Here is a 144,179-nt window from a genome sequence, read left to right on the forward strand (position 1 = left end):
AAAAATATAGATTATACAAACATCACTCTGTCAGATTTAAAATTTAAACTAAAAATGTACTATGTAACTTAGTAGACATTATAATAATAAATATGTACATCTCCCCCCCCCCCCCCCTCCTTATCCTATCTTCAAGCATTTTTGTCCTTATCCCGCCCAATTTACAGTAACTTAATGTTCTTAAAATTAATATTTTAAAAAATCTTTGATTATTGAGTACTTGAAAATAACATTTTTATATGTATAAATTGTATGTATTTATTTGATATGTAATATATATATTCTTTACTAACTTTGTATACTATGTGGAAATCTGTTATTGGTTCTGAGTTTATACACTATATCTGTTTGTTTACTAAAAATATGTATGTAGAACTGTTGATTTCCCTAATAAAATAAAAATAAAATAAATAAATAAAATAAAAATATACGTATATGAATAATAATGAAGGCAGCATCGATATTATGTGTATATAAGATGTATAACATCTTTGAATAAAGTTAATAGTGATGTTAATAATTTGTAAATATGTATTTTAAATATTGTAATCAAAACATAAAATTATTTAATGATCTGTTTATTAAATGATGTATTGTAGGTACCATATAAATGTATAAATATTATTATTTAATTGAACAAGTTTATTTTTACTATCAAAATTGATTGGGAAATTTAAATTATTGATTTATTTATTATAAATGAAATCATAGTCTTTTCAATAAACACAAGGTAGAAGAAAACTATTTAAAAAGTAAAACTAATAACAGATTTCATATAAACTTATTATAAGTACAGAAAGAGAGCGGAAAAAAAATTATATTAAAAAAAAATATTATAAAAATTTGGAAATTGCTACAAAGGGAGAATACATGGTATGGTTCTAACTTTAGTTTCCTCCCCCTCTCTCATTTATATTTATTCAACCATATTCTGAGTATGTCTAAATGCTTGCAAACTGGCTAGATTTCCTCCTTAGGGAGTTATTTAAATTCAAATTTGTTGCAACAAAGAGTTAAGACATTCTTGAGGAGGGAATATGGAATAAATATTGGTTCAACCAGATGAATAGAACTGACATGATAAAGGTTTCATCTATTTTACTACACAAAAGTCAACAGATATAAGAGTCGAGGAAATGTGGACGTTTAAACATAGGCACAATGGTGAATGATACACAGGGTATAAAGTGGCCACTGAAACCAGCCAATGATAGGTCATAAACCCTGTCAAATGCCTAGATTTGTAAATTCCCTTCACAAAAATGTTTCCTCTCTAACACTAAAAATTCACTACCAGAAATCATTCACTATAAACAGGTAGTCGATGTATGTAAAAGTAAAAGTTAAAAGTTATAAAATTAATAAAGAAATAAATTTTAGATACATTATTTTAACTGTGCCACAACATGTATTATTAAAAAGCTTATCCGCCTTGTATTTCTTGATATGTATAAATTTTGTATTGTATTCTGTATATTGATTGTGTTGTAATATTTATGAATGTAATGGGTAATGTAGGTATTAAATTTTTCGAAAAAACTTACTAGACAATGCTTTCTAGATATTTTTTTTTATTTTTTTAAAACCTTTATTAGCATAAATAAACAATTAAACAATTCATTTAGTCAAACAATGGAACACTTAAGGTTGAACTTGCCAAAAAAGAGTCTGGCTCTTGTGTTTGGCAAGTTTACAAAATAACAATAAAAAGAAACAAAAAAAGCAAAACAAAATAATAAAATAAAATAAAAAAATAAACAATTTTAAAAATTGAGAAAATATAACACTAAAAAATAATTAAATAAAATAAAAACACTTAATAAAAATATATCTTAAAAATGTTTATGATGAATTTATATATAAAATAAGCGATCTACTAATATTTTTTTAGCTGGTTGTTTCTTCCGAAAAAAAAGTCTGCAAAAATATTGAGTTCATTTTATTTCATTACTTAAATAATGATAACGTCTTTATAGATATTGAAGATATTTAATTAAATTGTAATGATTGCGATTCAATCTACATTGGAAAAACTAAAAGAAACTTTAATATTAGAGTAAAAGAACACTTAAGATGCTTAAATAATAAAAAAAATCTGAATTCGCAAATCATCTGATAGAAAATAATCATAACTTCAATAAAGACACTTAAAAGTACTTCATGTTGAAAATAAAATATTAAAATTAGACAACTTAGAAATCTAAGAAATTAAAAAAGCGATTCATAATAAGAGAACAATAAATAATACCCTAATAAACAATATTTCTTTTAGTCCTTTCCTGTCTTACTTTGAAAAAAATGATATTAGATTACCACCCGTATAAGAGAAAAAAAAAGAAAAAAAACACTTGATTTATTGGGTCCACGTGTAGTATTTAGTGAACATGGTAAAAATAATATAAAAAGGAATCAATTCATTAGTTACGTAAACCTTGACAAAGAAGCTTGTTTGCTTTGAAACCGGTCGCCGAAAAATAAAAATTGGTGGTTAAAAAAAAAGTTGTTTTATTTATTTTATTATGAAGATATTTCAATTAGATTTATGTATAACTCGTTATTTTTCTTACCTCTCTTAAATACACAATTAATGAATACTGGTTAAATCTTACCGTTATAGGAAGCATCAGCTCGTGCGTTTCATTTCCTCTCCAGAGCCTCGACTCTGCAGGCAGCAAAGGAATATCACAATCTAATGCTTGGAGTCTCTCATCCAATCTAGTCGGAGCTCTTGCAGGGTACCCATGCTCAGCTGGACTGATTTCTGTTGTACTGGGCGTTTCAGTATTAACCTTTGCAGTGGTCGTAAGACTTTCTTTGGGCTTAATAACGTCAACTGATTTCCTTACAGTTGTTGTAAACGTTATAGGAACTTGAGTAACCTCCGGTGTAGCTTTGAAAACTTGCGTTGACGCTTCTTGGGTTTTAGCGGCTGTAACTATTGCCACTTTTTTGGTTACAACTTCCACGGGTGTAGTTATTCTCGGTTTTTTGGCAACAACTGCTATTGTTGATCCAAGTTTGACCACGTGTTTTTCTGTTGATGTCGCGTCAACTTTTTCAGGAGTCGCTGGTATTGTTGTCTTCCTCAGCGGTCTGACAGATGAAATTTCAGGAACGGACGTTGCTGTGGATAAGACGTCACGTTTAGTTACATTTTGAACTGTGTTCGTTACATCGATAGATGGTACAGTCGAAGCGTTCGACAAAAACGCGAGCACGGACAAAATCACTATTTTATCAACGAACCCCATTGTCACAAGTTAGATAAGACCCCGCACACAATTCACATTCGCGTAGTTTCGTTAAACTTGTCGATCGAGTTTTCACATGTGTGTATCTTCAGCGTTTTTTGCCATCGGTCCGAGATAAATAATTATCCTTTGTTTAAAAAAGAAAGGAGGATTCTTCTTCCAAGTATTGTTTGAAAAGAAAGATCAAAGAAAACTCTCAAAAGCAAAGACTCCGCACTCCATCCTTCTCTGAACTCTGAATCCTTTATTAAGAAAGCACGTGGAATGGGCTGAATTCACACCATCTGGAAAAAAAGATAAATCTTTGTTCATTATTTATACTTTTTTTATCTACAGTCGGGAGACTTACCTAATTGCGCATTATAAAAAAACCCTTCAACGATTTCAAATATGCAATGCAAAAAAATAAGAAGCGCTAATTGTATTATTTCGTTGTATCTTATTTCATTGAATACATTACATAACAATTACATAACATAAATGATTAATAAATTTAATCATTACGTTGTGGTGACTTTATTTATTATTCATGTTTTTTGTTGATATTTCTTCATAAAATGAAGACCTGTAATAAAATAGGGCTTAAATACCAAAAAATAAAAAATGACGTTGAGTATGAGGAAATGTTCTATATGCCTACGCCAATAACACAATTTAGAACTTATGTACCAGAAAAAAATATTTTATATCAATCTGAAGTCATGTATATGGGATGGAGCCTAAGTACAATACCCAGTAACGCATATAAGGGCCTACGTGATTAATCGCAGCGCTAAGCATTTCATACAAAATGGCTGGACGCGAGACTTGTGATCCGGATACGCCTTTTACAACAAAGCGGAAAAGAAGTGGTTTTAATAAGTTAAGTGAAAATAAAAAGTTAAAAGCCGAAGGGAAACAATATTGTTCTACTAAAAATGTGATTGTACCAGCAATAAGTCCTCCGAATACTTCGGTAAGCCGATTTGTTTTTAAAAATCTGTTTTGACAAATTTTTGATAAGTTTTAACTAGCGTTCAGAATCTAGGGCTGTGCAAACGATGTCTGAGGTGCACAGGGGTCAAAACACGTAGCCTGGGAGGAGAAATCGAGTGAACACGATCACCAAATAGTGAGTGATATTTTCTGCCATTTTTTAAATGAAGAACCGGCTGTCAAAAATTTTATGTTTGTATGGGGAATTCCAAATAATTGTCGGCGAATTTCGTTTTCGAATTGCACGGCGTCTGATATTTCAATTATTTTAGTATGGAAAAATATCGGCTTAAAATACAATCTTTGAGTGAATTACTAAAATTTTAAGAATAGCGGAGTATTTTATGTTGATTTGCATGATACTTTGTCTTATTTATTCTGAGATTTTAAAAGGATTTTTCTATATTTATAGCTGTAATAAGTGCTAAATTGACCCCGTTATACCAAATTTTATAAATTTTATTCAAACGTTTTAACTTAAATTCATGTATAATTAAGTATGTATTTCATATATAATTTAGAAAATTAATAGCTTTATAGATTAATTTACAAGAAACATTGGGCATTTTCCTAATTACTCCTGCGAGATTATCAGATAGGTGGGTGAATATTTATTTTTTGGCAAGAAAGCGATAAAATACGGCTTTTCGAAATGTCAAAAGTGAAATACATATTCACCCAGGTAAATAATTTGTAGTATTGCATTTAGGGTTATTTTTGACAGTCCTCCGTAAAGTTGACTTTTTTTTCAGTTCACTTGCAAGTGCCAGAATGACTGTAAAAGTCTTCTTTATGATCAAAAACTGCAGTTGCATAAATAATTTTACAAAGCAGGTAACTGGTTGAAGCAAAGTGCATATTTAATGGGATTATACCATATTTCAAACATTAAAAGACGGAGAAATGGGAAATACAAAAACCCATCAGAAAGTAAAAGGCAGTGTACTGTTTATTACACTGTCCCTAATGACAATGGTCAAGTAGTCAATGTCTGTCGTGCCACTTTTATTGATATATTTGGAGTAAGTATTAAGGTATTCGAGTCCTACTAATAGAGAAAAAAACGCGGAGAGACTACCCTCACCGAAAAAGGGGTAATGAGAAAAAATATCGAAAATTCGATCTTGAAGACGAAAACCAAGTCATCGGGCATGTTAAATTGTTTCCACGACAAGAAATCCACTATTCACGAGCTAAGACAAGTAATAAATTAATTAAATTTAAAAATAAATAAATTAATTGGCGATATAAAAACCTATAAACTACGCCAATTAGATTACCAAAGCCGGATCACGGACGAAAAAAAAGATTTACTCAACATGATCGAGTATGCCTTCTGAAGAACACAAAAATCTTTTCCAGTAGAGAGTTATGATAGATATATTTTTCCATTGATTAATAATTATTATTTTTAATTCACATACCTACATTATAAATTATGTATTTTTTTGTTCAAAATTATTAGTTTTACGCATCCTTGAATTAAAAATCAGACATTTTAATGGATGTTGGTGATAGGCCCTATTTTATGTTTTTACGTTAGGCACTTAGGCCTGACTAATGAAATAGCAGTTAGTCTTAGGGCCTTCTCAATTACTTTGTTATTTTATACCCTTTTAAAATAATATTTTACTATATAATTTTCACCAAACTTATTTCTTACACATTTGTACACATTTTAAAGAATTAAAAAATATATGCTGTATACCAAAAAAACTGAGTATATCTTTAAACCCTTGTAACTTTTTTTCACTTTTCTGGTGCTTAGGCCCAATTTTATTACAGGTCTTCAAATAATTAATAAAACTTCTTGGTTTAGTTTTACTTTTTTATTATTTCTTAGTAATAAAAGTTATTTTTCGTACTCTGTTGTATTTTGCCATGTGTTTTTTTTCCACCTTTTAAATATTAAATGTCTAATCCCAATTTCGGTCCAAAAACTCCCAAAAATAAACTGTTTGGCAAGCTAGTTGTAAATATTCATGTTTTTTTGTCCTCTGTTGAAATACTTATTTGATCTTATTATCTCTAAAATATGTTGATAATAGTATTAAAGCTGTAAACGCTGTAAACAATTCACCAGTCTTGAAGATGCCTACTTAGGCGAAAGCGCTCGTCGGTCAAAATAATAAAAAAAGTAAAACTAAACCAAGTTTCATTAACAATTTCATTTATAATTTTATCAAAATCAGTGACTTTATTTATTTTATTTGAAAGAGTTATGCACTAATCCCCGTATTCAAAGACACAATTTAAGGTGAAGAAAGTACGAGTACATTATCCATACTATCCTCATCTTCAAGTTATTCTCTACAAATGAGACTAGAATCTACTTTCCTCGGCTTGAATTTTGTCCGTGAATACGGACATAGGTAACAATGGTTGAACGTACAGAAGTCTCATTAAAACAATTCATTTCAAGATCTTAAATATGTTTTTCCTTTATACAAATACGCTAAAAATAAACTATGTAAACACCACATTCCATTTCTTTGTTGCCTTCTTGATTTTAATAAATCTTCCATTATCAAATGTTTATGAAATATTATACTTGATGTACATTTATACTTCACAAGAATAATTGAAGTCACACAAAGTAATACAAATACCTGTATATTGATAAGCATGAAGCATTGTCAGTCTCATAATTAGTTTTAATCAAAGCAACATGTTTTCTATTGATTCCAAAGATACTTGAGAGAAAGCTTTTGAGATTAAATTTCTTGATTTGAAACAAGTAGAGAAAAAATGACGAAATAAATATATGTAAAAAAATTGACTTTTCAAAATTATTTATAAAGAAATAAAAAATATTGAAGAAAATTAACAAAGAAGAAATTAAAAAATAATTTAACTTTCATACAAACAAAGAAAATAAAATAAAAAACATTTTAAGTACGTGAGCGCTATTCTTTTTCATATTCAAAGCATATTATAAATATTTATTATTTTATTTATTTATTTATTTAAACGCCTTTTAGGCTTTTACATGTTTTTACATACATATAAACAAATAAAGACAGACATGTATTTTACAAAGAAGTAGCAAAAAATATATGAATGATTTTTTCAAAATAAAGTAAAAATATCAAAAATATCATCTTTACATTTTAGTATAAAAGTGGAAAGAACAGAAATGCATTTTTAAATATGAAGACAGAAATGCATTTTACACAAAGAAAGGGGGAAAAAATAAAAATGAATTAAGAAGAGAAAGAAAAAGAAAAAGAAAATAAAAAATCATTACGTATTAGTAGAAAATATATGAGGATACATAATAATACATACATATATTGCAGTGGAGAACAGGAGTACATTTTTTCGTATAAGTTGTTTTAAAATAATCTTAAAATTAGAAGAAGTTAGAAAAATACTTATTTAGAATACATATATAAGTCAATAAACGGTAAACAATTAAATTTATATTGTATTATTTAGGTATTACAATTTGAAGATAGTAAATTGATACACTGCCTTTAAAAATTCAATAGTGTTATATTAAATATATCAACGTCATTTGCGCATTCATTTGCAAATGTATGAATTCTCCTTATTGGCGAGTGTTCACTGTAGTTTGTTGTAGATTATAGGTGGGTAATGCCATTTTTCACCCTCTTCGCGATCAAATGACCAGCCATTTGTCTACCATGCAAGAGGTCTTGGGTTTGATTCCAGACATGGTTGAAACGAAAAAAATATTTAAAATCATTTTTTACATCAGAATATTTCATAGTCCCCGGACTGGCACGTGGAGCATAAGATTGGTGTTTCATGCACCATTAGGTGCAGAAAGGAAATGATGATGATGATGAAAGCATTTTTTATTTGTGATTTTGTCTGTTCACTATTTTGTGTACTGTTAATATATTTTCCTCAAATTTGACTACTTCCTGGAAAATGACAGTTTTTTGGAATTGTTTTTTTTATATCAGGAAATAGTTCGTTTGGAAAAATCACTAATTTCAAACCACAAAATTTAGCCAATTGGCCAAAAAAATATGCTTTAACTTGTTTTGGGTCTCCAAATCTAAAAAACTCGGTTTTCCATATTTTATAAATTTTCAACTCTGGAAGAGAACCCCTGTAAATGTCGTTTTGGCATATTTGTACCTACGTAGGTATGTAATAGACGTTTTATAAAAGTGATGGTGTGTCCGTAGAGTAATTTAGCGTGCTTCTAGTATCCAGTAACCGGGTAGTTGAGCACGTTTCCATCATACTTGCATCAGATAAAACTACCCATGATTCTCCAATACTGTGCTCTGACGTTTTAAGCCTCCCCACATAACCGCCACCTGCACCCGCGCAAAGGTCTGCATTAAAGAGGTTGTCTTAGAAATGGTCAGGGGGTGAGTCATTCTCACCCATCGTACGTCTATCGCCTTTTTTTCGTCAACGAAACGTTTTTGATTAACATTCCATGTTTAAATAACGTTTAGTCTGTCTCGTGATATAGTGGAAAGCGGTTTTGACTGCCATGCAAGAAGTCTCAGTTCGAATCGCCGTAAGGTGTAAATGTAATAGTTGATTTGAAAATGTATTTTTTCACTACAATACTTATGAAATTAATATTTTGGTGACTTGTATGAAAAGCGTAGGGAGAGTTAAGTAATTTTTCATATTCATTATTACAATATGAATTGATGTTTCTAAATTTATATTAAAAACCATAATGGTTACGGATTTTTGTAGCTAGATAATATAAGTGAATTGAACAGACTTTGCTAATGTACGCGTAATTTGAATTTGAGTCAAAAAAAAGTTTGACAATATCCGACATAAGCCCTCCGTATAATTTGCTTTTTGTGAAAGGAGCAATGTAAGCAATAGTGTTGAATTTAATTGAAAGCTCAGATTGTGAAACCGAAATTTTAAAAATGCCACACTGTTTTAGACCAAACATTTTTTTAGTATTGGCCAAATCAATAAAAAAAAAACATAAGTCTTTAAAACGGTTTTTGGGTGTTTGAATGGAGCGCTTCAGTCGCAACACTTTTTTGTCCCTGGATTGGCACATTTTGTCCTCACGCAATGAGCAAAATACACTGCTTTTGCAGTACCAGTACAGCGCCATATGCTCTAGCAGATAAGAAAGTGGGGATGATTAACTAATCGAGTCGATTTGTAATTTAGTAAAAGTATAAGGTATAAAGTTCGAACGACGCAGTACCACAACTTGTTTGGAATATTTGAGTAAATCGTAGGAACGCAAATATTTTTTCGATTATAAAAAAGTCACGTTATTGAATTATTAATCATATTTATTCATTTCTAGACATAGGTGTGGAGTGTTAGACACTGGGGGAATCTGAAAACAAAAAATCTAAGCTTTCGAGATGTGGTGTTGGCGGCGAGTGCTGCGGATTCCGTGGACGGCCAGACGTTCGAATGCATCTATTCTCCAGGAACTGGACATAAGAGAAAGACTGATATCCATGTGCGAGAAAAGAATCCTGCAGTTCTTTGTGCATATTTCCAGGGGAGACTCTGATAGTTTGGAGAAAACTTTTCTCCTGGGAAGTGTCGAAGGGACAAGGTCGCGTGGACGTCAACCGACAAGATGGAGCGGCACAGTCACTGAGCTATCAGAATCATCACTAACGAATGCCTATAGAAGAGCATAAGACCGTTCCGGATGGAGGGAGACTGTCCACAGACGAGCCATGCCTGGATTCAGGCGTAATCACCATCCTCAGACATAAGGCACGGATTGAAGAGAGACATATTTACAGAAATATTATAGCTTTTTAGACTGTGCCCGTGTAAAACCATGAATATTACCAGAATGATCAGACCTTTAACGAATATTAGGATCTGAATACAGTTGTTAAAAAAAAAAAAAATTGTCAGCAAATTCCTCACACATATAACATCAACCTAGATTCTATAATGTTTGTTCGTTTTATATTTATTTTTTATTGCTTATTTATTGTTTTGTTTCTAGTTTCATATAACTACACGTGATTGTCTTTTTCATAATAATGTGAGTTCAAAATGGACTATAACATATAAAAATAAATAAAATAATCAAATTATTTGGCGTCTTTTTATATTTCCTATTACGGCCAATTTTTTTAAGCAGATGTTTTATGGTAAATTCCATCATCCCGTTAACACCCTATCATTTTTATGAAATTACCTCACATGAGTACCTGGCGGGGACCGAACTCCTTCGAGTGCTTAGACGTCAAAAACACTCCACTACTCCAATGGAAATTGCTGACGTTTTCTGTCATCCAACCAACCAGGAGAGGGGGACTGGTAAATCAACCAACCAAGAATTCAACCAACGAAATACTAATTGATTTACCAATTTATCCCAACATTATTAAATTAACTCGGGGATCCGAGATCAGTGCTTTAATTTCGCAAGAAATTATTTTTATCTGTTTAACTCATAAGGTATTTTATTATTTGACAGGGAAAAATGTTTTCATGTTACTGGCTTAAAAACATTTCTAAGATTTTAAGATTTTTTTCATTTCAAATTACACAAAGATGGATTACGTAATAAGCTAATGCCTATTTTAACTAAGTCAAATTCAGTTAAAATTAAATAAAGATTTTTAGTCATAAAATATTTATTTATTAAACTAAAAAATTCTAAAATACTACATTGTTATTTAAATATGAACATTGGAGAAAGTGTTTAAATTGACAATGCTTTGAGTATGTCCAAATGTTTGCAGACTGGCTGGATTTCCTTCCTAGGGAGTCACTCAGATCTAAATTCGTTGCAACCGACGGAAAACATTTTTGAGAAGGTATATGGAAGCCTAGACATTTACTGAACTTATGACCTGTCGTTGGTTGATTTAAGTCGCCACTTTACACACAGTATAACATCTTCGATTCTGCCCATATTTAAACATCTATATCCCTTCAATTCTTTCATCTGTTGATGTTTGTGAAATTTAAGAGCTGAAACCATATAATTAAGAAAACCAAAGAATCTAAATTCTAAGGCTAAAACCATTATTTATGCGGGTTAGATTTATGTAATTAAATTATTTCATCTACATACTAGGCATGTTAAGATCCGTACATTATGTTAGGCCGAGACGAGCATTATCGACAAAATCAAGAAAGGAGCTCTGCGCTGGTTTGGATATGTAGAACAAATGGACTGCTAAGAATATTTACAATGCAAATGTTGATGGATGCAGAAATACAGGAAGACCGAGAAAGACATGGCATGACCAAATCCAACATATATTTGAAGATGGACTTGTTAAAAGTCGGAATAATCGGCGCGCATGCATCTGTTGACTTCTAAACTTAGGCAGAATGGTGAATGTTGCACAGTGTACAAATTGACAAGATAAACCAGCCCACGACTGGTCATAAGACTTGTAAATACCTAGACTTCCATATCTCTCAACAAATTTAGTATTTAAATCATGTATGGGCTAAATTCTTTATGTTACTGCATAAGTAGATATTTAGTTTACAATCTTCCAATTATCATAGCAAAAAAAGAGTTGTATAAACTCACAACCAATTAAATGTTGATTAAGAATCGATAAATAACTCAAAAACTACCAAATGCGTGTTGCGGCGGGTTAAACTCTCACACTGTACAATATTTGAGTTTTTCCAAATGTTCGTAGACAAAAGACTGGATCCTGTAAATGTCTAGACTTCCATATTACTTTATTTAATGTATTCTCCATCCCTGTTGTAATTTTTTAATCTCACACTGTAGTTTATTTATTCTTTATAGCTAATAAAAATATAATAAAAACTAAAAATACGTATTTGGTTTTTTTTCTTCTTTTATTTATAATTTTTACCAGTGCTCGGGTTTCGTCGTGACAGACATCTTCAATCACGACGTCGACATCGTCCAAATTGACCGACCGACATCATCGAAACTTAAATTCATACAATTGTTATTACTTTGTACTTAAAATATTTTGATTTAAACTCTTTTCTTCCCATAATTATATAAAATCATGATTTAGAACCCCTGCTTGCACTTGTATATAACAAAGAAATTTGTTTAGGCTGCTACCAGTCTGACGATTTTGCGACGAATCCCGGTCACTGGTAAAAATTATAAATAAAAGTGGAATAAAAGTATCTACGTATTTTTATTAATTTAATTGAAATGGAGTTCTACCAAGAAATTTCAGTAGAAAAACTCATTCTATTAATATAAATATTTCATAATATTAAAATTTTAGATCGAAATTTCTCAAGAATATTTTTTTTTAAATTAATGTCAAATATTTCAAGTATTTCCATTTATTCATGTACGTGTAACTCATTGTATACTTTTAATTCTTTGCACAATAAGTTTTGAGACTGTTCTTCTTATACAGGGTGACTAGAACTGAACCTGCAATAGCAAATTCGCATATAGAGGAGGTCATTTGTTAATTGTTGGCCCTCACTTTCCTTAGTAAAAATTTTATAGTTTGAGAGATAAGTCAATTTTTATACTTTATTGAGACTTTTCCAAAATTTGACCTTAAAGCAATCCGAACTTTGTTTTTTTCATTATTTTAGTATTTTTTTATTATTTGTGGGTGGCCATAAACATTTGTGATTAAAATACGCCTGGACTTCCCTCAAACAAGGGTTAAAAAATAAGAGATTACGCTTTTAAAAAAAAGACAAACTAGAGAACTAACTAAGAATAGAATAAATTATTGAAACACCGTAGTTTTTTTTTATTTCAGGTTAAATTGGATCGTAAAGTTTTTTTTATGGTAATTATTTTTTAAAGCGTATTTTATTTTTTAAACTAAGTTTGAGGAATGTTCCAACGTATTTTATTCACAAATTTTTATGACTACCAACAAATAATAATAAAAGTACTAAAACAATTCAAAAACTTTATGTTCTGAATGCTTGAAGGTCAAATTTTGGAAATATTTTAATAAAGTATAAAAATTGACATATCTCTCAAACTATAAAACTTTTGCTAGGGAAATTAGGATCCAATAATTAGCAAATGACCTCCTCTATGTGCGATTTACTATGGCGGGTTCAGTTCCAATCACCCATTATAATTTTTTACTCTTGTTTCTTCGATGGTTAAATTTGATCTTTTTTTTAATTTTATTTATCATATTAATTTATTTTATAAATAAAAATAGGCAAAATACATTTTTTGTTGTAATTGGACCTTCAGTCCTATTGTGGTGTAAAAAAAAACAAAGTTTATATTTATTGTATGTAGACAAGGATTGACATCTACCGATACATTTGTATGTTTACATACTTGTATCCTTTGCCTCTTAAATATTTTTAGAAATGTATGATTAAATAGTTGTCGTGCTTGAGTCTAATACTCGTATTTGCTTTAAATTTAGCTTGTTGCCCTTACCTTAAATTAATTAGTGAAGACCTCTCTATGAATTTAAACTCCTTCTTTTGAGTAACAAACAAAACAACTCATGTTTGTTAGATACCGCAATTTATACAACCATTCTTGTAACAACTGTTTATTAATAAAGCCAGCAAGGGATAAAGAAGCCATGTTTAATTACTACCAACCAACCCTTGATTCACGCCTCAAAGTTGATCCTCAAATTTCAAACGAAATTAATGAACCAAAAAAAAAAAATATGATTAAAAATAAAATGTGCCGAAAAGGTTGAGGAAGTTTCACAATGTTAAGCAAATTACCATTTCACAAAAATAGTACGTATTTAACTACAATTTTGAATTATAATTAGTGTGTTCTTATTAAACTCGTAAATTTTATTTTATTTTGATTTACTTTATAAAAATAACAGTTGTTTGGAAGAATATAAAATATAAAATGAGAGAAAATTATATAATATAAATAATTAACATATTACAACAGACATGAAGAACATTTAAGAAAAGGTAATATAGAAGTCTAGGCATCTACAGAGCTTATGACCTGTCAATGGCTGGTTTAAGTGGCCACTTTACACACTGTGTAACATTCACCATTCTGCCTATATTTGAACATCTTTATTCCTCCAATTCTTTCATCTGTAATATGTCAATATTAACAGCTCCCCAGGGAGTTGAATCCAGTCCTTGTCTACAAAAATTTGGACAAACTCAAAATATTGTTTATATAAATAAAATGCAAGGTTTCAATAATTTAGTATAAAAATGTTACGAACAAGACTAAACTTTAGCTAAATCAATGTGATATATATCTTATACACATTGAACTTATTTTAATGGTTAAATTTTGTATTACGTAAGCTAACTTTTTGTATCATGTTTTGATATTTTTTTCCCACGACATGTCGCAAGACAAGACGTCATAAAATGGACCTCTAAAATTTATAGATGGAGACTTTGGGAGAATAAGAGAGGGGTCGTAAAACTTTTTAAATGATGGTCCGACGACATTGCCGCTGTGGGGTGTAAAAATTGGCTGCAAGAAGCAACCGGCCGAAAGAAATGGAAGGATATGGAAAAGGCTTATATCTAGCAGTGAAGGTCAGAAGGTTTAAGAAGAAGAAGATTTATTACTCCATATTCATTTATACCTTATAATTCATAAATTCAAAATAATATTTAAACTTTTATCTGTTGGAAAAACTAATGCGGATAGCACTAAAAGTTTTTATTTATGTGCGTAGGTCGTTATTATAAATATAGACGCGCAAATTTTATTATGGAAACATGAGTTGACGTTTTTCCTTACTCTGCATGGGAAGTTTTAAAGGAATTTGGTGGCCTCAGGGGCCCATGGGTTTTATTGTTACTTTTTAGCTGCTGTTACACGTCGGCTGTTTTCTTTACAGTTGCCAGTGATGGATGGGCAAACTTTTCAAATTAACAGTAATTGCCTTTTTTCTCGGATCAGTATGTCTTCGACTGATATAGAGGGGAAACCACCTTAATACAAACCCCAAAGACCATTATTTGTTACCCACATCTACTTTTTTCTGAGGCCGCACAAAAATTAGAAAGGATGGAAGGTGTTTTTGGTTTTTTCAACTTGTTCATGTCACTTTAGTTGTAAAAGCAGGGAGGAATATTGGAAATGTAAAAAAATATCGGCAAAAAAGATTGAGATTTGTAATCGATAGAAATGGGATTTGTGTAAAAAAGTCTGCTTAGTATTTTTTTTGTTTTTGACCACTTGTATTTATTTCAAAATAATGATTTCTAAACTTAAATGTCTTTTCGACCGCAGCACTTCAAAGTTTTTAAAAATTAATTCATACATTTTAGAACATTTAAAATAACTTCACTACCATTATTGATGCACTACAATATAATTCAATGCACCTGATAAGCCTCTAAAACATTTAATTTTATTAGTCATTTTCCTCTCATTTTTTATTTTTTATTTTCTTCCGTCCTCCGTAATATGCTTAAGGATTATATTTGATTTTGAATAAAAACATAAAAATACAGGTATTTTTGCTTTTTTTACCGCTATTTAAAATAAAAGAAAATATTCTGTGTATTTTAAAAATAAATAAAAGAAAGGACAATTTTTTATTTACTGGGTAGTTTTTAGTTTCGACCTTTTCATTCTGTTATGACGCCATAATCCCCTCTGACTCAATATTCTACGGAATCAGCTATTGTTCGAGACATCTGTGGTGACTTACCTTAACAGTAAAATAAAGAGAAACTTTCTATTTAAGAGATTGAGTAAAGTTCCCTAGAGGCGTTAAGTTCTTATCTTAAATTTCCTTTGTGAATTTTCGATCATCCCTTAGTAATACATTTCACATCCACCCGCAGTTACGAGTCTCTCACAACACCTGTACAAACCAGAATGTATGAATTAATTAATTAGTTTACACCCAATGGGATCAAGCTCAGGGGGAAAAATGTTCGCCTACCCTTTAACTGAAAGCCCTGTCTTTGATATGTTTACTAAGAGCTTCACCGAATAGCAGTTATTATTTAATATCAACTCCCTTTTCCCGTCTGATGGAGAATACGCACATATATAACACATACAAGATTGCTCTTCAATCTATTGGCTCTTGACATTTCCACGGTAAAATAATAAATATTTTATATAGCTCGTAATAAAACTAATTTAATATTCACTAAAGGAAAATAAATAAACAAACAAAGCCACCCGTTTATTGATTATATATTTAGCGAGCAATAAATTATATGGTTCAATAATTTACGAAAACTCTTTATCAAGCAATCCATGGAAAAGTGAAACACAAATAAAAATATATTATTTTATTAAGTAATTCCTTGTTTTGACGAGAGTTCTTTATTAAAAATTGCACGTTATTTTTACTAGTACTGAAACATTTGGGTTAGTCTCTTTTTGTGCCTACAAAGCCCGAATAAACTAATTTGAAACTATTGTTAAATCTTGTAAATAATACCTTTACGAAATTCAAATTCTACCAAAACATGAGTCGATACCGTCATAACTTATAAAACTTGTCATAAAATAATGAATCGTTCAGTTTATTTACTAATAGCATCTTCAGTATTTTTTGTCGCTTTCAAAAGTCTTGGAAATTACTCTATAGATGATTATCGATATGAAAACATTTATTTTCTCAACAAAAATGAGAATGTTTTAATTATTAGATGTTTGATATTTGCTTTGTAAAATTACTTTCTAAAATTGATGCCAAACATAGATAATTGATTTTTCAAGAACATATGTAAATATGTACATAGTTCAAGAATACTTTTTATGGACATAAAAAGTGTCAACAATGTTTGAGTATGTCCAAATGCAGCAGACTGTCTGTCTGTTTCCTCCATAGGGAATATTAAAATTTATTTCAACAGAGAGGGAAAACATTTTTGAGAAGAAAATATGGAAGTCTAGGCATTTACAGGGCTTATGACCTGTCGTTGGCAGGTTTAAGTGGCCACTTTACGCACTGTGTAACATTCACCATTCTGCCCATGTTTGAAAATCCACATTTCCTCAACTCTTCCATCTGTTGAATTTTGTGAAGTAAAAGAGCTGAAACCTCTATCGCGTGGGTGAGATTTATCCAGCTGAACCAAATCACTTACTAGGCCAACGCCTGAAAACAATTTTCCAATTTTTAATACATCTTTTTTTACCGGGTAGTTAATTCAACAATGTTTGAGTTTGTCCAAATGCCTGCTGACTGGCTGGATTTCCTCCCTAGCTAGGGATTTATTCATATTCAAATTTATTTCAACAGAGAGGGATAACATTTTGGAGAAGGAAATATGGAAGTCAGAGCATTTATAGGGCTTATGACCTGTCATAGGCTGGGTTAAGTGGCCACTTTACACACTGTGTAACATTCACCATTACTAACCTACAGTAAAAAAACTTCTACATTTATCATTGAATCACTATATTTGAAATACAGGTTAAGTTAATCGATAGATTAGTGAAACTCGACCGTTTATCACTAAGACGGGGCTTAATGAAAATTTAAATGGCCCCGAGCCACGAGGGCTGAAGGCGCTAATGGCGTGGGTGAAAGGTCATCAATAGTGTTCGTTAGGTATCCAAACAGGTCGTTAGTGCTTGAGTTGTCAAACTTAGGGACACGTGAGGATTGTGGAATCTTATCGTGGTGAAACACGCTCGTGGGCAAGATGGCCTAACCCCTTAAGACCGCAAGATTATGCTCCAAAAAACAACAATTATGCATCTTTTTTTCATATATGGTCCTTTCTCATCAGCAACTACAGTATACTTATCATAATACCAGATATCATAAAAGTTAACTACATTACAGATTTTTGCTTTAAAAATGTTCATTTGTACTATATTTTACATTTATTTATTTTCTTTGATATTACTTTTCTCGTTTATTTGTAAAACTTTATTTTTTAGTTTTAATGGGAAAGCTCCATGCACAATAATAAATTAATAAAAACTTGAATAGTAACGTCACTTTCCTTATAACACCACGTATCCAAAAAAACCTTTTAAAAAATAATTGATATGTTGAAACCATTTGAGTTTTTTTGAGGGACTGTTGTCCCGTGAGTAAATCTGAGGAACGCAAATATATATTTTTCTTTTTAATCAACGCATACACGATGGCGAGCTTCGAATAGTTTGACTTCTTAAGATTGCCGATTTAAAAAAATAAATATATGTTTTTTCGCAAACCTAGACAATTGTTTGGTAAATAAAATTAGAAATTTTCTTTCTTCTTAAAATTTCTCTTTGATTGAATTTGATAAACGGATATTATAATGTAAGTGGCGATAAGTAGGTTAGTATATTGAATCGGGTTGTGGCCCTGTGGCTAGTGTCTCGGACTCACGGATCAAACGTCCGTGGTTCGAATCTCACTCTACCCCAACTTGATTCCCATTTTCTAATAGTGAGTTATTTGCAACTCGTTGAAAATGGTCTTCAAAATTAAATATTTGGGTTAATCATAAGAACGCAAATATTTTACTCTAAAAAAATAGGTTAAAAAAACATTATTTTTATTTTTATTAATTTTCTTAAAAAAAGGTAGATGACATTTTTTTTAATCGACTAAAAATGCAGTCTTATATAGTGTCCAATGTGAAAGCGCTGAGATGAGCCAATACCGAAAGATAACTGATGTCCTTTATACTCGTAAAGCAGAGAAAACTCCCATATCTGGACCACATTATGCGTGGAAGCAAATATGCGCTTCTTAACTTCATTATGAGAGGAAAGATAGAGAAAGCGTAGAGTTTGAAGGTGAAAGATATCCTTGCTGAGGAACATCCGTGACTGGACGGGAGTGAGCGGGGTTGAAGAGCTGTTACGGTTGGTGCAAGACTGTGATGCCTTCTACAGAGTGATCGCCAACGTAAGGAAAACTGATATGGCACATGAAAAAAAAGAATTTACAATACGATATTTGTTTATATCCAAAAATATTTCTTGTCAGTCTTCATTTGAACATCATGCATGCTAGCTTAAAGCGATATACACTCCACCTCAAAACGGACACAGAAATAAAAATTACGTTTACAAGAACAAAAATAAAATGGCTTTCTATAAAAAAAGTTTACTTTTAAATCCTTAAAGTGGTTTTGATTTTACTTTTTAAAATGGATAAGAAAAGAAATACGCCCAAAAATTTTGTATTATTTAAAGCCTGATTCAAAAGCATCCACCCATAAATACATATTTTTCGTATGAAGCAATAATTCAGGTCTATATGGGTTAAGTGAGTGGCTTGGAGTGGGGGAAAATTGAGTAGTGATGGAGCGGCTAGGAGGGGTGGTAGGGAACTCTACGGGGAAAGGAAGGGTTTAGAAAGGACGAGAAGGCTCTAAATCCCTCGTGAACCTACCCTTTCTCAGCGTTAGGCCTATATTTATTGATGAAAATATTCGTTGAACTTTAAATAAATATTTGCTTTGTCTCTTGTTCAAATCTTATTATTGATTCGACGAATTTGGATAAATTGTCAAAAAATAACAATTTTATTTTGAATAAACGTGCGTCTCTTGTCTGCGTCGCGGTATTGGGTGAGCGTGTATCGTTACTAATTAGTATTGTTGCTTAATCACAGGTATTTATTGGCGTCATTATAAAGTCTATCAGCAACTTTACCGATCACAAGAAACACGATTAGTTTATTTTTTATTTTATTTAATTTTTTTATCCATACAAATACATATATATAATAAAAAAATAATAACCTTTACCTAACTCTGAGGCCAAGAGCCCTGTGTTGAGTTGGAATACAGCACAATGGACAGTGGAAGCATGCACATTATTAAACAAAAGCAAAATTAAAAATTAATGCACGTGACCGCGATATGGCACATGATAAAAAATAATGATTGTGCACAAATAATTACAACTTTAAAAAATATATTTATTTGACTTTACTTACAGCTTTGGAGTATTTTCTATATATACACACATACATATACAAGGTGTTCAATAAACCCTGTCACATCCGAAACCACGTTGATCAGTATGAGCAAGAAAACATATTGGCACATGAAAATAATTTTTTGGAACTAATAAAATTTAAAAAAATAAAATATCAAAAAAAGCAAATGGTTGCTTACTTCTGCAGGGGAGAAACGAGGAGGGAGGGGGGAGTCTGATACACCGACAACTGAGCTCCCCTCACTTCGCCCCTGCAGAAGTAAGCAACCATTTGTTTTTTTTTCAATATTTTATAAAGTCTTATTAATCGGACGATGACAGGTCATATGACTTATAAATGCTTAGACTTCCATATTCCCTTCTCTAAAATGTGCTTCATCTCTGTTTTGATATATTGATCGGTATCATAAATGTAAATAGGCAAATCGCCATCGATATTAGGATCATCAAATCCCTTACTGAAAATCAAAGTTCATTAGAAATATTATTACTACCTATTTGTCTTATAGACTGATTAATTGTTTGAGTTATATTGATTGCTTAGAATTTTCGATAGCTTAATCAAGAGAGTATTAATAATTATTGTTTACTATCGTTAATTGGAATCTGCTATCGATAATACTAGGAATAAACAATTAATGATTATGTATTATTGCCGATTGAGAATAAACAATACTAGCTTAATTCATCATATTACTAGGAGGATATAACTGGTATACGAATAATGACTCTCAAACAGTTGTATCGCAAATAAATAATAATTATGATCTTGTTTATTTTTACAAATATTGTGTTTGTTCGCAAATTTACTTTACTTTACGATTTCTCATGATTTAACCTAAATTACACATTAGAGGCATTTTCATTGAGTTAATATTAAAAAATGTAAGTAACTCAATATAAAGAAATGGCAATCGGGTTGCGATAGAGCGGCGTTCGATCCTCGAACATTAAACATCCGATCCGTGAGTCTGCGACACTAGCCACGGGACCACAAACCTGGTGTAAATAAAGTTTTCGCAAAATCTCTACAGACCTAAAATGATGTAAGCGGTCAACTCCGTGCGTGCTGCTAGTCAGATCCCCGTCCCAAAGTTTAGACGTGAACTGCCAATGAACTGTCAGCCGTGGGATCCCTAGTAAAGTAGGCAAGGGTGGTTAAGGCTCTCGGGAGGCACCCCGGTATATGGCCCAGCCAGCTGTATCGCCTTCGCTCAGTGACATTTGTCACTGGAGGTTTCTGCGCCCGTTGTTTTTTTTTTACATTCCTTACAAATTCAAACTACCACACCCCTAGGATTCTTTCAAAGCACCTATTTTTAAAACTCAATGGGTTGCTGTTTTGGGCCCTGGTCGGGGTTCTTCGATTCGCGTTTGCTTTTCACTCAAGCACTTTCTCGTGTACGCAGGCCGAGTCACATTGAAATGAATGAACAAAAATAAATTTGTTTAAAAATATCCATCTGTTTTTTTTTTGTGTCCTACAGTTTTAAAAGGTATCTTCAAAAGGATTCACGGTGAGAATTTTTCATCGCTTAGGTTATAACCGACCAGTGCGACCATTGTGATTGAGCTGCTAGACTGCGATCGGAGTACTAATGCAGTTCCCGTATAGACCATTTGGTGCGGATGTAAGAATGGCAGTGATTTTATAATGCTTGCTTCAATTCTTATATTTTACCAGGCAATAGTGACTAAACAATTTTGTCGATGCTAATTCAATTTTCATTTCAATTTATTTCGATATACTAGCGCACCCGAAAGACTTGTCCTGCAACGAACGTTGGCTTGCATGCCATTACCTTAGAAAAATACTTTTCATTAATAATTAGGTACCTAGGTACTTTTTTATGATTGAATTCCAAAACTAAATTATTATTTTTTTTAAATGTATTGAATGTCAGTTATTATTATTTTAGTATGACCAAAAATCCAGTTAAAATAAATAAACTGTAATAAATTATAAGAAATGTACGGAAATAATCTTATTAGGGTCTATAAAAAGCGAATGTTCTTTACATAAATTTAAAAACAAACTTTTTTTAAACACAAAAAAATAACACCCTTCAATTTTTTTTGTATATGTATTGTCGTCGAAAAATGGTAAGTAGAAGAAAAAATGATTTATGCTTCTGACTTTTTTTTACAGATTCGATTGAGAATTGTAATATCTGCAAACACGCGCCGCGTAAAGATCTACATTTCGCTGAAAACCGCACGTTGCTGAAAGCCGTTTATGAGGAGCTCAGTGACATCTCACGTAAAGAAAAACTTTATATCTAAAGATTGTCATTAAATAATACTAAGAATCGTAGGAAAGAAGAATCTGTAATCATTTTTTCGTTAAAATTGTATTAAAATTTGTCATCATTGTATCCGTTCCAATATTAAATTATCACAAATCACCCTCTGAACACTTCATCAAAAAATTGTGTCTGAAACCCAAATGTCTGACAAAAGAAACAAATTTGAACATTATCGCGTTTTACGGCGGGAAAATGAAATATTTTTGACTCCCCTATCACTGCCACCCTTTATAATTTGAAGGGTTTCCTTCCTCTCATTCAACCCTCCCATACTTTTACAGTCATAATTATTTTTGACGAAGTCATCCTCACAATCCTATCCCATGGGCTGTTAAAAGGGCCTGACAGTGCGCGATTTCCACCTTTTCTAACTCCGAAAATAATTATTATTTGTGTGATTCTTTTTCATTATTACTTTAATTAAAAAATAAAAATAATAACATCATTAAAAATCGACATTGATTGGGAAGTATTATTAAACAAACACGTTAGTTTTTCAAAAGCAATAATGCAGGGTATGATATTATATGAAATTAATTAGATGCTTACCCATGGTATTATTATTTTTTCAAACTGGCCAATTTGAAAGTGGTTGATTTCCATTTATTTTTTCGTCGTTTAGTATTGCTCAGATAATTTCGGGAAGTTCATTTTGAATTGGTTGGAAATTCGCATTTTTTTAAATAAGGGTTTCGTCATGCCCCTAAAGTGGTCCATACGCCAAGCAATATCAATTATGTGTATGGGCTAAACACCGCAAGCGAACGCACTGCGCATTTTTGGTTTGATCACTTATACGCTGGGTAAATTTCGGACTCAACAATGGAGCCCGTGGAAGACCGAAGACTAAGGTTTAGAGGAAGTGAAAGCGATAGTGAAAGCGAACCCATTTCAAACTACGACTGAGTAGGTAGAAAATTTCAAGGAAAGTGACAAAACAATATAAAAAGTGAGTACCCTACGAGCGGATTGAATGAACGCCAGCGGCAAGCTCACGTCGATGTCTGCATTGCTTTGCTCAGCCGACACAATTAAAGAAGGAATTCTTCGGTGGATCTTTATTTGCAATGTGAAATAGATCTTGTACGACAACCGTAAGTGATCATCGTAGTGATTGACTTTAGAGGCTTTATTCAAACAATGCTCAAAAAGAAAAATTTCCAAAAATTACCTCATGGTAACGATATGATAGTCCTGTGTCTGTAAGCGTAACTGTAAGCAAATATTGTCAAGAATTGAGCACATTGAAGGAAAGGGGTTTGAAAATTATGGAGTTGACTATGAAAACTCTAAAAAAAATGTTGTGTTGCCTAACAAGAACGTTCAATTATTTGGTTTGATTGTATACTGTAATAAATAATATATCTTTACGAAATAAAACTTGCTTTATTTTACTGTACGAAATCAAATAAAAAATTCAATTGAAAAATTATGTTTTTGAAAAAAAATAACAGTGTCCACTCAGTGGTACATAAGATACTGCATAAATAGTCAACCGTGACATATCTTAATCATTTTTGTCACCGAGCAGTCCATTTATATAAAAATAAAATACCATTAAAAATAAGGGAACCAAAAAAAAAATTCATAAATATGGGTAGAATAAATTTGAACGAAGCAGATAAATTTGCTTTTAAAAAGTGTTTTATTTTTAAATAGTTTTTATTTCTAATATTAAAGTAGAGCACACATGTATACTATTTTATGTGTGCTCTTAAAATAATAACGTAGCAAATAAATTCTATTTATAAATTATTTAACATTTGTCTTTTTGAATTCAGCTTGAGTTTTAATGTATTTTTTTTTCGTCAATTTTTTCTGTCATATAATATTTTTTACTGCCTTGCATAAAATTTAATTTCGTGACTTTGCCGTTTTTCTGTGGGAGTCTGATTTTGACCTTTTCTCTGCTATTTTGATCGTATTTGGGTTGGCCCCGAAGATTTTTTTTCCAAAATTTTATTTTTATTAGAATTAATAATTTTGCGAACGAATGTCAATGTTTTGTAAGGATGTATGGTATTCTTGGTTTATTTTTATTTTTTCTTTTATTCAGGAAACATACAGTACGGTCACATAGTTTAACATTTTACACAGTTAGACTTAATTCTAATGAACTAGTGAAACGTCCATATTATGTAATGATTATATGTAAGGTTATCAATGAAAGTACAAAAAAGAACAAGAAGGAAAAAAATCACAAATGGAAGTTGTTTAAAAATTAAAACCATAGAAAAAAAGTTATTTAAAAATTTATAGTTAGTATTTACAAATAGAAATTATATTTAAAATGAAGAAAAAAAAATGTAAAAGTAATTAAAAGGTAAGAATCAAAATAAATAGTGAAAAACGTGCTAAGATATAAAAAAATTAAAAACATTTTCGAAAAGGAAAAACATAAATATACACATATACATTTTATGGGATTCAAAGACACGATGAGAAAAATCTTTAAACGAAATAATATAAGACAATAAATTTAAGTCAACTTAAAAAATATCTTCAAAGTTAATGACACATTATAGTAAGAGCAGCAATTTGCTGTTTATGTTAATAAAATATATTTATTTTATATACATTTACAATATAAAAGTCATTAAAAGTAGCATGACAGCGTTTCACGCAATGGACTAAATTTGTACCAAAATTTATACCACGTTTCCAAATAAGAAAATTCTAAAACACTTTGATTGTTATTATTTACATATACGTAAAATAAATATGAAAATATTTACAATATGCTTTATTGCGATTTTCTTTAAATAACAAATAGCCGTATACCATTTCAGTAAATTAAAAACATCTATACTCTTTATTGGCATTATGTTTTTAAGCCAAAATTCTTTTCAGGGGGCAACGACGGAAAGGATACCTATTATTTCGCAGTGCTCTAAAAAATACATAATGTGTAATTTTATTATTTTTAAAATTCGCCTGTGCGGCCAAGGAGCTACTCTTCTGTCTCGGGTTTAAGTCGTAAACATTTTACGATCTCCGTATTAACCTGTGAATTGTCCTCAACTTTATTGCTGGGTCACAAAATAAGGGGTGGAGAATTCAATGGACGAGGATACTCTATCCTCTGAAGTAAAGGGGGTTTTCAAAAAAAGATATTTCTTTTTCACCGTAGAAAATACCCCAATTAAGTTTCCATCCAAAGAATCTGATGGTTTCACTTTTCATGGCCGTTGGGGTGCCGATTAATATAGAACGTCATGCCGTGTTTCAACTAGATTTATATATGTAAAAAATAATTTCTTTAGTAAATTTTCAGTAACAGATATTTCAACGGATTAAAATTTAAAATACTCGGATGTGAAAACTTTACATCCACCATTCTGCCAATGTACGAGAATCTATAAAATATGGATATTCAAATATTAGCTCGTTTATTTAGCGATATACTCTTTTAATTTTTAAATTTATTTATTAACAATCTTAAAACCCAGTTAATTTTATATTACATGTTTAAAGCATCACAGTATTTGAGTTTGTCAAAACGTTTGTAGACAAAAGACTGAATTTCACCCGAGGGGGTGTCATCAAGATTAACAAATCACAACAGGGATACGTTAAAAAAGGGAATATGGAAATCTAGACATTTACATGGATTGCAACCTGTCATTGGCTGGTTTAAGTGGCCACTTTACACACTGTGTAACATTCATCATGTTGCCTGTGTTTGAACATCCATATTGCATACATCCATGAACGAGGAGGTGAAATCTAGTCTTTTGTAAAAAAAACATTTGGACAAACTCAAATATTGTAATAAAACCAACTGGTCCAAGAAGAAGTTTAAAAATTGGAAAATCGTTTTCAGGCACTGCCTAGTACGTGAAATAATTCAGTCAGATGAATCTTTTCACAACAATAAAGGTTTCAGATCTTCAACTTCACTAAAATCAACAAATGGAAGAATCGTAGAAAGCATTTGTGGGTTATTCCCTTAAAACATATTTTTTAAACTGCTCCATGAATGCTACAAACAGACAAGTCATGTATTTAAATCCTCATAATATGATTCATTGAGGAAGATACGAATATGTGTTTTTGTGGGTAACTCAAAAATGCTGATTTTAATATAACCTGGACAAAATTACTGACTACATATTATGACAAAATTACTGACGACATATTATATTATTGCGTATTTTTTCTAAACTTTATAATTTTATAATGGTTTACATGTGTTGATTACAATAAATTATTTGTTTCCCTTTGAAACTGTTTAAATACAAAATAAATATTAAATGTTACACATTAATTACTACAAGTAGCATTTATTCTTTATTGCAACGGATATTCATAAAAATTGCCCCATAAAGAAACACTAAACGAACCGTACTTAAAATTGTAGGGACCTGAAAAACAATATTACTTTGATGAAAACGACAAGATAAAGATTTTAACTATTTAAGAGAAGCTTAGAACTTTGTTTTCTGTTTGACGAATCGGTGAACTTCCGACGTTATCTTTAGAAAGATTAAACAAGAAGGCATATGTATTTTATAAGTATTGAGAAAACTCTAAACATCAAAAACAACTTTGTCATCTGCAACTGCACTTTCTTAAGCTTTTCCACGTGTGTAACTTCCTCTAAGTATATTGTATATTACTAGTCTTTTATATTCAAAATTCAGGGAACTTTGACATTTTGAATTGAACTTTACGGATGAAGAAAATCAAACTGTTTTATTTTAGTAATCCAAAATCATCTTTGTAAGGATGGGTTGCCTTAATATAAATTTTAAAAAATATATTAAAAATATATGTATAAATACAAATAATTTCATGCTGTTATATGCAAATGATAAATCGCTTTGCCTTCATGCTAACAAATTTCCCATATAAAAGGCAACAATCGCTTTATTATATATAAATATATATATATATATATATAAACATATGAATATATAGTAATAAATTGTATTTGCTTTATCAGTTTTTTGCATCATACATAACTAAAAAAGTTAGACAAATTTATTTATTAAAAGTTCACACAGAGTTTTAACGTTTTATGAGTTTTCTATTTTTGCTGTTTCAAGTACAAAAGTCAGCCTCGTGGTTTAGTGGACAGCGCATTTCCCTACCATGCAAAAGGTTTTGGGATCGATCCTCGACATGGTAGACATGAAATATTTATTTAAAAATGTATTTTTACACTAGAATATTATTTTATAGTCCCTGGACTGGTACTTCTTGATCATTTTACCTTTACAAGATACACTGCGATTGGTGTACCATTGCAGTGCCATATACATCATTAGGTGCGGAGAGGGAATGATGCAGTATAAATTTGCGTTGGTTTTAACATGTAAAGCGAATGAACGGCTTACAAGAACGCTACTATGCTCACCGAAAGAACGGTTTGAAAGATCGTTACTTTGAGAATTTCGGTTCATGTAGAAATCGAATAAGACCGAGAAAAACATGGTTGGACTAAATCCAACAAATACACGAAGATGGAAATGCAAAATATCGGAATAATCGGCGCGTGTGCATGAGATGGATGAATGTAGAGGAAACGAGGTATATGTTGAACTTGAAAAGAAAGAGTGGTATGGCGTTCTATTATCTCTGCTTACCCCTACGGCAAAATAATGGGATAGTATGTTTGTTTAAAGTATAAATAAAATATTATGTTTTTGAATTATTAAATCCTAAAATATTTTTTTGTAACATACATATATATCCTTATGGTAACTTTATTTAATTTTGTTTTAATTGCGTTTTTCTGATCACTTGAATACAAATAGTTAATTAAGCACTTTGTTTGAACAAAATCTAGTATGATATTTTGAATAAGTGTTGAAAAATGCTAACAAAATTGAATTTTAAATTTAAGAGTGTTTCAAGTCGTTTTCATTACTTTTTCTTGCATCGGCGTGCGTGCATGAAAAAATGTATGAATGTAAAGGAAGCGAGATCTATATGAAATTACAGAATGATATGGCGTTCAATCGTTTTCTGCCAACCCATAGAGGAAAACTGCGTGATGGTTTCTCTGTTTTTTTTTTGGAAAATTTATTTGTTAACCTTTACGGATTATAACATTTATTTTACAAAAATTATATGTAATTTTTTATTCATACTCGGTTGTTGATAGTAAATTTTTTCGTCTTTTTTAAAAAAAGTTTTGTCTGGAAGTTTATTGTATAATTTTAATCCCAGATGTTTAAGTCTCGATTGTTCTTGTCTTATTTTGGAATGTGATATTATTCTTATATTCTTGTATTATGTCCATGCTTATTACATTTGTTTTTCAATATTTTATTTTTAGTTTTTTTAAAGAGTTCTTTAATTGGTGTTATTTGTAGATACAGAAGGTCATATACTAGCTTCAATTTCGTTTCAACTGTAGATAAATAAATAAAAATGTGCTTCATAAAATTTGTTATTTATAATATAATTAAAATAAAGGTTTTTTATAATACTTAGGTTGTTGTTAAAAACAAATTTGAATACCTCAAAATGTTTGTAGGCGAGGCTGGATTTCACTCTCTTGAAAGTTATTACATTTGCAAGATAGGGGGAAAACATTTTTGAGAAGGAAATATGGAAGTATAGAAATTCAAAGGGCTTATAGCATGTCATTGGCTGATTTTAGTGGAAGAATGAATAATAAGAAAAATGAGGTGTTACGTAAATGTGGATGTTTAAACATAGGCAGAATTGTGAATGCTATACAGCATGTAAAGTGGCCCACACACTTTTTTCTTCTCAAAAATGTTTTCCTATCTAATTTAATAATTTTAATTTAAAAGAAAATTGTTTATATTTTTATTTTTGTTCCGAAATGACACTTTTCTTTTTTATTTAACTTTAATCTTAAATAATAACTTACCTACTCTACAAATAACTGGTATATTAAAAAGTACAAAAAATTAAAAATTATTTTCAGGCATTGCCTAATAGGTGAAATGGTTCATCCGGATGAACCTCACCCACATGATAAAGGTTTTAGCTCTTTTTCTTCGCAAAAGTCAACAGATGGGAGAGTCTAAAAAAGCTGCATGTTTAAACATAGACAGAATAGTGAATGTTACACAGTGTGTAAAGTGGCCACTTAAACCAGCCAATGGGAAACTTCTTGATGATTTTCCGAATATTTGAGATTACTGTCTACCATATTAACGTGCCGAATATTTTGTTTTTTTATTTTATGTTTCTGTGTCAACTAATTGCTCGTCTCAACTCAACACAGGACTTTTAATCCCATGAAGTTGGGACTCATGTCTTAAATAATGTATAATAATTAACCCATAAGTAAATAAATAAATAGAAGGTCATCAGCCCTGTAAATGCCCAGGCTTTTGTCCGCCCCTCTTAAATTTTTCTCTCTGTTGCAACAAATTTAGATGATAAATAATGTTTAATGTTAATGTAATGTTTTTTACGTGATTTTTCTTATAATTTTTTTTTATTTTTTAGAAATTAAATACTTAACAAAAAAATACACATACATATATTTACTATTCGAAAGTCATGTCACTTTATTTCTTGGGTCGATTTTTCTTCTTTATAAATTATTACCATCTTGAGCAACGTAGGCTTATTATGGACAGATGTCTGAATAAAATATCACTTTTCAATTTTTGCGTTTTCAATTTTCACATTATGATTTCAGGGGTTACTATAAAATTGACAAGTAAAGGCATATCGAAATTGACTTCTTTGTTACTGCTCCATTATTTATATTTTTCAACCTGTGGGTCGACACCCCATGGAGGATTTTGAAACTTTGGTCGTAGGCCAGCAAGCCAGAAATAAAAAGAAACTGATGAAAAACTTGCATCTTTGGGGGGAGGGGTAGCGCCAGATCTTAATAGCAAACGTGGTCTTACCTTCATTCACACAAACTGATTCCCGCATTTACTCCCTGGATTATAACGCACATTTTTTTACACACTACGCATATTTACAATTGGCGTGTCTCTATCGATTTGTTATTTTTTTATAAATTGTATATTATGGGAACTACAACCAGCCAAAAATACTTAAAAGCTCCCACCTCAATCTGCCATTTTTGAACAAACGGTATACAAATACGATTACTATTTTAAAAAAACGTAAGTACCGACAAAAATAACTTTAATAAAATTTAACAAAAATAAAACAGGAAACCGAAACGACGATATTGCCCACTTTAGTTAGGTATACGTATATTTATTTTACTTTAATAGAATCAATAATAAGATATGGTATAAAGTCGTGGGGACATTCAACTAAAACTAATATAAAATTGATCCAGAGTCTACAGTACTCTATAGTTAAGAGAATTGTACCAGCAGAGATTTACGAACAAATAAGTGATAACGTTCCCCTGTACAAAACACCTAAAATTCTGCGTGTTCGAGAATTACTGTGGTTTTGCATCATTTTGGAACAATTTAATAGTAATACATTCAAAATTCTTCTCAAACATAACCATAATACACGCTTCACGTATTGTGATGGTTTGGTCGTACCAAAAGTATGTAATAAGTGTGGTAATAGAACTCTCAAATATTGAGTACCTAGCATTTTTAATTTATTGCCGAAAGAGCTTAAATTTAACTCACAATGTAACAAGAGTGAAATAAAAAGTGGCTACTGGATCAAAAGTTTATATTCGAATCGGAGCTAATGTTTAAATATTTAAATTTATCATATACTTTCCTGCTTATCATAATGGGGGGCTATTAGAAATCTCAGATTTGCAGATGATCAAGTCCTATTTGCTAAAGATGGGAATAAACTCGAAAACATGATAAATGAAGTTAATACAGCATCCCTGAAAATAGGCTTGAAAATAAATGCTTCAAAAACTAAAGTAATGAGTGATGCAAACCAATCATGTAACATCTAAGTAAATGGACAAATCATTGAAAAAATTGATAGTTATATATACCTAGGACACAAAATAAAACTCGGAAAAGATAATCAAGAGGTAGAAATAGAAAGAAGGCGAGGTTTAGCATGGGTTGCCTTTGGTAAGCTCTCATATATCCTAAAATCTCCGAAGTATTCACATTACTTAAAGAAGAAACTTTTTTATGCTTGCGTTCTCCCTGTACATAATATGGCTGTGAAACTTTTGTGTTCAAGAAAAAAAAAATACACAAATTATCAGTGACACAAAGAGCCATGGAAAAGAGAATGCTGGTTATTTCGTCGAGAGACAGAAAAACCAATACATGGATTAGAGCGAGAACAATGGTCACCGATGTGGTCCATAGGGCTGCCAACCAGAAATGGAGCTGGGTTGGTCATATAACCAGAACCACAGACTCTAGATGGACGAAAACAGTCCTGGAATGGCGACCCAGAACAGGTAAAAGAAGTGTCGACAGGATAGGAAAATATAGAGACTAAAGGGGGAGGCCTGTTTACCATTGGACAAGAAACGGCTGATGATGATGATGACGACGGTGATATTTTCTTGTATTGAAAAAAAAAATATTATTATTTACATGTATATTCTGATCTTTCCGGCTGTTAATTATAACTGTTATTCACTGTCTTTATAAATGTAGATAATATGATGTAAGTTAATTTAAATATAATCTCCACCAACAAGCTACAGAAAGTGGCTTGGTGAGATTTTAATTTTAGTCCAAATATGATAATTGATATTTGAAAACTGTAAAAATGTAAAATTATATCAATTAAAAAAAAGAAAGCAGTGCGACGTGCAGTTATCTTTTTCAGTACAGTATTGGGGAGGCGTTTACGAGAGAGTAACAGAAAAACAATGTTCAAATACCTATAACTCCTGCAATGCCCATGACTGTGACCACGCCAGCTATTTTTCTACTTGTAACGGGGTCGCGTATTCAAAAGGTTGAAAATCACTGACCAACCAGAATACGAAGCAATATCTCATTTTATTTTGACATATTCTTAAAAATGTATAAAAGAAACACTATTTCTTGCGATAACTTATTCATCGACCAAAAACATAAATCTTGTTATTCATAATGTCTGTGGCATTTAGGTTCAGAGATATGTGTCACTAAAATCGGGAAAAGGAATTAAATATGCAATTCCACTCCATAAGGTTTGCGGAAAGTCGGATGAAAAAAGGAGAAATGAATAAATTTAATATTTAAATTAATTTCAACAGAGAGCGAACACATTTTTGAGAGTGGAATATGAAAGTCTAGGCATTTACCGGGCTTGTGACCGACCCACGTTATAAAGGTTTCAGCTCTTTTACTTCACAAAAGTCAATAGATGGAAGATTTGAGGAAATGTGGATGTTTAAACATGCCCAGAATGGTGAATGTTACACGGTGTGTAAAGTGGCCACTTAAACCGGCCAATGGCAGGTCATAAGCCTTGTAAATGCCTAGATTTCCATATTCCACACTCAAAAATATTTTACCTCTCTGATGAAATAAATTTAAATATGAAAAACTACCTAGGGAAGAAATCCAGCCAGTCTGAAATTGCATTGTTAAATTTAATATAATTTTATTAAATAATGAGTTATATATTACAAGAGAGATGAAGAACATTTTGTCATAATCGTAGAACAACACGTGGAATTTTTCACAACTTTAAACGAGAGTTTTAAAATCTTTTTTTGATATTTTATATTAAAATTCTTAAATTTCACACGTCTTGGTCAAAATTGTTATGTGTGTTAAATAAACCTGCCGATGAAAGGTCATTAGTTCTGTAAATGCCTAGATTTTTATATTCCCCTCTATTAAATCGTCGTGGTCGTAGAACAATGACGGATGTGCGAAAAATGTGTTATTGATTTTCTTTTATATTTGATCTTAGCTTTATACTCCAGGTTTGAAAAAAACAATATGTAAATATAAGTATCTCGGATGTCAAACGATATACTTTTTTACTTAAGTTGTGCCATTTTTTATTAATAAATATAGTTACATAAATGATACATGTTTTCTTCCCTATTACAATCTACATTAATATATTTAGTTAATGTTATAAATGTAACTTTCCAAAAAAGAGATTAGCTCTTGTGCTTTCAGAGTGACTCGCATTGTTAAAGTTACTTAGGAATTTGAAGTTACATTATTTCGAATACACGAGGGAAAAAAACCATCAGAAAAAGAAAAGCAGAAAATAATAAAACAGTAATATTAATCAAAATTCAATGCTGTTTTTAGTCTGGTTCAAAAATTTTCTTAATATTTACTTTGAATTTATTTATTGATATATTGGTTTTAATATTTTTTATTTCATTATAAGGATTATTTTATTTTTTTATTAACAAATAAAAAAAATAATTTTAAAAAACACTGAACTTTTTCAATGGGTGTCATTGCATTGATGCTGATAACATAAATGTACTAAATACCAGGGGCGAACCGTGTATATAAGCGATTATGCGCAGCTTACTACGGTTATGTTGTACGGTAACTTTATTTACAGAAAAACAAATAAATAATCACTATTTCTTATAAATCATTGCCACCTTTTGTATTTTTCTGCAAATATAAATATAAATATTAAAAAAGCGCGCCCAGCGCCAGCAATGAGCCAAGGAACTAGCCAATTACTCAAGCTCATTTCTTCATGCAAAAGGGTAAACTATATTTTAAACACCTTAAACCCAGTGGCGAGATTTTTCTCCTAGAGTAAACTTGCAGATTACACAAATTCTTTGAAGATTCTCAATTTGGAAAAATGTATATCAAACATTATTTCTTAAGGACTATTTTTCTTTGAGATTATACTTTTGACACATGACTCGCGACACATGTGGCGCTCGACGCGGCCGTTTTTGGCACTGTTCATTTCTAGAAGAAATCGGCCAGTTGACATTTCAATCGTTATGAGAATACCTAATACTGACTGAATTTATTTTGCAATTTTTAATAAACTTTTAAACGTTATGTGTTAAATTAATGAATAATATAGCTACACAATATAATACTCGTATATCCCAAAGTTACGTCGTTCAAATTGATTTTATAGATGAGAGTTGTTTCTCACAGAACCGCAGAAAGAATAGCAATTTATTGTAGATACATTATATTACGTACCTACTATGTAGGTACAAATAACTGATATTATTTTATTGCTTCCCTGTAAATAAAATCACCGTTCGCCACTGCGAAATAGTCCAAAACCCGTAAGATGATTTAGCAGTAGAAACGAAAGAATGAAATGTGAACCAAATGGAAGTACTATTTTAAGAACCCACTTACAAAAAACAACTTGTGTATTTTGGTACCAATAAATTACTTCTTACTTAATAAATCTTCCCAAATCTCCCATAAGTCTGTATTACGCTGAATTATACGATCTTTGTGCTCATAAAGCATATCTCAAAAATGGCGATTTGGAGAACAATCTTTGTTTTACCTGAACTGAATTCTACCCTCTGATAGTCCGTACAAGACCATTGTATTCAAATCATTATTTAATTATTTATAGATAACATATGAAAGATAAGGTTGAAAGACAGACCAGCGAAGTTTCTAAATAATAATCAGCAATATTAAATTATGGTACATTCTGAAATGTGTGCGTGCATATATATATATGTAAGAGAGTGTGTTTGTAGGTATTTGTACGACAGTAAGTGTTCAGGTGTTTGTAAGCGTGCGCATAATTAAAAAGCAAGTGGCAGTACCCATCTCGCAGCATTATTTAAATACACATGGAATGATGATTTAAATACACATAAATGCAAATATTCCGATCGGACAAAAATCGACAGATGGAAGAATTGAAGAATTATGGATGTCTAAACATAGGCAGAATGATTCAATTTAACTAAATATAAATTATACTTCAAAAAATAATATTATTCCTCTGGGATACCAGCGCCAAAGACACTTTACATTGTTCTTTTTTTTATTGCAAATGAGAATACACATCTACAGAAAGCTTTATGTACAGACAAAATTTACAAAATATTTTTAATTTTCTCAAACTGAACGGTTTGGGTACGTAGGAAAAAATTGCCTTAATGCAATATGCCCGCCCTTATATGTATATATATTGTATATGTATATAAATTGTCAAATAAATAAAATATCAAAATTACATTCGGACCTACCACTGTATTTTTTTATATATTTTTTTATTTATTGGGGATATCAACAGTAATACATGTAACAAAAATATAACAAACAAAATATACAGAGAATAAAACCAATGACAGATATCCACAGAAATATGTACATTAAATACACGTACAATATATACTAGTGTGTTTGTGTGAGTGTAAGTGAGTGAGAGGGTGGGTGAGTGGTGTTATATTAAAACGCTATTCATATCTTGAATATTTTTCTTTATACCTATATATTAGGTTATATACAAATAAACTGTGTCCGTTTTTTCTCAAATTAAAAAAGGAGCATTCAAAGTAATTATTTTCTTCATTATTCCCTCGATTCAATGCGAACAGAACATTTTCGTCTACTCGACATTCTATTGCGAAGACTTGTAATCAAACAAAATAATATTTGTAACGTAAAACCTAATGCGACATATTGTAGAACAGAAAATCTTCTTTCGAATGAAGAAATTTCTTTTTTCATTTCGTTTTGCTTTTGCTGCTAATTTTTAAATTTGATTAAAAAATGTAAACAACTCATGTTGAATTTGGTAATGTATCCAAAATAAAACAAGTTAATTGGATTATAATTCTACTTTACTTTTTATAAAATATACAAAGGGTATATTGTGACGCGTTTTGTCTTGTTAGGACATTTTCAAACAAACTAACTTAAATATTTACAAATTTTCCTTATATACTAAAAATAATTGCTATTTTATGTTTGTGGATTTCTATACAAGCCAAAATAAGTAGAGTAATTAAAATTCAATTAGGGTATACTGAGTATATTAGAGGAATATTTTGGTTTTATTGGGGAAAAACCTTCCATTATTTAAAAACATTTGTAGTATGACTTGAAAATTAATATAATAAATATAAAAATATTGACTTAATTTATACAGGTTTATTTTGAAAAATATTTTTGAAACCCTACATTGGTGTTTTACACAGGTTTCATTCATGTTTAATGTCAACTATGGTCAATGACATTCATATTTTCTAAAATTATTTCTATTTAATTTAATTTATTGGGAACATGACATGAAGTTTTTATATATGTAGTAGGTATATAATTTAAAAAAATATTATACTCGTACATAATATGTTATTACAAGATTACAATTATAAATAATTTAGTTTTTATTTTTTGAAAATATTAAGTAAAGGTGAATAAACTAGGTTTAACTGTTCATTAATAAGTATATTAGCAGGGTTATCGTCATTTTTTATTATTTCTAGCTGTTCTAACAGATTGAGTCTATAGCCTTTATTTTCTATGTGTTGGTTCAGGTTTTTTTTTGTTTGTCAAATTATGTTTGTTATTTATGAGGTGTTTTGCAAAGTTAGTTTGTTTGAAAATGTCCTAACAAGACGGAACGCGTCACAATATACCCTTTGTATATTTTATAAAAAATAAAGTAGAATTATAATCCAATAAACTTGTTTTATTTTGGATACATTACCAAATTAAATATGGAATTCTACCAATTGTCTGCATACACAATAAATAACTCATGTTAACACTAAATAAATTATGAATTATTTTAAAACCATTTTTTTAAAGTTTGCATACCTTTATTTAATTAAGTATTGTAATGGAGTAAAGATTCAAGTTTACTTCTACCTATTTCCCCTTTTAATTTTTTATAGCCATTTTAACATTTTCTCTTAACTAATTGTTTTAATGGACAGTGGAAGTAGGTTATAGATTTTAATTGTACTCTCCAAGTACTATGTATTAATTTATTTGAGTTATCTTTGTATTAAGGATGTTGTGGTTAATACGATTGGTATAGGGCAGTGGTCGGCAAACAGCGGCACGCGAGCCACATGTGGCTCTTTAGCCACTGGAGTGCGGCTCACACAGCGCACACTTCTAGTACTCTAACTACTTGGATTATTGAGATATTTTATGATTTGTTTTTAACAATAAATTCTTAATGCCATTTTTTTTTATACGTATAAGTATATGTATATATTTTTTTTTTGTTTAAATTCTTTACAAGTTGTTTATTATTTTCTTTTTAATTCAATTACTTTTCTTATATCCATATATTTTTTTCTTTTTTACTATGTAAAATTTCACTTTTTATTTTGCATGGCAGTATGTTTTTTATTATTTCTACATGTATACAAAAAAGCGTTGTTTATTTTTTAAATTATTATTTACTATGTTTGTACTTACCTGTATATTTTTTGTAAATGCCCCTAGGGCGTATTGTTAAATAAATAAAATAAATAAATATTGCAAATGCTGTCATTAAATGCATGGAGTAGCATCATATTGAACTAGATTGAATTGTTTCAATCTAACATATGAGGCTAAAAATATGACCAATGAAAAAAGGTTTGAATTCGGTGAAATGGGAATTAATTCATTAGTTACGTAACCCTTGACGAAGAAGTTTGGTTGCTTTGAAACCGCTCGGTGGAAAAAAAAAAGTTGGTGGTAAAAAACAAAGTAGTTTTATTTATTTTATTAAAAAATGTTTTGTTTTTATTTTCCAGGAATTATTATTAATCATGAGATACTTGTTTTCAATGTTATGGATTTGGTGATCAAGATTGTCAACACAATTGTTTCTAAAGCACTTTACCGCCAATTAAATTATTTTTTACATGAAATAGAGAGTAAACACGGAGATCTTTGCTGCATTATAAGATTTGTTGGCTTTGAAGAGGAAACAGTTAAATGCGAAAATAAATTTGGCTCTCAGAAATTTATTCAATTGTTGTACTACTGATTTTTGGCTCTTTTGACTTATAAGTTTGACGACCACTGGTATAGAGTGTATTATTGGGGTTATGTGTATTGTTCGATCGCTGTATGGTTACATGACATGTGTCAAATAAGAATAATTTTGAAATGCGTTGCTGACAATTATTTTAGCGTATTGGTGTCAATAGTTGTAGAATATTTGTTCAGTGGATGCGACCTTCCTTTTTATAATCACCAGGTTATATAAAATAAAATAACTTATATCTTAATATAAGTTACTAATTTAAAAATACTTAGCACACTTCTACTATCTCATTAAAACAAATGAAAACATAATTTTGACGAATGAAGAAATTAAAATTTAACGCATAGAACACAAACGTCCAAAGTTAAAAATTAAAAAAATAAATATATGGAATAAAAAGAAAGAGAAATTAAATTTTAATAAATCAGCAGATAGAATTCAAAAATTCACCTTTTTTAGCCTTCGTTGTTTGACTCATTACATTGCAATAAAACAATAAGTATTTTTTTTTAAAAGAATCCTTCCTGTAAACTGCGAACAAATATTTTCAATAACAATAAAAACAACCACCACTCATTGAAATATTATGTATTGTATCATATCTTTCGACTTATTTTGTAAATATACCTAATCATAGGATAATATTTCATTTTCATTCATTTCTTTTCCGCACCTAATGGTGCTTAGGGTACTGCATTGGTACATTAATTGCAGCGTATCTTGATTATTTTTGTTACGTAGAGGAAAATTTATCATTTTTGTTAAACGTTAAATAATTATTTCACATCAACCATGTCGGGAATCGAACTCGAGATCTCTCGCATAGCAGGAAAATACGCTAACCACTACACCACGAGGCCAACAAAGAAGTAAGATAACAATCAAAAGAATAAAACAACTTTGTTTTTAACCACTTATTTATTTATTTTTTCCTCGGACCGTTTTTAAAGCAAACAAGCTTCTTCGTCAAGATTTACGCAAGTAATGAATTTTTTCCTACTTTATTTTTACCATGTTTACTAAATACTACACGTGGAGCCAATATTTCAAGTCATTTTTTCCCCCTAAAAGGGTGGTAATTTGATATGAGAAGCAAAGTTGTTTTATTGTTTTTATTATAAAGAATAACCACAAAGTAAGAGCTTCAAATATAAAATTTATATTAAGTAAGATAACATTTAGTTTTATAAAAATAATCACTACACTGTATTATATTTACCAATCGGAAGATGCTCATCAAAGGATCAAACCGCTAATTAGTCAAATAAATAGGTGGAAGTACACCAAAAGCATTTTAATTTGTAAATTACATTTCTATGTAAGTTTTTCTATAATTCTTTTCATTTTCGCAACCATGTGTTACCAGAAGTCAAAATTTGCTATTTTTTAAATTTTTAGAACAACTTTTGTTTTTATACCCCAATGTCCAGAATGTGTAGATTAGTCAATTTGTCACAAAACACCACATTTTTTGGTATAGATCATCCGGATTTTCGTAGATCTCTTCGCCACTAAAAAAGCGTGAGATGAAGATGGATCGACATAGTTTAGCTCGAAATCTTAATTGTATACTATGTTTATGAATATATTGTATACCATCATTTTACTGTTCTTTTTTGTCTTTTCTTTAAAGCTTAATGTTTGTTTTTGTTAACTTTCTTGTGCATATGTTTCTTCATATAACTATTGTAATTGGCTTGAGCCGTATATATAATAAATGGAGAAATAAATTATAATGTAATTCTATCAAGTATAGGAAAATATAACTTTTTTAACAGTAATAAAGGTCTATGAAATATTGTCCAGTAAAAAATTTAACTCAGATAGAGTCTTAGCTACATAAATAAAGTAATTTGCTTTAATACTTAACCTCAATATCAAATACATAGATGGCGCTCCAAACGCGCTAGCAAAAGCTTTCCCTGTTTCATGACATATATACTAAAACCAAAAATGTCACCGATATGGATATTCGCTAATAAGCGGAATGGGGAATGTTGTAGAATTCTACATAAAAGTGGCCACTTGAACCCAACCTATGACAGGTCATAAGCCCTGTAAACGCTCGAATATCCATAATCTTGAAACAAAAATTCTACCCATCTCTGTAGTGATAGAAATAATAGTAAAAAAATTGTTTTCTAATAATTAGTAGCAAAAAAATACTTTTAAACTTGTAATTTTGAATTCCCACAAAAAACGGTAATTTCATTGGCCAAGCCATTAATACGTCACGATTCGTGTTTATTTGTTCCTTGCCATTGAAATTGTGTTGAACAATATTACGAATCTTGACGTCACAACAACCAAGGCCAAACACGTCACATTTTTCTACGAACGTAATTTATTGAATTTCTTTTTTTACATTTATGTATGAAAACATTACTCCACAATATTCATATTGATTTTAAAAATGCAATTAATTATTTTAAATCCATTTCATATATTTTTATCGGAATTCGTTGTATGTTATATTTTCCTATTGTCAATTAATAACTAAAATCAAACCAGATTACACGATAAGTTTTTATGAATGATAACTTTTATATTATAATACCTATTTTCATGTCGAGTTTTACAAGTTCATATTGGAAAACCTTTTTCTAAGAAGCGTGATGAGTCTTCTCTGTTCTTGTTAATAGTAATAATGGTTCTCGGGGGGTTATTAGGCCGGGTTAACAAGGATATAAGACACAGTGATTGCCGTCCGTGATTCAGAACAATCTAGAAGTTGGGGTTAGAAAGAGAACCTTTCTACCTGGATCGGGGATTATAAGGTGATTCTACTACGGAGAAGGGTAGGTTAAGCAGAGCCTTTCGGAACTATGTGGCGAGGACGTACGCAGATTTAGTCCTTGCAAAATAGTTCAACACTTGCGTTACCGTGTCAAAATGTATTGAAGGCAGACATCAATTTATTATACACGGGTTTTCAGGGTTAAACCTTGAAACTTCAGAGCAACATTTCTGATCATCATCGTTCCGTTTACGCTCCTTAGTTGGAGCATATGGTGTCCACAAAGAGCCTCAATGCATCTCTATCGGATGCCAGTTCCTGTGTGTTTTCCCAAGTATGGTTCTCGCCCCGTAGTTCTAACGTAAGCTACCGATGAACAGCCTGCAGTGGACGTCCAGGACGTCGAGAAACGGATGCCTTGTAACGTAGGCATGCGTAGTTAAGGCTCTCAGGACTCATGCGCAGTATATGGCCCAGCCATCCATATCGCCTTAGTTTGCTACGTCCGTTCTTTTATTACTTCATTCCTTCCAAAGTTTAACTACCGCACAATTAGGATTTTTCTGAGACATTTATTTTCAAAACTCAGTATTTCGCTGATAGCATTTCTGATTTCAAACATAAAAAAAAACTTTTTTTTCGAAAACTAAATTTTTACTAAAAAAAATTTTATTCCAGCGATTTTAAAAAGGAGTCAATCCTTAATGTCTCTGACTAGCATCCCTTCCACAAACCCCTACCATTCCCCTGTCTAGCAGTTTCTTGAGTCCGCGTTCGGTGGGTACAATTTTGTTGTGTTGGTCAAATACGTTTTTAATCTCAATTTTGAAGAAAATAAACATTTTAATTTTCCAAATTTTCATTGGGATATTTTTAAATGTACGTCAAAAAAAATGTTCTACGTAAGTTTTACGGTATGGTCCTTAAAACCCGTGTATTTATAAACTCCAAATGACAAACTTCTACACCGAAACGGAGATAGAGGAAGAACTATTCTGACCCGTATTGATTCATATATTTGCTAGTTTACTATTAGCATTATTGTTTACATAGAAAACTAACAGTTTTTTTTTTAAAACAAACATCATCCAAAAAACATATTAAATATACACCGATCAATTTAGCTATCATCAGTGTATATAGGAACAATAACGTTAATGAAAGACACCCGATTATATAGTAACAAAAGTGGTTAGCGTGATTGCCTACCATGCATGGATTTAATTCTCAGCGTGGTTGAAATAAAATTTCTATTAAAAAGGTGTTTTTATACTGGAATATTTCATAGTCCCACATGTAAAAGATAATTTTTAAAAGATATAACAGGGATGGAGAACATTTGAGAGAAGGGAATATGGAAATCTAAGCATTTACAAGCATTACAGGGCTTGTGAACTGTCATTGGTTGGTTTAAGTGGCTACTTTACACACTGGGTAATATTCACCATTCTGCCTATATTCACAATGTTAAATCCCTTCTATTTTTCTACTTGTTGATGCTTGTGAAGTTAAAGAGCTGAAACCTTTTTTTCAGATTATTCTGATTGAATATTTTTACCTGCATACTGGGCAACGCCTGGATTAGCCAACGACAGGTCAAAAGCCCTGTAAATGCCTAGACTTCCATATTCCCTTTTGTAAAATGTTCTTCATCCCTGCTGTAATTCGTTAATGTTTACAACTCCCTTACGGGTGAACTCCAGTCTTTTGTCTACAATTATTTAGATAAACTCGAAACGTTGCAAAAAAGATACGTTTGTACAAGTTACCTCCTTATTTGTTGATTAAGTATATTTTTTGTTTTACTATATAATATAGAGAGATATATTTTTAAGAGATTATTCCCGACATTTCTATGTGTTGCTCTTAAATGTATCAACGTTTGTATTGAAATTACTCTTTTGCAAATAATGTTTATTTTGTAAGCAACATATATAGTTTAAATCACATCTGAAGAAGCATTTCCCATCTATTCCTTAAACACCTCTATCTTCCTCTCCTTTTATTTCCTCTTTCCTTTTGAAGACAAGTATCGAATTCATTTATTTATTTACTCACACATAATATGCTAGTTCTATTTTATTATTTATTTAATTTTGTAATTTTTTTCATAAATGTATTGAAAGTATAAAGAATAGCACTAATTATTCAATTTATTGGTATGAAGAAGTTGTCATTTTGCAACGAGCCCGCTATAGTATTAGTAAAATTTTTCGAGAAGGCAAATTAAAAACATTAAAAACAGGACATTTATTATCTGTTTAATTGACTTGTCAAATTTCAACATTATAAACTAAAACTAACTAACTAACTAACCATCACGCCATTTCCCCGGAGGGGTAGGCAGAGAGGATAGAACGCCACACCACTCTGTCCTGGCACACTTCCTTTGCTTCCTTCACATTCATACATCTTCTCATGCACGCACGTCGATTATTCCGACTTTTCACATGACCACTTTCAAGAATTTGTTGTACTTGATCATGCCATGTCTTTCTCGGCCTTCCTCGACTTCTACAACCAGACACATTCGCATCATAAATCTTTTTAGCCGTTCTTTCATCATTCGTTCGCTCCATATGACCGAACCATCGCAAAAGACCTTTCTTAATTTTGTCGATAATGCTTAACTCAGCCTTGCATTCTGCTCTAATTTCGACATTAGGGCACCTATCATACATAGTTTTTCCGCACATTCGCCTGAGGGATCGCATTTCAACAGCATTCAGTCTACATTATAAACTATAAATTATTCTTATTTATTGTGTATTCATATAATTGGTAGAATTTTGTATTAACATTTGGTAAGAAATCCAAAAAAAATTAATAACATTGGATTAAATTCTAAAAAAACTGTTTTTTTTATAATGTTCTAACAAGAAAAGGTTTGTGGCGTATATATTGTTGTGCTATATTTAGTTATAGAGGTGCTAAACTTGCTTTGTTTCTTTGTTGTTCTCAATATGTGTTATTTTTTAAATATTAATATTATTTATGTCCTGAATCGAGTTGTTGTATCTCCTAGGAATGTAAATCAACGTATTATACTTGTAAAATACTTTGTGTTATATGGTTTATAAATAAAAATAAATTAAAAAAAAAAAAAATAATAATAATTTAAAAAGACTAAACGCGTCACATTATACACTCTTGTATATTTAAAAAATAAAAATAGTATCAAATTTTTAAAACGTTATTTTTTGAATTCCAAAAGTTTAATTATTCATCTAAACTAAATCAAATCTCATTTATGAAAGTCGAAAAAAACTAAATACGGAAAAATTCATCTTCGAAGTATAATTTTTTTATTAATTGATATATACTTAGTTACATAAAATGATACATGTTTCTTTTTATTTTACAATTTACTTTGTATATTTTGGCAATATTTAAACTAAAACATTCCAAAAAAGAGACCAGCTCTTGCCTTGTTACATTTTTATATTTATTAAGTAATTTGAAGTTAAATTATTTCAAATATTTATAAGATAAAAAAAATATGCGAAATAAAGATAAAAACAGGAAATATTAATACTGTTATACTAATTAAAATACAATGCTGTTTTTAATCAAGTTCAAAAAATGAATTTAAATTTATTTAGTTTTAGATAGATATGCATCCTAAAATAAAATTGAAACAGTCGTTGACAGGTTTGATTAATGACGTAACAATACGCATACGTCAATTAGTTTAAACAATAACTAACATTCTTTAGCGTTTTATCTGTTCATCATTAAATATCAAATATATAAATATATGTATAATGTGTTTTAAACTACTTGAATAAAACTAAAATTTACAACCCTTGGTTTCTTTATTGTAAATTTCGTTTTATCTTTCGTTAGAATAAAATATCCCCTCATTCTAGAACGCTTCATCGAAAGTTGCAATATTTCCTGAAAATTTAACCAATTTCCCAACAAAACGTTTGAATGTGAAAAATTGGGTAAGTGCCAGCTATGGATAATGGGCGTTGCTGGAATTCCCGACTGTAACATATATGATTATAAATTCTTTCACGCGTTGTTCTAAAAGATATTAATTTGCTACACTTTCAATTTCCCTGAAACCGCTAAAGGGTTAAGGCGCCCTACTGAATTTATGTGTCCGAACTGCCTCGCCTTATAATGCTACAGATAATAAATAAGTCCCTGGGGCACTCACCCTACACGTCTTCCTGAAATCCTGAAAACTGAAAGATTATTTTCCTATACCGCGTGAAAATGAAAATGGTGTAAGTGTGGTAATACACTCGTATGTTGGTTACGTATATTAAATGATTTCCAATTTTATTTATTTTGAAACATATTTGGGTCTACTAGAAAAACATTCACAAACACATAAAAAACAAAACGTTTCCGTTATTACTCCACATGGAAAAAATCATTCATTAAAAAAATATATACGCGTATAAATCAATAAAAATAATAATAGTCTTCATTGTAACATTCTTTTTGTACGTAATATCGAATAGGGCACTATATTGTTACGAAAATAATGTATTTTGATGATAATTTTTTTTTTAAATAGTAAAATCCATTTCACGCTTCACGTGCCAGCCAAATGACTATTTTTTGTACACACTTTATTATTATTTTATTCAAAAATAAATTACATGTTTACATTTCTGTGGGTACAAGTTCTAAAACTGTAAGACTTATTTTTATTAATGACCTGTGTTGAGTAAGGACAAATAGAGTAATAACACAATGAAAATTTAGAAAACTTAAATGAAATCCACAAAAAAATCATATTATATTTTTAACTAAAAGCAGTAAGCCAAAACACCAATCTAAATTATGAAATATAAAATATTGCATTTTAATAAATTATTAAAATACATAATTATATACGTATCAACCATGTCGTGAATTAAACCTAAGATCTTTTGTATAGTAGACGCTGACCACTACATCACAAGGTAAATAATATAATCAAATGGAAAATAATATTGTTCATTGAAAAACTGGTGTTAAAAGAACTACAAAAATTTAAAGGTATTTTCAGGGTTGCCTAGAAGGTGAAATAATTCAGTAATATGAATCTCATCCACGTCGATAAAGGATTTAACTCATTAACTTCACAAAAAAATATTTTGTTTTTAGCAAACCGAGTATTTTTTTTCTGCTATAAAAATGTCGAGATTTTAGTTCAGCTCTGTATGAATTTAACAAAACAGACCCTCTTAAGAATGTGTGTATCGTATACGTCAGAAATTTATAAAAAATAACAGTCTGGGGAATCGAAGAAAAACTGGTGTCATAAAAATAATTTAATTGCACAAATGAATGATTTGACAAATGTTTGTTATTTTGTCGTGAACACATTGCGTCAATTCACATAAGGGATTACCACAAACTATTTACTGTTAATGTGTAATATATTTTATGTTTAGTAACTAAAAAGTAATTTCATCAACTGAAATAACTGTTTTTGAAGGGGAATGTTGTTAAACTGGTGGCGGTTGTCTTAATTATTGTATCCGTAACGTCAAATATACGAGTGACTTTTTTGACTCGATGACTACTCTCAGGTAAAAATCCTGAATAGGGAAATCAAGTGAAGAAAAGTCTGCCTCGTATCACAATTGGCGTCTTTAGTTCGATTCCTGAAAAGTTTCCCTCAGTTTTGTTACAACGATAAAAACGTTTAACCAGAGTTTTTTTTCGCTAATTCTCTCTGAAAATTCTCTATTTAAATTCCTCAGTTAAGAACAACGTTAGCTTTATTTTACGATTTTAAAACATAACAACTTGCGTTCGCGTACCAAAAAATCTCTGCCTAATGCACATTTACTCACTACTTAGAGACTGCAAAAAAGCTGGAAAAATAATTAAGCTCACATTTCGTACCTACTGCAATTCTGTTTGAGAATTTTTTATTAAATGCAGCCGTTACCAAAACACATGAAAATAGCAATCATCATTCCCTTTACGCACTTATCCATCATTTATATGATCTTTGCCGTATACTGCGCACACATTGCAAGCAGATTTAGCAGCTTTATTCTCTGCATTGAAGGCGAACAGAAAAAGGGATCTAAAATGCTTGTTTTTTTTTACTTAAAATTGTATTTTGAAGGCGTGAAATCAAATAAAAATAATGTTTGTATCATAAAAACAAATACAATACCTTATTGAGCCGAAAATTGACAAAAGACTTTTATAATCTTTACCATTTTACTTTCGGTGCCTATATGTATATTTGAGAAAAAACGTACACAAGTTTTGTTAACACCCAATATATGAATTTGAGTTTTTAATTTTTAATTTCTTTTTAAAATTTATTTTGAGAAAAAACACATTTGAAAATTATGATTTCACCGAGAATCGAAATTAAAACCCTTTGTGCGTGAGACAAGCTTCTTAGCCATTACACTACTAGGTCGCTATAAAGATATTATCATGTGCGTAAATAAAAATGTTGTTTTGAATTTTCCGGCACACAAATATCTCCTCTCATCTTATGGAGCGCAAAATTTGGTGCCTATTGAGGATGAGCGCGGATTACCATCTAGTTTTATAAATTGAAATCCCGAGGCCTGGGCAAGTGGTGACATGTAATTAATTCTTCAGGAAGTCTGGCGTAAAGTTGGCGGGAAGCGGAAGCCCTCCATGTTGGCACCGGCAGCCATTTTGGATTTCGCCGGAAACCGAAAAAACAAAACGACGCCTTTTCTTCGATCGGCCGTTAATCTTCCTATTGTTGTTACGAGGCTTGAACGCTCTCAAGGGGATTTTTCCGGGAAATTATTTTAAGTGAGTGTACATAAATTATTATCCTATTTATCAAACTGGAAACGAATATGATAAAATATTTTCAACGAAATTAAATATAAAATATAAGGAAACATTATCGACCAAATAACAACGCATTTTCTAAACGTTTTGTTTCCAAAAACCTGCATTTTATAAGGCTCTCAGTACAATAAAACACGAAATACGGAAAGTCTATTAACATGTTAAGGTTCGAACAGTAGACACTTTTTATAAAATAAATTCCAAAATACAAATTTATAAAGAAGAGAAAATAAAAGAATTTGAGATGAATCAGTCATTCAGATACAAAAATAATATTAAAATTCCTAAATTCCACACAAGTCATAGTCAAAATAGCTTTGTCTTATGTGTAAAAAATTATTATAATCTCCCAAATGAACTAAAAACAATTAAAAAATAATATATCAATAAATAAATTTAAAGTAAATCTTAAGAAATTTTTTGAACACGTGTAAAAACTGCATTAAATGTTAACTAGTATAAATGTATTATTATTTTATGTTTTTTTTTCTTTATATATTCTTAGGTTTTTTTTCTTAGATACTTGTTTAATCAAAACTATATAAACTCTTATAAATAAACAACTACAACAGTGTAAGTCACTCTCCAAGCACAAGAGTAAGTCTCTTTTTTGGAGAGTTACAGTGATAACATTTACTAAATGTATAAAGGTAGATATGTATAGAATTTTTAAAAACTTGTACCTTTTATGAAATTTATTAATAAAAGGAATAGATTTTTTTTGCATGCATTTCACAATTAAAACGAGGTAGTTTGGTTCTTTTTAAAGGAAAATGTTATTAAACTGTTAAACTAGGTCAAAATAAAATAATTATTTTTTTTTGTTTCGTATTTGAAATTTTAAGTCGGTGAGTTTTCCTGACATTTAAAAAGAGAACCCCGTTCCTGTCATACTAAAAATACACTAAACGCTGAAAACATGGCTATGCGGAAACCGGAAATCTATCACAACAATAAAATCAATATAAATAATTGATTATTGTTCACCTGAACCTGTAACAATTCAAAGTAGTTCATTTTCATTAAAACCATTTTTATAAATTTTCGAGAAACTTTGCAAAATAATGCTTTAATTTTTACCACGATTAAGAAAACATTTTCATGTACAATTTTCCGTAGCACTGAACTCTCTCATAACTAAACGAACTGTCATAAACCTTCGTTTTAAAATTGTAATTAATATTATATTATACTTAACGTTTATTGAACTGAACCATCCTTAGTATGAAGATAGTATATTTAAAAAAAAGAATATTCCGAAAAATAAACAAATGAAATATCAATTGGTTTTACATAATTTAAATATACGCTCATTTATTTTTATTTCAAAAGCTTTGATAATTTTAAAATGTAAATTTATTTTGTATTCATTAAATAAATAAAGATTACTACGTATAATATTTATAAAAATACAATGCGCATCGTTTTGAACAAAATGTAGGAACAGGTTTTTTGTTATTAGTGGGAAAAGCCTAATGCCGACTTTTTAATACTTTTATACGTATAAAAAAGTTATACGCATAAAAAAGTCGGTCGGTCGGTCTTCATTTATACAAACAACGAAAACATTCTTTATATGAGTTTATGACATAAAAAAATATTCAAAATTTTTTGCTAGGATCGCAGAGCTTGCGAAGGGCGAATGAAAAGACAAATGGTCTGGGCCCGCGGAATGCTTATCTCAAAGAAGTTTTCTAATAACACACGTCGATAAATTACTCGGTTTCCTAGGGCGTCCTTGCAACTCCCTTCTGCGGCCCTGGCAGCCTGGTGGCCGTGCCGAAAAATGACGTCAACATTATTGACAGCGATATAAAAGAACAAAGCGGTTACGCTATAAAGAACCCCTGGTGCTTTTTTATCGAATGATCGATATTTTTTTTATTTTTTGACAAGATGATAACAAACAGTAGGTCATAAAAGTTTTTTTACTTGTTTAGCTCCAACCGTATTAAAATTATCGCCAAATGGCGTAAAAAAATGTATTTGATTAATGATCTATAAACTTGTCTACTCGTATGTTTTATTGGAAAATGGCTCATGCAATATAATTTATTTAACAAATTTAGCGATATGTGCTCTACCCATAAATTACAATCGTAATTAAAAATATTTTGTTTTATATCTGTTGGGCAAGAGTAATGTTTAAGTTTTTATTATTTTATAATAATAACGTGGAACTGTTTTGACTTGAAACAAAATTTAACATATGTCTCATTTAAATATTTTTAAAACATGATTTTAAAAACCTTAAAAAACAAATGATGACTATATTAACCAGACAAAACAAAACATGACTTGATCCTTAAATGCGTTTATCCATAACTGGTTTTTATAATTACGAATAAATATTTATTAAATCTGGTTTAAATTTTTTATTTTAATCTAATTTCAACTTTTCATTGGTTTGCTTTTATTAGTTTTTCTTTTTAAAGTATTTTTTTTTAAAAAGCTCATAAAATTACGTTCTGGATTTTAATTTTTATTTATTTTCGATTTTATGACCACAGGTCACCCTTAAATGTGGTCAAAATGGATGTAACCACTTCCTATTTATAATTATTATCATAAAATACGCTTGTCACAGAGGCAATTTGACAGAAGTATGAAAATGACAGCGAAAATTCCAGCAAAAAATAGTCGAAGAAATGAAACAAACGATCCCAATATAAATAAAATGGTCCGAGCACCGTAATTTGGGATCGTATTGTACTCAAGCCTTACAAAGGCTTGGAAGCTGAGTTAATGAACCAAGGAAATGAGGTGAACTAGAAGTATGATGAGACAGAGGAGAGACAGAGAGGAGACAGAATAGTGACGAAGGAGGGAAAGAAAAGTAGGTTAAGTGAAAGGGGAGGTACATTGTTTGTGCAGCAGATTCTACGCAATCGACAATCATTAATATTCGCGGGACTTTTGGAGAACATAAAGGAACGCAGAAAGATAGAAAACAGAAGAGCTTCTCAATGAGTATGGAGTTGATAACTGGAGAACCAAACATCAAAAGAATAACTGCACAAGATATATAAATGAAATTCGCGTAAATGATGTTATTTACCGAGTGCTTGACTTTTCTCTATTCCTAAAACAGATATTGCGAATATCATACGATAAAACGACTATATCATACAAATAAAATTGAACCCTACAAAAACAATGTATGGTAATAACTTACTGTTTTTTTTTTACCTTTTGCAGAAGATACTTTATTTTTCATCACAATGATGTAAATATTCGGTTATTTTTTGGCTGGCAATTTGCGTTTGTACTACTGTGATAAAAATACGGTGAAATTTTCTTTTTAAAATACGCAGGATCTTCGATTCAAGCAAATTAGTTTTTTTTAAAGTTTGTACTATTATTACTGTCATTTTTGTACAATTTCATGTCAATATCTGCTATTGTTTAATAGTTACGTACGTATTTTGCAAACAACAAAAAGTTAATTTAGCGATTTTTATGGCACCACATTTTGGTGAGCAAAGAAGTTACATTAAATTTCGTTTGCGGAATGAAATTTCTGCTACAAAAACATTTGGTGACCAGGTTATGTCACAAAAAATATTTACAAGTGATATAAAAATCGCCCTGGATGACTATCAATATCAACTGATGAACAACACGTCAAGGAAATGAAAGATTTGGTGCTCAAAAATCATCGTGCGTATAATAGGAGAACTTGTTGACACTGTTGTCATTTCATTTGGGTCAGTTCAAACCATTTTGAAAGATGTTATGTGGCTGAAAAGAGTAAAATCTCGTTTGGTGTCAAAAAGACGATTTTTTTTGGAAAAAACAGCGTCCTGTTGAAGACTGTGAAACAATGCTTTGTGAATATCAGGATAAAATGAAATGCATGATAACTGGAGATGAGGCATAAATTTATGCATATGACCCGGAAACACCGATCAATCCAGCGAATACCGTGCAAAAGGTGAGAAAAGATCGCGCCATAGTCGTTAAAATTCAAGATTACCAGTTTTCTTCGATTATCGTGTTGTGGTGGATTATGAATTCTTTCCGCCGGGCCAAATTGTTAACAAGAAACATTATTTGAGCGTTATATAACGTTCACGTTATGCTATTAGCAAAACGAGACCAGAATTATGGGCAGACAATTCTTGGTTTTTGCCCAACGATGCATTATCTCATACTGCGTTGGTGCTTCGAGACCATTTCGCCAAAAAATCAACTCACATCATTCCACAACCATCCACGATTGAGCACCGTGTTATTTCTGGCTATTTTCTGAGCTTAATAAACTCCGGGATACTGTTTTGACACAATTGAAGAGATAAAAACCGAATCGCTGCGCGCGCTTTAAATGCCATGCCAAAAATCTACCTTAGCAATTGTTTCGAGGATTGGAAACTTTGACATTGGTGTATTGTATCAGGAGGGGAGTACTTGAAGTCAATGAAATAGATTAAAAAGAATAAATAAAGATTAAGAAGAAGTTATAAACGATTTCACCTGATTTTTTCATCACAGTGTTACGTATATCTCAAAATGTACTGCAATTGACGTCTCAGACGTGATCGTCTATTATCTCACAAATTATTAATGTCCGAAGTACGAAAACAATATGAATTCCTATTATAAAGGTACATTAACAACGAAAAAAATCAACGTCAGCTATGTGTACTCTAGTGACGATCCGTCTATAGAAGCCATTTAGGCATTGCTTACCTAAAAACATTTGAAAATCGTCCGTAATAAACCATCAAACGGCTCGTAACTCGTCAAACCATTTTAAATGTCGCACTATTTTTTTCTTCAACGCGAGTTAGTTACATGTTCGTACTTTGGTCAGCCAATCAGCGAACGCTGCAAGCAAAATTTAAATGCTTACGAAGTTCGTACAGACAGACGCACGAATACAGCGAAGGATTAGCACACACATGCATACCTTCATTAGGTGATTTTTGTTACGTCAGAAGCAAATTTTGAGAAGTCTAAGCGCGGTGGTACGAGTAAACAAAACAAATATTCCTTGCTCTTTCGCTCCACATTGATGATTCGATTCATTCTTTACGTACCTACGCAGTAAATGGCAACGCGTCCAATTTAAATTTTTACCAATGTTATCTTTGCGAAAATAACGTGTTTTATCATTTTGATGATACATTAATATATTATGTTACGTCACAGTGTAAAAAAGGCTTAGAAAATTAAAATTTTCTGTATTATAGATGTCCAATAATTTTAACAACTTTATAGTGATAAAATATTATTCTGAATCAAGTCAGAAATAAAAAAATGTAAAGGAAACTCTGCCATAGATATTAAACATTTTAATCCTGTTAATAAAACTGTAAATATTTTTGTTCTGTTGTTTTGAAAATAACATGTCCAATATTTTTTACAACTTAATATTGATAAAATATTATTTTGAATAAAGTCGGAAATAAAAAATTGAAAAGGAAGCTACAACATAGATATTGATGATTATAATGCTGTAAATATTTTTGTTCGTTTTAATATTAAAGAGGAAACAGATCGTTTAATTAAAAAAATACATTCCATTTAAAAGGGCGTTTCCTCTACTTTGATGAAATATTTCTCAAATTGTTTTATCCGCTGGCATCTTATCGCATTACTGCGATCCAAATATATGAATTTTCAGTTTCCTTGTCCATTAAAACAGTAATTTCATACTCCAGAAACACAAAGGAGAGCAGGAATGCCTAAATACAAAATATGTCAACTTATGACAAAGGGTGAATTTAATGTTAAATAAATTAAACGATTTGTAGAACCGGGTTGTGGTCCTGTGGCTAGCGTCTCAGGCTCACGGATCAAGGGTTCAAGGTTTCAGATTAAAAAAAAAAAAAAAATGAGTTTTAAAAAAAAAGTATTTTCTAATGTTTTCTATGAAAAATGATCCTTAGTCTAGTCTTGAAACACTATAAAACTAACACAAGGTCTTCATAATACCATGAGAATGTGTAAAGAAGCAAAAGAATATTGTTCCGAAAAACTCCCTGAGAGTCGTTAAAATATCAATGCCTAAAGTTGTGTTATTCAACCTATGTTGACCTCTATAGGTAGCCGTTCCAAAAGGCATAACCATTGGCAGGTTGGTCCTGCAGGAATGTGGAACAGTCTACGTTGACGCTGTCTAAGGTAACTATCCGGAACATAAAAGCTTATGCTCCTCTAATTTTATGGTTGTCGGCGGTCCAGTATAAAAAAGCATACATCGAAACTATTCCTGGTCCATTACATTTATTTTCCAAACTTGCCTTCACACATCCTTATGGTACCTTCCTCACATTAAGGTAGAAGATTTCAAATTATTTTATTTGGATTTGGGACAAAATAAACAAAAATTTAATATTACATCCCATTTATAAGAATTCCTGGAATCGTCGCGTGTCGTTGTAAAAATTGTTGTCATAAATCGTTAAATAATTCAAAGTAAACTTTCACCATCCAGTTCACCAATATTAAAGAATATCCTCATCGCATTTAAGGTAGGTCCATTTCCATGCTCCTTTCCTTTATTCAAATACTACAACTTAGTATAAAATTATGTTCGTTTTTACATTACACAGTCCGCTGATCGTTTATACTGCGCAACAATCGAAAGACATGCGAAGCCAACTCACTGAGGTACGATTAAATAGAGATGGTGCTTCATAGAACGATGTTTTAAAATTATGTTCCGAAGAATGAGGGTCGTTGCGTGAACATTGTCAGGCAAAACGCATGGTAGAGTAAAAAAGACTAACTATCTAATGCCAGTTTACTGTGAAAGTTGTATGTCGCGCCTTCCCGTTTAGTGCTAGGTGGCGGGTGCTTAGTGCTGCATCTAGTGCATACATATTTATGTACATTGTATATCAATGAGCTAACTAGGCATATCTTTCTACTGTTGCGCAGTATTACACATCTCTTTTGGGCCCGTATTATAATGGGAAGGTAACAATTGTCTTTAATCTTTAATCTACGGAGTAAAATTAAGTTTTCTGTGTGAAAAATAGAATATGTACACATTGAAAAATCTGATTATCGGCGAAGATACTATAAATTTTAATACAAATATGCACATACTGATTTTATTTTATACCATCTTGATATGCCGATAGCAGAATGTCTCAATTGTTCATATCATCTCTATGCAGATAATTTACAACTATGTCTTCATTGCAGATCTCAAAGTACCAGCGAAGCAATATAATCGATGTCTAATCCACTAAATTGCATGTTGACATGGACAAAAGAGTATGGTTTACTTATAAACCCATTTAAAACACAAATTATGTTTGCGAATAGTCAAAGACTGCTTAGTAAGATAGACGTATCTTCACTTAATCCTCTTAATGTCAATGGTACCAATATTCAATACAGGAAATCCGTAAAAATCTAGGAGTACTAATGGATGAACATTAAGCCGAGAAATATTTTTCAGTCTACACTCACTTAGAAGGTAGCAAAAATTTTTACCCATTAATACTAAATGCACCATTGTACAAGCATTATTACTACCCATTCTAGATTACGCTGATGTTTCCATGACTGATTAAAGCTATGAGCAACTCGATAAACTTAAACGACTTTAGATTATATGCATAAGGTATATTTTTGGTCTTGGGAAATATGACAACATTTCTGACTATCGTATGCAACTGAAATGGCTCAAAATTAGACAGCGGTGAGACTATCACTCCCTCTCACTTCAGTTTAATGTACTTCATAGTCTTAACGTTCCTATATACCTTCGTAAACGCTTAACAGTTTATAGTTTACCTCTTCGCTCTAATTCTCAAGACACTCTCTTAATACCCATCCACAATTCTTCTTTCTTCTCTAACTCATATAGTGTCCATGCCGCTCGACTGTGGAATCATCTCCCATCCACCATTAAAGATGTTACTACATTATCTCTATTTAAATCACGCCTTAACAAACATCTCCTTTCTCTTCCTTAATCTTTCTTCCTTTCATTTTTCCTCTTTCCTTTTTTTCCCTTTTTTCTATTGAGTAACAGTATTGATTTAAGGTTATTTATATAAATATATATTTATTTCTATTTTCAAAGATCTTAAGCTTTTTTATCTTTACTAAATATGTTTTAACTTGAATTATAAAAATAACACGTGTTTTATTGGTTGGTTGGAAGAAATTGCCATTTGGCAATAAAATCGCCAATGTACAGTTAAAGTTATGTAAAAAAAGTTGAATAAATAAAATAAAAAATATTCACCAATGAAGATAGGGAAATATCACTTTTTTTTACATTTACATACTGTCCAGTAAAAAATTTTTTTTTTGCTAATTATTTATAGCATAAAATATATTTTTGAATTTCGTAATTTTGAATTCCCGCAATAACGGTCATTTCATTAGCGTCGCCCCTAATACGTCACGATTCATGTTTATTTGTTCCTTCTATTGAATTTTGTTTAGAACATTATCACGAATCTTTACGTCACAACAACCATAGCCAAACACGTCATGTTTTTCTATGAACGTAATTTATTGAATTTCTTTTTTTACATTTATGTATAAAAATATTTCTCCACAATATCCAGGATTGATTTTGAAAATACAATGAATTATTCTAAATCCATTTCAAATATTGTAATCGATATTCGTAGTATGTGATATTTCCCTATTGCGGCGCTGGTCTTTAAACTGTTACCCTGGAAAAGCAACAAAAATGATCCACATGTGCTGCAACTAGATTAGCGATGCGATTCTCTTTGCACCACTGGGTGCGCGGGTATGGAAATTAAAATGATAACAATAGAAATCGATGTTTTTCCTCGATGCGGTTTCTCGATTTGTTGATTTGGTACGATTAAGCAAACGGCAAGAATAGCTGAATTCTTACGACCCGCATAAGTCGGTATAATCTTTATTGAAAAGTGAGTTTTATTCACAACAAAACCCTTGGTTTTGTAAAGCCCACTCTAACAATATTACTTTTAGAGAATTTTCTTGCATGGATTCCCTTTTTGTATTTTGCGCAACGTATTTGTAAATCCACGTTCTACCCTGTACTATATAGTACACCGAAGATGTTTCGCGGGTTTCAACTTCAAGGGGAGTGAGTTGGTTTTAGCTTTACTTGTAAAAATATTACACACACTTTATTACAGATAATTAAATAACCTTATTATTATACAAAACATTTTTCACTTTGTGGTATGACATTTTAAACTTATATGTTTTAACTTACATTTGAATAAACCACTTTAATTTCGAGTTTTACTTCGACCGGTTTCAAGCTAATTTCTATATTGGAAAAACTTCACGTTAATTTAAAGTTAAAATCAAAGAATATATAAGATGTCTCAGTAATAATAATTTTTCAGAATTCGCATATCATCTTATATCCGAAAACCATGATTTTAATCGAGAAACAGGTGTAGAAATTTTGCATGTCAATAAAAATAGTTTTCGTTTAGACAATTTAGATCGATTAAAAATTAGTAAAGCCATTAATCAAAAACTTCAAATAATAAATAATACAGTCGTAGTCAGCAGCACTTTACGAGTTATTAAACCCAGTAAGTAATGAAGACTTAATTTCAAGGAAAATCTCATTACGAATGAAAAGTAAATGAATAGAAAGAAGAGAACCGATTAACTGCCGATACGCACAAAAAAATATGTCTTAAGATTTAATTTTTTTGCATCAGAGAAGGAAAATATTCTTGTGAACTTAATATGGAAGTTAAAATATTTACAAAGCTTGTGATCTGTCAATGGTCGGTTTAAGTGGCCATTTTACACACTGTGTAAACATTTATCATGTTTATGTTGTTATGTTATTATGGCTTGTTTAAACATCTAAGATCCAAATTGCTCACTAGAAAGACTCAGACCATTATTTACAAAACTCTTCTCAGACCGGTCATTACATATGGTGCCGAATGCTGGGTTATGACCAAAAGAGATGAAAATATGGTATTATTATTGGAAAGAAAAATATTAAGGAAGATATTTGGTGCTGTTAACCAAAACTGAGTGTTGAGGAGATGATTTTATCATAAATAAGGGGCACTTTATGGCGAACCCAAAAATTTACAATTCATCGAAATAAGAAAATTACAATGATTGGGCCATGTGCACAGAATGAATGATAACCGCACCGCACCTCAAGAAAGATTCTTTAAATTAAAATACGAATGATTTTTCGTGTGCCAATATAAATCACTCCTTAGACGTTACTACAAAGTTATGTCGTCAGTTTTTCTGACTACGGTCATTTTAATCATCTTATATTTTAAGGACTATAGGCGCTAATACGCTAATACGCGAATACGCGAATCGCGCGAATTCAAAATACGCGCGTAAATCAGGCCAGACTCTCGACTCGCGCTTGATTCGCGATTACGTATTACGCACGAGAGAATTGCGGCAAATTCGCCCTTTCTGGACGAACTTAACTAAACTCTTAGTTATCCAAGTGAAAAGTAGTTAGAAAATTCTGAAATTAATTGCACGTGAAACAAAGAATAATTCTTAATAAAATTAAATTAAAACTAGTAGGAGCGGAGTGCATCGGACTTTCAAAATTAAAATTCCAACATTAAATAATTAATATAAATATGTAAATATCGTGAAAAAATTCTCAATAAAAATATTTTTACTTTCTAATTAGACCAAATTACGACTTAAAATAAGCATAAAATTGTGTCTCAAAATACGCTATAATGTCTCTTGTCCACTTGAATACTAACCACTTTATTTTTATCATAAATTATTTTCAACTTTACTTAGTTATATTTATATTTAGAACATAAGATTTTATCATGTTTGTTGTTATATTTTACTTAGAGATATTTTGTTTCGTTTTTACTTCTTCATATTTTAATTATTAAAAGAAAACAACAGCTTTTGCAACAAAAAAAATATTTACAAATCAACCAAAATAATAGGCCAATTATAGTTTTCTATACATTACTAAATACAATGTCAAAAAAAGATGAAAAAAAACGTACATTGAAATAGCCACTCCGCATCCTTCCAGACGTTAAAAATAAATAAAATATTACCATAATAATAAAATAATAAAAAAAATAAAAGAAAAAGTTTTTTGTTTACTCGGACTTAAAAATCCTTTCGCCGGCGGATCCAAACGGAGTAATGCGGAGCTATCAGTCCTCCCTTCTTTCTTCTTTCAAACAGGAAAAAACAATTACAAAATTAAAGTGAAAAAATATATATATAAAAGGTAGGTACAGTTAGATTTAATTTATGACAACTTAATTGTTTAATGTAATTATTTTATTATATATATTTTTTTTTCATTTAGTCTTAAAATAGTACAAACATAATAAATTAATGTCCTTATATTAACTAATAACTAATTATTATTAAAACATATACTAATTGTTAACATTTCTAAACAACATACGAACACTTAAAAAGAAAACTTCTATAAAGCTAACACGAATAAGATTACTTTTTAAAAACTAACTTATCTGCTAAACACATGTTTTTTTAACTGACATTTAAATGAAATAATAATTTTTTGCTCTCTTATTTCTAATGGTATTTCCTTATAATATAACTGTACAGCTCGGTGCATCAACGAGCTTTATGTATTTGTTTTCCTACGAAATAGTAGTCTTACTTCATGTTTATTTCTTGTTTTATATACGTGTTCATATTATGTTCTTCATAATTTTTTTTACTGCTGTGATTATTTCTGTAAAACATTTTTTTAAGGTGGTTACAAATAACCACTTAAAAAACCGTTGATGTATAAATAAATATAAAAAAATAATCAAACGAAAATTTTGAGTTATATTAGATATTATTTTGCATCAAACAGAAATAAAATGTAAAAATATACCACACAACGTGCTATATTCATAACAGCCGAAAACGTTTTGTAATGCAAATTCAGTGCAAAATTTTCTTTTCCCTACTAAGTATCTCTGGATACTTGAAATAACGTATTCTGGAATCTTCAATACTGTAGAACTCGGCAATAAAAGAGAAACAGACACTCCATTTCACTCTTTGTATGGAAAGCTATTATTTTAACGACGGCTCTGTTTTTCACTCTCTATAAAGGTTCTGCCCATCCCCAAAGATACTTCATTCAACCCCTAATACTACATTTACTAATAGCTACATAGCACTTATACTGTGGAATAGGGAATATCACATACTAGGAATACCGATAAAAATATATTAAATAGAATAATTCATCGAGTTTTCCAAATCAATATGGATGTTGTGAATAAATGTTTTCATACATAAATGTAAAAAAAAAAAATTAATAAAAATACGTTGCTAGAAAAACGCAACATGTTTGGCCTTGGCAGTTGTGACGCTGATTCTTGTTAATGTTCTTAACAAATTTGAATGGGCAGAAACAAATATACATAAATCGTGACGTATTACTACGTATAACTTGGTTTACGGAAACTTTACACTATATTGATTGAAACAAATATCATAACAATATACTTTCGGTCTTTTTTACAAAATGGTGTACAAAACAAAAAAAGGTAAGTTACAAAACAAAAAATAACTTTTCTTATTTTTTGTTTTGTACAAAATAATAATTAGTTTCATATTTTCGTTTAGGATCCCCTTAATGGAAAAAATAATAACAAACTTATTTCTTAAAATTCATAGCTAAAACAGTTTTAAAAAATACACAAACATTATCTAGATCAACTAAAACAATATTACTTATTTTAAGTGCTTCTAGAAAAAAAAAATCACACGTTCTGTTTTTACATATCAAAATGGTACTCTTAGTGCTAGTTGCAATTGATTTAACTGTTTGATTTTTTTGTAATTGATGTGAAAATACTCTAATGTATAAAAAAAAATTCGCTCCGGAACTAGCCTTTGAGCCAGTAGAGTGGCAACATGTATAAAAAAACATTAGAGATTAAAAATATGTATGCATATAAAAAAATGTGCATTTTGTTAAGTTTGTATTTATTTTCTGTAATTGGATGATTGAAATAACAAAAAGAAAGTTATTTATATATCATTCTATTTTACAACATTATGAGTGATCGATATATCTTATACTTTAGACGTGGATAAGCATTAGCTCAATACAGAACCGGATTTTAAAATAAGGCTTAGATAAATTCAAAAAAATAAGTGGTTAAAACGAAATTTGTTTATCTAAAATATGCTTTCAAAGATGCTGTTATTTAATTTGTTGCAACAGAGAGGGAAAATAATTTTGAGAAGGACAAATTGAAGTCTAAGAATTTACAGGGCTTGTGACCTGTCATTGGCTGGTTTACGTGGCCACTTCACACACTGTGCAACATTCACCATTCTGCCCATGTTTTAATATCCATATTTTCTCAACTCTTCCATCAGTTGACTTTTGTGAAGTAAAAAATATGAAACCTTTATCATATGAGTGAGATTATCCGGCTGAATAAATTCACCTACTAGGTAACGCCTGAAAACAATTTTCTAATTTTTATACTTCTTCTTATACCAGTGTTTTATTTAACAGTGTTTTTGGTATGTCCTTTCCCTCTCTGTTACAACAAATTTAGATCTAAATAACTTACAAAAGAGGAAATTTACTTGTCTGCAAACATTTGGGCATACTGAAAACATTGTTGTACTTTTACTATGTCACAAATGGCGTTTAAACAAAATTGTGTCGTAGATCGTCACAATAATTACTACACATTCAAGATCTAACGTCATATACGAGGGTCGTCCGGAAAGTAGTACCCGTTTGGGAATATAAAAAAATATAGTAGATACTCGTATAAACAAATATGATCGTTTTGTTTGTGAATAATATACCTTAAACTACTTCTCGGCATATTCACCTAGCAAATTTCATTTGTTGTAACGTATTACGAGTTTTTGTATCCTAGCGTCATATTCCTCCGCCGCCAGTGTATTTAGATACGTAGTCACAGCTGCATTCAGCTCTTCATCACTTTCAAATTTCTCTCCTGCCAAAAAGTCTTCGAGTTTTGTAAACAGATAGTTATCTGAAGGAGCCAAGTCTGGACTATAGGGTGGATGGTTGAAAGTTTCTCATTTGAATTGTGGCACAAGTTGTTGTGTTATGCCAGCCATATGAGGCCTGCATTATCGTGAATGGGAAACTTTCAACCATCCACCCGATAGTTTAGACTTGGTTCCTTCAGATAACCATATGTTTACAAAACTCAAGAACTTTTTGTCAGGAAAGAAATTTGAAAATGGAAAAAAGCCTAAATCAGCTGTGACTACGTATTTCAATACACTGGCGGCTGAGGAATATGAAGCTGGGATACAAAAACTTGTCACACGTTACGACAAATGCTTAAATTTTCTACGCGACTATGTAGAGGAATAGTTTAAATCATGTTCTTTACAAACAAAACGTTCATATTTGTTTATATGTAATAGATTTTTTTATATTCCTAAGAGGGTATTACTTTCCGGGTGACCTTTCAGATGAAAATTTGTGGCGATAATACCAATTTGAAACTGTGTCAAAGAATGGTCAAGCGTTATGTGTGATTGGATCTTTTATATGGTTTGGAAACGATGACCTCGAAAGTGAACTCCATGAACTAGTTAGAATTATTTGAAATGTCGAAACACTGCAGAATGCTTCGCATAAATATTATGGAACGAGATGGTGACGAGCTCAGAGGTCATACGGAGAGTCAATGCCTATAGAGAACTCTTGTTGGAAAGATTCAGAACATCTCATATCTGGGGCATCTACTGCGTGGAGAGGAAATACCGTCTTCTCTAAACGATTTTAACAAGCAAGACAGGTGGTCACCGAGTAGCAATGGCGAACTGTGATTTTTTAACAGGTAAGCTATTAAAAATATAATTTATTTGTACCTACATTGTATGTAAGATAAATTGCTCTTTTGTCTGTGGTTCTGTGTGATACAACAACTTTTATCTATGAAATCAACTCAAACGACGTATCTTCGTGAGATATTTTATTTTATTTTATTTTATTAGGGAAATCAACAGTTCTACATACATATTTTTAGTAAACAAACAGATATAGTGTATAAACTCAAAACTAATAACAGATTTCTTCATAGTATACAAAGTTAGTAAAGAAAATATATTACATATCAAATAAATACATACAATATATACATATAAAAATGTTATTTTCATGTACTCAATAATCAAAGTTTTTTTAAATATTAATTTTAAGAACATTAAGTTACTGTAAATTGGGCGGGATAAGGACAAAAATGCTTGAAGAGAGGATAATGAGGGGAGGGGAGTTGTACATATTTATTATTATTATTGATCCATTAATTTAAACATAACATATTTAAAAGTTTAAAAAAAAATTGAACAACTCATTCAGTTAGTATTAGGTATTCTCATTACGCTTGAAATATGTCCGCGTCGAGCGCCACATGCGTTACGAGTCATATGTCAAAAATATCATCCCAAAGAAAAATAGTCATTAAGAAATAATGTAAGAAATACTGTTTTCCAAATCGGAAATCTTCAAAGAATCTGTGTAATCTGCAAGTTTACAAATGATGGAAAAATACAAATGATGGCAATGATTTGTAAGAAATAGGAATTATTTGTTTGTTTTTCTGTGAATAAAGTAACCGTAAAACATTATTATTGATCCTCAAATATTATGGTAAGCTACGCATAATCGCTTTTATGTAAGGTTCACCCCTGCTGAGGAGCCGGTAGTAGTCGGGCATCTTAGTTTTGCAATATTAGAGATTGGACCGGCATTGAACGTGTATTAAAACTGTTCCAAGCAGCTCGAAATAGGGAAATATTTTCTACAGTGATTTCCGTCGTCTGGGGACCTGACACAGCACACAAAGAAGAAGAAGAAATAAAGTACCTCGATTCGCGGTGGAAATCTTAAGAAATTCAAGCGTAGGCCATCTCAGTGAGACACCAGTAAATACACCCCCACAAACGTAAGCCTGATAACAAAAAGGGTTTAATTCCTCTATTGTTGTAGCTCTCTTCAATCGAAATACAAACGAAAGAAGCGTAACAGAAATACTCGAATCGATCCGAGCCCGTTCAGTTAGAACAATAAAACAATTGCTCTTTGAGTTCGGAGGCAAACAGCGAGATATTCTCCGTATAATATGCGAGCAATTCGCCGACCCTTTCAGCTTTTTCTATGAAAAGGTCCGCCCGGGGAAATTCGTTTCCCGCCGTGGAAAAAATACAGCGATCCGTCCCGCAGAGGACCTGAGAAAGACCGTTCCTTTTATGGCGGTATTCAGATAAATGTTGCCGCAGTGATTGTTGCCAGTCCGTACTTCACTCATGGATATTATTTATGACTTGTGTTTATCTAATATTTAGTAAATGATGTTTTTAATGTGATTATTTACTGATATGTATTTATTTATTTTTATTTGGGAAAAAAACAACAGTTTTTACATATATTGTATAAAAAAAATTAGAAAACATATTATGAACGAAAATTGTGAAAACAGTCAATAAAAAATTTCCACAGTGGTGTAAGATATCGATTAAGTACATTATCGGTATTAAAATAAAAGCAATTAACAATTGTTAGGCACTTAAAAACTTGCAAATAAAATAAAAATACATATACTTATTTACAGTTATAAAAATAAAGTTAATAGAAACAAGATAAATTTAAATTTAAAGAATAAGAAAAGAAGAATAGTTCTATAAAAATAATGTAAAGGGTACAAAAATATAATAATGAACATACGAATACATACATAATTATTGACATCATAAAACTAAACGGGTGTACTGTCTATGAGGAATTTTCTATATTTCATATAAGAGAGATGAAAAATGTCTGCGTGACCGGAGAGAACAGTATTGTAATAATGACATGCTCTAAAGAAAAAGTCGTTTTTCCTTGAGTTAGTCCTAGGTACTGGCAAATTAAATGTAGTATGGAGTCTTGTTCTGTTGGGTACAAGGTATTCTAAAGAACCTATAAGTAAAGGGCAGTCTACGATGTTGTTCACCAGTTTAAACAGGAATAATTCATCTGCAATCACTCTTCTATACTTATTTTTATAATATAATATTATATATTAAAGTAAAATACACATTCAAATATTTGTTCAAATGTCGGTGAATCAAATCGTATCCATGACAAAATTAGTACCTACGAAATTGTAGCTTTCACACATAATTTTTATGTTAGAAAAAAATGATTTAAAATATACGAACACATCAAGAACTGAAATGATATTACGACAGCGCTTATTTTTTGAAGAAAGCTTTAAAGTAATATAACTTATTTATGCAAAGGTTATAAATTTGAACCTTATTGTGAGAATATGGAAAAATTCAAATATATCGTGTGCTGATAAACGTTAGATAAATGATGATGTAACAAAAGGAATTATTTTAACTTTTTTTTTTTTTTATCCTCTATACTTCAGAAAACAATGTCTCTCAAATTGATAATAAAGAAACGAGTATTATTATCGTAACAATATAATATTATATTTATTTAATCAAATTATTTTTATTTTAATGATATGTATTTAAAACTTGTCTGAAACATAATTTATAAGGATGACAGAAATTTGTTTCAAAACGAACAAACCAGCTATGCTATCAAACTAAAAAAACGTGCCTTCTTGTGTAATGCCAAATACCAACGTACACATAAAAAAGGGTAGTATTTAGGAATACAGGTAATTAAAAATAAACTCGCCGCTTTTTAATTTTGGAAGTAACGGGTTTATATTAAACATTATTTATATTTATTAAGCGGGCCTTTAAATTTTCAAAAATATACATAAACTTCCAACTGCGAAGTGATAAACTGTACGAAATAAACAAAAACAAAAATTCTAATAAAAAAATATATTTCTTTAATAAGATTTTCAGGCGTTACCTAGTATGTGAGTGAAATAATTCAATTATATGAATCTTACTCGCATAAATAAAGGTTTCAGCTCTTTAAATTTACAAACATCAGCATATGAAAAAAAATAAGGAATACAGATGTCCAAATTTGGGCAAAATGGTAAATGTAACACAGTGTGTAAAGTGGCCATTTAAACCAGCCAATGACAGCTCACGAGCCGGGTTAATCGGGTTGTGGTCCTGTGGCTAGTGTCTCGGACTCACAGACCAAAGGACTGTGGTTTGAATCCCACTCTACACCAACTTGGTTCCCATTTTCTAATAGTAAGTTATTTACAACTCGTTGAAAAATGGCCCTCAAAATAAAATATTTGAGTAAATCATAAGAACGCAAATATTTCTTTTTTTATAAAAAAAGCCCTGTAGATGCCTAGACTTCCATATTACCCTCTCTAAAACGTTCTTCATCTCTGTTGTAATATGTTATATAATATATCTACTAATAAAACTACAAACATAATAATGAGACTCGAACACATAATCGCTAAATGACACATTAAATTATTTTACCATTATCAAAGTTATTTTTATTATGAATCTTAAAATTCAAATAAAGGTTTATTTGTTGAACACCGGGCTGAAATAGTAAATTTTATATTTTAAATAATATCCGATATTCTTCTATTTAGACACATCAAATGCTTCGTTTTTGGTTAGAAATAAATACGTTTATTGGTTATATTCAGAATAAAATCAGGATAGATATTATTATTTTTGGACAATTTCATATGGCAGAGGGAAGATCCCGAAGCTATTATAAACAAAGATTTTTTGGAGTTAGTTTATTTAGAGACTTGATTCACAAATAATCATCAAATAAAACCATAGATTTTGATGTGTTTAAATTGTGATGTATAAACGCCAACTAGAACATGATCATAATACCAGAGATAAGGAAAAAATCGGACTCCCTTTTAGAAAAAAACGATGTCACAAAATAAAATTTTATGCAGCGCAGAAAAAATATTATGTTATGAGAAAAACATTTAAGAAAAAAAAAAACACAATTAAACATGATTTTAAGACGTATGCGGTAAACAGTTTATTAAAAAATATATCATATTAAAATAAATAAAAATGTAGTTGTTAGAGTACACTTGAGAATATGTTTATATGTTCCCTACTTCAAGATACAAAATACAAGTAAAAATTACGTTTATAAAAAAACAGTTATTTTTCGGTACAAAAAATAATCATTTTAAAGTGTAAATACTAAAAAAATCGATTAATAAGACGAAACCCCCAACTTAATAACAATACTGAAATTTATTGTAAGAGATCAGGAAAATATTTTTCAGAAAGGAATATGGAGGTATCAGTGGCCATTTTTTGTCCACTGTGTGACGTTCACCATTATTTCTATGTTTAAACATTCACATTTTTATCACCTCAACCTTTCTATCTGTTGAATTTAAAACTAATATTTTTATTCTATACATTTAATAATATCAGTAAATAGTTCGAATTAAAAATTTCCATCATTGTATAAACATTATGTTTAACGGATTGTTGAATGCAATATTTTAATCACATCTAATCAATAAGGAAGTTCAGTGGTTTTTTTATTTTTTAATTTGTTAATAGACTATCAAAATAATTTAAATGTCTTTTAAATATTTTTATGTATTATATTATCAGAGCTATGCTTTTTTACAGTTTTGTTTTTCTAAAATTACTCCGCATGTGACGTTTGAAGTTCTTCTTCTCGGTCAGTTCTGCCGATTGGTCCGTTGACGGTAAGTAAACCGAAAATCTTTCACAACTCTCTTTTTGTTGGTTGATTCATATGAATTCGTAAAGATGTTCAAAGTAGTTATTTTATATATCTTTTCGCACATTTTTAAGAAACTGTGTAGTATAATTTAATGCTCAAATTTTTTATTTATTTGTTTATTTATTTAACTTTTTGTACATAATGTTATTTGTACATTGGCGGGCTTATTGCCAAATGGCAATTTCTTCCAACCAACCAATAAAATAAAAGTTTTATTTTTATAATTCAAGTTACAGAACATATTCAATAGGAAAAAAAGATTAAAAAGCTAAAAGTATATCAAAATAGAAATAAACGTATTTGTTTATAAATTACCTTAAATCAAAACTATTACTCAATGGAAAAAGGGAAAAAAGAGGAAAGAGGAAAAAGGAAAGGAGGAGAGATTAAGGAAGAGAAAGGAAATGTTTTTTCAGACGTGATTTAAACAGAGATAATGCAGTAACATCTTTGATGGTGGGTGGGAGATGATTCCACAGCCGAGCCGCATGGACACTATATGAGTTAGAGAAGAAAGAGGAACTGTGGATGGGTATTAAGAGAGTGCCTTGAGAATAAGAACGAAGAGGTAAACCATGAACTGATAAGCGTTGAAATTTTTCACGCAGGTATATAGGAGCGTTAGGACTATGAAGTACATTGAACAGAAGTGAGAGGGAGTGATAGTCTCTCCGCTGTCTAATTTTGAGCCATTTCAGTTGCCTACGATAATCAAAAATGTGGTCATATTTCCTTAGAATAAAAATGTTCCTTATGCATGTATTCTCAAGTCGTTCAAGTTTATCGAGTTGCTCACAGCTTAAATCAGTCATGGAAACATCAGCGTAATCTAGAATGTTTTTTTTTATCTTGAATGAATCTAGAATGAATTTTTACCGCGCGTAAGAAATTTTTTTTGTACCCAATTTTCCATAGGGCTGAAGTTCCTCATTATGTGGATTGAAAAGAGAATCTGTTGGCTTTTGTGAAAAAAAGAGCCGAAACTTTATTGATGTGTACTAGACTCATCTGGTTAAATTATTTCACCTTATTATTACTCCACTACAAATTAGATAAGTATTATGTATTAACTTTTACTAGCATCTGTATTAAAAAATTTCATTATTTTCGTCTTAAAATATCACATGTCTCTTATGTGAACTGAGGGGAGAAAAGACCTTTTGAATAATAGCATTCTTTCCTCTTAAATTGTACGATTTCTTTGTGGAAATGATAGATCATTACATCTTATTTCACGGAGGAGTATAATACCTTATGTATATAAATTTTCTTTTGACAGAATCCATATTTTCCAAGGTACACGCTATAAATGTAGTAAAATTATTTCAATAAAAGGCTTCTTAGAAACCGTTTGCTACAGGTTTAAGAATTTTTTCTACATTACCTTTCAGATATCGAATAAAATATACCTTATTTAGAATATTCTGTTCGTTTCTAGGTCAGACGATTTAGATGGCATAAATGTTTTGAAGTAAATATTTGTTTGAACATAAGATTTAAGAAATAAAAAATAGGGACCAAGATTGACAAACATTTCAATAAAAACATAAAACCGTCTGTGTTGAAATGGTCAGCTCGTTTGCCTACCACGCAAAATGTCTTGGTTTGATTCCCGACGTGGTTGACATAAAAAAGGTTGTAGTCCAGTGGCTAATGTCGCGGACTGTAATATTTTTTATTTTTTAACCCAGTTATTTACGACAAAATAAAATTGGTCCAAAATTGATAAATATAGGTACATCAAAAGAACGAAAATTATTTATTGTTCTTATTCAAATTTGTTGCAACCCGGAACCCCAGGAAACCATTTTTGAGAAGGGAATATGGAAGTCTAGGCATTAACAGGGCTTATAGCTTGTCATTGGCTGGTTTAAGTAGCCACTTTACACACTGTAACATTCACCATTCTACCCATGTTTGAACATCCACATTTCCTCAACTCTTCCATCTGTTGACTTTTGTGAAGTAAAAGAGCTGAAACCTGTATCATGTAGGTGGGATTCATTCAGGAGAAAATGCAGCCAGTCTGCAAGCATTTGGACATACTCAAAACATTGTTGAATTCACTACCTGGTAAAAGAAGAAGTATACAAAATTGGAAAATTGTTTTCAGGCGTTGTCTAGTAGGTGAATTGGTTCAGCCGGATGATCTTCACCTACATGATAAAGGTTTCAGCTCTTTTACTTCACAAAAGTCAACAGATGGAAGAGTTGAGGATATGTGGGTGTTCAAACATAGGCAGAATGGTGAATGTAACACAGTGTGTAAAGTGGCCACTTAAACCAGCCAATTATAGGTCATAAGCCCAGTAAATGCCTAGACTCCATATTCCCATCTCAAAAATATTTTTCTCTCTGTTACAACAAATTTAAATATGAACAACTCCCTAGGAAGAAAAGCCAGCCAGTCTGCAAGCATTTGGACATACTCAAAACATTGTTGAATTCATTGTTTCATTTTTTAAGTAGCTTTTGCACTATATTTTATAGTCCCTAGACTAGAACCTGAAGCTTAATACTAATTATCTTACGTCCTGTAACAAGAATTATCAAGATACGCTGGTACCTCTGTACCAATGCAGTGCCCTACACACTATAAGGTTCGCAGAAGAGAATTATGAAAACGATTTGGAAGTCGAGACATGTACAAGGATAATGACATGCTAACCAGCTGGTTTTAGTACAATTTTGCCAACGTAAAAAAATCACATATCTTCAATTGTTTCAAATACTGATCTTTGCAAGTAAATCAGCTGAAACCTGCATTAATATTTATAACATCCTACCAAATTAATTTTACTCTCGTAAAATATTATTTAAACCTTTTAGATAATGAAAGTTATTAAATTTTTTTTTATAAATAGTGTATAATACTGTGTTTTATGTTTTTAATATTATGTTTTCTTACTATTTTGGATTGTATGTGTTAACTGATAGTATTATTTACTGTCACAAAAACGTTTTCTTTGTATGTACCGTCCCAAATTAGTTTTTCTTTTTAACTGCTGGGAATATATTATGTTATTCGCGTATTTTTATATGTTTTAACAAAAACGAAATGATCGCAGCAATGCTTAGCTATTGCTAGACTTGAGTACATAGAACATAGTCGTATATAGATTTATTGAACACAATCGAGTGTTTGATATAAATGAATTAATTAAGTTAAAATTTGACTTATACATTAATATTTTTGTGTTTCGGTTTACACAAGTTGTGAGGATATGCGGTGATAGGAAATTAAGATAAAAAGCTATGAAAACTTTTCATTTTCAAGGGTTTTTGGATGGTTCTTGTTCCCATAATAAACAATTTATCAAAAAAAAAACAAAAAAAACAAGATATACCAGACACATCAATGATAAATACCCATAGCGTGTAAAAATCACTGTTCTAGTGCTAAAATGCATCGAGAAAATACGGTTATACGTTTCTATGAAGAAATGTCAGATCGCGTTTCCTCTTAAGATTTAACATTACTAAATATACTTACAAAACTTTACTTTATATATTCATAGCTTTAATTTATCCATAGAAATAGGTTTCCAAAAAATCTGTTCCGACAAAATGCGAACAACGTCGAACACTTTAACACAACACGCTTAATATCTCATGCCTCTAAAATATTGACTAATATTATTTTTCAGATAATTGAACCGTAAATTGATGTTACTCTTACTCAAGATCAATTTTGATTTAGAAAAGAAATGGGAATTAGGGAGGCTATAATGTCTTTTCGAATAATTTTGGAGCAAAGATGAAAATCAAATCAAAATACGTTTTGAAAAGCCTTTGAAAAAGTAAAATGAAAAACGCTCTTTGAGGTGTTGAAAAAAGTAGGAGTAAAAAAAAGAGCAAGGAAAATTATATCTGCGCTTTATTAAAATGAAGTTGCTGTAATTGCATATGGAAATGACAAAAAAAAACAAAATAAGACTGAGAGTCAGACAGGGTTTCTCGCTGTCTTCAGTATTATTTACTGGATATATACAGAACGCAATCGATGAAATCAGGGAAAAAATGAGTAATCGCAAGCATGTTAAAATACACGGAAAAAAGATAGACATGAAATGGTTTGCCTTTGACATCGCTCTGATTGCTAAATGTGAAGAAGAACTCTCTGATGCTCTAACATCCATGTAAAATGTATTGATTAAATAATAAATATAATATGAAAATAAACAGGAGCAAAACCAAATGAATGTCTGTGGCCCGTAATAAGCAGTGAATGAATGTTCTTATGTCAAGAACAACTCAAAAAAACGCGAAAAAGTATGTGGGCCTTGAAAGCAGGATCACCTGGAGAGACCACACTACTAATGACGCGGCTCTCGGCAGAATCAAAAAGGGAGGCACCTAATTAAAACAATCTTATAGAAGCGAGCCCAATGGATCGGCTTCATAAGCCCCATGAGGATCTTTTGCATGATATAATAGAGGAATGGCAAAGGGGACAAATTACAGACGGCGCCCCCAGTGGAAATATTTGGAGCAAGTGTGCAAGGATTTGAACTGCGCCTCAAACGTCAAGCTGAAGAGGGCTACAGAGAATAGAGACCAATGGAAGATGAGATGCGGGACTTTGCTGCAAACCAATCACCACGATTGAGACTGCGATAAAGACGAAGAAACAGGTTTGGTGTTCTTAAAACAACTATTGACCTATAAATACACATAGCCGCACGCTGAGCCCTCTAAAATTATAACACTTCACTCATACCTAAACGCTTAGTCATGCGAAACCCATATTTAGTAGTTTTTTTTAACAGCCAAGTTTTGACGTGAGCTTGACATTTAATTCAAAACCATAATGCCTGATTGTGACTTAAAAACGTGAACAAACGTTCAGATAAACGTAAAAACGAAGTGTTACTTTTCATTGGTGTGTAGATATTTAGGTACTTGTTTACGATTGAATTCTATAACTTGAAATAAATTAATTTTCTAATATAAAATTATTTTTGCAAATATCCAACTTTGCTCGTCTTACCAACAGGAGTGCACTTTATCTAAGAATACGTTTTTTAAAAATATATTATATATCAGTAAGTATTATTTTAGTACTATCAATAATCCTGTTGAAAGAAATAAATAGGTAGAAATTGTTAAGAATTTAAGAAAAGAATCTGATAGTGAGCCATAAAAAACGAATTTCATAAAAAAACACAAAATCCTTCCAGTTTTTACACAACATCCTTCCAGCTTTTATATGCATTTTTGTCGAATGCAGCCCTGGTCACGATGAATAAAACATTAACGCTCCTAACTATTTTTCAACTCAACAAATTGATGGTTCTAAGTGCTATAAACATGCTTAGACTAAAGCTCGTCATTTCTCAAAAAACAACTCGGAAATCGGTTCAGTAGTTATTTAGAAGCCCGAAAATGCTTTTTAATTTTTATGCTTCTTCTTCGATCTGGTGGATTCACTTTGTTTTATTTATTTATTTATTCATTCAAAGATACATATTACAAAAAAAATACGTGTCCCTAACTCTATAAGGCCAAGAGCCCTCTGTAGAGTTGGGATACAACATAATGGAAATTGGAAGCATACATATTTTTTTTAAATATCAAAAATGAAAATTTACAAAAGTATAAAATTTTAATAAACATCTGCATAACACGCTTAATAGTAAATAAATCTATGTAACGTCTCTTAGGCAAAATCTAAACTTGTACACTATTCTTAAAAATGGCTAATTTATCAACTCTAAGAAGTTTAATCCAATACTTGTCTGCAAATATTTGGACGTAGGTATGCAAAGTTTTGTTCAATGTCACGTTATTTATCATTAAAGACATGTGGTTTATACAAAGAATGACGATGGTGGCCATCGAAAGCGAAGCCTGGGGACAGAACGTGGACATATTTGCTTTATCGGTCATAGGATAATATTATATTATTATAACACTATTTAGATTTATATTTGCATTTTGTATTTGTGTTTGTGTTTACCACGCCAACAGCCTCCCAACAAAGATGTGACGTGTAATCTCTAAATGTCGTGATTATAAATTGAACATGCAGAAAGCAGCCAGCCATAGAAAAGTTAAACTAAGATAATAGCACCTTTGCGAGAAGAGTGAATAATCAAATCTACACGACAGAATATTTTTGACTTTGACAAATGATAAACAATGAATACATTCGCTTTTGTTCATGTAACAAACAAGAAACTTATTGTGTATTTGACCAGTTTTTATGATTTTTTATTTCTGTGAGTGTTTTCTGCAAATTGAGAAATGCCGTTTTTGTAATCGACACTATTTTCAGAAGGTGATTATTACAGTTTTTTTGTGTGAAAAGGGTCTGGCTGTTTTTAGCAAAAAATAGAATTAACCTTACTGGACTCGATAACACCAATATCTAATTTATTCAAATTGTGGACTGGCTGCTTTCTGCATAACTACGTTCAATTATTCTTACCACGTATACTCGGTGAAAAATAAATTTTATGTAATTAATCTTCATCGAGTATATTTTAATAATCATGATCTACATAATTCTAAATATCAAATCGGAAAATTTTTCCTACGGATCATATCCCAACAGCACGTTTCTACCGTGAGGAAGTTCAGATGTTAATCTTATTTGTGAAATTCAAACTACGCCAAAATATTTTCAGGTATCGTCTAATCATCGCTAGGATTTTTTCACTTTTTGTAATTTTCGCCCATGACGTCATGGGTTGTCGTCGGTGAGTTGTGCTGACATTTAAAAGTAGAGCCCCGTAGCTGTCAAAATACACTAAATATTGGAAAAAAATACCCGAAGTCCAGAAATCCATCACAACACATGGCAATGTTTTATCTTCCTGCTTGCCCAACCTGCCAATGATAATGCCAGTAGGAAGAGCAATGTCTTTGCTCAACCGCATCTCTTCGGGTATTGACATCTTTCATATTAGTGAAAAAAAGTTCAGACAGGATAGCATTTTTTCTCTATAATTGCTGGGTATTTTTATTTTACCATTTTTGTAAAATTAAAATTTAGTTTTAATTTGTTTCGTTTTATGTATGCATTGAAATATTTTGTAATGTATATAAACGTTAATAAAATAAATGAATTGAAATGCTATGATTGATTAGTTGTGTTTCACAAGAACATGTGACGGTTTTCACCATTTTTATTATTTTTTCGTGAATTTTAGAGAAAATTTGCCGCATTACAAAATTCTATAATTTTTACCGCTTGTAATAAAACATTATAAATATTTCATTTCCCGGATGACTACACGTCCTAAATTCTGCCTTAGTACTGTTTCTATATTTACCCGATTAACCAAAACACAATGTTTAACCTAGTTTCGTTTAACAGGGCTGAAAAAATTCTACTCATCAATACAAATGTTCAATAATAAAATTCTTATGCATTCCATTTTTCTCATTCTTTCATCTCTCCTGAGATCTTAATAGATCTATCAATTTATCTTCTGATATCCTCATGTCTCATTGCGCGTACATATTTATATAAACTTTACCCTTTTTACGTCTCAATTCACTTAGTTTTCTGGGGCACTATCCTCTTTCATTCAACCTTCTACCCCTTTTAAATAAATGACATGTACATATAGGAATCTAACGGAATCTACCCTTACTTCTGCGCCGGGTAAGAAATTTCTAAAATTACGAAACTTTTGTCCGTTGTGTAAAAACCACTTTTAACTATTGAAACATATGCAATTCTGTAAATATTCCCATAAAACTATTTCGCAGCACTCAATCAACGCGAAGAAATTTCAGGCTCAATTATAAGTAAAATAACATAATTTTTCTCAAGCCTTAGTGATTTGTGCCGAAATTCGCAACTTTACTTTTGCTTTTTAGCCTGTTTAAATTCATTATAATTTTAATTTCTGGTGTTATATAACCACCACCGTTCTCTATCCGTACCTATTGGTACATGGGGCACTACTGCATTTTCATCAATCGCAGCGTATCTTGATCATTTTTAGTTACATGAAGAGAAGATGATCAATCTTACGTCCAAGGACTATAAAATATTCTTGTGTAAAACAATCGGTCCAAGAAGAAGATTAAAAATTTGAAAGTGGTTTTCAGGGGTTGCCTAGTATGTGAAATAATTCTACAAGATGAATCTCTTTACAACAATAAAGGTGTTAGCTCTTTACCTTCGCTGAAATCAACAAATGGTGAATATTACACATTGTGTAAAGTGACCACATAAGCCAGCCAATGACTGGTAATTAAATGTTCTTCATCTCTGTTGTAATATATTAATATTAACAGCTCCCCAGGGAGTTAAATCCAGTCCTGGTCTAAAAAAAATTGGACGAATTCGAAATATTGTTTACACAATCAGAAATTAAGAGTAATAACATAACAAATGTTTAGATCAAATCTTAATTCTATGGTTCAGATATAAAACGGCTATAAGTATTTATTACAATAAATTCAGTGTATTCCATATTCCTTTATTAAAGGTATTCTTTATCCCTGTTGTAATTTTTTTTTTTTTATGTCAACCATTTCGGGAATCGAACTCAAGACCTCTTGAATGAAAGGAAAGCGATGACCATAACACCATTATAACGTCAAGTCATGTTATGTCTCGTCCGGTTAGTGTAGTCATCATCTGCTTTTTAATGTTGATTTTAAATTTGTCTCCAATATAATTTATCCAGCCATCAAGAAAATCATTGTTTTAATTGTCCAATTTATAGTATTTTTGACTGTCCTGCATTTGTCCTTGTTTTTGTAATGTGGTGATGTTATCTGGTTATATATTTTCGTATGCGAGCATTTTAGTAGAATATTTTTGTACGTTCAGCTACTTTATTTGAGTTTTGAGTTTGAAATAGCGAATAATAACTTGATGAATATAGTATGTCCTTTTCTTACTAAAATAGTTAATTATTTCAAAATACTCTAAACTCATTTTCTCTCATGTGAGTAAAAAAATATAAGTAAAATCAATTCATAAGTTTCTTTGCGCTAGCACAATGTGCGAATAATGGTTAAGAGAAATTTAAATAAAATAAAAGAATCACTTAAAAAAAATAATTTAAAAATGTATTATACATAATTTCACTTTTTTTTAAACTCATTTAGGGACATGCAGATAACAATATTTATTTACAGACTTTTTTGCGTTTTAAAACTATAATATTATTTTGAAAGGCAGAATAGAAATCAAGATACACTACAAATCAAAACAGTATGAAAAAGTTCCAAAAAATACAAAATAAACAAAATACAAGCTAATAAGGTAAGGGAATGAATTCAAAATTAATTCTACAGAATACAATCTAAAAAAGAATCAATAAATTAAATATTTCACCAGTTTAAAGTTACATGTATGTATTTGCAAACTGAATGAGCATGAAATAAAATATCTAAAAGTTACAAAATTACAAGAATAAAAAAGCTATTAAAATACACAAAATATATGGACCCAATACTAGCTTAAGGAGTATGAAAAGCTTTGAAGAGTATTGAAACCCCATTTTTTCAATAGAATATAAAAACATAAATTAACTTAGCCTCACTAGAAGAAATACTTAAAAAAATATATTTGTATTATTTAATTTGTAGCATAAACACTAAAAAAATAATACAAGCATTAAACGCTATTAAAAAACTTTACACATTGAGTTAACCTATAAAAAACCACAGTGCTGGTTTGGAGTATTTCTTAGACAGGGAATTCAAAAATAATATAAATGCATTCTTCCTTTCATTATATTACATTAAAAAACAAATTCAAAGCTTATAAGCCTTAAAAAATAACAGTTTTTTAGTTTTCAGTATTTTCATCCAACCGATTACCTAACCGATGATATTACATAATAATAAAACATTTTATATAAGTATACAATTATATAATAGATCAACCTTGGTAAGATCTCAACTGCATTGCCAAAAATATATTGCGTCACAGCTCATTCCAAGGTCTTTAAATCTAACGATTCTCTGAAATGTCCGTACAAAGACTTTAGCTGGAATATTTTTTTTTTTAATTTCAAACTTTTGTTATCAGATAAACAAAACTTTTATTTAACAATGTTTTGAGTGCATCCAAATGTTTGCAGACAGGCTAGATTTCCTCCCTAAATGCCCAAACTTCAATATTCTCTTCGCAAAAATGATTTCTCTCTCTGTTACAACAAATTTTATAAACTTTAATTGTTTATGTTTGAAGATTTTTCCTTAAAAAATTTTTTTTTTTTAAAAACTGTCAAGAAAACAAAATGTATATGTACACATGAAAATATTAATGGATGTATTGATGTAATTACTACATTTCTTAAAAACATGTTTATGGACTATCGATGATTTACCATTTTAATGTCCTAACGAAATCATTAAACTGTGTATATTTATAACAAATATCTTTTTAACTCTCTGTAATAGATGTTTTATTTGGTGTTACATAATTATTTAAAAATCTGTTTTTATTTGTTTTCCTGGTAAAATTGAGGTTTTTTTTTTCATTCTCAAAACATGTTTAATATGATGTATCATTCAAATTATTGTATAATCTACAATAATATGTATTATATTCCATGGATATAATAAATTATGAAATAATACTGTTTCGTAATTATGATAAAAAGCACCATTTTATCTTTGAATTTGGTTGCAAAGGTTTTTTAAGTTTTATTTTTAATTATGTATCACTTTTAATTTATCTACAGAACGTCATACTGGTTTGTTTGAGAAAATGCCTTTAAATAATAAATTCATTTACCAAATCAAATTATCAATAGTTTCAAAATAATATGTTTTTTCAGTTGTAGTTGTCTTGTTATTAGTTATTTCCTTTTTTAAATTGACTTAAACCGTTTATTTATAGTGGAACTTCGGCAATAATACGTTATTTCTTTTAAGTGTTCACAATTTTTTGCAATATTGTTTATTATTTTAAAATAATATTTTTTATTTTACAAAGCAAATCAACTACGTTTCACAAAAACGAATTGATGAATTCTGCGTGTTTTATTTCTCTCAGCCTTAGAACTATTACCATAAAAATAAATGAAAAATACACGTTCTCTTCGAGAATGTTATATGAGGCATTATATTAATAAAATATCAAACTCTTGAAAGGTTGAAAAAGAGAAAGAATGAAACATTAATCTAATTAATTGGATAGATATTATGAAAAATGCTTACGTGTTGTATGAGACAAGGTGAATAAGAGTGGTTTCACACGTGATTGTAACGTCACGATAATCACTACCGAAATTGTGGAAAACGTCACGAGAATTCGCGATTAGAGGTATCGTGAGAGGCGTGTCCGCACGGGTCCGCAGCCTCCGTGGTACTGAAGATCGAGGGGTGCACTCTCCCTACAACACCCCTCCTTCGGAGCACCCCCACCCACCCGAGGATAAACCCCCCGCTACGCAAGCGCGGTAGAACCTTCGAGATGTTTACACATTGCAGCACTAGTTTTAAATAATCAGATCGGGAATTTCGTACACAGAGTCTCGCGACGAACATCTGGAAAATATCGGAAATAATTTTTATTTTTGAAAAATTGAAAAAAAGTGAAGCGGAAACGCAAAATAACGAAACGCTATTAACAAAATGAGCCAAAAGTGAAGGGAACCAACTAACAAAATGGACAAATTTTTGAATTGAAACATTTTTTTTTTTTAATAAACTATTTTACCGTTTTTAATTAACATGGATAATTTGAACGTAAGGAACCAGAAAAAAGGTTTTTGGATTGTACTGTTACAGAAAAATGTGTGTGTCGGCCTCGTGGTGTACTGGACAGCGCGTTTGTCTACCACGCAAGAGGTCCTGGGTTCGATTCCCGACACGGTTGATATGAAATATTTGTTTTAAAAAAAAATTGTTTTCACACTAGAGTCCCTGGACTGGTACCTGAAGCAGAAGACTGATCACTTTACCTTCATGTAACAAAATTGATCGAGATATGATGCAATCGGTGTACCAATCCAGTGTCCTATACACCATTAGGTGCGGAAAGAGAATGATGATGAAATGTAATATACCAATCTCATGTACAGAGAATAACTCGAAGGAGAGGATAGTAAAATGTACTTACCTCACCTTGAGTTTTGTCTCTTATACCCGTTTGCAGAGACAAAACACAAGGTGAGGAAAGTACATTCTAATCTCATATGCAAAGAATAACCCGAAGGTGAAGACAATAGAATGTACTTTCCTCACCTTAAGTTTTGTCTCTGCATATTTATATAAGCATCAATCAATGAGTATTTATATAAAGACTGTATGATTTCCTTAATAAATGAATAAATAAATTTTAGTAAAAATTGCTTTTATAAATCATTGCGTTGCGGTAATATAACTGGAAACTAAATGCGCGATAACCGAATGCACTAACTGCCGCACCACAAGGCGGACTTGGGACAAATCGATTATAATACAATTGTCATCAACTCAACATTGACAAATGTAAAATAATATCTTTCTCGCAACGAAAAAAACCTATACAATTCAACTACAAACTAAAAAATACTTCCCTTTCAATGGTTTCGTCAATAAAGGATCTTGGCAATACTTTAGATAGTAAACTCTCCTATCGTGAACACATTGATAATATTGTAAACAAATCTCTCAAACTTCTCGGTTTTATCAATAGAGTGACGGAGGACTTCAAAAATATTAATACCATCAAAACTCTTAATTGCTCACTAGTTCGACCCCATCTAGAATACGCTTCTCCTATTTGGTCTCCATTCTACAGGACTCATATTGACCATATCGAGTCTGTCCAACACCGTTTTCTAAAAAAAGTGGCATGGTTGCTCGGATTACAAAGGGGTAATTATTTTTATTTTGAAATAGAGCAATCTCTTAATCTGTCTTCATTGGAGAGACGCAGAACTGAGATGGACCTTATATGCATTTTCAAAATACTTAATGCTTTAAGTGATGTTCCATCTCTGTTGCAATCAATTTCTTTTCATGTTCCCAACCGTGTCACCAGAAGTAGAAATCTGCTATTTATAAAATCTTCTAAGAGCAACTTTGGTTTTTATGCCCAATGTCCAGAATGTGTAGATTAGTCAATTCATCACACGATTTGGAATTTTTTAAGATAGATCTTCCGGCTTTTTGTAGATCTCTTCGCGACTAAACAGTGTGGGATGAAGTTGGATTGGCATGGTTTAGCTTAAAGTTTTTGGTCTTTCGTTTTTTTTTAATATATTGTATACTATTATTGTTTTGCCCTTATTTGTCTTTGCTAAATAGTTTTATGTTCTTTTTGTTCAGTTTCTTGCATTTATGTTTCATCATGTAACTGTTGTAATTGGCTTAGGCCGTATATATATAATAAATTAATAAATAATAATTCAAGAAACTTGGAGATGCAAATAAAAATGGCTTCTTACCTCTAATCTTTTTCATCGTGATCACTACACACGCAATCGGCATTGCTATGAAATGCGCACACTTTCAATGAACAAGCAAAAGAGATGCTCTAGCATTGTCTTTATAGTTGTTTAGTTAAAAAGCATATACCGATCCTTGGATATTTGTTGCGCGTCACTCTCCTCTCTGATATTTACAACCGTAATATGAAAGTATCGCTTGGATAAAATCTAGATAAACACTAGCAAAAAATGGTGACAATCTTATCATTTATTCTTACTTTGCCAAGGAGTGGGTAGAAATTAAATGAACTGGTTACAATTTTGAGTATCGAATGCTTATTATTATTGTTATTTTTTAATTATTTTATTTACAATGTATTCATTTAACATTTTTTAAGAAACAAATTCAAACTCCATAGAACCAAAGTCCTGTGTTGAGTTGGGACGAATATATGTATAAACTTTAACAGTTAATATCACAATATTTACTACATATAACTAAAAACGTCATTTCAAAGTACATGGCATATCAAATACAAAAAATTACAAGCAATATTTTTTTTTTAAATAGATGAAAAAAAAACAGAAATAAAAGCAACTCAAATATTTACAAAACCATCAAGAAGTTTTTCACTCAAATCCCTCCCCCTAAGGAAAATCTAGTCCTGAAACTCTTTTTTGAAAATAGATTTTGTCTTTGAGAGCTTAACAAGCTCCTCCAAAATATTGAACACTCTCGGTGCAATAAAAGAGAGGTACCTCTGAGCAAAAGTTTATTTAAAAGGTTTATTTATGTATTAAAAAGGGCCCTTATCTGTTAAAAATGTTGCAAATATACCAACATTGTCGAACTTAACTCTTGACTTATTTGTCGCGAACCAATAAATTTATCGGACCAGATCATGATAAACTTATTAAAGCGACGATACTTTTCCTGCGCTGTATCTTTTAAACTTTCATCAGAACAGTGGCATCGTATAAGTCTGAGACGTGGACACTAACAGTAAAGTCTGTTGATATGCTGGACATTTTTGTTTTACAATATACATAAGTGGTAAAACAACGTATTAAAAAAAAAAAGGATAATTACCTAACAATGAAATACATATTAACAGTTAAAATAGTTTTCAAAAATCCTATAGAGGCATGGCCTGTTTGTGGGTATACAAGAAATGTTTATAAAGTTTCGCTCCTATAATAAATAGACAGGTATAGTGTTTTTGTGTTATATAAGAAAAAGAAAAGAAAATAATCTTTAAAAGATTATAAGGTACTTTTTTATTTTATATTAATTAAAAAAAGGAAATAAAAAATAAAAAAAACATAAAAATATTCATTTTTATTAAAAGGCAACAAAATATAATTAACCTTCAATTCATATTTAAGGTTTATTAATTTAGGCATTCATTCGTTTCAATTGTTTAATATAATGCTGGAAGTTTATGTGATTAAAATTAAACGAAACGACAAGTTTATTTTTGATGAATAAACCCGATATTTAACGTTGATTCATCACATACGAACACTTAGTTCAATTTTTCTAATAACAATATAGTTCATGAAATATGTTTACTAACCTTCTATTCAATTTTAATGAAACGTTACAAAATGTGCATCAAGTTTTAAACTTCAATATCTTTCAATATTCAATATTCTTTTCTGAGACCCCAGTAAGATTTTACATTTTCCTTTGAATATTCTGTTTATGCAGATTTTCTATCAAGGACATGTTTATTTTCGAGCTTTTGTAGAATATTGAGCGCATAAGCTCCTAGGGGGGCACCAGTAGCTTTAGTTGCAGATCGGAAACGTAATTTTCCTCATTCACTCGGATTGGATTCAATCAATTTAATTAAAACGACCAAAAGACGGTGCAATATTCACAGGGAATTGAAATAGTAGAACACATTTACTACTGCTTCGTTATTCAATATTCAATTAATACCCTCATAAATAAATTTTATAGTCAGTACTTTTTTGGGGCAATACTGTTTTCACTAGCGCTAAAAAACTCGGTTTTTTTAACACAAAAATGTCTTTTTAGGGGTAGAGTTTATCGGGATAAGAATTTATTTGAAAGGATAACCCGCATAGCTTTACAGCCGGCATTTCTACATGTAGAAAATATAATAAACGTGATGGAAGGTATCTACAACATAAAAAGTACACACTATATATTTTTGGTGAGATATGACCCAACCTATGACTAAACTTTTTATAAATATATTTGCCAATCCACGACTTGACATGCCTCGCTCCTAATATATTTCAAAACACAATTTTTTCGTAAAGCATTTTGGTAACAAGAAAATTTATTGTAAAATAACATTGACATCCCAATCGCAGCGAATATTGATCATTTTTGTTACACAGAAGGTAGGGGAATTCAGTCCTGTGCTGGTGCCAATCGAGGATTAAAGAAATATCGTAGTTATGAACCACTTTTAAAACTAATATTTTACATCCACCCCGCTCAGAATCGAACCCAAAACTTAAGGAATGGTAGGTAAATGCACCAATCACTACACAGCGAGGTGGACGTGTCTCCATTGGATTTTCATATTCATTATTTTTCTCAAGGGTAAATATTGATTCGAAAACGCTTGTCCAGGGTTCTAGTTTTGAGTAAAAACTAAAACTGTATTCTTTATCAACCTGGATATAAAAAAAAACACAATTTTAAAAATACGTGTTTTCTGAACACTTATCGCAGTATGGGTATTCATCGTTCACGTTTCACGTTCGTAATATTCTATAAAATTGAAATAAACTGCCTGCGAAGGGAATCGACTCTAACCTTTGATTCTGGAACGACTCTATCTATTGACCACAAAACGCGTTTAATAAAACGGATAATGTTTACCATAAATCAGTGATCAGTAATGTGAAAGTTTAAATGAGTAGGATCGAGCAACGAGCCATGCGGCACGCCGGTTGTGACAGGAATGGGGACAATTAACGCGAATATTTTTCCACTTTCACAAAAGCCCCGCGTCAATAGGAAACCGTTATCTCCGTTCTTCTTTAGCAATAACAGTATTTCACTGCTGAAAAAAATATATTTCCAGACACAAAAGTTTTAGACTGACGCTATTGTACCGTATCAAAAGGCGATCTGATAAAGGGACGATGGGGGGGGTATTCCGCGATGAATTCGTGTTATGGATGGTACCGTAAAATTCAGTTCTGTCGTTGCGAATTTACGGCCACTTTTGATTTTCCTATCTAATAATTTTGCGGCCTTGGGGACACTTTAGGGCGGTTCGAGGGTGCGCTACCACTATGATAGCAATCGAGAACTTTAAGGCTGTTCCTCACTTTACGCACCGCTACACAAATTTATATTTCCGTCGTATTTTTGAGGCGGCAATCTCTATTGCTGGAATCATTCTGACGTCCTTACTCAATTACTAGAAGCTTTCAAACTAATTCAAAAATTATTTTGTTGGCAATTTTAATACGTGAGTTAATAAAGATAAAACGTAAAGCATTATAAAATTACAAGAACAGTACCGGCAACGGCTAAGTACTTTTTACTTAAAATATACTTTATTTTTCAACATTAACTTTATTATTATGAAATCGTATCAAATGTTATTATCGTATTAATAAACAAAAAAATGCATTTCTGGAATTGGAATATTTTCGTATTAACTGCAAAAAACGTTCTTTATTCAATATTAATGAAACCTTGGGATTATTTTGAACGTAAAAGTGTAAAACATGTTTTAAACTATTGCGTTTAAAACAATTTTAAGGTTTCATTAATTTTTAATACGGAATGTTTTTTGCAATTTGTCATGATCGTAGAACGATGACGCGTGTGATTTTATTCAACTTTACATGTTATCCAATTAATCAGTGTTATTTACACTTTATGTCACAACATCGGAATATTATACAGCCCTGCAATTGTGATAAATTAAAAAATGTAAGTGAGTATGTTTATTTAAGATTGACTATATTTAAACGAAATGCTCAAATACAAAAAATATGTAATAGACTTAGATCAATAATTAGTAAAATGTATACATTGGAATGTAATGTCCCTGATAGTACTTGAAAAATAATTTATTTGTCACTTTCAGAACCAATTATACGATACGCTCTAATATTGTGGGCTTTTTCCAGTAATACAAACACAAACCTTGTTCAAAACTTACAAAATTCTATGAACAAATTATATTGTCAGCGACACGATATTCTAATGTAATTTTTGTATAAATATTTTATCCGTTAGAGCTTTATTATGGTCCAAGCAGGTTTCTCAGCATGCGTCTCTATCTGAATATAGAAATAAATTGTAGCATGTATATAATACTCGGTTCACTAGTGTAGATGGACTAGCTCTCCCTAAATTCAATAATAAATACGGGAAAAGAACATTAGAGTACAATTTACCAAAAATGTATAATATGCTCCCATTAAATATAAAAATAAAAAAAAACAAAAATACTTATCAGGCTCAAGTGAAAGACTTACGCTGAAAATTAGGCTTTTACAACGTGCTTTTTTGTGTTTTTCTTTTTTTATTTGTACATTTTTTTCTCTCTACGTGTAACATATTTCCGATGCACATGGGAATGCACATTTTATTTTTTTCCATAGAAATAAGAGTTTTTATATGTTATAGAATTCAAGAGATAAGATTATGTGTATGTACGAATTGATTCTCCTAACTTACTTGAAAGACTTCCGTTCCGTGTGCCATCTCTAGATGCCATCATCATCTCGGTCTTCCGACAAGACAAAATCTTCTGTTTTACACAGAAAACGCGTCAACAAACTATTTAAACAATCTACAATACCTAGAATATGCGACCAATATAACAATAGATTTACCGAGGCTGATAATTTTTGTGACAATGTATGTAAATTTAGGTCAAAAATCGCAATAAAGTTTCGCGCAGCAAAGACAGCATTTTCCCTTTTGGTGGCATATAAGATCAGTAATAACGCTTTTTATGATTGACTGATGTTTATTGTAAATAGTTAGTATAGCTGTGGTTAGAGAGTGACTGTTTACTGGGAGAAACAAATCTAGAATGGCTTGCCGAGGTTTATCTGAGCAAGGATATCATGGGCATATATATATATATTTATTTATTTTTAAAAGAAATAATTGCGTTCTTATGATTTACCCAAATATTTCATTTTGAGGACCATTTTCAACGAGTTGTAAATAACTCACTATTAGAAAATGGTAACAGGTTGGGGTAGAGTAGGATTCGAACCACGTCCGTGAGTCCGAGACACTAGCCACAGGACCACAACCCGATATATTTTTTTATGCAAGAATATTAAACCAGCCAAATTCCTTCTGAATATTGAATGTGAAAATGTGTGATTTACGAGTATAAAAAAAATGTGAACGTTTTCTATAATATTATATTGCTAAGGTTAGAGAAATATAATGATAAATGAGGAAGTTCAGTGGTTTTTTTTTATTTGTAAAAATACTATTAAAGTAAGGCTTTTTTATTTTTTAATAATATCGTATTATCAGCGCTATGATTTTTTTAAGTTTTGTATTTCTGAAATTACTCCGCATGTGACGTCAAAGGTTCTCTTCCACTTATTTTGTCAGTTCTGCCGATCGGTCTGTTTACGGTAAGTAAATAGGATATCTTTAACAGGTTTCTTATCATTAAATTATTCATATGACCTATTAACGTAGTTGAAAATAGTTTGTTCTCATTAAAATATTTAGTATTATTTTTTCCGTATATTTTCAAAACTTTACCGTACAATTTAATGCTCTATTTTTTACCGCGCGCAAGCAAACATCTTTTGTATCCAATTTCCCGTAGGGCTGAAGTCCCTCATTGTCGACTCAGCGATCGTTTTTTTAATGCACGTAATTGTATATGAAGGGTACAGGACATAAAGGATTAATATAAAAAATCGAAGTTTTAAGATTAAACGTTTTAAAGGTTTCAAACCTCTTGGACATTTAAATAAACTAATAAATATAAAAGAATCTGCTTAGTGTAAATAGGCTATACGGTTTTATATAATCTTAAATGGTTGTCATTTATTTTATATTATGGCTTTACTTCTAGTATTTAATTGACATTCATCTTTTATTCCATTTATCGTAAAGAGGCAGGTTAGTTATAGGTTGACATTAATTATTTGGTCCCAGTTGGGCGACATTATAAAGGTAGGCTATCACAAACCAAGAAGCAAATTTTTGATATATAGAAAAATAATGAAGTTAACCAAATAAAGTACCTACAGACAACTTACCCTTCACCAGTTTCGCTCAATCGGCAAGAACATGAGAATTCTCCAAAAGAATAAGATTATGTTGCATATTTTTATTTTTTTGAACGGCATTAAAAACGTTATATATAAAATACCTTACTGTAAAATAGAACAAATGTGACTTAAAGATCTGGATTCTATGAAATAAACAACTCGTTAGTGAAATACAAAATTTTAATAAAAGAAGCAATTTGACACCGACTTTTTCAGGTATTTACGAATAAACTTCGTAATAATTAGTGATCCATTCAAATCATGAAGTAAATATACCGTATTGTAAAATCTTTCTTATTGGACAAAGTAGATAAAAAGGTGGAATAAATAAAAAATAGAAAAAAAGTGGAAAAATAGAAAAAGATAGAAAAAAAGGAACCTGTATATAATACAATCTCATTTGAATATGATATCTCTCTCTACAAGAATTGCGCTAATAAATTAAAAACAAATAAGCTTACGTTACGTTGAACGTTCCTTTTCTTAAAAAACTACATTTTTGAAATATGCGGTCGCCTGCCTTTTGAGTCCTTCCGCGACAGCTGGACTGTTCGTCCCGAGTTTTCAAATGGAAAAGAATTTATTTCTAGCGTACGGATATCGTATGGATGAGTTACTACCGTGGCCGTCAGATGGCGCTAAATCAGGTAACATAGAATTATAATCCAGTACTAAAATGCTTTCAAAAACGGGGTACGTTGGACTTGTTTTTTACAACGTTACAATATGGAATTCTTTTTCTTGTTCAGATATCTTGAAAAGTAGATCTTCAATGTCTTATTTTATGTAGAACATGAGAAATTTCGGCAGATCGTCTTTTTAATTTAAAACACATAATTTTTATTTGTTTTATAAAATTATAAACAGTCTAGCTGATTCGTCCCAGCCCCTAAATAAAATTCAAATTAATTGTCCATGACGCGCCCTACGAAATCACCGAACCTTTCGAATACCTTAGGTCAATTATTGTCAGAATTCGTTTTTATATAGATCTTGTTTAACTTTTGACAGCGGTTTCAATCATATAGAGATCTATCAAACAGTATTACAATTATTTATAAACAGTGTAGGAAAAACCTTTAAATAAAACTTTTAATTTATTATAATAAGTACTTATCATTTTTCTCTTATATAAAATAACATACTTTAATATTCTCATTTTTAATCAAATTTCTGTACTGAATTTATTGTTACTGTTTAAATTGCTTTAACAATTTTTATAAACTACCTTAAGCTTAAATCTTTTCACAATATTGCTTTTTCAAATTTTTAAGAATACTTAAAATACTGTTATTCTTTATTTTTTCTCTGCTACGCCTGCGCTCTGCGTGTTTTTATACTGTTTAAGTACTTTTAATTACTTTTAGAATTGCTTTTAAAAATAATATATTGCCGTTCTTACCTTGGCGGCCTCCGTGGTGTAGTGGTCAAGACGCTTGACTGACGCACGGAAGGTTCCGGGTTCGATTCCCGGTGAGAACACAAAAACTAAAATGTGATTTTTCTCAAGCCTGGGTGTTCTGTGATGTAATTCACCACTGTAATTGGGCCTCCTGGCCTGTTGCGGTGCAAAAATAAAATATAAATATGTAAAAATATATGAATGAATAGGCTTGTGGTCCCGTGGCTCGTGTAGCAGACTCACGGATCAGAGGTCCGAGGTTCGAACCCCACCTTACCCCAACTTGATTTCCATTTTCTTATAGTGAGTAAATTACAACTCGTTGAAAATGGCCAACAAAATAATCTATTCATAAAATAATAAAATATTTGGGTATATTATAAGAACGTTAATATTTATTTTCTTTTTAAAATTACAAAAAAAAAAATAATATGTCTATTATTTTTTAAGATGATTTTAATCACTTAAAATATGTAAGTGTGTACATATATTTTTCCTTTTTGAAAATGCTATTTTTTGCATGTTTTTATTCTTATCTATTTTAATTCTAACTTTTTAATTACTTTTAGTACGTTTTTTTATTCATTTTAATATTGTTTCCATTTACATAAATTTTAGTTTTTAAACTTCTTCATTAATTGACATACTACAACAGAGATGAAGAACATTTAAGAGAAGGTGATATAGAAGTCCAGGCATCTACAGGGCTTATGACCTGTCAATGGCTGGTTTAAGTGGCCACTTTACACACTGTGTAACATTCACCATTCTGCCTATATTTGAACATCTATATTCCTTCAATTCTTTCATCTGTTGAAGTTTGTTTCTCTTCTTTTCTTTGTCCTTCTATATTACCTTCTCTTAAATGTTCTTCATCTCTGTTGTAATATGTTAATATAAACCGCTCCCCAGGGAGTTGAATCCAGTCCTTGTCTACAAAAATTTGGACAAACTCAAAATATTGTTGACACTTTTTTTTTTTTTTCCTTTATGATATTATTGTACGTTGAAAATAAAAATAGTTGATTGAAAACCTTAGCTTATAATACAATATGATAAGAAAACTTAACTGGTCAATTAGAGTAAAGTCTAACTTTGTATATTATAAATTATGTCATTGTACTGTATGTTTCCTGAATAAAAGAAAAAAATAATAATAATAAAATTGACATCCATCCTTTATATCCTGCACACTACGTGTTTAATTTTCTGTTGTTATATAACCCAGAACCACTTTAATTAAGAATTCTTTTATAATAGAAAATCATAGAATTAAGAATAGTCCAGAAGGAGCGTGGAATCATATTTGAATACATCGGACTGTGTCCAATAATTCCCCCACTTCGGCTTACTTTCGCCGCGCGTATTCGTGAAGTCGCCGGGCAATGTTGCTTAATGGGAAAAAAAAATCGTAACACAAATGTAAGGTAAAAAAAAAGTAATCTGTTAATTTCGCCAAAATTTTATTGTGCACGCGGAAACATTGATTGACACAACAGAAAAGAAAAGTAAAGGGTCATTTAATAAGAGTAAATGAATTAATGAACTTTAAACTTAAAATTTAAACATTTTATTTTTATATCATGTTAAAAAATATTTTATGTTTTAAAGATAATGTCGGTCAAATGTCTACTAAGGCGGTGTGTAATCCGAGGTTCATATTTTATTAATTCTCTTATTACATGGTGAACCACCAGTCTTGAAGATGCCTACTTAGGCGAAAGCGCTCGTTGGTCAAAATAATAAAAAGTAAAACTAAAACAAGAAAATTCATTGATAAGTCAATTTATAATTTTATCATAATCATCAAATTTTATTGGACATAAAACGGATATTTTAATATCATGTTAAATAATACACGATGTTTTAAAGATAATGTCGTTCAAATGTCCCCCACGGCGTTGTTTAATCCGAGGTCTAATTTTCATTAGTTCTTTTATTAGATGAGCAAAGTAGGGTAAAAAAAGTTCTACCCCGGCAATACTAACGAAATTTCTATTTCGTTTCTTCGACAATCTGACAGTCGAAAAAATAATTCCATTTTTAAGTAATGCATTTGTTATATACACATTCATTTGCAAATTACAGATGAAATGTGATTGCATCCTGTTTCTTTAAGATCCTAGCAGTATTTCTAAACTTTAAAAGGACACAACACGGCATAGTTGAATTCAAATCAGGAGTTGCGTACTGAGCGACGTCTACAATGAAACTAATTGGTCAAAACGTAATCCTACTCATTTATAAGTAGTTGAGTCGCCTTCTGTTTGATGTTTGTTTGCGGTTTTTAGACTATTCTTAATTATATGTAGTATATACTGCTACTACTGCTTTACAAAATTATGACAGGAATGGTTGACTGTACAGAGCTGCTTGGTTTAATAACAATACATGTGCCAGCCATGATTTGTAGACGGTACCACCTGTTTCATGTACCAATAAGTAAAACATCGTATGTTAAAAATGCTTTTTTTCGTAGGAATTTTTCAATGTACAATACAAAATTTAAAATATAGATTACACAAACATCACTCTGTCAGATTTAAAATTTACACTAAAAATGTATTGTGTAACTTAGTAGACATTATAATAATAAATATGTATATATTTCCCCTCCCCTCCTTATCCTCTCTTCAAGCATTTTTGTCCTTATCTCGCCCAATGTACAGTAACTTAATGTTCTTAAAATAAATAATTTTAAAAAATTTGATTATTGAGTACATGAAAATAACATTTTTATATGCATAAATTGTATGTATTTATTTTTTTTTTTTTTTTTATTTGATTTAATAGCATAATTATACATTTTTACAATTTAAAAAAATTTCACTTGTTATATTTTTACTAAAACTAAAATCCCACCAAGCCACTTTTTGTAGCTTGTTGGTGAAGATTATATTTATACTGACTTAATAATATTATTTACATTTATAAAAACAATGAATTACATATAAAAATTAACAGCCGGAAAGATCAGAATAAACATGTTTATACAAATAATAATATATAAATTTATTTTTTAAATACAAGAAAATACATGAAAAAATAAAATATTTATACCTAAGCTACTATTCATATATAAACTCTTGATCGAGTAGCCACTCTCTTATTTTGCTCTTGTTACAATGTGAGTTAAATTTAAGTTCTTTTGTTAATAAATTAAAAATTCTAGGTACTAAATATTTGAGAGTTCTATTTCCATATTTATTGCATACTTTTGGTACTACCAAGCCATCATTAGACGTGAAGCGTGTATTATGGTTATGTTTGAGAGGAAACTTGAATGTATTACTATGAAATTGTTCCAAAATGATGCAAAGCCACAGTATTCCTCGAACAGGCAGAGTTTTGATTGTTTTGTACAGGAGATCATTATTACTTCTTTGTTCGTAAATCTCTGCAGGTACAATTCGCTTAACTATAGAATACTGTAGACCCTGGATCATTTTAATATTAGTTTTAGTCGAATGTCCCCACGACTTTATACCATATCTTATTATTGATTCTACTAAAGAAAAATAAATAATTTTAAGAGTGATTTTAGGCAAAATAAAAGATAACTTATAGAAAGTACTCACAAGAGTCCGCAATCGATCACAAAGTTTAAATATATGACGATCCCATTTAAAATTATGATCAATAAAAATACCCAAATACTTATACTCCTCCACAAATTCTATGAGTTCACAATTACATGTGTTAGAAATACCATCATGCAAGCAATCTGTGCAATGAGCAATAATATTAGGCAAAACATATTTTTTGGCATGAGGAGATTTTATGTATAAGCATTTAGTCTTTTTTGCATTTATAATGAGACCATAGTCATGAGCCCATTTTAACAATTTATTGAAATCACTTTGCAATATCTCTTGTGATTCTAATGGGTTTTTATTGGAAATAACTAGTCTGATATGTAATATATTTCCTTTACTAACTTTGTATACTATGTGGAAATCTTTTATTAGTTCTGAGTTTATACACTATATCTGTTTGTTTATTAAAAATATGTAAGTAGAACTGTTGATTTCCCAAATAAAATAAAATAAAATATACTTATTTAATGGAAAAAGAAGATAATATTTCTTAAGTTTTAACTTGCGAGTAGGTGGTGTAATGCAATTTATGGAATCCTGCATGGCATTCAGTTCGCTCACTTTAAGTGCCAAGCGTTGCACAGCTAATTTAATTGAGAGTGGGGAATAAAACCAAATTACTATCATGCCACAATAGAGGTACGAGACCACAAAACGTCGACTGTTCTTTAACCACACACCGCTCCGTCACGTCATCACCATATTATTTTTAAGCAGTTTTACTTAAGTGTTACTAATTATTACTTTAACTTCTGAATTATGTTATTATTAACTAATTATTATAAAGTCAGGTATCTACCCGGAAGAATTAAAAACTGCAAAAATAACTCCTATATTTAAAGGTGGAGATCGAACGGAACCTAGTTACTATAGACCTATAGCAAATTTAACTGTATTTAATAAAATCTTCGGAAAATATATTCATAAACGATTAATGGGTCATATAAAAAATCTCAATATAATATGCTTAAACCAACATGGTTTTCAAGAAAAAAAAAACTGGAACCGCCCTAGTAAATTTTATTAATTATATTCAAACAAATATAGATGCTAGAATTCCAACCACAGGAGTAATATTTGATTTTAAAAAAGCTTTTGATGCTGTACACATTGAGACCATGATAAAAAAATGATATAGGAGTAAAATCTCAAGAATGCAAACTATTAAAATCATACTCAACAAATCGGAAGCAGTATACCTTTGTAAATGAAAAAAAAGTCACATACAAACAGTAAATTTTGGAGTCCCACAAGGATCTTTTTTGGGTCCACTATTATATATTTTATATGTTAATGACTTATCACTGTATAATTTTACAGGAAAAATTATTATTTATGCCGGCGACATTGGACTATTCTATAAAAATCAAACAGACGTATTTACAAACAATGACATAAACGAAGACCTTACTATGTTGACTTAATGGACAAACGCAAACTTACTTAAAATTTATGAACAAAATTGCAATATTATCCATTTTGAATCTAGAAAAAAATGTCACAAAGTAGATGCTTACATAAATAATGAACGGCTAACTGAAATTTAACACGTTTAATAATTAGAACTAACAATAGGCAGACAATTGACAAGGACAATTCATATAAACAATTTAATTAGCAAAGTAGTGACATTATCGAATTTTTTCTTTTAAATCAAAAACTTTGTTTCAGTAAAGAAAAAAAAATAATGTATGAAGCGTATGTAAAAACTAAAATATGTTATATGCAACTACTATGGGGAACAGGAAATCAAAATGACATTAACAGTCTACAAAGTACTACCCTATCTAACAGCAACTAAAGAACTTTTTAAACAATTAAATATAACTGAACTCTTTAAAATAGATTTATTTTAATTTATTCATAAATAAGCCGCTGATGTAATTGTAGACGAAGAATTAAAACTTGAAAAAAACTGTATTAAACATGAACACAATACGAGAATATCAAAAAAATACCATATACTCGTACAACCTTTTAAAACGAGAAAAGGACAATCAAGACTAATAAACCATGGACTGAAATTATACCATAAACTACCAGACAAAACTAGGAACAAAAGACTCAGACATCCTTTACAAAAGATGTTTAAAATATTATTATTAACAAACAGTAGAATGTGAATTTAATTTTAAAAGTAAAAATATTTTGTTAAATGTATGTAGCCCGTAAGGGTTTATCAATGAACATTTTTAAAAAAAAAATTATAAAATGTATAATTTTTGTAATATTTATTTATTCACTTACATGAGCAGTTCACAAACATACGTTACAATACATATCTAGATTACATTTTAAGACGCGGTCTGACTTTTCTTGATACAAACGTATTCCGTATTTTCTTTCTGGATTATGATACTAGAGCGGTGTTTTTTATCAAAATATGGATATTTACCATTGGCGTGTTTCTATTGTTTTGTTTTTTTAATGAATTGTTTCTTGCGGGAGCTGGGACCATCAAAAAACTTTAAAAAGCGCCCAGTTTAATCTACCGTCTTCGGACGAATGATAAACAAAGATGATAAATAATTTTGAAAAACAAAAAAGATTTTTTAAAAAGACAAGCAGTTTTGTGGGGCGGAAAATGAGACAAAGAAACCTCGATTTAGTTGATCTCGGTTTAGCTAATCAGATTTTGTTTAGCAGAATCCGATAATGTTTAGCAGAATCCGACGTGCAATATTGGGGAGGCATCTGCGAGGAAGTGATATAAAAACTATGTTCACATAGTTCATCAAATTCCTCTGACACTGCTTGTCCTCCTTAACCGCAACTTAAGCCAATCAAACTACTCCTCGGTTACAGAGAGTACAAACAATTATATCAGTATATTCAAGACTTTAAAAAACCTTTGATTATGTGTATTTGAAAGGACGTTTTCAATTAAAATATTCTAGTTTGCTTACTTAACACAAACAAAATTTATATGTATTGCAACGGTTTTTTCGTGAAGGATCGATAAATAAAAAATATATTGTAATTCGAAAGAGTTCGAATTCGATTTTATCTTTCCGCATATCCTTGTTTCTGCATACTTCATTCCTCAGACACCCCGACAGAGTTAATGCTCTGTTGACCTGTTCTGGGACTGAAGTGTAGAAATCGCTATGACTTGAGATTTCTACCCCCAGATATTCTGGGGGTAGAAATCTGAAACTCATGACCTGTTCCACTGGCTTGTTATCAACAGCTTACAACTAATAGGTTGTCTGATTATTGCGAGAGAGACTTTTTGTTTTGCTGACTGATATTGACATGTTTAGTCTTCGTGAAAAAAGGTGGAATTTATACAGCATTCTTTGTTGGTCATCCTCGAATTGGGCTATGTATAGCGTGTGAGCTCGCCAATATATGACAGTAAAAATTTTATTGTCTTTGAATTTCCTAGAGTTTTAACCATCGAAAAAAAAGAAGATTGCAAATAAAATCAACAGAAAATGGAAATTTGATGTGTATTATTTTAATAGATTGTCTATAACAGAAATATGCTTTTTTTTTTGTAATAAAAACAGTCCAGTAAATTCGAATAAATAAAAATACGCTTTATATTAACAATATTAATTAAAATGCAAAAATAACATTGAAAACTTGAAAAATAAATATTACTGAGTGTTACAAACATAATTTAAAAAACGGATAGCGATTAAAAGTAAAAACTATCTTTAGTTTAATTCTTATAGCGATAAATACATAAACATTATAAAACAGGAGTTATACAAATACAAAAATAATATTGTAACTAGGCGGCTACCTACACGGTTAAATTTCGAAACACCACGCAATTTCTTATCTCGGCTACGCTATGTAAAATGAAAAAAAATATTTAAATTAATAATTTCATCACGTCATGAAGTCGCCCCTGGGTAGCGCCTGCTAACGTCAATCAACAAAAACATCCTCGTTTTAATTACAATATTTCGGCTACGCCATAAATATCTTTTTTAAAATAATTTCTCACGTCACAAAGTCGCCCCTGGGTAGCGCCTGCTAACGTCAATCAACAAAAACATCCTCGTTTTAATTACAATATTTTGGCTACGCCATAAATCTCTTTTTTTAAATAATTTCTCACGTCACAAAGTCGCCCCTGGGTAGCGCCTGCTAACGTCAATCAACAAAAACATCCTCGTTTTTATAACAGTATTTCGGCTACGCCATGAATTTCTTATAAAAAATGTCAAAACGTCACAAAGCCACTCTCTGAGTGTCGCTACTGACATCATTTACAAAAACATAATTATTTGTGCTTTTTTCAGGTACCCAACTTTTTTTTTAAATACACCTACCTAACCGATAAAATACTATTAGTAATTAAACCAAGGTGTGCTTTAAAGTTCCGTATGGCCAAATAATATTATTTATTATTAGAATATTATTGACATGTAGTTCAAGCATTGCTGCATTCACGTTGCTTTACTTCTGAGAGCTCAACTGCTATGTTTTTCTATGGTTATGTTAATGTCGTCTGTCATATATTGGCGAGCTCACAGGCTATACTTACGCCCTCGAATTTGGCTATTATAGCTGCGTCATCCGCATATCATATTTTATTAATTGTTTTATTTTCCATTTTTCAACCCAGTTCCAAGCCAGACACCTTTTCTGGGGGCTTTGAATATCTCTCTGACTAATTCCATTACTTGCTCGAATTTCCTTGGATTCATTTTCAACTTTAATTTTTGTTTTGAACTTAGCATGAAGATCTTGAATCGTTTTTACTATTATGTTGGATTATTACATTTTAATGTGAAACATAAAATTACAAAAATAAAAAGTAGTGACGGGTTGAACTCGGAGTTTAGGAAAACATCTTCTTGGTCGGTTGCTTTGATAATCTGGAGTGGTCTGTCTAAAGTAACGGGTTTTCTGGTTCGATTTGTCATCAGGTCAAGTAGACCGATGCTTCCATTAAAAACATAACTTCATAGCCCGGAAAGGTCTTCGACATAATACAGCGTCATGTGGCAAAAATGTCAGTTTCTTGATTTGTTCTTATATAACGAAAAATTACTCAAATTCCATTTTTGTTTTGTTTTTTTAATACATCTAAATGATTTATTAATGGGTTGCGTCATCATGTTAACCCCCGATCCACTAATATTGAATAAATTTAAATATGAACGTAGCACTGGCCATGCCGTATTTGAGACAGAAATGACACCGAAAAATAAATCTGTATAAATTTATTTCAAATATAATAGGTAAAAAAAAGAATTTGGATTTCAATTAAAGAATAATATGGCGTCTGAAAACATTGGATGATCATCATCATAATCATCATCATTCCCTTTCCGCACCTAATCGTGCCTAGGGTAATACATTGGTACACCAATCGCAGCGTATCTTGATCATTTTTTTGTTACATGAAGGTAAGATGATCAGTCTTACGCTTTAAGTACCAGTCCAGGGACTATGAAATATTCTACTGTGAAAACGCGCATTTAAATAAATATTTCATATCAACCATGTCGGGAAACGAACTCGAGACCTCTTGCATGGCAGGCTGACGCACTGACCATTACACCACGAGGCCGGATCAACATGCATTAAAATAATCTAAAATAACTCACACGATTCGCAGCCCTTTTTGTTTCAGCTAACAGCCTTTATTTTGACAGCTCGTTCGTCCGAAACCAAACGCTTAGAAATTGGACATTACTAGAAGTGTCTAACGTCATAGAAAAAAAGCTTATAGAATGGTGGCGTATATTTTCACCAAAGTGGGCATCGTTCTGTCTACTATCGTCACTCGTTACAGTAAACTTAGCACTAACGTATTAATATAGGTGTGTTGAACATTCAAACTTACTGTACCTACGCGTGTATCCATAATATATTATATTTATTTATTTATACTCTTACATTGTTTGTATTCTTTTTTTTATACAGAATAATGTTCCCTCACTGGGGTGTCCCGTGCCGAGGGAACATTTTACAAAATGTGAAACATGCCTACGATTAGCTATTTCACAAAGTTAACATAATAACAAAAAAAACGTTATTAATCCAATTAACCTAATTATCATTAACATAATAAACAGTAAAAAACTTAAATAATTATAAAAAACAAAACCAATTTATATAGACCAACAGAACAAATGTTATAAACAGTACACACATTTTACCTATTTGGCTTGATCTACTCATCGGTCCGTGCGCAACCCACCTCCACTATCCATTTCTTAATAGAAATTTTATATTGTGAGAACTTACTAATTGTCCTTATGGATAATGGGAGTAGATTGTACACTTTAACCGAGTAGGAGGCCAATCCTCTTTGGCCGAAGGTTGTATTTATTTTTTTGCAGCATCAGGGTGGAGTATCTAGTAACTCTTGTACTTGAAACGGAAGGTAGAGAATAATTTTTACGTGCGTATAGTAATAAAGCTTTCACATTCAGTTGTTTTATAGATTTAAAATTAAGATTTTTTAATGTATTGTATCGCTGTCAGTCCGACTATGGTCAGTACCCCGCACTAAGATCACCAATTCAACATTTAAAATTCCAAATTGTAAAAATTTTACAGAAATATAATATTACTTTATTGATTTTTTAATAATGGTTGTTGTTATGTATTGTTTCGGGTTCAATGCGCGCAGTAATACGCACCTTACCTAAGCTCAAAACACCAAACTTCTGAGTTTTGAGAATAAGTACAGGAGAAGAATATTAGGTACAAAGTAGTTTGATTTTATAACTAACATTGAAGTCCGAGAACGAACGCAGCAGCCTCCTATAACGATCGTCTTGGGAATGCGGTGGTGGACCTGGCTTGGACACGTGCTGCGCATGCCTCAGGAGAACCTAAACTCAAGTTGCCTTTTCTTGCTCACGCCGTCCTGGAAAGCCGTCGATGACGATCTTTCGACTTTATTCGGCGGAATTAAAGGGCACTGGATTGACGTGGGAGGAGGCGAAAATACTGGCTGGCGATAGGGTCTCCTGGAGGCAACTGGTGATGCCCACATGTTCCATTTAGGAGCGGATGTGGAAAAAAAAGAAAGAAAAGAAGAGCAATATACAAGCAAGCTTTAGCTTAAAAACAAAGGAAGTCTTAAAGATATAAAATTACTTTTTTAAATACTCGATTCTATTTCACGCAGAGAACTGTATTCATAATTCATAGGAACAGGGAAAAAGCACATAAATATGCAAACTCAAATACCAGAATTTAGAAATTCTCGGGAGAAACAATTTAGTCATTTCAAATTATGTTGAATGTGTGGGTACATTGTTTGATTATATGGAAAATCATCAAATAAGTACTATAAATATTTTATATAGTATTTAAACGTTAATGAACGCCTGGTTACACATTAAGTTTAGTACATGTTAATATTAATTATTGAGGTATTAAAAGATAATTGATAATATTTGAAGGATTCAGAATATTAAGAATGAATTCCAAAATTATTAGTCGTAAGACAGAACTCTTTTTAGTTTTTAACCTCTTGGAGATTTAAATAAACTATACATATAAAACAACCCGGTTAATGTTAATAGTCTATCATCATCTTCATCATCATTTCTTTTCCGCACCTAATGGTGCATAAGGCACTGCATTGGTACACCCATCGCATTATGTCTTGATCTTTATTTTTGTTAGATGAAGGTAAGATGATCAGTCTTACACATCAGGTACCAGTCCAGGGACTATGAAATATTTTGTTGTGAAAACATCCTTTTAAAATAAATATTTTATATTAACCATGTCGGGAATCGAGCCCGAGATCTCTTAAATGGTAGGTAAACGCGTTGACCACTACACCGCGAGGCCGACAGCCGATAGCCTATACCGTTTTATATCATCTTAAATCGTTTTCATTCATATTCAATTATCTTTTTGTTTCCAGTATTTAACTGACATCCATCCTTTGGCCAGAACACCCGAGTTTAGAGGTGAAAAAGCCATTAAAAACGAAGAAGAAGAAGACATCCATCCTTTATCCCCTCCATGCATTTTTTCTTGTTCAAAAATCTTAGAAAGTAGAGTCGTAATGTCAAATTTTATTATACATAAATGTGGATCATGTGAACTGCCGTCAAATGTCATTATTTGTTTATAACACGTAAAATATAACATCCATTATTTATATACCGTACCCTTCATGCGGCCCCGTGGTAGTAACGCCAACTACAGATTAAGAGGTCCGTGATTCAAACCCCCCTCTGCGACAACTTATTAGCATTTTTCTAACACGGTTAGCTACGTACAAAAAAATGGTATTAAAATTCAAATATTTGTGAAGATAATAAACATAATTAATGTGTTTTTTACTGTGTTATAGTTTTTGCTACTGAGCCCTACCTTACCTACCGGTACTTGATTTATTCAGGGCTGGTTTTATAAACAATTTATCAAACTTCTGTAAATTATACGAACTGTTAACCATTTGTAACGATAACTAATGGTTGTGTGTTTTGTAAACAAACACCAGTAAGCATTTTGATCGAAATTTAAATTCAGTGCTAATTTCTCTGTTTTTTCTGAGCAATATTCCAAACACCATTTTCTTCAAGTATGAAAATACAATACGAGCTTTATGTTATATGTAATCTTTGCTTTATCCAACCTGATGTGAAAAATCGGAAATCAATTCTCAGTGTCAGTTGACCTACAAAATTACACATATGCAAAGAACAAATTATCAAAACATTCAATTGACTATTAACAAACTGCTGATACAAGCGGATGCAAAATCGCTGAGAAACGTGGAATTAGTACACGGCCTTAAAATCTCATCAGGAAGTTGAATAAATACTGAACAACATAATATAAGTTACACGGTCAGATAACACAGTTAATCTGCTACAACATGTAGTTCAATTACTCAGTTCATACAATGCAGTTCCATCATGTAGTCCAGTTCAGTGCTCAGATACTAATGTAAAACGTAGATACTCTCTCTGGTATTCTATTTATTCATCATGTAATAAATACACTAAAGTCTTCAACATCGTTCTCTTCTGTCAACCTTCACCTGGGTAGAAGCTCATATACATTCCAGATGCATTAAATCCAACATACATAAGACATAATCACATATTTCAAATTAATTAAGTGAAAAACGAATGGAATTATCAAATAACAATGTGTCAAAGCAGCTGTCAGTGTGTCAGTATCAAAGACAGCAGTGGCGCTGATGATAACGGATTGTAATGCATCTGGGTCTTGATATGTAGGGGGCTAACCGAAAACAGATTTATCTTTGATTTTCTATAATGTTCAATCAAATTTTCTGCGGGAAAACTGTGTATATTTGGATACAAATTTAAAGTATCAGCGTCGGTAACCCGTAATTAAACAAGTTTCGAAAAAAAAGTCATACAAGGTATTTATTTAACTTTTTGTACATAATGTTATTTGTACATTGGCGAGCTTATTGCCAAATGGCAATTTCTTGCAACCAACCAATAAAATAAAAGTTTTATTTTTATAATTCAAGTTACAGAACATATTCAATAGAAAAAAAGATTAAAAAGCTAAAGATATATAAAAATATAAATAAGTTTATAAAATACCTTAAATCAAAACTATTACTCAATGGGAAAGGGGAAAAAAGAAGAAAGAGGAAAAAGGAAAGGAGGAGAGATTTAGGAAGAGAAAGGAGATGTTTCTTCAGACGTGATTTAAACAAAGATAAAGTAGTTACATATTTGATGGTGGATGGGAGATGATTCCACAGTCGAGCCGCATGGACACTATATGAGTTAGAAAAGAAAGAGGAATTGTGGATGGGTATTAAGAGAGTTTACACAGTTTCGTGGAGAAAATTCGATTTTAATTTAAAAATAAATAAGTAGACGATTGTCAATAATTCGGGGTCCTGGGCCCGTATCACAATTAGAAACATCTTCCACAGTATATGAAAAAAAAATCTAAATTTATGTTCAAAAACGTGTATATTTGTATGAAAATTTCACGTATCTTCGTTGGAAACCTGTAATTGACCATGTTTAAAAAATAACATTGTATACACATACTATATTTTTCATACAGAAAATATGATTTTACATAAAAGATACAATTTAACACATAATCAGCCGGTATGCGAAATATTAGTTAAAAATGGTAACAAGCTTACTTACATATGTCTATAAAACCGGCCCTTACTTTGATAATATAATACCCGTATATTATTGAAAAAACCTTCTCACCTTCGTTGTGAAAAATTCAATTATTAGAAGTTTCTCGTTCAAAAGCGGAATCATAAAGCCTTTCCTACAGTCCTATTCTAGAAATTTTATTGGAAACTAGAATGAAGTCGAATCTTCTCTAGTCCGTGAATCAATTTCATGTTTTAATCATAGCATTTGAATTTTATTATCTTTTATGGCCACGTTTATTACTACTTTATCGAATCCTTTGTGTATTTTTATTAGTATCACGAATTCCTAAAACTTTATTGAAGTATCTCATTGGCCTTTCTGTTCGCTAATAAAAAAATGGAAAATTTTGTGTTTCAATGATTTACGCAATTTCCAAGCATTTTCAACCAGTCGAAAATAACGTATCAAACTAAAAAAGGGACTCTAATTGTGATACAATGGGGTACAAACCTCGGAACTCCAACATCAGTTTGAAAATGGACTGAGAAAGGACAAATAAATCAACAATATTTTGAATTCGTCCAAATGCTTATAGACAAAAACTGGATTTCACCTAATGGAAAGTTTTTAAGATTATGTCATGTCTTTGGCTCGTTAAAAATGCCACTCTACGTTGAATTTTGTAAAGTTAAATAGCTGAAACTTATTTATTCCAGTGAAATTCATCCGACTGTCTTATTTACAACAATGCAAAATATTTATACAATCTATACTTCTTGGACAAGTTAGTTTTATGACATCTAGTAACAGTTTATAAGCCCTGTAAATGCCTAAACTTCTTTATTACTGTCTCTTAAATTTTCTTCATCTCTGATATAAAATGTTAATCATAATACCTCCCTACCTACCTACGCCTACGGGGTGAAATTCAGTACACATCTACGAATATTTGGACTAACTTAACTAAAATATCTTTGACTGAGAAGGGAATAAGTCAATCTAGGCATTTGCAGTGCTTATGATCTGTCATGAGTTGGTTTATGTGATAACTTTACACGTCATCTCTGTTGACATTCATTATCTTTTATCTCACAATTTTTTCAACAGTTATTAAGCTGTTGAGAATGGGGAATTCTAAGCATTTACTGAGCATGTGATCTATCATTGTGTAGGTTAAGTGATCAGTTAAAACACTGTACACAATATTCACTATTCCGCCTTTAAGTAGTTGTTTTTTATGAACACTGACAACATTCAATACCAGGTCCACGTATGCAAACCTAACAAGTCTCTAACTGCTGCGAAACGGAAACCAAAATCAGAATCTCTGTTCAGCGCTGGTACCAGCAAGTTTATTATGTCATAATTTCGTTTCGTAAGTTTGTTCGTTCGTTATACATCCATCTCACTTTAACGCGGCCAAAATCACTTTCCACTCTCGTCCATTTTTATATAATAAGAATGAATTTACGAAACGAATTAGTTCCAGAACAAGGCTACTGATGTGCAACGCGACAAAACTATCAAAAAATAAATTATAATATATAGAAAATAAATAAAAAATAGTCTGGTTGGTACCCGGCTAGATTAAATTAGTTTTCGCTACATATCTCATTAATATATTTGGACCACTTTTATAGCATATTAAGTTTCAATTATAAAACTCCATGTAATTAATATGTAAGTGCATCTTTTATTTTGATACACGCCACATTTGCAACAAAACTTCTGATTAGTTCAATTTCGATACGAAGAATCTTAAATTAAAGCAATTCACTACCCTGCCATATTTACGTATGGCATTTTCTAAACATGCAAACATTATATTTTGCATCCGTTTTGGCCCACTATAGAGAATGAAAATATGCGCCGTGGCGCAGTTGATAAAACGGCCAACTGTGAAACTGGCGTCGCGGGTTCGATTCCCGCCAGTTGCAAGAAAAAATCCAAGAAAGATTTATTTCTCAATTGGTTTAGGTGTTGTGGTGTATTTTTCGTTACCTCCTTCCAAATTCTCTCTATCGCACCTGCTGACTAGCCTCAAAACAGAGGTTTAGCGGGTTATTCCTTTAAAAAAATAATGAAGAAAACTAGCAAAATATATTTTCAAATAGGTAAGTTTATTATATTCCAGAAACTTTTATCTCTGTTTGTGTATTCAATTTACACCTTATATTTTTATCACTACACGACACTATTATAGGATTATTGCCAATCTTCAAAATCCATACGTTATTTTTGAAAATACAATCCCTTCGAGCTGTTCTTGATACCACTACAAACACAGCTCTAACACAAAATCAATAATCCTGACATTTCACTGAAGATTATAGTTTGGATCCGAATTTATGTGTAAAGTAGGTGACCATATTGTTAGATTCATTTCAAATTTTCGCAATATGCATATTTATTTTTATAAACATTTATGATTTACCCAAAATCAAACAACTCGCTATTGAGAATCAAGGACAGAGCGTTTTCGAGCCTTATTCGCGAGTCCGTTTTTTTTTGTGACATATTTTTCACTTATAAACACAACACGATTTTACAATATTTGTATCTTTCAAGAGATATGAGGCTGTTGAGAATATAAATATACCAACATACATGTTAATTCCGGCTCACTAGAATAAGCACCTGGGTTGGTATTCCAAACGCTCTCGTGGCCGTATTATCTCGTGTGTTTACATACAAAATACACGAGAAAAACTGTTTTTTCGTGCCACGAGAGTGGTTCAGAATAGCACCCCTGCCTCAGAATAATAATGCGCCAAGCTATAGAGAAGCCCGAATGTAGGAAAACCATTATTTGACGGTTGGGTATTAAGTTAGCTACAGTTCGCAGCAAAACAATGGGCCGTACTTAGGTCGAGAATTGCCAAATGGATAATCATTTGCATTGTAAATACTTTTAAATATGTACCTGTTTATTTATTATTGCAGGGTTATTACAGTTTATTTTTCTATAACTTGCCTATATTTAGCCTATGTTTATAAAACTGAAAATACATTTGTGTGTTGTATTTTTTTATTCACAATATACTTATGTTACATTTATTGAGACATAAATCCCAACTCCATAGAACCAAAGTCCTGTGTTGAGTTTGTTTTTTTGTCCGTCACATCTCCGAAACGGCGAGTCGTAGAGGCCTGAAATTTGGACATGTCATTTTAGATGCAATTTCAAAGTCAACGTTGCTATTTTGAGTCAATTTTTTTATCGATCTCTACTCGATAAAGACTTAAACTTTGTATGGATGCCAGTGCGGATCCGACGTATTTCCCGTAATCAATTGTCATTATCAACAATAAACAAACTTTCATTCACAAATTTATCCCCTTAATTGAGAAAAAATAGTATCTAAAGTAAATATGTTGATATCAGGAAAGTTTTTAAGCAAAATAATACACGTATAGGGACAATAAATGCCAAAAATCAATGTAAATCATCGGAAAATATTCGAAATCAATTACCCGTGAAAACTGACTCCTTTAAAACAAAATGGCCGCCAATTTGTAGCTACTCAACATCGCTTGCGTTCTATGAAACATAGTGATAGGGCTTCTCTATAGGTTGACGCAATATTACTCTGTGACCCCTGCTATGCCTATGTTAAAGCCTGCTGTAATATTTTGGAATGATACGTAAAATAAATCCGCCCCTTTTTTGTTATTTTTTATTTCACCGTTACACACTTAGTGGTTCACAGGGCACTGCATTGGTATATTAGCGGTAGCGTAACTTTTTTTGCGTTGAAGTAAAATTATCAGTTTTACTAAATATCTTTAAAACTAAATTAATTTATTATTTGTACTTTTTTTGCACAGATCGCTTTTTTGTTCTGCAAGTTCTAGAACCAACTATCACATGAACCTAGTTATCCAGAGAGCAGAAAGTGCACAAATTTGAAAAAATGCTATATTGGTGTTATCGGGTGCAGTGAGGTCATTCTTTGTTCTTCTAAAAACAACCAGACCGCTTCTGAAAATGGTGTCAATCACAAAAACAGCATTTCTCAATTTGCAAAAACACTCAGAGCACTCGAAAAATCTGACAGTACTTTAAAAATCATTAAAACTGGTCAAATACATAATTAGATTCGTATTTGTAATAAAAAAAAAACTGATGTATCCATTGTTTATCATTTGTCAAAGTCAAAAACATTCCAACTGTTGTGTAGATTTCATTATCCACTCGTTTCATAAAGGTGCTATTGGGCTTAGTTTCACTTTTCTGTGGCTGGCTGCTTTCTGCATAACTACGTTCACATGCACTTACTTATTCCTAGGCTCCACAGATATGGTAAATATCATGAGGATAAGGTTGATACATTTGGTTCCGGACTTGATAATTATAAAACAAGTCTGATTTAATTTTTTTTCTCGCAATAAAATTCATAAACTTTTCTCTATTTTTGAAAATGTTTCTTGCTTTTTCATATTTGTGTATTTTTTTAGTTACTTATGTGTGTTTACTTTTGACTTTTTTATGTTTTTTTTTTTATTTTGTTTTTCAGACGTTTTTTTATTTATGTTCAATGAATATGTTAAATGAAAAAAGCGTTGCCTTTTATGTAAAAATAAAATAAATTTCTTCACAACAATACAGGTTTCTGCTCTTTAACTTAGTTAATGACTTCCATATTTCCTCTTTTTAAATATTTTCTATCTCCATTGCAATTTGTCAATTGTAAATGTGCTTCCAATAAAATGACCTGTTACAGTACATAGATACTTGCCCAAAATGCTTGTTCTAAAATTGGTGACGTAATTGGATAAATCTCTGAAAGTGTGTAGTCTGCCAATAACAACTTATGTCCAATTATACTTTTTGTCTTTTTGTTTTCTGCGTAGAGATTCACGTCTCCAAAATGTCTTTATTGATGACTGTTTAGTAAAATTATCAAAGAACTTTAAACGGAAAAGCATTAAGGCAAAATACAATCGCATTTCATTGAAACTGATTAATTCATTCCCGTTATTTGATACAATTAAACGTTTTCTTCGTGCCTTTATAAGAAACGGTTTTTGATTTAAGGTGATTCTAAAAAATAACTCATCTTGTTTTGTACACCATTTTGTGAAACGGACCGAAATTATATTGTAATGGTATTTGTTACAATCAATATAGTGTAAAGTTTCCGCAAACCAAGTTTTGTAAAATTTTCTTTGGAAATAAACGTAAAAATGGCATTTTTCAATAAAAAATTACAAACGCGCCATCTATAAATAATTAGTTTCATATTTTCATTTAGATCGCCTTAAGTTTCAATTTGATTACAAATTTAATTATTGCACTAGTTCATTTAATAATAAATTTGTCGTATTTTATAATATCACGAGCAATGTGAGCAGTTTAATTTGATGAATTTATACAAAAGTATTATCTCTTCAATCATCAGCATACAGAATACAGTTAACAAGTTTTATCGCTCATTTTCGCTCCCATTCTTAAATCTTTCAGTTTTTTCATACACTTATCGATGTATACGTTGAACAACCATCCTGACTCCTGTAAGAATGATGAACCACAATGTGAATAACTCATTTACCCTCACACATGCTGTGCTGTCCTTATACAGTGACGCAAAAGCCCTTGTCAGGTTACCATTAACCCCATACTCTGACAAAATCGTCCACAATTTTTATCAAATGCTTTTTGTAAATCGACAAATGCGCAGAAAAGCTTTTGGTGTTTAGCCAGAAATTTTCCTTTTATATTTCCGAAATGAGATCCGCAAACTATGTAAGGCTGCGACATGCATTATTGACAGAATCAAGAAAGGGGTGCTGCGTTGGCTTGGGCATGTAAAGCGAAAAAACGGCTGAAAGGATCTAAGATGTGAATGTTGATGGATGCAGAAAACGAGGAAGAACGAGAAAGATATGCACGATCAAGTCTATCAAACACTTGAAGATGGACATGTCATGAGTAGGAATAATCGGCGTGGGCGCATGAGAAGATGTAGGGAAAGCGAGGTCTGTATGCAAAGACAGAGGGATTTTCTATCCTTTCTGCCTTCCCCTACGGGAAACGGCGCGATGGTTTTTTGTTTCTTTTTTCTATAAGTAGTTAAAACGTTATATTTTAAGTATGTTTTTCACAATAAATTATAAGGTTCTTTTCTAAAGTTGACTAATTTCAAAACACGGAATATTGAGTTTTATAATATCACATCCTATTAATATACATAGACGCGCCCTGAGCCTTCAAAAATGATTCCACTTAACTCATGGCCAAACGCTCAGTGATGCCAAACGCGTATTTACCCGTGCTTTGACCGCCAGCGCCAGCCCGGTTTAGCGTGAGCATGACATTTAGAATCGTAACCAAAATGCCTGCTCGTGTCGTAAGGGCATCCAAAAACCGTTCGGATAAACATTTCAAAGGAAAAGGTGTAACTTTTCATTGGGAATTTTTCGTTTGTAAGTGTTTAACTTAAAATATTACTTTTTTAAAAAGGAATAAATTGCTAAGTATCTATTTTAGAGGCTTTTCAGCAGTAGAAGAAAGTTATGAGAAATACATCACAACACCCAGACCGATTGCGAAAAAAACTTTCTTTATTTTTTACTTGCAACTGGCGGGAATTGAACCCGTGAAGCCAGTTTCACTGTTGACTTTTTAACTCCTCCTTAGGCTCCTGTCATACATTCAAATGTTCATTATAAAATATATTCAAATGTAAATTTAAAAAAAATATGTCAAATTACGCCTAGCGTCACAACACCCAAGCATTTTTTTCTAACAGGGATACGCCGGTAGGAATACGGTTTTAAAAATATAATAAATGTAATTAATATTACATTATTTAAGCACTCTCCAACATCCATTAAAATAAAAAAATGCTTTGTCTTTATATCGAATTGTTGAAAGCAATGCAATAATTATTTGTTAAATAAGAGATTCAGTTAATATGGTAATCACGTATATATTTAAAAGACAACGGTGTGGGCAAGTCTGAAGTTTTTTTTTACATTCTTCTTCTTCGATGCTTTATCAGGCCTCCCCGACGCGCGACGTTGGCGATCACTCCAGCGAAAGTATCTTGGTCCTTCACAACTCCGAGGATGTACTCGCCATAGTGATTCCAGGAAAAAGATGACCAGAGTGGTTTCCCGTTGCCTCTCATTGTTAACATTATTCTCGTTTATTAAAATGTCATCTTTCGACGGTTTTTTTTCACCATTTTTGTTTTGTAAAAACATCGTCCCACCAAAATGTTTTTGGCGCCAAAGAAACTATTTTATTCAAAAAATTCGTATTGCAGGCAAAATTGCGTCGACCACATAAACCCAGCGGTATGGGAAAGGGGTGTGTAGGGAGAATAATGTAAGATACGCGTTTGTGACACTCATGGCTTGAAAAAGTGTTCCGCTTCCGGCGGAAGTGGGCAATAGGTTTTGCCTAAAAGCCACATCTACATATACACATAAGATACACTGAGTTATACACATGGTATGTATATTAAAGTGGGCCAATGATGTACGAATTTTTTATTTTTTTTTAGATATCAAATTGAAAGGGGTCTATAAAGTTGTCTTTTGGATCGCATTGAACGTAAAAATTATTTAAAAAATATTCCATACTACTTTTGGCCCTCAATAGAAGTTTGAAGTTTATAACTGTCTGAAAATTTTTCAATTATCCATATTGATAAAATTATTTTTTTGTTCGTAAAGATATAACTTAATCACATTACAAATTCGAACACGTTTTAAAACTACCGAAATGCAAAAAAATTACACTCCGCGGAACTCATTCCGTTGAGCGCCTGACTTAAATTGTCGAAAACAATGGCACATTAAAACAATGTTACCCATTTATTACAAAACAAAGTGCAACTCACGCCCTTGGATGCTTATGTAATAAGATTTAATGCAGATTATACAATTTAATTAGACTGATTTTCTTACTTAAATACGAAATGACAGCCGGTTTAGGGCAAAAAATTTACTTTTTCAAAAGCTTGGCTCTGGTTGAGTTCCAAAAGTAGTATCAAATATTTTTTTATATTTTTTTTCATCCCGATTAATCCAAAAGGCAACTTTTTAGACCCCTTTCATTTCAAAATTCGGAAAAAAAAAATTATCGGCCCACCCTAATGTATATGTATATGTGCTTGACTGTATATGCAAAATAACGGATACACCATAAAACGGATTCGTTTTGAGATATCTTTTTTAAGACAGATAACTTTCTGTTCGTGTCCGGGCAGATGAAAAATACAGTTCTGTGCGTGTTGATAAAATTGATGAATGATAATTGGATAATTTATATAGCGCCATTTTTGTGAAAATCACCTCAAGGGCGCTGTACAATTAATAAATATCCCAGTACGTCTTGCAGCTACAGAGCGCATGGACGGTTGGGATTCTAGTTCCTCGTTTTAAATTAAGATCAATAAAAAAATATAACAGATAGGAGCTAGATTACAGGACGTCTTGCAGCTACAGAGCGCATAGACAGTTAGAAATTTAGCCCCCAATTACACATTTTAAAAATTGACCAATAAATTTAGTGTATTAAAAAATAATAATAATATGAATAATAAAAAGGAGTAAGATTACAACACGCCTTGCAGCTACTAAGCGCAAAGACGGTTGGAATTCTAGACCCCGTTTACAAAATTTAGGTATTTTAAAGTTGATATATTAAAGCTAGATAACCAATCATCGTGCAGCTACAAAGCGCATGGACGAGTGGAATTCTAGCAAAGTTAGAATGATATCAATAAATTTATAAAAAATAGAGCATAGTAGTAAGTTTGTCAAGTGTTCATGCCAAGAACTAAGCAATAAAAAACTAAATAAATAAAGCACTGTATCAACTCCATGGTTAACAAAGGGAGATAGATGTCCGAAGAGAATCTTTTGTCTCTTATTTATTTTAATGATGAAGTTGTATTTTTTGTAATCATCAAATGGACATTTTCACACCGGATTTGCAAAATCAAATTTGTACAACTATGCTGGATTTCAATACAAAAAATATTTACTCTTGCTACGCGGAAAATGCATGTGACGCCAATACTGCGATAAATCTGTATAAGAGAGAGCACGAAAATAGAACTCGTAACAAGGCTGACAGAGGTGCTGCGCTGCGACTGGTGTTAGTGTGAAACAGATTCAGTCGGTTATTGACAGTGATGGGGGACGCACGCATGTAAGGCGAACAATGTTTAAATAAGTGTTCAATTATTTTGCTAAAGCAGGGCTAAATCATGTGTTTATTTTTATAAATCATGGAAAATAAATTATTAAACAGCATGTCTCCATATTATTATTTTTTCAAATGTCGGAACTTATAATAATATTCCCTCTTTTGTTTGTGGTAACATGATGTTACATCACCGCGCGGGAAGGAATTATTAGCCACAGTATTTGAAGAGTTAATAACCTTGAAATAAGCGATGCCTCATGCATGATTATTTATTTATTCAACTTTTTGTACAAAATGTTAATTATGTAGTGTAGAACGAATGGACGACGAAAGAATGGTAAAACAAATTTATGCGAGGCGAGAATGAACGGTAGCGTGAAGCGAGGACGACCAAGGAAGATGTGGCATGATCAGATAAACCAAAATCTATTTATTTTTTTAAAAAAGAAATATTTACGTTCTTATGATTTACCCCAATATTTCATTTTGAGGGCCATTTTCAACGAGTTGTACATAACTCACTATTAGAAAATGGGAATCGAGTTGGGGTAGAGTAGGATTCGAACCACGGACCTTCGGTCCGTGAGTCCGAGACGCTAGCCACAGGACCACAACCCGATTCTTAAGTCTGGTCATGTCAAAAGCAGACAGAACCGAAGGGCATGTATGACAAGATGTATGAATGTGGAATACGATAGAAATATATGCCAGGATAGACGTGTGTGGCGGTCCATTCTCTCTGCCTACCACTCCTACGGGGAAATGGCGTAATAGTAGTAGCAGTAGTGAAATTATTTTTTTAAATCACAATAATTCACTACATTTTGGCGTTTATATATAGTGTTTGTTTGATTTTCTTTTTCATTCAATTTTTATAGGTACATTGATGGTATAATTGAATGGAGATGATGCTTCATTGAACGATGGGTTCAAATTATGCTCTAAAAATGAGCGGCGTCGCGTCATGCCACATCAGCATTGCCGTGCAAAACGCGCAGTAGCGTAAAAAAGACTAAGTGTCTATTGTAACTGTTTACTGTGAGTTAAGCTGTATGTCGATCCCTTTTACGCTGCTTCACATTTACTGACCGCTGCGCGTAAAACACTATTTCTCACCAAATAAAATATATGTTCCGTCTATAATATATAATATAAGTCTCAGTTGAATGGAACACAAGACGTCTAGTGTATACATATTAGGGTGGTCCTTCTAAAACTAACATTTTAAATCAATTTGGGGCCCACTCTTATTTGGTTCTATGATTTAAAAAAAAGACTTTTAGGTTGAGAAGAATTTTAGATTTAAAAAAATGTTTCAAGGGTCGCGGTCGGTAACGATAAAATGCTTCTTAACGCCTTGAAAATTGACCGATGACAGTTAACAATATAACAGTGAGCTGCGCGCGCAGATCTTGGTTCAAATATTGGTTGAAAAATAGAACGCATTTTATGTTTTTGGAATTTGACCACATATTTTATCCAATTTGTATATTTATTACCAAACATTTATTGGACCAAATTCTGCACAAGATCTTGTACCATTTACTGACCAATATAATACGGATTAGTAATCAAATTAGATTGGTACATTGTCCTCCATACTATTGCTATTTTATTAATAACTTTTTTTTAAATAATTATATTATATAACAATATAATTCACATGTTTATTTAAGATAATTCTCTTTCAAAAAGCCTAAACTATTCATTCCTACATTTTTTTTTTAACTAAAAAACATTTTCAAATTGTGGTAGCAACCCATAAAATTAAAGTTTCAAAGGATTGGATTCAACTCCCTGGGAAGCTGTTTATATTAACATATTACAACAGAGATGAAGAACATTTAAGAGAAGGTTAGAAGTCTAGGCATCTACAGGGCTTATGACCTGTCAATTGCTGGTTTAAGTGGCCACTTTACACACTGTGTAACTTGTACTGTTTATAGCATGCGCTGGTTGAGTCAATTAAATCATATGGAGTGAGTTGTTACGGGCTAACATTTACAACGTATACAAATAGGATAAAAAAATTACAAATTAGATTCCTTAAAATGTTAGCAAGTAAAACCAACTTGATAACTTGTCAAAATGACTACGAAAATCTTTTCCCGATGTGTAAAGTTTTGACGGTACAGAATATGATATACTATCGCCTGGTAACAGAGGACTACATGGATTTCTATAAAACGCCAATATCACATAAGCATGAAACGCGCCAAAAAGCGAGAGGAAATTTCATAGAAAAAAGAGCCATAAATACGTATGGAGAGAGGACCAGGGCGTATATACTCCCTCGCATAGTAAAGAGACTCCCGGACGAAATAAAGAATAGTGATATGAATAAAAACAAAGTAAAATTGGTTTTAAAAATCTTTATCTTAAATTCTAAGTTTAATGTGTAAAAAAAAAAAAAATTATAAAAAATGGGGAAACCAAACAATTTTAAACAGTGTCAAAAAAAGTGTTTGTTTATTATTTTTTAAATATTTCATTTAATTTTTTTTAACTTTTATTTTATTGATATTTTAAAGATTTTTTTTAAATATTTTATGTGAACATTATAATATTGTGTTACAGAAATGTTTAAAGAGAGAAATCCCTGCAAAAAAACTACTTTTGCAGTTTGGCGGGAATTAAGAAAATTGTTTAGAAGAATGCTTATGTGAAGAAAAAAGAAAAAACATTCACCATTCTGCCCATATTTGAACATCAATATTCCTTCAATTCTTTCATATGTTGATACTAGTGAAGTTAAGGAGCTGAAACCTTTATTTAGGCGGGTGAGATTCATCTAATTGAATTATTTCACCTACATACTAGGCAACGCCTGAAAATATTATTTTTTAAATTTCTATACTTCTTCATGGACCAGGTGGATTTATCAACAATATTTTGAGTTTGTCCAATTTTTTGTATATAAGAACTGGATTCAACTCCCTGGGGAGTGCAGCTCTTTAACTTCACAAACATCAACAGATGAAAGAATTGAAGGAATATAGATGTTCAAATATGGGCAGAATAGTGAATGTTACACAGTGTGTAAAGTGGCCACTTAAACCAGCCATTGACAGGTCATAAGCCCTGTAGATGCCTAGACTTCTATATTACCTTCTCTAAAATGTTCTTCATCTCGGTTGTAATATGTTAAGAAAATTTTGGAATTATTTTTTTACCCTCATTTAAGGACCACCCTAATACGTATAGTATCGATTTTTTTATTTAAATTTCGTGAATTGGTTTGATTTTTAACACACAAAAAGTTAAAGTAGGCATCACGATAGACCTTCTAGAAAAGTTGTTAGTATTTTTTATGCGTACAGTTAGTTAAAGGGAACATTTTTTTGTGACTGCTACATTGTATGTATTATTTGAATAAAGCAACTATTGTATCTACTTATGCCTTCAATAGTATTATGTGCATATGCGTCCATCCCATTCTAATTCTAAATGGCTATGTAGCACAAATGATTGATGATAATTGTTATTTGTGCGAAAAGCTGACGCCGGGTAGCTCGCTGTTTCCGTCACACGCCACACGTGCTCGGCCGTGCGATGTTTTGCTGTGCTTGGCTATGGCGAATACTGACATTACATTGCCAGTGAGAATTTACTTGTAAGTAGTGGTGAAAATTATTGCTATTCTGCGTTCAATGCGATAGCGAACTAATAAAATGAAAATAGCGTATTAATTTGAATATTTCTGGAAAGAAAAATTGAACGTAGTTATGCAGAAAGCAGCCAGTCCACAATTTTGAAAAAATGAGATATTGATGTTATCGGGTGCAGTAAAGTCAATTCAATGTTCTGCTTAATACAGCCAGATCGCTTTCACACAAAAAATATATTTAACTACCTTCAGAAAATGGTGTCGATTACAAAAAAATAATTTTTCTATTTGCATAAAACACCCACAGCACTAAAAAAATCTTACGGTTCTTTACAAATCATTAGAACTGGTCAAACACATTATTAGATTCTTGTTTGTCATATAAAAAAAACAATGTTTTCATTGTTGAATGTTAATAAATCGGGTATAAAGTTAAGCTTGAGAATAGTGGTAGGATAATGATGGTATAGCAAATAGTATTACTTACGAACCTCGCATAGAGTTAAACTCATTTTAAATCTGGGATAGCGACCAAAGAAACTTATACTTGCACATTATGTAGTATAACGCTGGAATAAGCACGCGATCTGTAAACGCAACGCGAATATTTCTTTGTCTAAAAAAATAAAAACTTTTTAATCAATATTTACTGTCGGCCTTCCCAAGAATCGAACCCGGGACCTCATGCATCAAAGTTAGACTATATCAGTTAGAAAACAGCAACTAAAAAGCATTAGAATGACGAAGATTCAGAATATTAAGATTAACCCTTCCGGGCCTAAGGGGGGTATCTGAGGTCCCCCACGTAACATATTTTTCAAATAACTTTTTTGTCTATTATATAAAGTTTATATTTGAAGCACTAACTTTGTGGTTTTTCATTATAATAAAATAAATAAAACAACTTTGTTTTTAACCACTAATTTTTATTTTTCACCGACCGGATTCAAAGCAAACAAGCTACTTTGTCAAGGTTTACGTAACTAATGAATTGATTCCATTTTATTTCTATCATTTTCACTAAATATTTTATAACTTTTTTGTTAGTCATAATATTGATTTCATTGTGATAATCTTACTCCATAATGTTAAGAATGTATCAAAATGATCAAAATATTTTTCTGTCAAATTATTTTAATAATAACTCAAATTTGTCTTTGCTTTCCCTCAGTGTAAACAGCAAAGATTTCAATTCATCAATCTACAGCCTTATTATCTTTGATAATATTTTGGTCAGTTTGCAAGTGTGCTTTTTGCCAATTGGTGGCTTTTTTCCAGCCAAAACCACAAAAATCCGTATTTCGTGCTTTGCGTTTTACGTACATTCCCCCACTCACTCCCCGCTAAATTAAAATCGGTACTGTTTAAATCAGTGCTGTTCAACGTGTCACAATGAGAGCAGCGCGGTGTTATATAGCATCCTCTAAAATAACAATAATTAGCATTCTCAGTTTATAAATTAGTATTCTTATATTCGTACGATTTCTGCAAAAAAAATAATTTTTAAGTCTTTATCACGGTTTTCGGGTATGTGGAGGGAAAGATTTCCCTGGCATATAATTCCTAACGGTATACAGTTAAAATGTATCCCAATAATAATATCGTTATAGCAGTAAACAGTAAAAATACATATATCGCAATAGCATTCATTAGCTAATTGTGTTAACGATTTAAATAAATTCGCTTTTTTTCTGAAATAAAATAATAAATTACGTAAATATACGTATAATATACATATAATTTTTATATATATATATATATATAATAACCGCTGATAACAATAACATTGGGAGGGTCCGATGTCTTGCAGGGCACCCGCTGGCACAGCGCGGGTTTAAACTGTGCAACTCGGTTATAAGCTTAGACTATACCCTCTCTGCGTAATCTATAAGTGTGAAAGCACTACAATTAATGATATGAATCATACACGTATAAAACATGTGAGTCGAGGTCCTGTAAACATCCCAGATAACAAAAAAAACGCTGACAAATTTATCCAAGAGGTGGGTAGTAAAAATAAATAGTTTTATTGTAGGACACTACTTCCACTACTTCGGGAATTACACTGGCTACGTTTTCCACAAAGGGTGGAATACAAACATAAATCAATACAAGTATAAATCACTGCACAACTCTGCTTCGAAATATCTAAGGGAAATATGCATTCCAGATGAACTAGCTGACAGGCGTCTCACGCTTAGATCAGCCACGTCTACGGCGAGGGGGAAAGTTAATATACCTCTACGCAAACAGCGCACTAAATTTAGTGAACGCGCATTTGCGGTCGCAGGCCCTATGGCATGGAATGCTATCCCAGCAGAGGTGCGAGCATTGATTTATTATTACGTGCGAGGCTGTGAAAGTAAAATGATGTTTCGGAAAAAACTTAAAACCCACTTGTTCTCTAAATCATTTGAATAAATCCGTTGCATGTGACAACAAAATAAATTGTTTTAATTAAATTACAAATTTTAAAGCTTTAATTAAATTTATTTAACTAGAGAATCACTATGTCAAGCGCCCTTGAGGTATTATATTACGAAAATGGCGCTGTATAAGTTATCCATAATAATTATTTTTTTAAATATATATAGCGATTTTTGTAAATATGATTATAAATACATGTTTGCTAAATAATGAGTTCACATGGTAATAAATTGATATAAAGGTAGCGTTAATTTCCATACTGTACCTGTAAACAAGGTACAGGTAGGTACAAATAACATTTCCGAATACACAGAATATCTCTAAAGTGCACTGTGACAATTGCGAATCGTGATGGATAACCCATTCCTGGAATATTGAATGCAGACAAACCTGTTATATATACAACACTAAATACTTATTGAAACTAAACATCCATTAGCGTATCTTGTCAAAACCAATTTCCCGGTTTTGCTCTCAAAATATTAAATCAATTTTGAATAAGAAACAATTTGTTGCAAGATTGCCGAGAAAGCGCCTCTTAAAACGATACTAGCGCCTCCTGTCGGCTAAATTTATAAAAATAATGGCTTGGAACAACTGGTCAAGCAATAATATTTTACTACTAATTATTATTCAACAAATAAATTCAATTCCTATTATAACAACATACCTATTTTTATTTTATTTTATACGTTTATTGCATAAATAAGTATACATGTATAGTACAAGGGAATCTATATTAAACTAGTGAATTAGGAAATTAATACGGAGCGTCCTCTGGTTTAGAGCAGTCTGTATCAGATAGCCCAGCCTGTTCTAAGATGGAGATTTTTTATATTTTAAAGTATAGGTACACAATTAGTTTTTCTGGGTTATTATGCCGTGTGTCGTTCGTACTCTCTACCGACGTTTCGGATCGCGTTACAGCGTCCATCATCAGGGTTGATGTTATCAATTCAACGTTGATCAAAAATTCAAAGTTGATCAACATCAACCCTGATGATGGACGCTGTAACGCGATCCGAAACGTCGGTAGAGAGTACGAACGACACACGGCATAATAACCCAGAAAAACTTATTGTGCATCTTAACGGCCGTGAAAATCTAAGAAGTTTAATAAAGTATAGGTAGTTTTATACTAATATAACAATAACGAAAAATACTTAAACTACTTAATTATACATGCAAAGCTAATTAAATATATGAATTTAGTAATCATTATTGTATTTCTACATATTAAGTATATATATATGTGCTAAAAATAATATAATGTAATGTATTTATGTACACAATATTATGGATTTAATGAGAAAGTACATAATTAAAAATAGTTGTATTTTGACAAACACGCGATCCTTTAAACAAATTTATAAATTCTGTCACTTGACCATAGGCCATAGAGGTAAAATAATTGTTAAATATATAATATATCACTGCACTTGACTTGGTTTTCTTATAAATTTTGAAATCTTTGTTCATAAACTAGCCACCTGAAATCCAATTTATTTTTACAGTTTTGTATATAAACAAGTTTACGCCATCTTGCCAGTAGGCATCGGTGGTTCAGTGGTAGAATGCTCGCCTGCCACGCGGGCGGCCCGGGTTCGATTCCCGGCCGATGCAAGTCCTTTTTTAATGTATGATAACTAATTATTCTTTTTTTTCACGAATTTGTTTAAAATAATTTACTTTTGAACAAAACGATAAAACAAATTTCTTACGCCGTGTGTTTAAAAAAACTTTTTTATTAAAGGAAAAAAAAAATTAATACGTATATAATAATTTTATTATTAAGCATTACTTGTGTTAAAAAGACATGCACGGATTTATATAATACGAACATACGAACTTGTTTCGAAAGTAATAATTTGATTTAAGATAATTTAATAAAATAGTTTTTATACTATACCACGGATTTTTCAAACTTTTTATAATAAACAAAAAAAATGTGTTAGGTACAATTTTTTGAAAAAAAAAAGACAAAAGAAATTTCGATCCTGCCAGGATTCGAACCTGGAATCTTCTGATCCGTAGTCAGACGCGTTATCCGTTGCGCCACAGGACCTGCCGAGAAAGATTGCAAAATTACACAATATAAAACAATCATGTATTTTTGGAAATTCTTTAACTGTAGGCATAAAATTTTTGAGAGTAGAGGACCAAATTATATGTTTAATAAAAATAGGTGTGTCGTACAGACCAACTTATTAGATTAAAATACACGTGTATTTACGTAATATCAATAATAGTATAAATAGTAGACCATTGATTAATCATACTGAATTTGTTGTAATCAATAATTAAAGCCGTTCTATATCTGAATTAGGATATGATCTGAACATTTATAATATTAAAACTCTTAATTTCTAATTGTGCTAACAATATTTTGAGTTTGTCCAAATTTTTGCAGACAAGGACTGGATTCAACTCCCTGGGGAGCTGTTAATACTAACATAATACAACAGAGACGAAAAACATTTTTGAGAAGGTAATATGGAAGTCTAGGCATTTACAGGGCTTATGACCTGTCATTGGCTGGTTTAAGTGGCCACTTTATACACTGTGTAACATTCCCTATTCTGCCCATATTTAAACATCTATATCCCTTCAATTCTTTCATATGTTGATATTTGTGAAGTTTAAGAGCTAAAACCATAGAATTAAGAAAAAAAAGAATTAAGAATTAAGATTCTATGGCTGAAACCTTTATTTATGCGATTATGAGATTTATGTAATTGAATTATTTCACCTACATACTAGGCATGTTGAGATCCGTACATTATGTAAAGCTAAGACAAGCATTATCGACAAAATCAAGAAAGGAGCTCTGCGCTAGTTTGAACATGTAGAACGAATGGACTGCGAAAGAACGGCTAAGAATATTTACAATGCGAATGTTGATGGATGCAGAAATAGAGGAAGACCGAGAAAGACATGACATGACCAAATCCAATACTTGAAGATGGACATGTCAAAAGTCGGAATAATCGGCGCGCGTGCATGAGAAGATGTATGAATGTAGAGAAAGCGAGATCTGTATGCAAAGATATAGTGTTGTGGCGTTCTTTTCTCTCTGCCTACTCTTACGGGGAAACGGCGTGATGGTTTGTTGTTGTTGTTGTTGTACATACTAGGCCACACCTGAAAATGACATTTTTTCAATTCCTATACTTCTTCATGGACCAAGTGGATTTATCAATAATATTTTGAGTTAGTCTACATTTTTGCAGACGACTTGATTCAACTCCCTGGAGAGCTGTTAATATTAACATATTACAACAGAAATGAAGAACATTTTTTAAGATTCTAATTGCATGTCATCCATTTTGGTTTTGCCATATTTGAGATTTACGCAAACTTTGCATAATGTTTAGTTTTGTTTTAAATTGCAAAAAGGTACGTTATTTCTATATTAACTGCATATTAGATAATAAAGCAAAAATTTAACTCAATTTTCAGATTTTTAGATCAACTGATCTCAACACAAAAAAAAATCACGATGTACATGGAAAGATTTATGTGGGAAAGCGATGTTAAAAGACCAGGTCCGCCATAAGTATCTTAAAAATGCTGGTTTTGAGATAAATGATTTTAAAGTGTTTAAAATATTTGGTAAAAAAATTGAAAATCAAATTAAAAACACATTTTTTTAAATATAGAAATAAAAAATTGTTTTGGTGGAGTATTTTCAAAAAATGGCTTTCGATAATTCCTTACTACGTAAAGAAAATAAAAATATGAGTCAGTTAATCCGATGTAAGTCAACGAATGGAATTGATCGAGCGTTGGGAGAGACGTTGATTGATATTATGGTGAATCCGTGTAAATAAAATTAACCTTTCGTTTTTAAAAAAAAATATGATAGCGGACAGTTAATTAATTCTCCAAACTGACAATATGAGCTTGCGGATGCGGCCAACAATCTATTTGAAATGCACTCAGACCAGAGAAAATCAACATGTAAAAACACTGATTAACCTGATGTTGAGGCTTCTTTCTTGACGGCGATCAGCTCACTCAATCAGGGAAATTCGTGGCCAGGAACACTGCAGGCACACAAATTTGTCCGGGGGCGGCGGATGATGATGAACGGCGATGGATGATGAAATGTTTGCGGCGTTGTGCGATTATAGGCGAAGTTATAATAACTTTCACGGCGAATAGCGAAAATACTTTTCGAGAATTCGAAATGCGTGCGGGCACCCCAAAAAATGCTTTTTTATCGGCGTTCATAGCTTTATTATAAAAAATGCGCAATCTTTTTTCACAATTCATAGAATTTAAAAGCAAATGGAAGACAAAAAATAGAATATAACCAAAAGATTGATAATAGGTCATCCAAGAGCAAAACGTTCGATAGGCGAAATTAGATGTTTTTTTTAATGTAAATAGAATAATAGAAACTAATGGGCCATTCAATTGAATAAAACCAAACTTCACGTAAACATTTTACTTCATCCATTCTTATCTCGCCTTCACTCTTCCCTAAATTCAGTGACTCAATTATCATCGCTCTTCTTTGCCCAATCATATTTTTCCGATGTTTTCGTTTTTTGGAGCAGCTCGTTTTCCTCTTTTATCACTGGCGGACCCGACAGACGTTGTCCTGCCCGACTTTGCAAAAGACTTTTCATTGATAAGTAGGTACCTAGATACTTGTCTGTGATTAAATTCCAAAACTAAAAATTGTTAATATTCAAATATTTAATTCAAGTAGGTACCTTGGTACTTGTTTATGATTGAATTCCAAAACATAAAATAAATATTTTTTCAAATATGGCATTCTTTTTGCAAACGTCAAACTCTGGTCTTCTCACCAAAAGAGGGGCGTAGGAATACGATTTTTTTAAATGTATTGAATTTAATATTATTTTAGTATTACCAAAAATCCTGTAAGAAGAAATAAATGGGTGGAAGTTATAAGGAATTTAAGGAAAGAATCTGATTCAGATCCACAAAAAACAAATGCTGTTTGTAAACATTCAAAAACTAAACTTTTTTATTCACAAAAAAACATCTTTCCATTTTTTTGTAAATGCATTCTCCTCGCATGCAACCCTGGTAGAGCGATAAATAAAACATTTATGCTATAACTTCTTTTTTACACATTCGATTGAAGATTTGAATACTTACGAACACGCACAGCGCAAAGATCTATATTTCTCTGAAAACCGCACGTAAATCAGTTAAGCCGTTTAGAAGGAGTTCAGTGACATCACACGTACATAGGAATTATATATATATAAAGAATATAATTCAACACGTAACTTTTTGTCATTCGAAATTGAATTATGCTTTTCACCGTGTCAGTTTCAATCAAAGAATGGAGTCAAAAAATTCATCCAAGTCGCTGGTTCTATTTTACACAGATAACTATATTCTTCATCCACCCGGGCACAAACAGACCAAATAAAATAAATAGATGACGATTAAATCACTCGGTCTCGTTGTTTTAGAGTCATTTTAGTCTTGTAAGTAATTTACTCAAACACCAATTAAACCTCAATTGCTGAAATCCATTTCGGTCGAAAGACTACCTTCAACCCTTAGTCCCTAGTCCCTAGTATTGAAATAAAATGCCTAAATGTTCGTTGGGGTACAAAAGGACAAGGATTTACTCGGGGTAGAATATTTAAACCCTTCCAAGGAAATAATACCTAAGGATTTGGGGTGCAACAATGCTCCCACTTCTAAAAGTAATCAGAAATTGATTAGTGGTTAATAATATTAGCAATATTAAAGCGGTTATTCATTTCCAATTCATTAAAAGTTTACGTATTGGCAAAATTATTGATGAAAATTAATTTCACGGCGGAATAAGCATCGTGAATGAAAATTATTTTTACAATATGAATATAGTTGCGAATTTACATTTTTTATTTCAATATTGTCAGCACCGTGAAAAGTTCTTTAATAATTAGTACTATTTTGATTAATGAATACGATTATTTTCATGATTAGTTTCGGTACACAATTGCTTCTTTGTGAAGGAGCATATTAAACTTTTTTTCAGTAAACAAAGAAACGGTTTTATTTGCCGAAAATAGTAAGCATAATATGAATGCCTACTTATTGATTTCAACGAAAATAAAGAAGAGCAAACATTAAATGCAAAAAGTAAAATAATAGATAAATCATACAGAGCCATTTTTGTGAAAATTTTCTCAAGGACCTCAAAGGCCCTGTACAGTAAATATCTCAGATCCTGCAGTAATATAACTCGTGGACAGATTCTCGTTCCTTGCTTACAATCATAATACATTTTAATAACCGATATGAACGATATTCCAACACGTCTTGCAGCTACAGAGCGTGCTTGAATTAGAAGATGTATGAATTTAGGTTGCAACGTCTGTACGGGCAGAGGGCTGTAACATTTTTTTTTCGTTCCGAGATAATCAATAAAAACTGTTTATTTTTTATTTTATTTATTCATTGAAATCTACAGTCATATACAAAATAATACAGGTAAAATATAATAGATACTTAATACTACACACACATGATTTCAATCTTATAATTAACAATATGCGTAATATAATGTATGTATATATTTAGATAGTTAATATAGCGCTATTTTTGTGAAAATCACCTCAAGGGCGCTTTAAATATCCCAGCATGTCATGCAACCACAGAGCGCATGGACGTTTGGGATTCTAGTTTCTTGTCTCCGATTATGATATATAGGAGCTACGAGTAGATTACAGCACGTCTTGCAGCTACGGAGTGCATGGACAATGAGAAATATAGCCCCTATTTACATTTTATTTATTGTTTATTTTGCAGCCATGTTTGGAGTTTTGGTGATATTTTAAAAATTAAATAAAGAATATATTTATAAAAATAGAAGTTAGAATACCACAAGTCTCGCAGCTACTGAGAAGCCCCACATAAAATCGGAGGGCGTTGATGCGCTCTAGGGGGGCGATGGGCAAAAAAGGGATTTTCGATTTTTTTTATTTACTCGTTAAAGTGCATTCAAGATTTCCCATGTTTCGAATTGTGCAAAAGAGTGGTATGTTAATTCTGCCGTCATAGGAAAGAAGGACGTATCTAAATTTTTTTTCGAAAATAAATCAGGAAAAAAATACGCATCTTCTAAAAATACATCTATCTTCCTAAAATAACCACAACCCTCTTATTTTCAGTAATAAATGAGACTAAACTGCAAAAAGTCTTGAAGACTACTAAATATAAAAGGCTGTTCTGACTTATATAATTATTAAAGACAGATTAAAATACTTATTTTTTTTCTTCTATTCTGTTTTTAAAAACATCTTAAATGAATGCACCTAATCGTTTTCAATTAAATTTAAAATCTGCTGGTAATTTCAAAGTTAATTGATTATTAGGTCAGCGTTACTAGTTTGATAAACAGTTAATGGCCAGTAACGTCTATTTAATTTAGTTGAGTAGAATGAATTGGCATATTAACACTTTAAAAAGAAAAACGTTTACTTAATTACTAAATAAAAAGGGCGTTTCTAGTCAGAAACGTAAACCTGGCGACTTCATATATTCAACTTGGCGACTATTGCGTCAGGACTTACACCCATACAAGATCCAACTGACCCAGGAGTTAAAAGTTCATGACCATAGACAGCGCCGTTTGTTCGCTGACTGGGCTTCGAAAAGTTTGGAAGACGACCCCAATTTTTGACGAAAAATCGTTTTTAGCGAGGAGCTGAATGGCTGTGTTAACAAGCAAAATAGCCGTATGTGAGACGACACCAACCCACGCGAGGTTCACAACGAAAAAATATTTTTTTAATACCTCATACACAACTTGTTTTATTTCATTTTAACATCTAACCGCCCTTATTGAAAAACCCTTTATAAGCTTGAGATAAATATATAAATATTTTTTTTATTTTTTTTTATTGTTTATTATTAATAAAACATATAATACAAAAATTACATATTATACTCCCAGGAGTTATTAGAAACTCATCTGGGACCGTACATAAGAAAAAACATTTTTTTGACAATACATAAATCATACAAATTAATACATCCGAAATAAAAAGAAAACATTATTGTAAAAGAAACATAAAACACCATCTTATATAAACTACATTAATAATTATCAATATCAAATGATTAAAGAAATATTTTTAATTCCTACACTTCTGGATTTTTTTTTCAGTTTTTCGTGTCTTAGCTCATCAGGCAGTTTATTATATTCGGAATGGCCAATATTTTCCAAGGACCTACTGCCAAACTTTGTTGAGCGAAACTTAGACACATGAAGATTCCTTGAATAACGCGTATTGTAATTATGAATATTATGACCAAATGTGTATTTTAAATTTGAGTGAGCAGAAAAGTTGACGATAATTAAAATAGTATTGGTTATGTCATGCAGTGGCATTACCTTGAAAGGAAGTATTTTTGTTTGTCGGTAGATAATTATCGACAAAATCAGAGTCCTGCGTTGGTTTGAACATGAAGAAGGAATGGGTAGTGAAAGAACGGCTAGAAAAGTTTACGATGAGAATGTTAATGGAAGCAGAAAACGAGAAAGTCCGGGAAAGACATGGCATAACCAAATACAACAAATACTTAATGGGGACATATAAAAAGTTGGAATAATCGGAGCGTGTGCATGAGAAAATGTATGAATGTAGAGAAAGCTAGGTCTGTATGCAAAGATATAGTGATATGACACTCTATCTTCTCTGCCTGCCGCTACGGAAAATTTAGGTGAGATCTATTGTATTTCTTCTTTCTTTAAGATTATTTACTACGATTTTCATAGCTGTTGTCTTCAGGCTTATCACAACAAGGAAGTATAGTGCTACGAGAAATTTGATATAAAAAATGATTTCCTACGCGTGGTCAAAATAAGAGCATTGAATTGAACGGCGAAAGTCCTCGAAAACGTATTTAAAAAAAATATTTTAATAAAAATGAACTACTTTGAAAGACGTCATTAGTTCTCTGAAATCAATAAATGATTGAGTCCAACTTACAATTAGGACAACTCTCCGGGGAGAACTTGAGAAATTAAAAATGATGGCGCTGATAACACAGTTCATAAATTGATTTTATTTGAAAGTCTATTGACGAATAAAAAAAACACAAAGTTCCTTCAAACAAAATCAACAATTTAGCAAAGCATTTCGCACGCTTATAAGCACGCTAATTGAAATTATTTTAAAAAGCACCAGTTGCCATCTCGAGTTGATACTTGTACATATGATAATGATTGATGAACCGTCGCGTCGCGTAGCGTCGATTAGATCGATGATCTTGTCGATAGAGAGCTTCGAAATTACGCGCAAGGCTTCGAATTAAATAGATATTTCGCCCCATTCATTAATTTGTTTTTCGTTAATTATCTCCTACGGCCTAAGTGCTAATAGAGCCGGAATAATTAATTATAATTTAGCTCCGAATCTTCCGGATTCGAACACGTCGAAATGAAAACGAATCTTAATGACTCTTGACAAGATTTCCGCAAACCTTGATCGTGTTTTTGTGAAAGAAATATTCTGGTATTTTTGGCAAAAACAAGATAGTGATTTATGACTGGGTGAAATTTGTAACTGTTCTAATTTTTTTAATTTTAAATTTACATTTCAAAAGGTCTAATATTATGTATTTATTTAAACACTTTGTATACATATACAGATTATGTACATATGCCTATTGGCGGGCATATTCCAGTGAGGCAATTTTTTCCTACCTACCCAAACCGTTCAATTTTAAAAAAATAGTGGTAAATAATCATATTGTAGGTAACAATGTTTAAGTATGTCCAAATGATTGCAGACTGGCTGGATTTCCTCCCTAGGGAGTTACTCAACAGAAATAGTTTATTAAAACAGAGAGAGAAAACATTTTTGAGAAAGGAAGCTGTTGAACTAAATTTAAATATGAATAACTCGCTAGGGAGCAAATCCAGCCAGTCTACAAGCATTTGGACATACTCAAACTTTGTTGATTTACTACCTGGTAAAAGAAAAAGTATAAAAACTGGAAAATTGTTTTCAGGCGTTGCCTAGTAGGTGATTTGGTTCAGCCGGATGAATCTCACTTCCAAAATATAAAAACAAAAACAGGAAAATGCTTCTTTCTATTAATTTTACGATTACAAAAAATATACGGCAAATAGCTTTAATAATACTTGAGTTATCGAATTGAAATCGGTCTATGGGGGTTTCCAATCCCCCTCTTTGGTCCGGTTAGGTTAAGCACATTGTTTAAATGACGTGCAATAATTACACACGTTATTCCTATACAACCTACATCTACGATATGAGAAATAACGACTTCGTTGACATAGAAACAACATCGTGTAAATTTTGAACATTGTTTGTGACCGTTTAAATCTAAATAGAATATCGTCGCAATTCTTGACGTCACAATTATCAAGGCCAAGCAAGTCGCGTTTTTATAGAGACATATTTTTGAATAACTTATTTTTTAATGTTTGTATTAAAATATTTCTCCACAATATCCGTATTGATTTTGAAAATACAATTAATTTTTTAAAATCCATTTCATATATTTTTATCGCATTTGTAGTATCCATATTATATTTATCAATTGCAGTGCAATTATAGCCGTTTTTCGACTCCCGACGGCAGACCCGTGAATTTAAAACCCTTGTAGGGTCCATAGTCCATAGTCGATGACACACACGTGTTAAATTAGTTCACCGGAAGTAGACTAATGACCGATGATGCAATGTCATCATTTTCTATCGAATCCAATAAAACTTATATTACAACTCTAGCACATAAATACGGGATCGTCGTCCTGCAGTACATTCACATCGTCCCTACCATTAAGAAATGAACTACAAAGGAATATGGTATGTTAAGTGACCATAGGACGCAGCCAACATGAGTCAGTCTGTTCAGTTAATCAGCCCAACAAGATCAGTGCAGTTCGCTCAGCTCCAGCATGTAGTTCAAGTGCAGTCTCTTCAACCCATCATTATTTATTTGCCATGTAATAAATAAACATCAAACAGCAACCTCGTGTCGTCGCTGACAACCTCCAACTGGGACGGGATCATCACACCCACCAACTACCTATTTTTACACCCTCCCTCCCCGGTGTGTGTAGCTAGTACACATTGCGTCTAATAACTATAATATCTGTATAAATGAAAAAAATATTGGGTTTTGATATTCAGTATTCCTCCATTACGCATTTGCGCATCGACTGAAATAATTTGTTATTAAATAATAAGTACTTATTAGGCACAAAAAAAGCATTTTATCGGAAATCGAGGATAAATTACAAATATCATCAAAAGTATACTCACAGTATACCAATGTTTCGCATTGTCGCGTAGAAGGATAAGAGTAAAGAATATACGCCCGTCGCACACACTATTAATGTCTCACTCTCGGTACCACATATTGACGAGCGAGAGAAAGACTATTTAGTTGTGTTTTTTCCTTTGAAAAGTAAGTGAAGCTCTTACTTACACTGCATGTCCAGTCACGTAGTCCAGTACTAGCTACTAACTTAGGCCCGGTTGTTCGATCGTTAGTAAAAGTAGAGTTTTACTATAGTTTAATTAACCAATGATTTCGTTTTTATTATCGTTCTACTATCAATGCGTTGTTTCACATGCGTTTCTACTATAAAATGTAACCTCTGGCTTTTCGGTTCCAAAGCTCAAAAATGGTCAATTATGTTTTATTCGTTTTTTACAAATGGTTACACTGTGAAATGCAACTTTACAAACGTCAAAACATATTGAACTACGTGCTACGTACAGTTGTTGTTTATCGAAATCTAAATTGAAAAAAATAAATAATGGACAGCCAACCGAGCAACTCTCAATCGAAAAAGTAAGCAAATATGAACTCTCAAATATTAAAAATGTATATTCCTAATATAAATATATGTATTTATACCGCGTTTTTAAATTTTGTGCCGCTTTATTTTTAGGGAAAAGACTACAAGATTTGACTGCGACAAAATTAATCGTCTGAGAGGTTTGGTGGAAAAATACAGCCAAATTATTTTCAATAAAAAAACTGAACACACGAGTGGCCGGCAAAGGGAAGAAGCGTGTTCAAATATTACTGAAGAGTTTAAAGCGATTGGAACGAAGTATAGCTCTAAAGACCAGCTGAAATATAAATTTAACAATATAAAAAAGATTGCTAAAAAGGTATATTTATAAATTTAATTCTATGATTACAGTTTATTTTATGAGTGCATCTGGGCTTAAATGTGTAATATATTTATGTACAAGTCAAATGGAGATGGAATGATTCAGATCAAACAATTCACATTCCTATAATATTATGTCCTATGGATATTGTCCGTGTAGTCCATATAATGTGATTAACAATTTATTTGTATTGCAGGAGATAGCTGATGAAAGAAAACAAATTAAGAAAACTGGTGGTTGGCCACCATCGCCCAAAACTTCAGAAACAACAGAATGGTTTCGTTTTCTGATGCCCGTATCCGTTGAAGGTCTTCTAGCTTTTAATGATTGCGACATCACTTTTGAGGAAAGTGGTTAGTACTTAACTAAAATTATGTCATTGCTACGTGTTATTTTTAAGCAAAACTAATTTTTCTTTTGAATTGTTTGAATTTCAAAATTGAATTGGAGGAAGCTTCTATATTTGAAACGCTGCTGACAACACCGAGCTCTCCCAGCTCTCAATTATGTAAGTTCATTTTATTATGTGTGTAAGTATACTTTTTTTGTGGATCGTTTTATTTATTTTTGTATGGTGTTCGTGGATTGTTTTTGTGGAGTGTTTTACCTCATATCATTAAAGTAAATAATTAATAATTATTTTTACTTAACAGTACCTTCATGCAGTACTTCCTCTGAAAACACGGCAAACATTATAAAATATCTGGATGCCTCGACACCTCGAACGCTGTTCAAGGTTCCGAAGTCCCAAGCATTGTGTGAGTTGTATTTACCAACATGAATTTTTATGAATGTTTGTCATTTTTAATTCAATGATTTTAACAATTTACTATATGTTTAGGTTTATGTTTTCCAAAATCACTCGCAAACGAGTGGAGGCGTATAAAAAAAAAAAAAAAAAAAAAAAATATGTTTAGGTTTTAAAAATATGACAAAGAGAAAACTATTAACACCAAATAAGACAAGGAAATGCCTCTGCACCCTAACCACAGGTAGAGATTAAAACGAAAAGGAAAACTGCATTACAGGGGTATATCAGTAAAGACAGAGATGCATTATCAAAATGCAAAGAAGAGTAGCACATATTACAAATTCAACAGATGAAAAAAATACACCAACAGACGCTGAGGCATAATGAGGAAAGACATAGCTGGGAGAAGGAATTCAAAATGAAATTGTACGATTTACAGTTAGAAAGAGAAAAAATAAAAATAGCCTTTATATATATTTGTGTTTTATTGTTTATATTATTTACTACATATATACTTGTTATGATTAATTCATCTTCGTTTTAGTGCTAGAAGATTTAAAATTGTGATTTATAAATATGTATATCTTGTTAAATACATGTTAGTAAAAATTTCTTTATGAAAAATAATTTTTTTTTAATCAACTTGACCTTCCTTTATTCAGTGTGAAAGTTCTGTTTTCAAAGTCATTCATTGTTTGAGGCGATTGTTTTACTATTTGATGATTCTGCTGATCTGAAACATTAATAACAAATAATTACCGCAGCTGTCACAGCGTATCTTGATCAATTTTGTTACATGAAGGTAAGGTGATCAGTCTTACGCTTCAGGTACCAGCCAGGGACTGGAAGTTGCGTGGGTGCACGTTTCTCCCGAGTTGTTCGCGATACCTAATGGTTTTTTAATGTTTTCAGCAGTTAGATTTGAAATATTATCATCTTTAAATTAAATTATGGTTAATTAAAGCCATTCGCTATAAATGTCTCATTTTTCCTTTTTTAAATATCTTATTTGTAGTGACTACACAGCACCGTAACGGGCGGATGTTTTTAGAACAGTAAGAGAAAGGTTAAACGCCATTTTCTTCGCGCTTTTAATGAGTATCTAATTATACGTCATTGTATTTTTCTAAATGTTGACAGCTGCCCCCAAGAGTCGTTTCTATAGTAACGAGTTACACAGGCATAAATACAAATCAAGGAAATATAAATATCTCATTGTTATATGGGTGATTCCGTGTGAATCATGATTTGCTAATTTTCAAATCGAAGAGTGATTTTTCAAAGCATCCTAAATAAATACTCTTTTTTTCAATAACATTTCTTACAATTAACACAGATATTTCGATTTTGCATCCATTTTCGACGATGTGTAAATAACTCACTATTTTTTTATATATTTATAACGGAAATCATAGTCTTTATATAAATAAAAGGTACAAAAGAACACTTCAAAAAAGTCAGACCAATTACAGATTTCACATGAATTTGTTATGAATACAAGAGGAGACGGGAAAAAGTAATTACATTCTAAAAAAATAAATAAATATAAATATTTAAAAAAAAGTACATAAAAGAGAGAAGACATTGCATATCTGCAACTATACTTTCCTCCCCTCTCTCTCTGCTTCCATGAACAATTATATTTCTTAGTAAAAATCCACAACCAACAATAATTAATTGGATGCAGGTAGTAGATGAACATATGAATAAGTAAAAATTAAGAGTGGAAATTCAAAGTTAAAATCAAAAATTTAAATTAATTATTGGAGAATGGAAATCAAGTTGGGGTAGAGAGGAATTTCGAACCTGAGTCCTATGAGTCAGCAACATTAGCCACGGGACGACAATCCGATTTTGAGTTTATTTATGTATTTATTCACCAACATATAATGGCTTTTTAGGCCGTGTCCGTATTAAGCGATAACAATTAACAACAACAAAATACAACAATATTTGAGTTTGTCCAAATGTTTGTAGACAAAAGACTGGATTTCACCCCCTCGGGAGTCATTAAGATAAACAAATTAGATTAGGGATGGAGAATATCTTAAATAAGGGAATACGGAAGTCTAGGCATTTACAGGGCTTATGACCTGTTATTGGCTGGTTTAAGTGGCCACTTTACCAAGTGGAAGAATTAAAGAAATATACATATTCAAAAATAGGTGAAATGGTAAATGTTACACAGTGTGTAAAGTGGCCACTTAAACCAGCCAATGACAGGTCATAAGCTCTGTAAATGCCTAGACTTCCATATTCCATTATTTAAAGTATTCTCCATCCCTGTTGCAATTTATTAACAAAATATAAAGTAAATTAAAATAATTCAGCATTACATACCATACAATTTATTTCCTTTTTTAAAAACAAACCAAATTCAAAAAAAAAAACATCAAATACTTTGATAATAATAATAACCTTTGATATAATATTAAAAATAACAATAATTCTTTTAAAACCAATCCTAATAAAATAAATAATTTTGAATATTTATAAAACTAATAAAATATAAATCATACCTATGAAGTAACAGACATAAAACAGTTTTAGGGCATTTGGAGCCCTCTTGAATCGGATTTATTGACAGTTAGTGAACTGAATTTATTGATGGTTATGCAGATTTAATTGTGGTTACAATGGAATTCTTACTTTGAAATTAAAATTTTTGACCAAGGACTGAAAAATCACTCTTCAATTTTTGAGGGCAACGCAATATTTGCAATATCTTAGATGTAGCTTGTATGGAAATAACAGTTTATTTATATACGTCACTAAATTTGAATTCAATGTTGAATAATTTGATTCTTGATTTTAAGTCAATGACATTGAATTAATTTATCTCTTTTAAGCATTAACAGGTGGTTCTAGGGTAGAATTATTATTATTAAATAATGAAGTAAGGAGTCGGGAGTCAAGGGTTTGTTAATCCATTGTTCCACGATGAAAGGGTAAGTGATTTATTTGTTTGTAAACAGTTTGCTGTTTATAGCAGATGTTGTTCATACTATTTGCTGGATATCTTGAATGATAGCCAAAGTTGAGCGTTAACGTAGGTTTGATAGTCTTGTCGTTAATTTTCCAGGAATATTCAGATGCGATTAAGAATGTTGGATGATTTTAGGAGATCAATGTGAAGCGATGAAATTAATTTATCACATATAATAAGCTTATAAAATTAGTTATCTTAATATTTACAGATGTAGGAACGTTAACAATATTTTGAGTTTGTCTAAATTTTTGTAGACAAGGACTGGATTCAACTCTCTGGGGAGCTGTTTATATCAACATATTACAACAGAGATGAAGAACATTTAAGAGAAGGTAATAAAGAAGTCCAGGCATCTACAGGGCTTATGACCTGTCAATGGCTGGGTTAAGTGGCCACTTTACACACTGTGAAACATTCACCATTCTGCCTATATTTGAACATCTATATTCCTTCAATTCTTTCATCTGTTGATTTTTGTAAAGTTAAAGAGCTGAAAGCTTTATTTATGCGGGTGAGATTCGTTTGAATGTAAACTTTGCACTTTTTACTACATAGAGAAGCCAACAATGTTTGTGTATGTCCAAATGCTTGTAGACTGGCTGGATTTCCTTCCTAGGGAGTTATTTATTTTTAAATATATTTCAACAGAGAGGGAAAACATTTTTGAGAAGGGAATATGGAATAATAAAGGTTTCAGCTCCTTTACTTTACAAAAGTCAACAGATGAAAGGTTGAGGAAATGTGGATGTTCAAACATGGGCAGAATGGTGAATGTTACACAGTAAGTAAAGTAGCCACATAAAGAAGCTTTGTGTTCAATACACGAAACAATCTAGTCCCTTCTCTTACCTCTTTAAGTCTAGTCCCTAATATCATCACTGGATGTGGATAAGTGTCGGAATATATTATGTAATCATAAATAAATTCTTTATATGATTTTAGCATATATTAAATCGCCACTCAGTGCCCGGGTGGCATAAAAGCAAGATCCACCAACTTAGTTTTGAATGCGACCTCTTATGGGTCAAACAAATTATCGAAGTGGACTTTACCACGAACAGCAATTCCGAGGATAGAATTCGTAAGCGCAAACTACCAATGTATTTTCTCTATGAACAGTAACTGCGCTGGACGATACCGCGAGGTCGCTCCTGAGTAGCGCCTGCTAAGGTTTTTAATTCTCATTTTTAGTAGCATTCAAAACTCAGGTTGCTACCTTTTAGGATTTTCTATAAATTAGACCTACTTAGAATTCAGTTGAAAATGCAGAGTCAACTCTCAAAAAAATTATCATCATATGATGCATAAAGCACAGCATTGGCACACCAAGTGCAGTTTATCTCGAATATCTGTTTTATATATTTTTTTTCATCGTTTACATATTTAATGTTTATATGATTTAAAATGCCCTTAATTTATTTAAAAATAAATTACGACTCATTCTGTCTGGCTGCGGTTTACGCCCATTTGCTTTTTAACTCTTGTGTGGCTGTGATGTCACACTAGTCTACATACGATACAAGATTTTATATAACTCTTTTATTTTTTTTAATGATGAAGTTGTATTTTTCGTAATCTTCAAAAGGACGTTTTACACCGGATTTGAAAAATAAGACTTGTATAACTATGCTGGATTTTAATACAAATCTTTATCCTTGCTACGCGAATAAAGAATGTCGTCCAATAGAGAAACAAATCTGTATAAGAAAGAGCATAAACATAGAACTCGTAACAGGGGAGGCAGAGACGCTGTTCTGTGGTCAGTGTTTGCGTGAAACAGATTCAGTCGGTTATTGGCAGTGATGGGAGACGCACGCATGTAAAATAATTGACGTATTTATGATTTTTAATTTGCTTTAACAGGCCTAAATTATATGTTTCCATCTTTTTTTTTAATGTCTGAACTTTAGAATATTCCGTCTTTTGCTGGCTGTTACACGATGTTTCAATGCCGCGCCCAAAGGAATTATTTACCACAATCTTTAAGAGTTTAATTATGCACACGCTTACTCCCACCTCCCTCTCAACTCCCCCTTTTTCTCTAATACAAATACGTACAAACACACCCTCTAACATATATTTAAGAATGTTCCATAATTTAATACATATGATTATTATTTAGAAACTTCGCTGGTATGTCTGTCAATTTAATCATTGTCAAATTTACAAGTATGTTTCTTCAAAATAAATAAATAAATTATAGTGAGGGGATCAGTCTCACGCTTCAGATGCCAGTCCAGGCACGACGAAAATTTCTGTTTAAAACTACCTTACAAATAAATGTTTTATGAAGACCTTCTAGGAGTCGAACCTGGGACGACATGCAGGGTAAAATTTTACAAAAATCGTGTCGTAATATAGATATGTATATATTTTTGTTTAAGAATAAAAATATGTTTTTTTTTCTAAATTTGTTGCAACAGAGAGGGAAAACATATTTTTGAAGTGAAATATGGGAGTCTAGGCATTTACATGGCTTATGACCTGTCACTGGCTGGTTTAAGTGGCCACTTTACACACCGTGTAACATTTACCATTCTGCCTATTTTTGAACATCCACATTTCTTTAACTCTTCCATCTGTTGACTTTTGTGAATTAAAAGAGCTGAAACCTTTATCATGTGGGTGAGATTCATCCGTCTGAACCAATTCACCTACTAGGCAACGCCTGAAAAAAAATTAGAATTTTTTATCCTTCTTCTTTTACCAGGTAATTATTTTATTTTATTTTATTTGGGAAACCAACAGTTCTACATACAATTTATGGTAAACAAACAGATATAGTGTATAAACTCGGAACCAATAACAAATTTTCACAAAGTATACAAAGTTATTAAAGAAAATATATTACATATATATAAATACAAATAAGTTTCTACATATAAAAATGTTAATTTCATGTACTCGTCTATATTTTTCAATTATCAAAGAATTTATTTTTTTAAAGAACAGTTAGTTATTGTAAATTGGGCGGGGTTTGGACAAGAATGCATGAAGAGGGGGTAAGGAGGGAGGGGAGATGTACATATTTATTATTATTATGTCTACTAAGTTACATAATGCATTTTTAGTATAAATTTTAGATCTGACAGAGTGATGTTTGTGTAGTCAATGTCTTAAAATTTTGTATTGTACACTGAAGAAGTCCTACGAAAAAAATCATTTTCAGCATACCATGTTTTACTTATTGGTACATGAAACAGGTGGTACCGTCTACAATTCCTTGCTGGCACATGTATTGTTATTAAAATAAGTAGTTCTGCACAGTCAACTATTCCTGTCATAATTTTGTGAAGCAGTAGTTGGTCCGTACATACTCTGCGGTACTGTAGAGAAGTGATTCCATGGTAGGTGGAGGCAGCGAGTGTTGATACATAAAAATACCGGTTTTGTATTTTAGGTACTTTATAAATTTGTTTTGAATATTTTCTATTCTGGTTATATATATGGCATACTGGGGATTCCATATCTGAGATGCGTATTCCAAATCGCTTCTAACAAACGTATAATATAATGAAATTAGGGCCTTTGGATATCAAAGTGTTTACTCATTCGAATTATGAAACCTAACATGCTCAATGCTTTGGAGGTAATTTTATTGATATGCGATTCAAAAAGTAGTTTCGAGTCTAAAACAATCCCAAGATCTTTAAGTTCGTTCATTCTTATTAGTACATAATTGTTTAGTTTGAAATTTAAATAGATTTTTTTTTCCTTATAAATGTAACACAAAGACATTTATCAATATCCAAAAACAGTTTATTTTCAATACAATAGTCACTTAGACGATCTTCATCGCCTTGAATCGTGAGGCAATCTTCTCGAGATTCAACTTTAGCGTATATTTTTATACCATCGGCATATAGAAGAAATTTTGAATAATATTTTATTTTATTTATTTTATTAGGTAAACAAACAGTATGTACACAAATATTGACAATTTCTTTTTATATTAGTGTAAGACACTCATGCACACACCAAAAAACAGTTAAAACAATCATTTAAATTATGTTCAATATAATAAATGTAAAAAAAACGAAATAAAAAAATAAGTAAGTACATAATAATAAAGTTAAATATCTGCTTCTCTCAAAATTTCCAGAATGTTTAACCTAAATTTAAATACATTGTCACAAAAAATATCAGCCTCGGTAAATATATTGTTATATTGGTCGCATATTCTAGGTTTTGTAGATTGTTTAAATAGTTTGTTGACGCGTTTTCTGTGTAAAACCGAAGATTTTGACTTATCGGTCTATATGTCACACGAAATGGAAGTATTTTAAGTAGGTTAGGAGAATCAATTTCATTATTTGAATAAAAATAACTGTTCCAACATTATTCTTCGATTTTTAAGAGAGTTTATTTCATGGTACTGCATACTTTCAGCATGGTTAGAGAAGTTAATGTTTAACCGGTAGTCGACCTGCTTAAAAAAATGTTGTACCCTTTTTAGTATATTAATACTTACATTATAGTAAGCAAACATCAATGTCATGTATATATATAAGTTCATTCAACAATGTTTTGAGTATCTCCAAATGCTTGCAGACTGGCTAGATTTTCCCCCCAGGGAGTTGTAAAATATTTCAGTTTTAGGACCATTTTATTTCAGTCGTAAATAACCGTGTTAGAAAATGATAAACATTGTAGCTCGGGGTTTGAACTTCACCTCGCACTCGAACTGAACCTCGCAAATATGTTATTCAAAAAGCGTACTAGATCGACGATGTCCCGATAAGGATTAAGCCAATTTATGAATAGTAAAATAACTACTTCAATCATAAACTATAATACTAATTTAAAACATAGTGTATTTTTTATTCCAATCGTATAATAAGTTCCCTTAACAACATACTGTTACGACAATATTAAATGAATATTTTACTAATCACTTAAAAATAATTAACTTACTGATCGAGCTCCAAGTTTTAATATTTCTGGAAAAAGCTTGTTATTCTTAAAAATATTATTTAATACCAAACGATTTTAAAACAATGTACTTACGAATTAGTTTTGAAAGCTACTTCAAGTGCCAAGTTCTGAAAATTTAATTTGGATTGTTTTTCTAGAATACGATCTGTTTTGCAGGAGCGTGGAGTACTAAAAGCTTTAGAAATTTACCAAAACGCCGTATTAAGCTTAGAATATTTTACACTTTCATCTTTTTGAGGTGAAAGTTTTAAAGCGACCAAGCAATTTTCTTATTTTTAACAACAACAAAACTTTGATTTTACCTTCTATTATGAACGTTTGTTTATATTAAATAATATCAAAGTGTACCAGTACACAGACTGGCATTATTATATTTATTGTTTAATATTGCATATAACTGTGCTGACACGGAAAAGCGGCATAAGTCGGTGTGGTGTAGTTTTACAATATGGCTGTTTTACTTATTGACAGCTAGGGTTAATTACAAAAGATATCACTTAAAATTATCCACTTAAATGTTTAAATATATTAGAATAAAGTATTTTCTACGAGATGTCATATTTATTTCTTTAAAAAATTGAGTATTTACATTTATTTACAACTTATGTCGTCTCCGTCCCATGTTACCATTGATTCTCGCCATATACCTAAACCTGCTTTACCATTCTTTCGTCATCCATTCGTTTTACATGACCAAACCATTTCAGAGATCCTTTTTTAATTTTATCAATTATAACTGACTCAGATTTTCACTCTCGTCTGATTTAATCATTCGTTACCATGCCATACATTGATTTCCCAAACATTCGTCTAAGATATCGCATTTCGACCGCATTCTCTCTGCTTTCATCCTTCTTCTGCTCTTACTGATATACTTGAAGATATTATGTATCATTTCTAAATCTCACTGAACATTTACATTTTTTTATCATCACGTTATTAGGGCGATATTTTTTTTGGCTCTAGACATCTTCGACAGGACATTATCTTGGATTTATTATTTTTATAACATGAAATATGCAGCAACAACTACGCAGGCGGATGATTCAAGTTTGACGTTGACATTTGATATTAGAAGGACGCCGGAATTATATTATTGCGTTGCACTGCGGGCGCAAGTCGACTTGTGCCCGTATTCCATGATACAAATTTGATCAAAATATTTGTAAGAAGGCACGACTCGAGTCAGGTGTATTTTCTTTGATACTATTTCACAAATATAAAATCACTTTTTTATAGTTACGATATGGATCTTTTACTTTTCTTTATTTTACTTGTTTGTCTGTAAATGGAGTATCTTATTATATAAATAACTCAATTTGGCAACAAAAAAAACCGACTTATGCCCCTTTCCCGTGTCAGCACAGATAATGCACCAGCAAAAAATATGTGTATATTATAAAAAAGTCGGTTAGTGGTATTATATTTCACTTAAAGATTCTTCTCATCGTTTCTTTGAATCCCTTAAAATATGTATGTGTATATTTATGTTTTTCCTTTTTTTTTTAAATGTTATTACTATTTTATTTTATTTTTACATCTGAGCATGTTTTTCATTCTTTATTTCAATACTTGACTTTTAATTACTCTTACAAATTTTCTTCATTTTTAATATTATTTCCATTTGTAAATACTCACTACAAACTACAAACTTTAAAACATATTTTTTTACTTAAATTTTAATTTTTAAACAACTTTCATTTCTGATTTTTTTCCTTCTCTTTTTTATACTTTCATAATTAACCTTACATATAATTGCTTTATAATATGGAAACTTCACTGGTCCATTAGAGTTAAGTCTAATTGTGTAAAATATAAAACTTTGTAACTGTACTGTATGTTTCCTAAATATAAGAAAATAAAATAAAAAATATATATATATATACATATATTTATTAAGTGTAAATTTTATTCATGTTTCTTTTATTTAAACGGAAAATAAACGTCCCTGTTAAAAATAAAATAGAGTATACAAAATTTTTGTAATTTATTTTTTTTCTGTTTTTTTTACAATATAGTTAGGAGGTAAAAAGGAGTAATAAAAAAATAAAGGAAAAGAACATAGCAATGGAATACATATTAACAGTAAAAATAGCAAACAAAAAATCCCACATAAGCATTGCCTGTTGTTAGGTATACAAGAAAAGTTCATGAATTTTGCTCCTATAATAAATAGACAGGCATAATATTTTTGTGTAATATAAGAAAGAAAAAAGACAATATTCTGTAAAAGATTATAAGGTATTTCTTTATTCGATTGATTCGTTATTGGTTATCTTACTTTCAATACTACTCTTTTCAAAAGAAGAATTATAAATGATTTATTAAATTTATATGAAACAGCAAAAAGCGTATTGGACGTCACGGAATTAACTAGTATTATCAGCGTAAAAGTACCTGTTCGAAACACTAGGCAACTAAGGTTTTTTTTTTAATCTTCTGGCAATCATAACTATTAGTTCAGTTTACCAATACCTAGACTACACCGGCTAGGTAACGAGTATGGTGAAATTGATATATTTCGTTTCTCTTTATATAATTATAGGTTAAATAATAATCTAAAGGCCATAAACTTATGTGCATAAAATTTCTTAATATAATTCTTTATTTACTAAATTTCACTTAATGTTTCTTTATTTTTTTATGGATCTCTATCTTTGATATATATAATGTTTATATTTGAAGCACTATCTTTGTGGTTATTCATTATAATAAAATTAATAAAACATCTTTGTTTTTAGCCACTAATTTTTATTAATATTTTTTTTACGCCGACCGGTTTTAAAGCAAACAAGAGAAACAATAATTAATTACCAAATAAACAATATATCTTTTGGTCCTCTCCTGTCTTACTTCGAAAATAGGGTTATCAAATAAAAAAACGACTTGATTTATTGGGTCCACGTGTACTATTTAGTGAATTTGATAAAAATAAAAAAAGGAATCAATTCATTAGTTACGTAAACCTTGACGAAGAAGCTTGTTTGCTTTGAAACCAGTCGGTGGAAAAAAAAATTGTGGTTAAAAACAAAGTTGTTTTATTTATTTTATTATGATATATGTGTTTATGTGTGTGTATGTATATGTTTGTATATATACATATACATATACATTTTATTTATTTTATTCAGAAAACATACAGTCATACAAAATAAGTACTAAAAACAACAATTTTTTAACATAAAAAGGCCAATTAAGTTTTCATAAATTAAAAAGATATAAACATTAAATGTGACAAAAAATAAAAAATAAATAAGAATTTTAAGTGAGAAAAGGATAATTGTTGACATTTGCGTTTTCCATGGAGGTAATAAATTAAAATAAATAAAAATACCGAATGTACACTCCGAGCCATCCACGCACACACATGAACGCACATATAAAACATACACAAACATATACATTACATGCGGCACATATACATAGCATAAACCACTCAAGATGTACATTCAGCAACTATCCCAAATAATCGACCCCATGAAGAAATTTTCTGTACAAATGCAACGTGCAGTTAAAAATGTCTACATCAATACTGAGTCCGTTATAATTTCTACAGGTACGTCTAATGAATGAATTCGAGCTATAATTGTTTTTACAAGTTGGTACATAAAAAAGGGAATTTAATCTAGTATAGCGAAGAGGACAACGGAAACCAATATACATATACATAAATATATGTGTATACATATATATATATATGTATATGTTATGTATATGTAAATAAATTTAACACCTTTCTGTATACCCATACTTTTTATTGTTTCTTTTATTCTTCCTCGTGTTAATCTAACTTTGAACTTAATTTATGTATTTACGTCACACTGCTGCACTTTAATATATGACTAATAAATGTAAAAGCCCGTAGGGCGTATAAATAAATAGTAAAGTGGTTTGACATATTTTAAAGACTTTCTACGACTGCGAATATCCTTCAATTCTTGAAGCTTCTCACGTTTACTGGATTAAGCTACATTGACAGAAGATTGCGCGGATGACGAGGGTATCTGAAGATGACCAGGAAACTTTGGGCGATAAGCATCATCTGTACCTAAGTTTTTACCTTCAAAAACTGAGGATCCGGGCTCGCTTTCACACTTATGATCGATATCAGTAAAATAAACGTGTTCCAAATACCAAACTTTGTTCGTACCTTTAAGCCAAAAGTTAACTGACAGAAAAGTCGTTTTATCAGAAACGATCTATTACTTGAACTACTTGAAGATAAATTATCGTGAAGCATTAAACTACAAAAACTTAGGCTATGTATTCAACGGGTTTATTTATTTATATAAAGTAAACTAGTTGAACGTATTAGAAAATGAATTTACATATTTATAGGATTAAGGAATATTTGAGAAATAAATATTTAAAAATGGCTTATTACTTAATTGTACAATATTTATTACAATATAGTATTGTTGGATGGGGGTACATATGCCAATATTTTAAACCTTATTTAAATAGAACAAAAATTGATTATCAAAGTAATTTTAAAGAAACCCTTAATATTCAACACCGAAAATCTATGCAAATTAATTGAAGATCATACAGTAGACACTATTTACAAAATAAATTAAACTATACAAATTTACAAAGAAGAAAAAATAAGCGAATTTGAGATGAATAAGTCAATCAGGTACCAAAATAATATCTAAATTCCTAAATTCCACACAAGTCAAGATCAAAACAGTTTTTTTTTAAGGAATAAAAAATTACAATGAACTAAAAACTATTAAAACTAATATATCAGTATATTAAATTAAAATAAATTAAAATATTTTTTTTGAACCAGAGCAAAAACAGCATTCTATTTTTATTAGTATTATTGTGTTCTTTTTATTTCGTTTAATTTATTTTCTTCTCATGTATATTCGGAATTATGTAACTTCAAATTACTAAACAAATATAACAGTGTACTTATGTCACTTTCCACGAACAAAAGCTAGTCTCTTTTTTGAAAAGTTACAGTTTTAATATTAAAAAAATTTGAAGGTACATAGTGTTAACAGAAAAAAACAACATGTATCATTTAAGTGAGTAAATAAAAATAATAATATATTATTGTTTTTTTTTTTGGTGGCCGTACTCGCCAATAATATATTATTCTTATCAAAAACATTTTTCACTTTGTGGTATGACATTTTACACTTATTTGTTCATAAATATGTAAAAACCACTTAATTTTTTTTTATTACACTTCGACCGGTTTCGTGGTTACTACCTCGTCGTCAGGTTAAACATTTTTTTTTTTTTAAGTTGCCTTAAATATAATATCATACCTAACTGTCTCTTTCATACAATATTTTATTATATAAATAGCAACGCGTGTAATTATAAGTTAGTTAAATTCCTGACAATGGAGTAGTAACCTCGAAACCGGTCAAAGTGTAATAAAAAAAAATTAAGTGGTTTATACAAATTTATAAACAAATAAGTGAAAAATAATGATAATAATAAAAAAATTGAGAAATGTGTATCCCGTATCCGAGCGGGATAAAGAATACAGTGTTATATGGGAAATATAACCAAAATACTGCATGAATATTTTTGATTTAATAGCTACCCTTAGGTAAAAAAATCTAAATCAACGGCAGAAAAGTAAGTTAATTTTCCACTTCCACTTATTTATTTGACTAATTAGCACTTTCTCAAATAACACTAATACAATGTTTTATAACATTGTCACAGCATAAAGTATCCTACTATCCGTGACCCTGTTATAGGTTGTGTCGCATACACAGATCTAGTAACTTCCAAAAATAATTTCGAGGCTTTTAAAAAGTTTTGAAATCATTTCGGGGAATAGATCATGTCCAATCAATTTAATCCCAGTCAGTGAAGAATTCACTCACCACTTTTTCTCAATACAATGAAGTGCATATTATGTGCATCTGGATTACCTTCTTTCTGCATAAGATGCTAAATCTACCAGATTACAGAGAGCTTCTTCGGGTAGCTTTTCTCGTTAGGTAACGAGCAATTTTTCCGTCTCTGTGGGCACCGTCAAGGAGACTTATGTCTTCAGATGCAGTGTGCAGTATGTGCAAGCTGTATTCAAAATAGTTCTGTTATAATATTTTTAATTAAATTTATAAAAACATAAAATACGAAAAATCATAAATAACAGTTGACAACTTGTTATCTACCTCTCTAATTGAGCAAACTGCTCTTAAGAGTGAGTTTGTTCAACTTTTTTAATTATTTTTTATAATTTTCTTTTTTACTTTTTTATTTCAAATTTTTACCCATTCAAACAAAGGTTTAGTAAAAATACATATGTATATAA

At 31.1% G+C, this 144,179-nt stretch overlaps 1 protein-coding gene, 1 long non-coding RNA gene and 2 other non-coding genes across 4 annotated transcripts; 2 read left to right on the forward strand and 2 right to left on the reverse strand.

Moving 5' to 3' along the window:
* Positions 1-2,609: 2,609 nt before the first annotated feature.
* Positions 2,610-78,523, reverse strand: LOC148273284 (uncharacterized; the record flags this gene model as incomplete). The annotated part of the gene is made up of 2 exons (XM_088238924.1): positions 78,371-78,523; positions 2,610-3,535 (listed from the first exon to the last, which is right to left on the reverse strand). A coding segment is annotated over exon 2 (642 nt), but the record flags the coding sequence as incomplete, so codon positions are not given.
* Positions 78,524-118,628: 40,105 nt separating this feature from the next.
* TRNAG-GCC (transfer RNA glycine (anticodon GCC)) lies at positions 118,629-118,699 on the forward strand. The gene has a single exon. It is a non-coding gene; the product is annotated as a tRNA-Gly (tRNA).
* Positions 118,700-119,068: 369 nt separating this feature from the next.
* On the reverse strand, positions 119,069-119,141 carry TRNAR-ACG (transfer RNA arginine (anticodon ACG)). Its single transcript has one exon. It is a non-coding gene; the product is annotated as a tRNA-Arg (tRNA).
* Positions 119,142-129,719: 10,578 nt separating this feature from the next.
* Positions 129,720-130,507, forward strand: LOC148273287 (uncharacterized). Its single transcript, XR_015824620.1, has 3 exons — positions 129,720-129,748; positions 129,872-129,976; positions 130,136-130,507. It is a non-coding gene; the product is annotated as an uncharacterized LOC148273287 (long non-coding RNA).
* The last annotated feature ends 13,672 nt before the right edge of the window (positions 130,508-144,179 follow it).

This window comes from Micrasema longulum, unplaced genomic scaffold (genome assembly GCF_059751315.1).
Source record: "Micrasema longulum isolate JH-2025_06_02 unplaced genomic scaffold, ASM5975131v1 h1tg002006l, whole genome shotgun sequence".
Taxonomy (NCBI): domain Eukaryota; kingdom Metazoa; phylum Arthropoda; class Insecta; order Trichoptera; family Brachycentridae; genus Micrasema; species Micrasema longulum.